This window comes from Drosophila rhopaloa, unplaced genomic scaffold (genome assembly GCF_018152115.1).
Source record: "Drosophila rhopaloa isolate 14029-0021.01 unplaced genomic scaffold, ASM1815211v1 contig_2, whole genome shotgun sequence".
Taxonomy (NCBI): domain Eukaryota; kingdom Metazoa; phylum Arthropoda; class Insecta; order Diptera; family Drosophilidae; genus Drosophila; species Drosophila rhopaloa.
Window position 1 is genome coordinate 21,670,368 of NW_025335083.1, and position 121,896 is coordinate 21,792,263.

Here is a 121,896-nt window from a genome sequence, read left to right on the forward strand (position 1 = left end):
ACCCTGATAAATTGAATTTATTGTATTTTATAACGATCTAGGCACCTTATTTAATTAATAAATTGGTTCTGAATGACTTCTCAACTTTTTTAAAATTAGTGATGCCTTAATTTAAGATATTTTGGCGTTACCCAAGTCCAGCATGCCCAATCTCCACAGAAATAAACCCGAAAAAATCAACAAACAAAAGAAGGGGATCCTAACTACCACCTAGCGACTAATGCGCATTTCGCATGTTGTCGGGGAGAGAGAAAAGGGAAGTCAAAAAACCAAAAACAAAATGCAAAAAGCCAAAGTTCTTTGCCCCACACTGTTATGTTTCATGTTCATGTTTCGTTTTTATTCGCATTTCAAAACCCCCCTTAACCCCGCCACAACATTCGCACGAGAATCGAAAATACCGTCGAGCAATAATTCCTTCAACTTTTGTTGAGTTGCGAATGAAAAGTCGTTTAACCCGGTATTTTGATGTGAGACTGTGTGTTCGTGTTTTGGGGGTATAATATTTATTATTTTTTCAATACAAAACAGCTGACGAAACGGTCTTCTTTTTTTTTCGCTGCTAATCGAAAATCGACGCAAATTATTTCGATGCCTTGTCAATCAAAATTTCTTGATGTAAATGAGGAACTAACAGAAAAGTTGTTGATATTTTCCAGTTAAGACGGAGGGGCGTTAATGGGGCGTGGCCGAGAGGTTATAGCCAACGTGAGTTGGGAAATGGGAGTTGTGAGTTTGGCTTTCCATGGGTGAAAGGCGCATTAAAGTTTTATTGATTGTGTTTTTCGTTCGAGGACTTTTTGTGGGCTTGATTGGTGGCCGATTGCCGGGGGCGGCATTATGGTTATGACCCGGACTGCCCCAGCCACTCCCCCTTCGGCCCCCGCTCCACGCCTCTCTTTCACCGCCGGCAAATTGAATTCCAACGAATGTTTAATGAAATAAAATGCATGTTGCGAGGCTGAAAAACGAAATGTGATCGATTATCGGGAAATTTCTTTCAATAACTGAACATGTCGATAAGTGTGCTTTTCAAATTGCTCGGAAATGTTTAGCTTAATTGGTTGTTCGAACTTTAAAGTGCATTTGCCAAAAAGTTCGTTGTTATTTGGGAAAATGCATAGATTTAATTTAAAAAGACATTAAATAAATAGTGTAAAAGAAAAGTTTTTATGAAAATATTGTTGGATTGCTGTTCTTTTTTTGGGGAATTAATATATCAATCATTTATTTTAAAGACCTCGAAGTCCGCTTGTGAATGATACAGAAATGCAATCATTAGGCTATACACAAAAATTAGTGATAATCCAGAGATATTACAATATAATAGAAATATGGTAAATCCCTCCTTTTATTACTACTGAATATCATTCATGGCTGCATCAATGAATGCAATGCTCTTCCCTTTTTTTTTTGATTTACCAACCCACTCACTTAGGCGTAAACCCCTTAATTTATGCATTTATGTGGCCGCCATGGCACTCACCTGCCCGATTTGGTAATGATCATTTCAGTGCCCAATTCATGGAACTTATCCCACAGCTCCTTGGTCTCCAGGTGGCACTGGACGGGCGTGAGATCGTCGCAGTTGCACGAGCCCACTATCTTGGGCGTGGGCTGCTGTGGGCGTGGCAATCGCATGCAAGAAAAAGGAGGAGAAAATTAAGGGGGGATTTTAGTAGGATGCTTGAGGAGATGCGTTGCCATTTCTGCACACTTTGTTGCTAGGATGTACACAGGCAAAAAAATTAGACATATGAAAAAGTCAGATATTTATATGATTATTAAAGAAATTAATTGGGGAATGTACTAACAAAGTTTGGAATGCTGAACTTTTTTATATAAAAGAAGAGGAAGACTATTATTTTTAGGAAGATATTTTACTTTTAAGAATTTTTCAATTCGTGTTTGTACCTACTAAATCATTTCACACTTTAATAGAAACATTCAAGATATTAAGACAGTAAAGGGAATTCCTTCACTTTTGATATAATACATTTTCAAAGTGTTTTGATGTTTCAATAATCGTATTTATGTGTTTCATTTTTTAATATCAGTTTCAGTTCAAAAATGAAATATGGGAATTCACATGTGTCTCACTGTGCATCTTTACCTGGGCTGGCGATTCCTCTGGCGACAGGCGTTCGAGTTCCTCGGGACTTTGCGAGGGCGGGGGCGGTGGCGGCGAGGGCGTGGCAGCGGCTCCAACTGCGGCAGCAGAACGCCCTCGATGGCTGCTTGATTTGCTGTGATTGCTGTTGCTGTTGGTGTTGCTGTTGCTGTTGCCTGAGTTGCTGATGTTGCTGTTGCTGTTGTTGTTGCTGTTGCTGCTGTGATGATTGTGATGTTGGCGTTGTTGCTTGTTTGCCGGTGCGTGGTGATGTGTCTGTTGCCTTTGTTGTTGTGATTGTTGTTGTTGCTGCTCCTGCTTTTGTTGCTGTTGCTGTGCAACACGCAATGCCTGTCGCGCCTGCTGCTGGGCCTGCAATGCTGCCGCTGCAGCCGCTGCTGTTGCAGTTGCTGCTGCAGTTGCCGACGGCATTTCCGAGTCACTGCAGTCGACCACATCAACGTCAACATCATCGTCCGCATCCTGGCCTGAAAAGCGCTCCACGGATGCGGGACCTACACGTCCAGAAAAAATAAATATGAAAAGGAAAAAGTAATTAATAACCAGATCTTAAAAAATTAACTCTTCAATAAACAGTTATCTGTAAATATGTAATGTTTTGATTTAACAGATAAATAAACCTCTACAATTATTATTCTATAATGATTTATTGTTTTAATAATTCTTAATTTAAAAGTAAGATTAAGTAATTAATGACTATAATACCTATTTTAACAGAGTCTATTTAATTATATATACAAGTTTTCTTCTAAGCTGTTTTAAACCTTAGTTTTTCAAGTGTAAATAGAAAACAGAGACATCAGAGTGGCTAGTTAATGTGGGAGTTGCTGCTGGGGCTGCAACATGTTGCATGTTGTCGATGACGAGCCGCAACAGCAATAGCAACGAGAATCCAGTTCGCGACCAGATGCATTTTACAGATTACGCCAAAAATTCAATTATTTGCTCAAAATGCAATTTCGTATGTTAATTTCGCCTGTATTTGTGTGTTGGCATTGCCAATGCCAATTGCCAAATGGGCGGGGGGAGGTCATAAAGAGGGGGTTTCACACTAATGAATGCATCTGTTTGCGCTTCTGTCTCTACCCAATTATGGCATCTAAATAGTTTTGTATTCAGGGTATATAAACGATTATATGTATCTGTACTGCGCTTGTCATGTGCATTTCCCCACCCCCCGCGCATTCAAATAGGCTTTGATTATTTTATTGCCGCGCATTTGCCGCAATTATCAAGTCATCAGCGTTGCATTGTCATCAATATATAATTTATATAGCAGAAAAAAGCGAATAAAAAATACGGAAAATATAGGAATATAATGCAGCTGCGACACATTTTCAAAGGGTGAGTAAAAAAGTCAATCGATAAAATGAGTTTTTAGGAGAAGCACTATGTAAACCTTAATTTAAAAAATTGGATTTATGAAATGAAGTGTACTTAAAATATTAAAGCCCCTTATATTTGTTTTAAATTAAATTATTTCAAGGCGAAGAAACAAAAATCTATATCTTTTTATTCCTTGCAAACAACCTAATTTTTGTTCAGTACTTGAACATTTTTGCTCTTGGATACATATTTTTGTTTTTATTGGGGCAAGATCTATTTAAATTTCCATTGTATACTCTCGTATTTACTTTTTCATTTTCTCCTATGAATTCAGATCAGTCTGAAATTGTCTTTATAAATAAAACATTGACTTTGCTATTGGTGCTTTTTAATCTTTTATTATACTCAACCATTTAGCAGCCTTTCATATTGTAAGACTGTTGGAACTTAAAGCCTTATAAACAATATGCCAGTCGTACCATATCATATCGTAAAAAATTATAGCTAAATCACCCGGCAAACCAGTAACTTGGGATAACCATCAACATGTGTGATGTGCTAAATTTATATTCTTTTCAACCTTTGCTCCAACCAATTTATTATACTCAATCAAAAGAATATTGAGTATGATAATAGAGTGAAACTTGTTTGGAGTAAAGAACTAAACTTGATTCCGGAGATCAAAACGAAAATGAGATTCATGAATGAATCCTACCGTGACGCTTATTTACAAAAAGAAATAATAATTTACTTTAAAATACTAGCGAAGAGAAATAGTTATTATTTTGATTGATGGGCTGAGTGGAGAAATAGTTAGGGCAACTGAAATCTGATTATAACTAACTAAATAAGGAAAAGTGGAATTATAGTTGAGTAAGGGTTTTTTTTAAACCATACATAGCGTTTTATAAGCCTTGGAATATAAAAGACTCTAAGTGTATATGAAGTTACCCTTAATGTAACCTAAAACAAGTAAATGGATATGTAAAATTCAGAAACATATAAATATAAATAGTTTTTTATCACATTTATAAGGGTTTGTCTATGTTCCCTAATCGAATGCAAAAGCGGGCGGTTATTTTACCCAAAACCAGCCAGAAATGAAGCGATAAAATGGACTGCCCGTCTATAAAAGCCGACTATGTTTAGTTTAGGATGTGGGGTTGACTTTGGGCTGGGATCGGAATTGAACTTTACTCACTCAGACTGCGTTCCGAAGGTTCCCGGCTGCTCGGGGCGTTTCCGCCGCGCGCCATAATCGCCGCAATTGAGAAATCCGTGGCGAAGGAAATGTTGTGCTGATTGTGGTTATGATTATGATGGTTGTTCAGCGGACTGTGGTGGTGGTGATGATGATGATGATGCTGGTGATGATGACTGCTGCCGTTGGCGATATTCGCCGCTGCCACCGCCGCTGCCGAAACGATTTGTTGCTGCAACTTCGACTTGAAGTTCTGCGTCGGCGAAGGCGTTTGCTGCGGTTTCGTATTCGCCGGCTGGTTGCTCAAAAGCATTTTCGGGCTGAGATTTCCAGTACTTCTCCTTCTCCTTCGAAATTAATTTCCGAATATTTTACCCCAGGTCTTAAGTTGCTTTTACTGGAGCTCTTAGGGATTTACCTTTTCAATCGATTGCTAAATTTGCTTGTTTTGGTTTTCCGGGATTTAAGTTTTCTTATGAACTATTCGCTTTTATATTTTCCTAATATATACTCCATATGCTTTTGGGAATTTATTTATTATTCGTAACTAAAGCTTTTTGTTTTATTGCAAACATTGTTGAAATAAGCGAAATTATTTATAGATATTTATCGGTGTTTTCGCATTTCCTAATAATTTTCTCCATATTTGTGAGATTGTATTTGCCGGTCTTTTGCTCAAGATCATTTTATCATATTTATCACTTTTCTTAGAATGTTTTAATGTGGTATTTTTTGAGTTCCAGCACTTCAAGCAGCTATTTTAAAAGGCTAGCTGTTGATATTTATTTTAAATGTTTTATACTTTTTCATAAATAAATATTATTATAAAATGTGTGTAAAATATTTTGCAATGTTTCAAAGTTTTTTTACAACGTTTTTAGAAACACTTTGCGACTTAACGAGTTTACGCCCGTATTTACTCCGGTCTCCGGTTCTCCGTATTTTCCGTGATTTTCGTATTTTGCGTATTTTCGAGGTGGAAACGGGAAATTCCGGAGCGCCGTCGCTGCTTCACAGTCACGCAGCTGACCATTGAATGAATCCCAATTCGCTTTTCGCCATGTAAACGCCAAAAGCGCCAAAGCCAAAAACCAAAAACAACAGCAACAAAAAAAGTACAAAAACGCAACGCAAAAATCAACAACAAATACCACGACGTCGGCAGCGACGTCGACTGCGACGCCGACTGACCCCCAAAACAGAAACAACAACAGCTGATGTTTCTTACGGCGAAAGGTTTTCAACACCACGTAACGAAACGTAACGATTAACGTAACTCACTCGTACTTCCACTTCCAGAGAACTAAACCCAAAACTTTCCTTACGTCACGTAAGGAAACCACAATTTTAACCGCAAAAGGAATGGAAAAAATAATGTTTTTCAATTAGGCAAGTGCAAGCAGGATGGCAGTACGAGCAGCGCATTCCCATGCTGCCGGCAGCGACGCCAGCGTCGAGGCATAACTCATTTCCATTTTCCAATTCGAACACAAATTCCCATGCACTCAAAACAATACCAATTCATAAGCTGGGTATGCGTAAGAGCGAGACGACCGGATGTATTTCCTATTGAGTGGAGAGCGTTTTTTGCTGCCATCTCTTTCGCACCGCTGGGGAGGGAGGGAGAGAGTAAGAGAGCCAAGGGAAGTTCATAAATTCGTCATTTTGTTTTTGGCTGTTGACAGTTCTTCGTCCGATTTGTTGTTGTTGCCATGGTGAGTGCGAATGTGTGTGAGTGGTTTTTGTTGTATGAGGGAGGGGGTGTGTTCACCGCTTTTCGTCGACTACTTACGATTCTTCTCAACTCAGTCCGATTCCACTGCGTTCCGCTGACGTTACTCACCACTTTGAGTTGAGTGGAAATGCGATTGAGTGAGATATTTGCGACCAGAAAGTTTTTAGTGAGGTGGAAAAAGTAATTTGAATTCATATTGAAAATATTATTTTCCATCTCAAATAATATTACATTTTAAATTTTTTGTTAAAAAACTATACATGTTTATGCTGTCAAATGGAGTTGACAAATTTATGGCCTTCTAAAAAATCTTGCCAATGAAAATAACCATGACAGATAAATGGAAAGGGTTCCCGCATTTACCAACATTTTTTTTTTCAAAATTACACATTTCTAACATTTTGTAAAGGGTTTTTTATAGTTTAGTAAAAAGACATTTATTTAGGGGAAAAAAGGACAAAACATGTACATAAACTTTATAGTATAAATTAATAGAAAAAACATCCATATTTTATCAATATTTTTAATTTTGGACTGTTATTTCCTTTAAAAATACCTTTTTTGAGCGTCACCCTATAATTTTCCGCACCATCGAGGGAAAATCGACCCTTTCGGTTGGGACACAACAGCATTTCCCTCATCCTGCGACAGGACTTATCTGAGAAAGTGTCTCGTGTGCTCGGTCCTCCAATTGAAAAATCATAATTGAATATCTGGGTTCCTGTCACTCCTCCTTCTTTTCCGCCCACCAGCGTATGTAAATGTTTTTAATTTAAATGTTTGCTCAAAAGAACCAACAAAAGATGGTTGGAAAAAAAATGCGACGATGGCGTGTGAACGCAGCAGAAAATTATAGACCCGGGGAAAAAGAGGGAACTGGTGAGGGGCAGTGGGGAGGGGGAGGGTTCCGGGTGGTGCCACCATCTTGTTTCCCTCCGTCAGACTTTTTTCACAATTCGTCAGCTGCGCCCTTCGTCCTCCCAGAATGATGTCCTTTTTTCCCAGCACTGAGGGAAAATTATCACACCATGCAAACCATAAATATTCATTAGAATACCCTTAATTTTGTTGTGTAAGCATAATTAAAATAATAATTTCTCTAAATCTTAATAAAGGCTTTTTGTATATTTCCCTATTACATTTTCTTATACCTTTATCTTATCTTTACTGTATTCATCGATTTTAAAAAGTTCATATTTATAGACACTTTAAAAATGTACTAAACTGGTTAATTAAAATTTGGAAAAGTCATTTTAATAAAATCATCACAATTTGGTTTATCTTGGCTTGAAATATTAAGATATTGGTTCTAATTTAATATAAATCTAACGATTTGGAAAGAAATTAAAATAATTAAGTTTCATAAAAAAACAGTTAGGGTTGAAGCCAACAATTTTGTAGTAATAAGTATTTATTTAAGTGTTTTCATTATATTTCATTCACAACCATTTATTTCTTTGACTGTAACCGTTGTTTTTGTGGCTGCGGTTTCATTTGCATGCGATTCGTGGTTGCCAGCCGATGTGGCGCACAATTGAGCCACTAATGGTGATGTTGATGGTGGCCAGATCGGTGGAGGGAGTATCTAGTATCTGGAGTATCTGGTGGAAAGGAGCGGGACTCAGGGATTCAGACAGGGTGGGCCCTCGGCTCGCTTTGTTTGCTTTGTCGCGGCTCGGTGACAATTTTTCAATGATTTGTTTCCTGCCCTGAAATCTCATTTGCATATGCCACCATATTTTTTCAACTTTCCAGGTTTTTTTGTGTGGTTTTCCCCCGGTTTCTATTCCCGCTTTCGCTCCTGCTCCTTTTTTTATATATTTTCAGGGGGAGTGAAAAATTGCAATCGCTTTGTTTTTGTTTTCGTTGTGGGTTGGTTTCAGGCAATTTGAATTTGATTTAATGAAATTAAGAGGGCGTGTTCTTCTAATAGTCGTTTCTTTAAATAGTTTTTCATGCGTTTTCCTGGAAATTGGTGAGTTAATGAAGTTGGAAAAGTGTGTAAATTAATTGAGAAATAAAGAAATCTTTTGAAGGTGGCGGCGATGTTTTTTGAGTATTCGGGGCCCTCTTCATTATTAAACATTTTAACAAAAATTTTTTTTTTTAATTCATGACTTCTATATTATATATATAACATTTATAATAAAAATTTATCGGAAATTCGACCTAGCTTTACTGTTCTTAAGCATCGAAATCGAGATATAGAATATTTACAAACCCTTACAATTGGACTTCTCGAGACCAATACTTTGTCAAATTTCATCCTAGTTCAAAGTTACATACCTCTTAAGAATTATGTTTTGATTCTCACAAAAACTGCATTCAAATTTTTTCATTTTAACGTTGATCAAATTTTTGACCCATTTTCATGTCAGTTATTTCTAGTTTTGGTGACTTGTACAAAAGGTGACTCACAATTGGACTTCCAGAGTCCATAACTTTGTCAAATTTAATCCGATTTCTAAGTGGCATACCTCTAAACCTTCGTGTTTCGATTCTCAAAAAATCTGCATTCAAAATTTTCATTTTAAAGATGATCAAAATTTTGACCCATTTTCATGTCCGTTATTTCTAAGTTTCCGATGTCTTGTAAAAATGATCCCATAACTTTTCCAAATTTAAACCGATTTCAAAGTGGCATACCTCTAAAGACTTGTGATTCGATTCTCAAAAAATCTGCATTCGAATATTTCATTTAAACGTTGATAAAATTTTTGACCCAATTTCATGTCAGTTATTTCTAAGTTTCCGAGATTTGTTGGACTTCCAGAGTCCATAACATGGCTGATTTCCAAGTGATATACCTCTAAAGACTTGTGTTTTGATTTGTTATTTTAACATTGAGTGAACCTACAAGCAAGTCCTAGGTATTTGCATAATTTCGCTGCATGTCGCACGGGCAACGAAAAATCAAAACAAAGCACTTCAGAGTTATTTATGAAAAACATTGCCAAAATCTATGACTAATACCGGGCAAAGAAATAAGAAACGCGCGCAATTTAGGAAAATGTTGGGATAGAGCGGAAAAGCCAATCAACTACATATCTCCAGCAGCCATTGCGATTCTCATTGAACGGAACAGATTTGCCTCAACCTATTCCTATTTTGTTTACGCTTTGACGGGATTACGGCAAAGTCGCTTACGGAAAGCCGCAGAATGGAGCCCCGACCCAATGGCCATTAGTTTTTATTTGGGAAATTTCACTATTTTCCTTGCGTTTGCTCCTTTTGCCTACGTGCACTAAATGGCCAATAAGCGGGCGGCGGTGGGAAAAAGCGGGAACTAAGCCGTCAGGACATGGCCATCTAAATGCACATGGCGGCCATATTGTGCCAAAGGATATATCAATTTTATTGCCACTCGCAATCGAAACAACATGTGTGTTCGGATCTTTTTTTCTCCTCCCGTTATTGTTGCATACAAATTGCGTAGCGAATTGTTTTGTTTTTTTTTTTTTTTTCAGGCTGCCATCCTGCAGGCCTTAATCCTTTGCGCCAAGGCAAACAGAAAAATAATAATTGCGAACAATTGTGCTTTATGGCCGTTATGGCATCCTTGAGCAGATCTGCAGAATAAAGTAGGCGAAGTGCGAGCGGAGCGTGTCACCCGAAGGCAGGTGCGACTTCAACTGCGAGTGCGACCCAAAAGCCAAGGACACCGGCAATTATCCTTGGGCGAGGGAGTCGCAGACGAGCGGAGCGAATCAATTACGCCGCCAGCAACGAGATCTCTGCCTAATTTGATTTCATTACCGCGCCCACAACTGCGAAAAATCGTGCACTTTGAAAAACAATTCTCGAGACTTGTTGAAGAACTAGATCACTAATTATTATACATAATACACAACTATTTACAAAATAATGCAAAAATCGAACCTTTCTGTTTTATTGCTTTCTAAAATGTAAGACTAATTCAAATCAAATATCCACTTTTATAATAAATCCTAAGGAACAGCTTTTGAAAAAATGTCCTTCGAAAATGTAATATTGTAGTAAGTTAATATATACAATTTAATATGATTATATGTCACTTTAAGAAATATGTATGATATTTTTAAGTGTTTGTTACTTAATGACGAAATCATTAGTTGCTTTTGGGATGCGCTTTTATGAAACTCAGTTTCGTCATCCATATTTCCCTCAGTGTAGACAAAGCAAATCCTTTTGGCCATGTCCAGGGCGGAGCTGTGCCGAGCTTAATGCGAAAATTAATCGAATCGGGATCGAAGCGGGCTCGCAGCTCCGGCAACGCCTACCAGCTGCAGCAACCAGCCACCAGCAACTTGCAACCAGCAACTAGCAACAGTCGCAGCGGCAACAGCAACATTCCCAAGCAGCAACTACCGAAAGCGTTGAAAACACTTTGTCGGCTCACAGATGCGTTGATAATATGGTAAAATTGCCAATGATGCACGCCCACTGTTGCCACGAACTGGAAAACGGGGAACCAAGTCCGAGTTCCAGATGCAGATGGGCTCAGATGCCGAGATGCTGAGATTCAGATACAGATACAAATGGCCGAGATAAGCGGCAAGCACCGGCGTATGCAGATACATTTGTTTTGGCCGCACGACTGTTTCCTGCCACATGGTAATTGCCACATCAAATGTGCTAGAGGAGCACCAGCACCCCAATCCGATCCCCTATCCAATGCCATCCAATCCAAAGCGAGAGATCCCCGGAGATTAACGATCCTCGGTGTAAACCACATCCTGGCTGACGGAATCTGCGGCATCCCCCGAACGGCGGAGAACATCAAATGCTGGCGGAGCAATTGAAATTATTATTAACACGCGTTCCGTTTGCTGTCAAAATTTATGAGCTCTACTTGCAGCAGCAATTGTTGCTGCCGATGATGTTGCTGCTGTCGATGATAAAGTTGCGACAGTTAATTGGTACATGGGAATAAATTAGGGGACTCTTATAACCATTTTTGGTATGCGTTCCATTTATATTATTAAAATTCATTCATGTATTTTGTATGGTTAACATTATGACAATATCTTACGGGGATTAATAAAATCAATTGAATTACACAGTTTGCTTATTCTTTAAAAGCCATTATTTTCAGAAGAATGATTCATTTTGTTAGCTTTTTATCAATTACAGATATATGCCTAAAAATCACCCTGCTTTTCTAATACCTATCTCTTATTTATATGCATTTTTCACACATTTTCTTTCAGTGTCAGAGATGCTTATGCAACATAAACAAAACGGAAAGATCAAAGAGAAGTAGTACCAGACGGGCTGCTGTATTCTCTGGGGCAGGGGAAGAACCTAACCAAGAGATCTCGAGGTGGGAAGAACCACACACCGCGACGGTCATCAATGGGATGATGCGGAGAATGTGCCCACATCCAAAGCCACCCACGCGATGAAGAGCTCAGAACTCGAGGCTTATTAAATATTAATAAATTGCCATCGAGTGACTGGGAGTTGGATTTCTGTTTAGGGGGAGTCCCATCGTAAAAGAGATCTTAACCAAGCCGAACAATAGACCCCGGCAGACACAATGTCAGCTCGACTAGTCAGGTATTATATAGTGAAAGAAAGGTACGCGGTGACACAGGTTGTTCTTGGCCAATAAAAATAAAAATCTCTTGTCATTGTCGCTGTCAAAACTGTGATCACACCTTGCTCGCCCATTGTTGTTGCCATCGAGTGATTAATGCGATTTATATCGCAAGGACATCGCATCCCGATCCCTGGAAAACGCCAAGCGGAAAACAATGAAAATCTGGACAACAATGGGATTTCTTTCTTCCAAAAGGGGGAACCTGACTTGTAGGAAGCTGACTGCATCACAAGGTGTGAAAGATCAACGAGGGAAGGAGTTTTCCCCCGTTCCAAAGTATCCGGGCGTGGGATGCGCAGTGAGGTGATCTTATCGACGGGCGAGTCGTTCTGTCTCCCAAGAATCAAGAAATCGAGAATCCCAGAAAAAGGCGACGCTGATTTGTCTGGCATTCCGTGGCCTTTCGTTTCCTAGAAGCCCACTCCATCGCCATCATCATCACCATCTCCATCTGCATTTTCGAGTCCATGTCGCGATGTCATGACAGTGCGAAGTTTACCAGGAACCAATCATTGCCGAGCGCCTATTGCAATTAATCACAGGGCGGTGCAAAAGCTCCGGCTGATGGCCGCCCAACACGCTCTCGGATGCAGGCGTCGCAAATTGCTGTCACTGCACAGTGGATTCAAGCGGGAAAACTGCAAATCAAATTTGTGGATCAAAAGTACATATCTGAACTTTTAAATTAATATTTAATGAGTTGTGTTAGCTTAAAACCAACTGCAAAATCAAGGAATATAAACTTAAAATGTGGACAAATAACAATCTTAATTAGAGCAGAAACGCTTTATTCCGTTTAAACAATGAATATTTATATATAACTCATTTATTCAATTCGATCTATTTTTTTTACTGTCTCCAATTTATTAAAAAAAAGTGTTTAACAATGTTTAAATATATATTATTTTATTTGATAAGGTTGAGCAAGTGAAATTGATTGATCAATGAAATATTTGATTTCGATTTTAGAAATAATTGTATTTATTAATCGATAGGTCAGAACGAAACACGGAAGTAATATTATATTATTATTATGTATACTACAGTAGGTAAATCATTTCTAAAAAAAATTATTTAATATTAACGAAGTTCGTTTTACTGGGTGTGATTTTAACTGCTTATATTTTTAGTGTTCATAGCATACTAGTTTCTTTAACCCTTAAAGGCATCAATTGTTTTTATGAATGCCATATTCGTGCATAATTTTGATTACATTTTTATGGACTTAATCCATGGTTCTGCAGGTGGATGCGGAGGACGCGGCCATCTTGCCAATGGCCACCAAGTCAGCGACAATTACGTGGAACACACGCGTTGACATGCAGCACGCGATGCGGATATGAAAGCCATGCAATGTATGCACAAGTCCACGTCCCTGGACACCCCAATCCCCCAATCCCCGAATCCCCAAGAATGGGGGCCCCGAGAATCAACCTCAACCTGTCAATGGTAAATTACACCGACTGGGTTGGTCCGACGATCGGATCGGGGTTTGGCCCATGCGACAAAAGTTGCAATCAGGGATCTGGGATCTGGAAAATAGCTCAACTGTCGGGGAAAGGGGGTAAAGGGAGGGCGAGGGGAAGGGGCGTTGGCCACGCCCACCGCTGAGCAGGTGCAGCCTGCAATTAACTATGGCCAAGTTCGTGCGCGACATTTGCTTTTTCCCTCGTTTTAAGTTAGTGTTTTCTGTGTGGGTTGCAGCCAAATGCAAAATGAAGCTCTAAACTTTAACAAATTCACGCAAGCTATTTTTCATTTCGGTTTTTTACTCCATTCATATTCTCTGTTTTATGGCAATTATATTTGCTGAGATTACGTGCATGGAAAAAACAATGGCTGTGCCCACGAACCGCCCACACACTCAGACGGAAATAATAACTACACCATCAGGTGACAATTTTATTTGGCTGCCTTTGTTTTTTCCTGTTGTATTGGGCCGTGTAATTAGAGCGAAAACGGTTGGCATTTCGATAATTTTGGGTTTAGTGTTTGGGCAGAGCCGTCAAAAAAATAATTTTTAGGAGGATAACACAGATTATTTAAATTAATTATTAATTAAATTTAACTTTAATTTAATTTGATAAGCAAGCAAAATATTCATAACTATTTTACTTACATTTGTTTATGAGTTTTTAAGAATACCTACAAATAGTTTTGATTTTATTAAGAAAAAAATCGTTTTTAGCTATTGAAATTACTTATATAATATTCACTAACAATATTTTAATTGATGTAAAAATAATAAATAACATTTATAAGCAAATAGACCCCCAATTTGACTACCTCCTTCGCCCCTGACATTGATTATTTAGAGAGTTATGCACTGTATCTACAGTTGACATGCAACGAGCGCCATTGGAGGAGTGTAAATGTGCGATATGGGGCGGCCATTACGGCTAGAAATACACAATAACAATCATTTCCGAGGGCTACTAATCATCGTTGGGCTTTATCGTTTTATCGTCGTCTGGTTGCCGCTTTGTTGCCCCATCTAATTGCCCCAGTCCATACCAATATGCACATGGATTAGCAGCGAAACTAACCATTTGAAAAGTATGTCCATTGTTGCAAAATAGCAGTGCACCTTTTGTACAGTTCCCTTGTAAAAATCAATTGGATAATGGAAACAACAAAACTATTGTCATTAATAAGGTAAGGGGAAATTAAGCTAGCTTTGTATAAAATTAAAATTAAAATCAGTAGCTATTAATTAGTTTAATTGGATTCTTTATAAGCTTTTTTAAGTTCTGCATTCTTAAACGAATTGTAAAATATATAAATATTTTGTTGGAAAACCCTTCATTAATTGTCTATATAAGCTATTTATGAAACAATAAGTCTGATATACATTTGTTTATTATCGAATCCTAATAAATCTTAATCAAATTCAATAAACAACCCAATCGTATTTTCTTTACACTTTGGTAACGAGTTGGACCACTCAATTTGTGTCCTGCAAAGGCGTCAAATTAGCATAGACATTGGGTCCTTGATGTCCCGTCCGCATTTCTGTGCTAATCGAATTGGGATTTTAAACTTCTGGGCCGCGACAAGTGTCGCAAAAAGTGCGCGAGACATTTAGACAGCTGCCAGATGCAATTTCGCGGTTTGGACCCCAACAATAACTTTGCACTCTGCGGTCAGAATAATGCCTTTGCCCTGCTGCCAACCTAATGGCACTCGACCGGGGAACGCCAGCTGTCCGTCCGTGTGGAGGAGGATCACGCCCTTCCGATGGCTTCTATAGCTTCCATAGCTTCTATAGCCGGGGATTCCCCCGACTTTACTTCAGTCGCCTTGACGTTTATATTTGCGGCAGTCAATGTGATTGATGTCTATGTCTCCAGCTAGGGCCTCAAGCTCCGCTTTTGGCCCTGTCCGTGTATTAAGTTGTAAAGTCATTTTGTGACAGCTTTATGAGCCAACATGTGACGCGTCCTGCCAGGAATGAGGATGGGATGGATGCACAGCAGGAAAAATTCAATATTGCTTACAGTCCAGGAAGTGGAAACTTCAAGGATTTCAAGGGATAATAATCCTAAACAAAAGAGAGAGCACCTGAAGGATATAAATGACTTATTTCCCAAACATTGTTCAAAGTAAATTCATGGTTGTTTATGTGATCTTTAGTAAGTCAATCTAAAAGTCTGTTAAAATCTTTAAATAAAAATATATTATATTATATTAATATCAGTAAAGGTTAAATGACAAAGAATACAAAAATTCATTTTATTTGCAATTTTAACAAAAAAGCCTTAACAAAATTAAAATATTTTAAACTCCAGATATACGATCTCTTTAACATAGTCAACATGTATCTTAGGAATTTTTCTCAGTGTGCCAAAGGAGTAAGGGAGCTCTACTTTGGTGGCTTAATCATTTCCTTGGCAGCGCCAACTATTTTGGCCAAAAACTAATTTGAAGTTGCTGGCTGTCCCGGCTCGCAATTTCATTTGCGAATATGGCAGGCAAATGCAAATGTCGCTCTATGAACTCGTCCTGCCGTGATGTCCTGTTCCTCCCCCCCACCCCGGTCCCCTTCCCCTGCCCCACCATCACTCGGTTGTTTGTCCTTTGTTTGCATTTCGTTATTGTCTACATAGCAGAAATCATTGTCATTTCCACACGCAAAAGTCATTTGGCACATGTGACACCCTTTTCTGGCTTAAATTGCTTTGCCTGATTTTTTTTCCCGAGCTCCACAAAATAGGGCGGAGAAGGGGGCGTGTCACAGCCGCTGTTATCCGTAATCCTTTGCCTTTGGAATCCCTTCAAACCGTGGCAACATTTGCACATGCATTTGTAGTCAATATTACACGCTGGCAGAAATATTTGCCTAAATTAAGAGCTTCCCCTCAGATTGTTTGTTATTGAACTTTTTCTTTTTTGCTGTGGTTCAATCAAAGTCCAGGACCCACTAACTGCTTTTCCTTAACGCTCCGTTGGTCTTTTATTAACCCAGTTGAAGGGCTTTTCATTCAGCTTTTCCCAGCGCAAATTGCGTACAAATATTAGATTGTCAATTCGTAAATTGCCGAGTGCCAGGCATAAGAAAGCGTGTCCATTTGGCAGGCAAATGAAAAATGGTATTTTTGGATGAGCAAGAACAATCAGTTCGATTTAACAATCAAATTTTAAATATTTATGCACCTAACCTTTTTTGAAGACAAAAATAAGCACATTTCCACCGCTAATCTTCGGTTGACCATCAAAAACTTAACGAAATAAAAAATTTATAAAATAGGAAAGGAATAAAGTTTCGGGCAGAACGTGGCAGCAATAAACCTAAACTTTGGCATTGCTTATCTGCGGATAAATTGTGGATATGCAAACAACGGACAGTAGAGTTTTCAAAACTTAATGTGATTTTCTATTTATGGGATTTTTTCTCCATCCAACCCACCCACCCACATACACGTCGTCTAATCCAACATATGGACTTGCGTAAAACTTTTGCAGCAGCAAAAGAAAAAACGAATCCCACACCCCCATCTCCTCCTTGCTGTTATGTAAATCCTGAAGAGATAAGGCGTTGGAATAGCACAATGACAGCCGCAGGAATTGACCAAATGGCCCGGACAGGGGCAGAAAAAAACTTGAGCGGTTTTAGGCCAAAAGGGGGAGATGGCCAGGATACACGTAAAGTAATTTCATAAGTTTAGCAAATCACGAACCCAAGCCACAAACAACTGAAGTTGGGATCTCGAAAGGTGCAGGGACAGGGATAAAGTAGAGCTTTGATAGTATAGATTTAGATTTTGAACATAAAAACTATATTCTATAATAAGTTGGACAATAAAATAATTTATTTATGTATGTTATGTATTTAATTATTAAATAATGGTACACATAATAGAAAACATCGATTTTCTTTATTGAGAGAGATCCCAAAAATGTGATCATAAGTATTTTACAATTAAATGCTATGCGTATAGTATCTTCACAATACTACAAAAATCAAGAAAAACATTTTTAAGCTAAAAATTTGATCTACCATTAATAACAGAAAGTTCTTTATAAAGAAACCCCACCGTATATGAACGAGTCTTCTTTTTGCGAGCGCTTATTGGTCCAGACACGGGTCGCATATGTTATACGATACTATATATGTGGCGGGGCATCCTTGTTCTTGTTATTGCTGCGGTGATTTAACATAAAAAGGTAAACAACAAATGGTCGAGGGCAATGGGGAAACTTTTGTTTTATTAGTTTTTCTTTTGTCCCGAGCTGTTTTATTATTAGAGCAGTAAGGACACTGCCCATTCGCCTGACTTGCAAGTTTTCTGCTGACCAATGTCGTAATGGTGGGGGTGCCATAAGGAAGTGCGGTGAGGGGAATGCCTGTCATGCGTTCAATTTCGAAATGGTTTCGCATAATTTGCAAGACACCCAAGCAAAAGTCCAAGCCCGTGCCCAAAGTCCTGGTCCATTTGTGCTCAAAACTGCGTACGAAATCCATTTCAAAATTAGTTTTTCCTTCATCTTTTCTTTACGTTGATACCGTGTTGCTGTGTGGTATTTTATGACAAATTTACCTGATTTGATTACATTCGCTTTCGGTCGCTTTTTTTGGGGCCAGCTTAGGCGCATTAGAGGACAGTTTTTTGTTTGGAAAATGGCGCAGAAATGTTTATGTTGGGCAACAGCTTGAGTTAGTGGAAGGCTTAAGTGAATCAGAGCTAACTACTTATGGAGGAACATATAAAAAAATATATATAACAAACTTATTATGACCTTTCTAAACAGACTAAATATTATTAATATTACTTTAAACTTATTTTTACGTTTAAAAATCTATTTTATTTTTATCTTATATAAACTCTATATATATTTCCTCTTGCAGTCTGCTGCTGCATTTCGTACATGTTTCGATCTCGTTTTCCAGCCTCCACCAAAACCAAAACCAAAACCAGCTCCCAGCTTCGAGCAAAAGTTAACAAATTCACGCCAAGTCACCTGAAAATCAGCAAGAGACCACCCAGTCGATTGACACAGTGATTAGTGATCACTGCACAGTGAACGAAGGCCTGCAAGCTGCCATATAAAGTGGTTCGTAAGTGTCTTCGGTCTGGAGTCGGACATTCATATATCAGTTTCAATTCCATTCGTCATGGCTGCTTAATGAGCCCCGAGTTGAGTGAACGACGAAGCCATAAAGACGATATAAACTTGGGTATAGCATGTGCATACAGAGAGAAATTCAAATTACATAAAAATAAAATACAAATATGAATATGAAAAAAAATAAAATAATAACAAAGCTTTCATCAAAGGCTGTCTCTGAACAAATGAAAAAAAACGAAAAATGGAAACATCGCAAAAAAATTTTAGAATAATAAAATGAATTATATAATTAATTTTTTATTCTTCGCAATATTAATTAGTACTAATTAGTAGTAACATTTTCCCAGTGTACTTGCCCTGCTGGCGAACTTTATAATCTTTTTTTATCATTTCATTTTTGGCCTTTGTTAGCAGTTGGCAGTTTGGCAGTTGGAAGCTGACGCTGCATTGATTGACGTCTCGCATTTAAATTGTTTATTTTTTATGCCTTATTTGCATATTTTATTTGGTGTTGGTTCGGGATTGGCTTTCTGCCAAACCCCTGGAACTGGAACCCACGGCCAACAGTTGGTGGAGATCGTGACTCGGGGCGTAGCGTATTAGTCAAGATCTCCTCTCCACTTTTCACGCTTAGTTCGGCATCTCGATCTGGATCCCTCATCTGCTGCTACCGAGCCGCCTGACATTTAATTCTCGCTTAATCACTGTCCAGCGAACGGTATTCCCGACTGCTTCCTGCTGTTTCAGGTCCTCCTCGACATGTGCCGTAAGTTGACAGGATCAGGACTTATTAATAACAAGCCTTCGGGGCCTGTCAAATGAAATTTTCATGCTCGAAGGCGAGGAATTCGGATCGGGAATTGAAAAGAAAGGAATTCAAGCTGAATGAAAGTCGGAGAAATGCCCACCAGGCATTTTGACAAATTGGGCTCATTTGTTGGCAAGTCGCGGTCAAAACAAACGGCCAAAAGCGGGGCAGGACAATGCGATAAAGATCATTTAGCCAAGAAGTTGTGGGTGAGCTGAAGGGGGGAAAGAGTGGAAGAAGTGGGAAAGGCGGTTACACAAAGGTCAATCTAATTCAATTCGAAAAGGTGCAGCTTCTGTCTAATTTAAGGGGTTGAAAATTGGGTTTGTTCTTGTGAGGTCCTATAGAGATAGTTATTAGGATAGGAAATACTTTTAAAATTAGATTAAGGTTAAATTCTACGTTGAATTTAAAGAAAATTTAAAAATGAAAACATTGAAAAGGTAATTTATACTATGGAATGTTTGCGTTTATGAATTAACATCTGAACTTATATATTAAACACAATAAAATGTAACATATTTAATATATAATTAACAAAAAACCTTATTAAACCCTATATTTTCAAACGACTGCATATGTTATGAATAATATATATAATCTTTATTTAATTTTAAGCCTGTACCAGCATTCCTCTGAATAATACCATTCTTTGATTTATGATCGCACCTTCTTAGCCACCCACTTTGGTATTATAATGCATCCTCTATTGAAACCATTACCCACTAGATCGTGCCAAAAAAAAAAAATAGGAGGCACACCATTGTCCACTGTGATAAATGAATGTGGCACGCTGTTCATCAGCTCGGGACACTTTGTTTACTCGAGTACCGAGCCCAAAAACCACAATGTGCCACAATGGGAGATTTTCAGCTTTTCAACGAACCCAAAAACCAGGACAGCCTCCGATCGATCGAGTGACTTTTTGCCAGTTTAACACCTTTTGGCAGTTTTACGAGACCGTCTTTTTTGGCAAGCTGTGTAAATAGGGAACAAAAAGCGGCAAACAAGTTTCCAAAGAACCGATCTTCTATTTGCACTAATGAGCAAATGCAATAAAATGGCCCAAAACAAACCCTGCAATTGTTCGCTGGTCCTGCCAACTGCAATTGTTGCCCAACCACAAGGACGATCCCTTTTTGGGAAGGGGAGTGACAGATCTCGGAGATCCCCGAATTGCTGTTTATGTTCTCGCTTGGCCTGTGAAGTTGCCCATAAATTATCCCCAGAGAATGGGAGCAGGGTGAATCTGGATGGCTCTTGGTCCATAGATCTAGAGATCCTCCTGTCATGGCAGCTGTGGCCTCATCCCAGCCTTAATTAGTTGGGTACTTTATTGTTTTGACACAGCCTCGACTTCAGTTATCAGTTCTCAGTTTTCAGTCAAACGCCGCCGGCGATTTTCGCATCCTTTTCCCAGCTTTTTGCCGCTTTTCAATAAGTCAGTCGGCCGACTTGGCCATTCGCGTGTAATCAAAGTCGAGTGCTCTTTCACGTCCGCCCCCTCTCGCCCGTTTATGCGTTGACTTTTGCCTATAGTTATGGCTCGCACATTACGCTGATTAGTGTGCGGTCCGCTATAATTACCGACGACAACAACTACGACGACGGGACGACCATGGGATTCTCGGCAACTTTAAGCACTATTTTGGACCCAACAGGACTAGGAAATACTCTGGGGAATATACTCATTCATGTTATAAGGGTTTTAAAATATTTATTAAATAATAAATATATTTTTTATTAATTAATACCTTAAAACCTATAAAAAGGCTAGAGTACTTTAGGTGTTAAGTTCGGTTTAAAATATGTTAAGGCACAAAGATCGCTTTCTATATATATTTTGAGAACTAAGTGTTAATAAGAAATTGTATGACTACTTATAAATAATATTTAGACTATGCCTTTCAACCACACTTTCAACATTAAATATAGTAACCACAAAAGTTGTTTGAATTTTACAAGGTGAAGTCTTAAATCTTTTTAATTAAATGCTTGATAATATTTATGTATTTATTTCCTAATTTATTTTATTATTGTTTGTTGTCCTTTTTTGATATTTCAGAACTACTTTAATGGTTAAACTGATGTACTCCCCGAATCCTATTGGCCTGCGAAAATTGGTGAGCGGTGAGCGGCAGACAAATTTACAGCGCAATCAAAGTGCAAAACCTGTGCAGCGTTCGACGTTCGTGGTTCGTTTCGCCGTGTTCGTGGCTCGCTGTTTAAGATTAAACACATTTTGCATTTAATTTGCCATAATTATGGCAGTCGCTGGGGAATTGGGGGGGATGCGGGGGCCTGTCGGCCGGCAGCCGTTGATGGCGCCAAATTAAGTTGTAAATGAAGTTTTGGCGTCGCTTCGCTTGCAGCAGGCGTCAAAAAATGTGGTTCGCTGTGGTTCGGTTGCATGACTTCGGTGGCTCAGTGCTGCACCACTCACCAAAATTCTAAACTGTGGAACGCAACTTGGGCTCAACAATTTTCGGTTATTAATTTGACTTTGGTTGGCGTTCGTGTGAGTTATTTTTGTTCGGCTCAGAATTAATGTTGCTCAATTAATTTGCGCCACTAAACGTTTTTCTGTCTCTGTTTTTTTTCTTAGTTTTTTTCCTTAGTTTTTAATTTATGTGTGGTTGGTGTTCACTGACCAGCATGCCATACATCTGCTGGTTTCTCCTATTTTGACGGCTTATTTCGGTCACGGATCTCTACGGAGACAAAGCTGTTTTTGATAGGTGTGTAAATGTGCCAGAGGAAATATGTGGAGTAGACCTCCAAGTCCAAGGGAATCCGAGATTATTTATTGGAGTGAAAAGTCGTTTAATCATGTGCTTGACTGTCAGATGATCAGTTTCGATAACTAGTGTCTAAAGTTGCTCAAGAATATATGTGGTTTATATCCTTTTAACCACGTAACATATTTTTACAAAGTGAGGAAATACTCTACATTTTCTCATAAATAAAATAATGACATAATTTCTAACAGAACCTCCTCTTCTTGCTTAATTTCAGCACTTTGACTCTTCATTATACAGCGACAATTACCCATGAATATCAATTTTAATGCTGCGCCAGTCGTGTGTGAATGCAATTGTGAACTGCAATTGCAAATGGCATTGCGTTTGCGAATGTGAAATGCATTTTTCAACACTCGAGCGGTGCCAAGTGCTGGAAGAAAAAGAAAACTTCCTTTGCCGGGAGAAAACCTGTTAATTATTAACAATTTTGCCAGCCTGCTGCGTGCCTGTAATTAGTTGCATTTCCATTGAAAAGCTGCCGCAATTAAAAACTAAACACACAGAGGCCGACACACGCATTGCCAACTGCAAACTGTTGCCAACTTAGCGTACAAAATTATGACACACCAGGAGATCCGCCAACAGAGAGATCCATAAAACCCATTTACCTGTACAGTGCAGCCAGCAGTATAATTCGAGGAAGTTGCCACATGTCGGCCGTGTCGAAAGCCCTGGCAATTAAAGCCCTAGACTCAAATTGCACTGCTGCGGCATTAATTGCAGAGTGTCATAAAGTGTATGCAAAACGATCCGAGATCTAAAGCAAGAACTGACCTAATTATTCAAATATACAATCATATTCTTGAAGGAATGAATGTTTTTCGCATGGGAAATTCCACTAATTATTCGCTAATGTGTGCTATCTGTTAGGTGTGAGGTTTTTAAATGCCTTAAGTTTAGATTCATTCTTGGAGTTCTTACAATGTGCACTCCAATATCTCTGAGTTAAAATGCATAATAAAAAGGGATATCTTTTTAGGCCTATACTCACATATTCAGCACAAATATAATTTGTTTTTTGAGTGTTTGCAAATTAACTGAAGATATGAAATTATCTTAGCTAGAATTTAGTTCTTGGCTACAAACTAAAATTTCTTTTTCTGAGCAACTTTAAAACTAGTATCCATCTTAGTTTCTCGGAGTATGCCTTTTCTCGTTTCTTCACACACATCTTTACGCATAAACACATTGCGATTTCTTTCGCAGCAAATTGAACTGGGGGAACCTTATGCAAAACACCTACCTCCCACCACCCACCACCCACTGCCCATTTGCCACTTAAGCGCTGCATGCAAAGCAATTTAGCCGGAGCATCTGCGTCCTTCCGGTGCCACGTTCCACATTGATATCGAAACAAATCCCTCTGAATAAGTGGAGTGAGGTGGAAACTCCGGAAACTTTATAAAAAATAAGAATGCAAAAAATTGCACACTAACAAAAATGTTACATTAGATAAAAAGAACATTAGGTAAATATTCATTTGTATTTTTTGTAAGATCAGTTGGTTTTAATAGAAGTATATTTCAAAACCTGAATTTTACAAATTATACATTAATATACTTATATAATAGTCTTTTAGCTAGTTTAAAATGTACAAATTAATATTGGTTTAATTTTATTAATTTGTAAGATTTAAAACTACTTATTAAACTTTATCGATTCGAATTTTTCTCCCTGTAAAAATGAAAAAGAAAAAGCTGAAAAAATACAAATAATAAAGTTCGCTTGTCAGTTTAGCAGCCATTTTGCGGTTCCACGGCAAGTTCTTCACCTGCCCCACCTCCTGTCATTTTCCAACCATTTTCCTGCCATTTTCCACCCACCCGAAGTTCGACGAATGCTTTGCATTTCCCTGCTCCTCGAAATCTCCCTTTTTTTGTGTAGAGCGGCACATCTTTTGGTGCTTATCCGCAATTTCTTTCCGCTTCGTACTCACCTTCCTCGCAAGACGTAAACTTTTTTATGGCACCCACTGTTGTCTTTGATAAATCTGCCTCAATTTGCCATATCGAGGGGGCGTGGCAGCGGTGGCTGGCCTATGGCTTTATTTACCTTAACCCCGAACACCGAACACAGAACCCCGAACCCCGAACCCCGAACCCCGAAAACGTCAACCTCACCCCGCCTCACTTCATGAAAGACAAGTTTTATGTCAATTTTTTCTGCTTACTTAGTGGGCGGTTGCTTAAGCCTGATTTAGCTCTCATTACATTACAGAAGGGGCGGGAACGGGATTTGCTTTATTACAGTTTAATTAAATTTACCCTGGCCGGAATTCGTCCTGTGGCTGGATGGCTGCGTCTTCAGCCAAACGACTCAATTACGCAGTTAATCGTAAAAAAATCCTTGCACTGATTTGTTGCAGCTGAAACCGATGGGAGGTGGAGGCCCAAAGCCCGAACCCAAACACAAACCCAATCCCTCCTGGCAGGGATGTGGACGCATGTTTGGGCCATAAAACGGGGGCACTCTCTCCGGCTATTATTGCCCTTCGAGTTGGCAGTTGGAACGCAACGGAGCGGCCATGGGGTCCTGCCCCGTTATCCTGCCACACGGCCATCCTGCCACACTGCGTGGCCTCAGGTGCGCTCGCCGGCGAGTTGATCCATTTATGGCCATCGTTTGGCCTTTTTTCTACGATTTCGCTGGCATTTTCATTTTTTTTCTGCTGCTGTTTCTTCATCCAGCTACTTTTAATACCCCTCGAGTAGAGGGTGGAAATGGTATGATGGGATCTGGATTGGCTTGTGTGGATTTGCTAAGATCCCGTAGGTGTAAACGTTATTCTGATTATTTAATCATTCGAATATTGTTTAAGTTACAAAGTTAAATTATTTAAATGATTTATAAATAATGATGGCTTCAAATGAGATTGCATTGAAACTAAAACAAGTAGAAATCTTCTCAATATCATAGAAAAAAGTGATGATCATTCAATTTGTAAAGTTTTTTTTGTGAAATATTATTTTAATTAATTATATAAATATTTCAAAAAAAAACATTAATATTATTTTTAAAGTTTACCTTTTCTTGTTTTACAAAATATTTATAAATGAGATGTGGATTAATTGTTGCGTCCGTTAATATCACACAAAAGTACTACTATCTATTAATGCAGAAACAATTTACGAAGTACCAAATAGTCGACCCTTCACCCTTGACCACTCCTTTGTACATCATTTAAGGGATATGCGGCTAAGACGCTACATGACCGCAATGAATGGAGCTCCCTCGACTGCTGCGGCTGTATTAATTTGCCCTGATGCGACTGAGGGCGGGATTTACGAGCGAGTGTCGTGGAAAATGCAGGTGGCGGGGCGAACCCTTTGTTAATCAAAAGGACACACGTGGCCGCATGGCTCTCGCCTTGATTACACTCTCGACTGGGGCAATTAAGTGTATCCGTATCCGTATCCGTTTTTGTGGCCATAAACCCCGGACGCCAATCAAAAACCTCTCGAACAAGCTGGGGCACGTTCCAAAAAATATATAGAATATATAGAATACTTGCTCCATCCCAAAATCCCAAGAAGCCCCTTGAAAAGCCAGCTAATGCTTCGGGAAATTGTTTACCTTTCGACTGGGTTCAATAAAGAACCACTAAGCCATTTTAATTTGCTTATGCAAATGCCGAGTTGTTTACTTTTTGACACATGCGCGACTGTCATAATTTAGCCTCCTTTGGCTGCCGTTTTTCGTCCCTGTTTGGATATGCAAATTAGGGGCCCTGACATTGTTAATCCCTGCTAGCTGCTGCAATTATGAAACCAGGCAAACAATCCAAACGGCGTGCAAATGTGACAGACGTTCGCCGGAATCGAAAAGCCAAATGGAAATATCAACGGCAAAGGGGTGTGAACGGGAGTAATTTATGGGAAATGTTAGAAGTTGAGGTATAAATAAATGATCAACATTTCAACCATGATAGCCAGTCACCTTGACAGCTCTCTATAAATGCTGATCTTTAATAAATTATTATTATTCATAATTGCCTTTAGATACGTGTTTTATAATGAAAGTATTTGCATTTTATAATCACCTTATATAGGGCTATAAAATGTAATAATTTTTGAAAAACCATACCCAACTGCTCGTTGGGGATTCGCAACAAAGAGCCGCCAATTAAAATAAATAACATTAGGCCAGTGTTAAATATCTAAAGCACTTCATCGGAGTTTTGCCCGCCCTGCAAACCGATACCGATTCAGCCGATACCGATTCAGCCGGTACCGGTTCAGCCCACTTGGCTATTTCACACCTTATTTATTGACCATTTATTCGAGCCCGGCTCGCATTTCGTGCCCTTTCGGCATTTATGTCAAGCAGCCCAAAAAGCCTGGTCTGCGATTCCCCAGATGCGGCATCCTCGATAAGTTCTCCAGGGGGCTGGCCACACTGGCCCGGGCTTTTGGCCAAGGCTCTTCACTGCTCGACGGACCTGGCCAAAACGGGCGGCAACCTGGCCGCACTCGCAAGCGTTAATGTGAATTATTAATAAGACAAAAGGCAGCGGCAAAAGGCGGCGGCCTTTGATAATGCCCCGTCTCCCAGTCGGATGCCCTGTTGGCCAAAAAAGATGAACACGACTAAAGCTGAGCACTTAGAAAAAAAATGGCATAGAACTGAAGATTAGGGTTTTCCTGAGCTATAACAAATCAAAGATGCATTCATACCGTTTCTTACAATAATCCAACTTAATATGCTTCTACCTTAAAAAAGACTCTTACCAACATTAAACAAGTTCTTTTAATAGTCAATGCACTAATTTATTCTTAGAAGAAAATCAGTTATAAACTTTTTTGTTGAGCCATGAATATTGTAGAAATTATGAAGAAAATGATAAGTTATACTTGTAGCTTAGAGAGTGTAATCTTTATACTTTTATATATTTAAGTATATATAATCAAACAGAATTTACCCAAACTACGTACTTAGTAACACCAGAATACAAAGAAGTTATGAAAGAAGCTACATAAGTGCATGAAACTCAAAGATTAGTCATTTGTTTTAACCTGGTTAACCAACCGAAATCCTAACTTTGTTTTCTCCATATTTTCTATACTATTTTCTCTCAGTGCAGCTGTAGTTCGATGGCAACTTCGGCTGGATCCCAGCTCCAAGACCGGCGGTCTAATCAAGATGGCGCACAATTGCAGCGGCGTTCGCTCTTTGGCGCGAAGCAAACTAATCAGGCGGTGAGATTTAAAAATTAACGTGGCTCAAAGCGAGGAGCAGTCTCGGCGGTACATGGTATATGGGATAGTATAGCACGGCTCTGAGTCCGGAGCCAAAACCTCGACTTTGGCACTGCAGTGAAAGTGTGTTCGGTTTTTGGGGGCCCCGTTGATTTAGGCGCATTGCCGATAAGCAACAGCGAACACATTAAAAATGCATAAATCAATGCGATAAACATGATTTGCCGCATGTTTTATTGACTATTGTTGCCGGTTTTTCCACTCCCCCTTTCGAGTCTTTTGTTATTGTCTTCAGTTGTTTCTCCTTGAGTTGCATTTTCCTTGGCGTCTTTTATTAGCCGGCACGATTGTGGCCCACGGGGTTATGCCATATAAATTTGTCTGAGTTCTTTGGGTATTCATTTGTTTGGGGGTATTTATTTGGAAGTTTTCATTGGGCTGCTGTTACTTGATTTTTGATTTTGTTTCGCTGCATTGACACTCATTTGGCACTGATCGCTAATGATAATAAGTGCATAACAAGTCGTGGTTAGTCGAGTTTCAATCATTTGGACTTAAAGGCAAGGATTTTTTTCCTAGCTTTAGTCAATATTAATTAAAGTATCTTCAAAACCATGTCCGATTTCATGAAAACCAACAAAATACCAATTAATTTATTTGCTAGTTTTAATACATTCTTCTGATTTTTTTAAGAAAGCTTTTTTTCTTTTAAGTTTATGTAATTTTAAACTGCAGAAACCGATTTAAATATAAAATGCAAGTGTTCAATACCCTTAAATCCCCAACATAAATTTTTTTAAATTCATTATATATAGATTTTTATAGATTTTTTCTTTTATACCTCGACTAGTCCACAGCTTTCCGAACAGTTGGTGAAATGAAATAAACAACATGCCAACGCATATCCACATGACCATGCCCCAAAGTCCGAATAAAGAAAAGCCACTTGATGATGGTCGAGTGTCTGTATGAAAAGCACTCGAAAGATTTTTCCGCGACTGGCGCGCAAATAAATTGAAAACTCGTTAAAAATCCATAATGCTTGAGGCGGCACTCTGAAAATGCGACTGCAATGGGTCGGCGAAGACGGAAAGGCCGAACGAATTTCATTTTCAGTTCCATTTTTCCAAGGCATTCGAAACGAACTTCGATTGGCTTCGATTCAATTCGATACGGGAGCATATTCCAATCCACTTAATCGCCGCTGCCGCTGGGCCATAAATCTGGCGAGTGGCTTTTCCTAGTGCACTTGCTTAATTAATAATTTTATGGCGTTTTAATGGCTGGCATAGCCAACAACGGGGAATTAATCAACGGCGTGATCCATTGCGCCAGTCGAGCCACTCTGGGGGCCACCACCCGGATCCACCCTGCTCCGGCGGTGGGTCCACGACCACGACCACGTCCGCGTCCACTTCCACGTCCAAACCACCAATCCAGCCACATCCACCATTGATCTCAACCGAAGGTTTCCCATTCTAGGCGCGTTTATCAGCGATAAATCTCTTTGTGTTTGCGCCGGCGCAAGTGAATTGAATTGAATTAAATTTTAATTAATTTTATCTGCACTTTGTGCCAAACACGCAGCATCCACCGCCCTCAAAAGATCACTTCCCCCCGTCCGATCGCTGTAATTGTGGAAAATTGAAAATTACCTCCCGGTCTCCATCGTTTTCTCCTTGGCTTTGATCTCCTTCCTTCTGGTTTCTGTTCGATCAATGGAACCAATGGAATTTCTTTAAGCAAATCGACGCCATGCTTAAGCATTTTGGCAGTAAATTTCAAAAGAAATTGATAATACTCATTATGCCATCTGCGATTCGACGCTTTTGTTTGTTGTTTTTCCCTCCGTTTTCGATGGCAACAATTTGCGTAAAATTTTTATGGCTTAAGATTTAACGATGAATTCCTCTCAACTTGTTTGCGGGCTGCTTTTTATTTTCCGACATTGCAAAGGGAAAGCAGATCATTTGGCAATTTTTGAGTGATTCCGAATGCGTCAATACTTTGGGAATTATATCACATTTTTAAATTTGCACAGAATAATTTTTATTTGTATATAACTAAGAAATAAATATTTGGCAAACGTTTAACTTTAACTTAAGACTTACAATTTGTCTTTTTTTAATTGAGTAATATAATAAACATTTAGTAAACCTTTAAATTGTTGTCTCGCTGATTGTTATTTGGGAACACTAATGTTTCCTTAAACAATTACTTGAATTATTTACTATTTAATGGGTTCCCATATTTAATGTTTGTTTATTAAAGTAATTAAAACTCAATGGGTTGAGCTGTGTTAATTGTCTTTTAAAAATTTTCAATAGTGAATTTATTAAAAAACTAATTAAATATTTACCATAAATATATTCTATTATCATTTTTTCTTCCCCCGACCTCTTTTTAACGCTTTCATCTTGGCCAAAAACCAATTTACCTCAGCATTTTGGCTTTCAACATGATCGCACTTGGGCATTGCCCACCAAATGAATGACCGACGGCTGTTGGCCCGGCCAATTGGCTTTCTAACCCAATTCAAATGTCATTTAAATGTCAAAAGTGTTCGCCTCGATTCGATTTGCCAACAATGGAAATACATTTGCGTGGAGGCATATTCAGAAATCAGCTTTCAATCGCAGACGAGCCGCTGAATGTTGAAACAAATTTGCGCTTAAATTGTCAATATGACGGGGACCTCGATACGAAAATCGAAATGAACATGAAAAGCGCCGCTAATTGTCAGAAATTGTTGGACATTTTGCGGGTGCGTGTGTGGATTTATCTGCCGTTCCTTGGGGCGGCCAAATCAATTGGCTAAATGTGTGGTCGCTTTGATTTCCAAACTTTGTTTTTTTTTTGCTGTTTTGGGTGGCCTGGCCTGGAAATATTGCGTGACAGTTTGTTGAATAATTTACGAATCCGCTGGCCCCTGAACCCCGGCACTTTGAATGGCTCCTAAAAGGCATTTTGGTTGTTTTCACGCGCACCTAAACACACGCAACAATTTCGGGTATCTAATTGTCCGCATAACTGTGTAACCTGGGGGACCTAAAAAAAAAAAAAACTAAACCTATTTACATAAATGTGGATATAATTAAACATGACACAAAAAAGACGACAAACTTTTCACATCGAGGGAAATTAGTTGGTTTAAATGCCGCATAAAAGCAAGGCCCAGAAAGCTTGTCAATTACGCGTAAAATGTCCCATCCCCAGCGGACCCATTGTCAACCCCAGATCCATCAACCGGCCAGATCCGATCCCCAGCGAACCCGAACCCGAACCCACTGCGCATGCGCAACTCTGTTGGATAACTTGGCCCAAACACGGAATCTGATGTGGCCGTGCACCTCCACTGTGTGTGTGCATAATAATTTTAATGAACGGTTCCGTCTGCCGGCGCGATTGTAATCGTGCTTAATAATATTTACAGTGGTAATCTACCCGTGCGATGATGGCGCAAGGTGTCGCCATCGATATGCGACCTCTCCTCGCACTGAGCGAAAAAATGCGTTATTTTATACTTAGTAATTTTCGTTTTTTATGTCCAATTTTATCTAAAAAGAGTAAAAACACAAGTCATACGAAAGCTTAAGAATCTCAAATTGTTCCATTTTTATGATGAAGACTCAAACGTTTATTAAATATTTTGTTTCTCGTATCCCTGAAAGTACTCATGAATCATAAAATATTTGTATATATAATGTCTGTAACATTAACTTTAAGGATGCATGTTATCTATGTATATCGAAATCATTAGCTTTCGTTTATTTAATCCTTGCAATAATCTTATGTTTTTGAAATTTAAGTAAGTACTCTTAATTTAAAAATGTTAAAGTTTTTTCTACATGTAGACTTCCCGTTCGATTTCCTCCCAAACCGAAAATTATACCATAGATAGAGCGCACCGCATTCCTCATGGCTACCTGAAATAATTGCCGGGGCAGCTGCTTTAAGCCACGGAAAAAGGAAGGAAGGATGCCACCACTCCACTCAAAAATGTGGGGCGTTCTGCGGTGGCACACAAAAGAAATAATTTGGCGTTGATTACCATGTACGCGGTTGTGGTCAACACCCAAATTTGACACCAAACGTCTCCGCGTCCCGATAAATTGTGAATGATAAGACCGATAAAGGGGCAACCAAGTGACCAAAAATTGTATATTCCCGGCATATTATGTAAGTATTGTTTTGGGCCAATGCCAGGGAATCGAAATACCAACATAAATAAGCCAAGGGGTGATGAAGTGTTTCTTAATAAATGCAGATTACTTGAATTAAGTCGCTTGTGATATTTATGAATTAAATGAAAACTTTTTGGGGGAATTCAGAAAAGGGTTTGCAATGAAATTATAGAGATCGGCTTGTAGATATTGAATTAATAAGTGCCCAAAAGTGATGAAAGAAACGGTAACTTGTATTCACAAGAGGGAAAATTTTGTTTGGGATATATAATAAATAAAAAATATATATATTATAAAAAGTCTTTAAAGTATGTAGGTTTGGTGTATACAATTTTATAAATTAAATTTCATTTATCACTCAAATAAAAAGAAAATGTTTTGTTATGAAAAAAATGATTATCATTTTCTATTCTAGACCAAAAATCCCGCATTGCCCTAAACCTTTGCCTGTATTATATTTCCCACACCTCCTTGAATTCCCAGCTCCTTCGGACACTTGTTATTTGTTTTCATTCACTAGGATTTCACCCTGGGGACATGGGAATCCTTGGGCAGAGTTCCTCAAACCGCAGAGGATAATAAAGATTCAAAGTTAAAAGCGGCGCGCGCACAGTAGCCATTGGGTACCTTTAGTGGACGGTCCGAACGAACCGTTATTTCCTATAATTTAGCGGCTAAATTCAAACAGGACTCGAACAGGACTCAAACGGGCATCAGGGGGGCGGTAAAGAGCGCAGACAATGCATCCGCAAGCCAAAATCAAGTGAGTTGAGGCAAATCTCCAGACAAGGAGGCCCTAAGCGAAGTCATTAATAAGCAAAGAGCCATAAGTAAATATCCTTTAAGGATGTGCCATGTGTGCGTGTGGGAGTTGGCATGGCTGTATTTACAGCTGCGGTCAAATTTATAGCTCAGACATATACTGAATAGGAAAGAACATAAATCTATACCTCTATATCTTAATTAAAGGTTACAAATTTTTAAGGCAAATAATGTTCTTAAAAATACTGAATAGGAAATACAAAATCCCTCTATAGACTTTACTAACAAATATTTCTTGAATGCAAAAGAGGATCAAATAATATTATATTATTTTATTTGCTTACTGTTTTAACTGTAAGTTAAGTCCCTAAAATGGTGACCGCGTGTGTATCATCGGCACAGCATAGGCCACTATAAACATGTCGCACTTATGGCTAGCAATATTTATGCACCCATAACTGGGCATCAAAATTACCACTTTGGTCTTCGATTCTCCACTCTGCGTTCTTGATTTTCGACTTTTGTATTGTCTACCGCTTTGTCTGCGGCTGTTTGTGTTTTGCCTTGTGTCCTGTCACTTTTAGACAACAGGAGACAAAGCGGCGTCGTTTTGTTTTGCACACACAGTGCCCGAGAAAAGAATCCGGCCAGAATCGGCGCCCAGCAGGAATCCTTTCCAGGGACCACATGTTGACAATATGTACCCTCTCCTTTCTCCTTTCGCCCTTCTGCCCAAAAACCAAAACAGGTGTGAAGAGATCGGCATGTGGGTGCAGCCGTTGCAACAACTGTCCCCGCATTAATTTTAAATATTATTTTGGCAGTTCTGCTCCTTTATAAATGAAATTTGCATCGCTTTGTTTGCCAGTCTTTCGACAAATCGTTTCCGTTTTAGCTGCGTCATATTTGTGTTATTAATTATTAAAAAGTAATACAAAGAAGTCTTAAAAGTGTATTGTCAATAACTGGAAATATGTATTTGTAAAATATTACTTTCTTTTATTTCTACCTGTAGTTAAATTAAAAACAGTATTTTTACAATTCTGTTGGATCTAATTTTGTCAAATCTTAATTTTTAAAAGATTTAAAAACTATAGTCCCCTTTTGTTTTCAAAGATTTTAGTAATTTCAACTTACTCGTAAGTAGGCTCCGAAATATACAGCACATATTCATATTATAGTTTATCGTTGGCCGGGCACTATACAAATTTCTACCCCAGTTAAACAGTCATTTTTTGGGGAATACAACAATAGAAAACTTCTAACAGAAAGCATTTTTTTTAAATTTTCCATTTTTTTTAACAGTTAATTTACTTTTATTCGAGGGGGAGTAAAATATTCCAATACTCTTAACAAGGCATACAAATTAACCAAGTATAAAGTGAAGATTAAGTCCTCGATCAGTTGGAAATGGATGTGGATCGGGAAAGACGTTCCAGAAGGCGAAACAATCGCAGATCACCGGATTCCTCGGACACGGAACCGCGTGCAAATCACGGATCACGTGTTTCAGTTAATCGCTCCCGTTCGATTCCCAGGAAATATATGTCGAAAAGTCAGCTGGATCGGCAAATCCGAGCCGCCGTTGAAGAAGCCTTTTATGAGTGCCGTGAGGAGGCAGAGGGGAATAGAAGACCTAGAACCGATTTCGGAAATTATTATAGATCCGATAACGAGGCATTCTACGGAATGCAAAGACGACGCCATCCTTGGGATGAAGAAAGAAGTCGATCGCATGCCCATCAACGATCTCTTTCCGTCGACAGCAAATTTCAACCGGACTATCATAACAAAACACTTAATATTTTATACCGTAGAGAACCGAAAAAGACGAAATGTCTGAATGAAAATGGGCCAGCTTTGGAAGTCTTTCAAGAACAACCAAATCCATTCCTGCGTTATCCAAAGTTGGATAAAAAACAAGCAGTAGGACAACGAAATCCGGAGACACTTTCAGGTGCTAACAATTTGGAGGCACCAAATCCGGAAGGCCCTTTGCAAACTATGCAACAACAGTTCAAGAAATGGCATCCTGTAACAACTATAAGCAATTTTCTCAAGGCCATGATACGACTTTGCTTCCTCGTTCCCACTTTGATTACTAATTGGACAATGCTACAAGCCCTAGATCGCTTTTTCACCCGACTGTCCAAGTCGTGTTTGCTGAGTCTAGGACTATTCCTGGTATTTTTCCTAGTTTGGGCCCATGAGTTTGGCGAACCAGTGGCTCGGATTCGTGAGGCATTGGGAGATCTCTTCAAGGATCGCTCTCGTTCTTGGTGGGCCTTTGTATAAACAAAACAAACATTGTGTTAGGCAAAATTTTAAATTTCCCAAAAAAAAACATAAGTGTGGGGTCTAAAATAAAAAGTATTTACATCAATCAGTGGGAAACGAAGTGTTTTATTACTGGAGGGAATAGTTTTAAATCCTTTAGAATAGATTCAAAAACATGTGAAATAAAAGTAACTTTGTTGAATCACAACTCATTTGCCAATCCGTGTCCCCGTTCAATTCATTTTCGAAGCCACAACAAATGACACTTTTAATCATTGCATATTAACGGACTAAGCCCTGACCGATACCCGCACATCGGGCCACTGATTTATGGCCCAGACAGCGACATCCAACCAAAAATAGCCCATTAACTAAATCCGCGTTTAATAAATGCCAGCCAGCGGCAGCAGAAATAAGGTAAAAGGGTTATTGAGGGAGGGGAATGGGATCCGCCAAGTTGGCAGTTACAAGTTCCAAGTTACAAGACCGGCAAATTAATCACGCTGACGACTGCGACGTGGTTGATGATATTGGTCGACTGATGCTGACATTGAGGAGCTGCCAGCCGCACCAGCCATCAGTTAGCCAAGAATCCCCATCCCAATCCCCAGTATCCCCGAGCATCCAAGTATCCCACTGTGCCGGGGGCATCAATCTGCGGTCGAGTCTCCACTTTCGGGCACCGTGACATGTGTGGAATGCAGCCAGAAATCGGAATCAGAAGCGTTGACATGACAACTCGAGATGAGGGGTTCGCGATAAGGACAACAACTTTCTATGGCACGAGCATGGAAAACCTTTTTAGGCCTAAGCCTCTCTTGGCCATTTTTTGGGTTTGAACTTTACACCGAAAAAAAACAGCTTATTATACTTTAAGTATAAGCCTTGATCCATTTATATGTATAATCCAGCTTTATTTTAGATATTCTAAGACGGTAATAATAATTATTGTGTTTGGTCATACATTTAATTCGGATATGCCAAGTTCTTTAAATGATAAACTTACCAAATGATCCCACCAGATACAAATTTAAAGTCCCTTAATAAAGATGCATATTTTTCATGGCAAAAACTGCTGGCATAGCAACCAGATCAAGGGCAAATATTTAATTTGTTACTATTTTTATTTTTATTTAAGAGATATCGATCCTCTATATAAATTTGGATATTTTTCTCGGTGCATCCCCACATCCAATCTTCGGTCACGCAGTCAGCACCGAACTCAACTTTGACTTGTTTTCACGCCATTGTGATCATGTTGGTGACTCGTGCGCTTAATTTCAACAATTTGTTTGGCATTCGGGTATGAAATGCAATGAGTTTCTAACTTGGCTTCAAATCGAACCTCTGCTGAGGTCGCTGTCATTGATTGATTGGCCATCGGCTATGGCGTTTCGAAAGAGCTTTTCACTCAACTCTTGTTAGCCGTAATGGATCGCCAGGCATTACGTAAATTCGTTTCTTGGTAAATGATGCTGACAAGGCATTTGATTAACACGATTAATTGCTGATAAAAATGTCTGACAGTTTGTTTTCTCCCGATGGAAATTTATTGCCCACTACTGGAAATACGTAGACATTCCCAAAATATTACAGTGAAAATAGCTTATTACTCGAATTTTAATGTGAGAAGACATACTTGCGCAGTTTCATGCAAAAGGTATAATAATTTTAGTCAGAAGATTGACCGACCGTTTTTCGTGAAAAACTGAAAATTGCAGTTGATTTGTTTCGTTTTTGTCCATAAAAAAATTTTTTTTTGGTCTAAAACAAAAAGAATAACTCTTTTGTGCAGCAGATGACCTAATCTATCGAATCCAGGTGGATTTGGAAAAATGTATATTCTGAACGATTTTCGCTTTTTTCATAAGGGGTAACACTTGATTTTTGGCGAAAATTGGGCCAAAATCAAAATTTTTAGCTAAGAATACCAAAAGATTGGAAATTTTGTAACGAATTCGACGAGGTATGACATTCCAAGATCTGACCATTTTTTCCAACGGTTTTGATTAAAAAACTGAAAAATCGAGTGTTATTTTCAGGATTTTTGTTATCAAAAATCTATATTTAAAAACACATTTTTTGAGGGTTTTTTGTTGTAACTTTGCCAAAATAGGACGTACAGTTAAAAGAATGACTGTTTTGTGCAGCTGATGACCCAAGCTATCAAATCCAGGTGGATTTGGAAAAATTTATTTTCTGAACGATTTTCGCTTTTTTTATAAGGGGTAACACTTGATTTTTTGCGAAAATTGGGCCAAAATCAAAATTTTTAGCTAAGAATACCAATGGATTGGAAATTTTGTACCGAATCCAACGAGGTACGACATTCTAAGATCTGACCATTATTTTCCAGGGTTTTGATAAAAAAACGGAAAATTAAAGTTGATTTTTTTGAGCTTTTGGCCATAAACAACAACCTAAACTCGAGTAAATTTTTTCCCGATTTTGGATAACAAAAAAGTAAGTAATTAATATACATATTGTTTATTTAAAATAATTTCTTTATTTACATTTGTACACATATTTTCCATAGCTCTTATCTACTGTAGCATTTAAATATTAATTGAAAAATCTGATATTCCTCTCGCTGCCAGCGTGCCCACTCTCCATCAATTTATTATGAAAAATGCATTTCTCATCGCGGCTTCCGCATAAATTCATCAGCTGCAGTCGTCCACTGTCATTTGTCCAGCTGCAACTGGCGCCACTGGAGCTGCCCCATCAGCAGCCACCCATCAGTGACTACTGTACGGTGGACATCCCGTGGCGGCGACCACCCAGGATCGGGATTGGGAGCGATGGAGGAGGAGCAGGAGGGCTTCAAACGGTGGCAGCCAGCAGGCAGCAGCTGTCAACTGTCGCACACGACTTGTCCTTGTCAGTCAATGGATTGGCATCCGCCTGGCGGGGAACTTTGGGGCCAGGATCCCGGCTTTGAGCATTTTCTATATTAAACTTTCACATTTTTTGACATACGGCCGGTGCAATTGGTATGCAAATTGACATTGCCGCTGGAACGGGACACATTTTTTGGCAGGCAACTTCTTCTACGAAAGGGAAATGCCGAGATTATGATCAACTGAAGGGAAACGGATGTAATTGTAAAAAATATTTGGCATTTAAAGCATTTAGTACAGAATAACATTTTTCTTACCTTCCTCAAGATTGGTAGTCTTACAGATTTGGCTGCCTTAAATAACAATGTTAAACAAAAAACTATTTAAAGAATTCATTAATCTTAAAATAATTCAAACAAATAATAATATTACAACTTTCGTGTTTTTTCATCATTTATTTTCATATTTACAATACGTCTTTTATTTATTTTTAAAAATATAAATATCATATATAAAAGGAAGCCACCAATCTTATTTCACGTCTTACATATGCAAACCCAACAACCGAAGATAATCCAAAATAATTTCAAGCAAACCAAAACGAATATTTTTCCATGTACTTTCGACAGCTCGGATAATTTCATATTTGTTAAAAAACAAAAGGCGGAGAGCGGATACCCAAATGCACAAGAAGATTCGGAGTGAAAAGCGAGCCAAAACCGATCTTCCGCTTAACGTGAGCAGTCACAGATACTTATACTTTAAGATACATTCACACAATACGAGATGCCGGCACACATGTGGCATCGTTTTACATGAGATGCGTGCAGTGGTTAAAAATTGGGCAGAAAGCGTGCTTAATTGCGAGGAAAGTTCCAGCGGGAAATTAGATGATCTCAGGCCCCGGAGAAGCGGACCAAATTGCCGGGGAAATGACACTGGCCACGCCCCCTTCGACGGAATGAAGGCAAGTGCAGGGAGGCGTGAAGTAAAAAAGTGTGAAAAACCACACACACTCGATCGTCCATCCATCCATCAGGGGTTTACTCTGTGCTATGCCCTATGTTAATCCCATTTCAGGGATATCACAAATGGAGCTACGTAATTTTAGTAAAATTAATTGCATATCCTCGGAATGTTCTTCGACTTTACGCTTCACTGGCGGCAAGAACAAGTAAACTGATACCAACTCTTGTTTTGTTATCTTTAAAGGTTCGGCACTAGAAAGATAATGTAAATACAAAATAAAGTGTTGAAGTTCTGTTTCATTTTATATTTCTTTAATAACAATGGTTTTATCCTGCTTTTTTGTGTATCTTACTTTTTGATAAGAAAACATAATTTGAGAAGTATTTAAAGTATATATTAAATGTCTATAAATTTGATTAAGAAAAAAGTGAAAAAAGAAAGTAAATAAATAAGCGATCTTCACTATAAAAGTTCCCTTAAAAAAATATAATAAATTTATATTTATTTCGTAATTTATTTGATAACTGTATATTCCAGAACTGGTTTTATTGGCTATCTTCTGAAGTGTATTACTCTGAACATATAAACCCCCTTTTTAAATTACATCAAAATAATAGGACCAGTATTTCCTTGAGATCGATTTAATGGTTGCGGAGTAATTGCGTTAAACCCCTCATTGAACTTCTCGAAAATGAAGCAGCCATTTTCCTGGCCAGCTTTTTGTACCTCCACTGTGGGCGTTGCTTGAGCTCCATCTCTGCGTATATTCCAGCCTCATTGGCACTGATTCGTTCAGCTCGCCAAAAGCCAAAAGCCAAAAAAAAAAACTACAAATTGTGATCTTCGCTGGCAACTCGTTTTGGACCTCTCCCCAGAGGAGAAACTGGTTTGCAGTCTTCGGGTGGCTTCTTTTTGCCTCGTTTGGAATCAGTATCAGCAGCTCTTTAGCGCTCGTTCCCAAAACCAAAGTGTTGGACCAGACCCCCAGTCATCCCCCTCCAAAAGTGAAAAACCAGATCTTGTGTACTTGTTATGTAGTTGCTTTGTTGCCCCGACTTGGAGGCTCCTCTTGAGTGGATCTCTTTGTGGCTCTGCCCACTTTCGAGGCCGGTTTGGAGCCGATCCGAGTGGCTGTCGATGTCGATGTGGATGTGGAGGTGGAGTGAGTGGGTCGAACTGGGCAGACCCACCACAAACTGCCAGGCGATGATCCACCGACGGGTTTCGACTGCACAAAGTCAGCCAGCCAATTGGGTTTGCCATACAGAGATTAACAATGCTATATAATCCGCATTTAAAAGCCATATCAAGCATTAACCTATTAAAAGCATTTTATGGATTATTTATTCAATTAATTTTTTAATAGCTCAACCATTAAATTTATTTCTTATTTATTAGAATGTGGTTGACATAAGTAATGTAAATACACTATTAAAATGTGTAAGTTTCAGCACATTGTTTATACATATTGTTATTTAATTTCTAAAGAAAACCATTTAACTTACAATAAAATTTAACAATAAATTTTACGAGTTTGTAAAAATTCTTATGTACAATAAAATCCTAAAATTTCACTACCATATGCCACTTATTTATTTATATTAAGGCCGCCATTTATTTAATATGTTTCTTTCCGGCTTAAATTGAAATAAGCTACCATTAAGCTCAATAAATTCTTCTTAAGTAAATTATTTGGCTCCAATATATAAGCCGTCATGTTTATCAAATAGACCATATAATCCCCAACTAAATAGCTTTAGGTGCATCTATAGTAACCATTTAAATTCACTCCGCTTCCATGAGATCAAAAGTTTACCCAAATTGACACTCTCAACCTGTAATTTGCCATGTAAAATCGATAATCATTCGCAGCATTTTGTGCGCCGCCCACATGGCAGTCTTAATCTGGGCGTGCCGCGGTCGTGGGGCTGTAAAATTGTAAACAAAATGATTTGCCATAAAATTATCATAATACCGCTCGAAATGCGCCAACAACATGTTGTCAACGGCACCGAAAAATACTACACAAGCGATCCCAGCATCGAATTTGGCCGCTGGCATTGTGAGTCGTCTCGCTGCCATCAAAAGTGTCCATAAATTCTGGCCCACACACAATTGATCTTTTGGCAGGGCCCGAAATCAAACTCCAATTTGTGGCCGTAATTATGAGCGAACAGCAGCGGCCAAGAAATCAAGACGTGCTGAAAAAAATTTACATGCAAATCGGATTTCGAGGGTTTTTCAGTTGCTGCCCCGCTGAAAGCAAAAAATGCCCAACACATAGACTGGCAAACTGCTTGCCGCATGCAACATCAAAGTGGAAATTAAATGCGCGGTAATTTGGCAAAAGGCTCAAAGGATGCCGGCCATGGAATCGAAGGTTGGGGCACATCATACATACCCAGTTGCCTTTGCCAAGTTGCCGCCAAACGTGTACAGGTTTTGTTCCTCTTTCAGCCAGCAAATTTTGTGATTACTGATTGAAGTGAGGAGCTGAGAAACTGCAGCTCCAAGGTTCCGAACCTGCACTGAAAATAAATGTTTAACCCATTTTGCTTGTTCATTTTGTAACAGAAAGAACTGAAATCAATTATAAACATATTTCTATTAATTCAAAATATTTTTTAACTCTTTTTCATGGTTTTTGAAATATTTGTTATACAGGTTAAGCTGGTTTAAATGGGCTCTAAGTTCTTAAATCAGTTTTATTAAAAGTAACTATAAGCTTATGTTTTAATTTGTATTAAATCTTTATTTAAAGATAATAAAATGTTACGAATTTATACAAAACGGAGATCAAAAAGACTGATATCAGTAAAGAACAATATTTTCCCTAAGTGCAAAACAACCTCGGTTGGCAAATCTTCATTTACGAATTTAAATTACGCCTCGAGTAATTTTGCATTCAGTCAACAACTCTGATAACTCTGTTTTGCACATCAGCGGGTTGGAAAATAAGAAAACTGGCGATACGAAATAAGAACTATTTATTAGGACTACTTGAGCCAGTTTTTGTTTAATTTTCTAAGCGATATAGCCTGCCAAGTCGCCGTGATTTCCGCAGATGGCATGCGTTGAGAACCCCCTTCAAGATCGACCGCTTTTAATTACCCACATCAATAGTGGAATGTGGCCAAATGCGAATGAGCAGTTGGCATGCAACATGTGCATTTCACCAATAAATGCGCTAATACATAACTTTTGTGCAATTGCTGCCCAGAGGCGAATCAAGCCAACCACACCGTTGTGCACTCATAATCTACAGTGGGCCCTCCCTTGGGAGGCTGTCAGATTTGCTGCACACGAAGTGGTCCTAGGACCGCTATTACAAATGCTGCACAGATCCAGAATCCAGAATTAATCTCAAGTATGGGGAGGTGTTGGGCCCTGGGCGAGGACTCCCCGAGGTGTGAATCCCTCTTGTCATTTGCCGTAAGTGAGCAGCAGGAATGTCTACTAAGTGGAGGGTTACAATCTGCACAGTGGTTCGGGATCATGAATGGAAATATTAAAGGCCAAACTCAAAATTATTTAAATAAACAGGTATAACTATTAAATCAATAATTCAAATACAGATAATATCTTGTGTACTTTAGTTTCTTGATACTTTCTAAAGTGTTGAATAAATATTTAAATATGTAATCTAAATTAAATAAATTTTAAGTAGCAATAGACTTTATATTTTCCAACATTCTGATCTTTAAAAAAAAATCATAGGTATTAAACTTGAATGTACATTTATCAGACCTAATTGTAACTTACTGAATAATGTAGAGGCTGATATCTGATTAGTTTATTTATTAATTTTATTAACGTCACACAGCAATCTTTTTTAATTGCCTTATACCAACATGAGTTGAACTTGTTAACATGCAATCCCATTTATATGCAAATTGGCTTAATTCTGTAATCCAGTAATAACAGAATGAACTAAGCGTGTATTTTGGACTAACCTATATTTTTGCTATTGCAAAGGTTTGAAGTACTTGATTATTTATAATTAATTTATATTTTTATGTAAATTTGTCTTTAGAGAAAATGGATTTCCCACCAAAAAAAACTATTATAACGGAATAATCTTAACCAAGCTTTCTGTCACAGTAATACTCCTTTTATGTGGATTTTTTTATTATAAATCTTTTAAAATAATTTAAAGTTTATTTTCGATGATTTTTAAAATTACTTTTCCAAATTTAATGGAAAGTGCTTTGATATATGTTTGTACTTAAATATATGTAATTAATTTCCTTTAATAAGTACCTATCTCACCACTGTGCCGCTGCCCCATCAAGTAATCAGGAATGCCTTGGACTGTTGTGTCCAGAACAGATCAGAAACAGGTAAAGGCAAAGGCAAAGGCAAAAGTAGGGAGACGATGGCGAGGCAAGTCCTGTTGCGATATGCAACATTTTTATGATGATTTAGCATTCGCCCGCGGAGACAGCGCAGCGACTGCTGCAGTTGCTCCTGCAGATGTTGTTGCTGCTGCCGGGGAGATCCCCACTATATAGCCATAAAATCGTGTGACATATCCGCAATTTTTCAAGCTGCCCGCGCCTGCGTTCAAGTGTCGAAGTTGGGCTTAACGGCGCTCACCCGCTGCGAACTTCGGAGCTAAAAACCCCAGTCCACAATCGCCGGTGTATCCAAGTCGCCGGTCGCCAGTCGCCGTTCGCTGGAAAAGTGTCAAAGCAATTTGTTCAAGCAGCCGTGAATTTGTGTGGGCGGTATTTCGCAGAATCCGGCACCTGGAACGCCCCCAAAAACTAGCGTCGACAAATGCTTTCAATAGTCAGTCAGTCGACGGGCGATTGTTTTTCACGCCGATAACCATCGACGCCATCTGATTTTCGGATTTCCTCATTATTCGCCCACGCATTCGAATTTGCAGTGGCCATTTGGCCATTGGCAACTAATTGCCAGCGATAATGCCGCCAGATTCATTCGGTTTTTGGCAAATTGCTGACAATTTATTTATGATACGATTTTTGGGTAGCCCGCTTCTTTTTTGGCCAGACAAATTACCATTTTTAGCGAGCGCGATAATGAAATATGTTTATAGTGTCTGGCATTTAATTTCTATAGGCCACGATTGACTGCTTTTGATGGCCTTCACAAGTGGTGACCTTTGAAATAAAGTAATTGAGTTATTTGTTTATGTTTCAGTTAGATGTAGTCAAAAAATAATAGTAATACATCGATTTTATCTTGGAATAATTACTTTTGGCAATCAATAAAACATCGAAATAGTAATAACTTTTTTAAATTTAATAATTTCCAATTCTATTTAAGCGACATTTAAAGTTTTAATTCAATTGTTTTAACAAATGGTAATCTTCAATGTGAGATATTAGAAAATTAATAGTAAGGTTACTTGAAGAAATACAGAAAATATTATAAAATAAAAAAAACATTGCATCGGCCGGGAATCGAACCCGGATCACTCGCATGGGAGGCGAGCATTCTACCACTGAACCACCGATGCTAACTGACGTGTTAGAAAAAAATTAGTCAACATAACTGTTGTTTTACAAAAACTATGTCAGGAGGTCCTTAATCCACAAGTTATTTTCTTGTTTCGTTTATTATAGTTTAAATATTTAAATACTATTTCCTTTAGAACAATTTGTTCTTTGAGATGACCTTATTAATTATTGAGAGGTGCTAAATGGCCAGTAATAGTGGCGGATGTCCGGTCATCCATGCACAACCTCATCAAGAACCTTGATGTGGGAGTTCTTCCGGGGGAGAATGTGATGGATCCCACTCCCCAATGGATTCCCAAGGCCTGACTCAACTGGCGATTTCTTTTGTTCTATGCCGTCAACGCTAAACACTCACGTCAGCCAATAAATCCACTTCAGTGCGCCAATCGAGGGATCTCACTCTCGGGGGTTCTGCTTTTCGCACAGCTTCCAAATGGGTTAAAGGGGGGCGGAAGGGGGAGGGGCATCGGGATCAGGGGGTAGGCATTGGGGGCACCAAGGATGAGGGGCAGCAGGCCAAAGCCGGTTTCCCTTTAGGTGTCAAAAGCAATAAAACGCCGGCCTGTAATCAACGCGATCCTAAATAGGTGTACAAATTACACCAAAGTCCTTAATTATAGCGAAACCGCCAGCGTCCAAGCTTCATTTTTACACTTAACAAAACTGATTGTTACAAATAATAAATACTATATAAATACTACTGCTTAGAATACTTGGACTGGTAGCTGAATTATTTTTATGCTAAGATATCGGATATGAATTCTTAAAAATGTAAAGACAAATTAACTTCAGGAACTCTGGCTGGTTAAATAAAATTAAAGTACATGTTTATTGGAGTAAATTCAGTTTTGAGTCAGTTTTTGCTATCATTATTTTATTATTATTCTAACTGGATGTTTGCTCCAGAAAAACATTAAATTAAATCAAACTAAGTTTATATTTGACCTCATTTTTTTGTGTGTAACTCGACTGTTGGCTGAGGACCAACTCCCAGCCGGAGTTTAACCACAAAACGCCATCGTGATGGTCTTGGCCCTGTCGCTGGCTGTTTACTCTCGGATCTCGGTTCTTGCTCCTCGATTCTTATGCCCCGACTTTTGATTCTGGGCTCTACTTCCTGCGTTCTCCTCCTGACTTTTTCGTATTCAGTTTGCTCTCGAAGTAGGCCCGCAAACTATTAAGAATTTGGCACGGTGCTGCTGCTGCTGTGGCATATAACTTACACCCAGATCGATCAGTGCAATTGGTGTAAATGTACTTGGCCACAGCAAAAGCAGCAAAAGAGGGGGAACCAAATTCAGAGGGCTAGCACTTGGCGCTCGTAGTTGGCCCGGTTGGTCTCTTTTGGCCATGCCGCACGTTCGTGCTGCGAAAATTACATTTGATCGATTTGATCGGCGCTACAAGATCAAAGGAAATGAAAGACGGCGACGAGAACGCCGACGCGGATGCCGGTGCGGATATGTTGCGGATTTATTGCGGATGCGGAGGGAACTGACGATGAGGACCTGCGTAGATCGTTTATTTTTGCAGTTTTTTATACTCTAGATGGCAAAAGCATTTCAGCATTATCATATTTATTGGTAATAGAGCAAGGCCCTTGGGATTTTGGTTAAAACCCAATTGGGATCATTGGTTATTGAAAAATTTTAAATACTTAAATGGCATGTATACAATCAGTGAGTAATATTAATTTGGCATGTCTGTGTTAAAAGTTCCAATAATATGCTGACATTAAAGTAAATATTAATAACATATACATATCTTCATATCCTTTAAAAAAGAGGTGCACTTCATTATAAATCCATACGCCACACCCTCCAAATACGTTTTAAGCTTCCCCTAGTTACATTCATTTTTTCCACAATTTTCAAGTGCAACATCGATGAACTTATCTGCGGGGCAGGATCTAGAATTGCCAGCCATTTGCGATGTAACTTATGGCCACCATCAGTGGCACAATTAAAATCATTTAGAGGCCAATTAAATTTCGTTAGCAGCATTAAAATCCCGGGTCACATGAGAACCATTTCGCAATCGCAGACCAAATGAAGGAGGAGGGATGTCACTGACAATTAAAAGCACCGAAAATGGCCGTTGAATGCAACCAGAGACGACGTCCTGCCGCACTCCCCTTTCACCAATTCCAATTCCCACTCCCCTTCCTTTGGTTTTTCTAGTCCACGAGTGCGTGCATTTGGCCAAAAGTGCGTGTTGTTGGGCGATTTGGCTCAAATTGGCCCGGCCAGATTCAGATTGTGTGTGTGGCAGCTGGGGTCGCCATTAGAGGCGCTGAGCGATGAGCATGGGAATTTCAATTAGACGAAGTGCCCAGGGAGAAATCTTTCCCACAACTTGCCAATTATTTTCTGTGATTTTCTGCTACGGCTGCTGCTTCTTTTTGCAGATTTTTAAAGTCACTTTAAGAAAAACATATGCCCAAAACTAACTGCTTTTGACTGAGCTATAACAGCATAAAACATTTAATGGTGTCTATCTATGATAAGCTATGAAAAAAAATAAATACTTAACAATAAATAAAACAATCTATATTACCCAATACCACAAGAAAGTATTATCTATTTAAAAAAATAATATGATTTTTTGATAAGGCTACTTTAAATATTTTTTCATTTGAGCGTATTTCAAAAAGGATTTTACTTCTGTTGGATTGGTTTTTCATGTTGTTGTTAAATGGAACATGACTTGAAAATTTAATTAAATTTAAAATTATTAAATTTTGTTATAAGTAGTTAAGTCGAAGTGCTTTTGTTTTCCTCAGTGCATGGATTGAGCTCCACGGTTGCCAAATAAAATAAATTCACAAAAATTACACATCGGCATCCGTGTGCCGCCTACGTGGTCAGTTTTTTTCTTTTTTCGTTTTTTTTTGTTTATGGAGCCATCTCTGGCTACCGACGACGGGTAGGTGGCATTCAAGTCGCAAGTCGCTGGGGAACTTTCACAGCTTCTTCGGTAGAGAGACGGGCGATTATTGGGTAGCTCTGCACGGGGTATCTGCATTTCGTACGCCTCCAAATCGAATCATTTGCGCATAAGTTATGGTCACACAGTTGCCTATTTTGCTATTTTCCCGCTCCTGGTCCCACTCCGCCGCACATTTTGTGTGTCGTGCGTGCTGAATTTCCCTCGCTTACCGTTACCAAGTGGAAATGGCCACGGCTCGTTGCCATTTCGCCCGGCTACCTATCTTTTGGGCCTCGAATTAACTCGGGTCCATGCCCGTGCCCCAGGGGCCCATCTTGTCCCTAACTTCGAGCTGGGACCCTGATCCCCGGGTTAGCTAAGCAAATTTCACACTTCAGCTGAGGTAACTTAAAACGCAAAAAGCGACACAGATTGAGATATTCGCTGCTGTGGGATAGTAAGGCGAAAAGTTCACTGACAGATCGATGAGTTTGCAAGGGGTTATGATAAAAACTCCTTTCAGATGGTATGTTACATATTAGACCTAAAAACATGTTTCTTCATTTTGTAAACAATTTTAAAAACTTACTTTTATAAAGCTTATAACATTTCTCAATCAAAAGTTTTCTATTCGCCTATATAACATGATTAAACAAACATTAAAAAGTTTAGAAGTTCTCTAACCTTTTAAGCTTAAGAAATTTTGTTGTTATTTTTTAGCTCTGCAAAAGAAAGCTTTCCCTAAATATGCTTATTAATTAAATCCATCGCACTCACCTCTGTCATCTGGCATCATCGCCGCTGGCATTCATCATCATCGTCCCTGTCAAAGTGCCATCAACATTAACCCCAATGAGTGGAGATTCGAGTATTAACAATGAGCCGAGCTACGCCCCAGTTCCACTTGCAAATTAATAACCTTTCACCTGGGTTTTAATTTGAATTCTTCGCGTGGCGATCCGCCATGGATCCGGGGACCTCCCATTCGGGACCTTCGTCAAGGTGGAAGCTCTTCGCTTCCCGGCTGACATTTCAAATTTCGCAAATGTCAAAAGCCGCTGCTCATTTGTCTTCAAATCCGCCACAACTGGCCGCCGTGAGTCGCGCTTTTTAACACTTTTCACTTAGCCCCGAGTCCAGCTCCTCGCGTGGATGGATGTGGATGGCTGTGGATGGGTGGCCAGGGGCCAGAGCCACCAAAAGAAGTGCCGACCCAGGTCTTGATGACCGGGTCGAATGCCGTCTGACCCATCTGGCCACGCTTGGAAGCTCCTTTCGGGCCACAACCTCGCCCGGCTCACTTTCCAGCCGTTGTTAAATAATTTCACAGTCTATCAATTAGCGTGGCGATCGCGTCAGCAGGATCATGGGGCACAGTGGTAATAACAAGAGTCAAGAAGGGAACATTGTATAAATTTTAAAAATAATTTTAAATATATTTCCAACACATTAAAAGAAACAATTGCTTACTAAGTAGTAATAAGTGTTTTTAAAGTATTTAAATAGCTTTACGTAAGAGTTTCTGGAAATCAAATTTAGAACGTCATAAAATGTATATAAACGGGAAGAAAGATATAACATTTTCTAAAAATATTTAGCTTTCTGATCCCAGTTAAGTTAAACTTATCTCAAGTTCAATAAATTAGGTTATTGCAGATAAGATAGGCCACCACATTTACCAAAATTATAAGAAAATGGTTCTTATTGGTTCCATTTTTTGATTGATTGTCATTTAAATAGACATCCGAATACCTAAGCTTAAAAGCTTCGATCTAACCCAAAGGGTTACTTGTCAACCACTGTGCATGGTTGTGGTCCATTTTTCATAATGTTGCAAGTTTCTTTTGGCCACGGGGTGAGCCACAGCTGTCCGACGCCAAGTTGCACCGCCGACTTGGCCAGTTAGTGGATTCGGATTCGGATTCGGAGTCGGAGTCGGAGCCTGGATATGCGATCTGGCCGAGCTCCTATGACCTTAGGGGCTGGCAAAAGGTGGTCTCGCTGATTGTTTACGTCTGCGCTACTCATAAAATTTCAATTAATCTGCGTGTCACTGCACAGCCAACACAACACTCACCCAAATCCCTCTCCATTTCTGGGATCTTGCTAAATGGCAAAAAATATACGATCAAGATACACTCGTCCCATGATATAATAAATTTATAACAGCAATTTACAAGTTGTATTTATAGAAATGGTTTTTTTATATTTCGAAACTAAAATGTAAACAATAAAACGCTAAATTGATATCTTATATTTTCCATTGAATCTTATTTTCCAGTGCACGCGTATTTAATTAAATACAAGACACATTTCTGGGGGCTGCGTTGGCCTGTATTAATAATAAGCCTTCAGTTTCCTCTTGCTTAGCAGATTATAATCTTCGGATCTTCGGGTATGCCTGGCAGGCAGTCAGAAACTCGCACACAAATTAATCTTCTTCAAATTAGCATCTTGATTAGCCAATGAAATGTGTAACCCAGGCCTGCGATCGGGCGTTCGCTATAAAAATCAACAGAGAACGCAGCGATGATCATTGATCATTTTCGTGTTGGTTTTTCTGTGACTCCCATTCCAAATCCGAATCCGAATCCGTTCGCATGGCTCTGCTGTTGATGTGATTACAATAATTAATCTTGCCCGAGATTATTGTTTCTCCCAGCCAGCGAACCAGCAGCTAATCCAAAGTCACACGGAAAGAAATTTATCTATTTATAAAGTGGTTGTAGAAAATATAAGTTGGGTCTAGCATTACTTAAGTATTAGGGCTGATAAAATATTTTTGTTTACCTCAAAGTTAGCTTTAGATAGAAAAAATTGTAATTCATATTTAATATATCACCAATTGGTTTTAACAAACAGTATCAAGATATAGTTGAGATAAACGATATAAACTTGTTACAAAAACCCTGGATATTTATAAACTATTATTTTATTGGGTTGTTTTTAAAAGCAAGCAAACCAAAATATCTAGTGTGCAGAATTCAATACCTGTTTAATCCTTTTATATGGCTATTTTGTTATGAAACTCTATCAATTATATATGTATTTCTTTCTGTGTACTCGAGGAGTTTGCGTTCGGATCGCTGCCATTTCCCCAAGGCGCCAGCTACGGGCCTGGCGTCAAATTAAGTGTTTGTGTCGCTCGCCATTAATCACGGCCTATCACAAATTTCGATATGAAAAAGTGTTTTGTATATCAAAGCAACAGCAAACACCAAACAGCAACAGCAAACAGCAAGAGCAACATGAACAACCAGGTACAACTTGCTTCATGTCGTGTTGTTGCCTGGGTGTTCATATGGGTGTCTCGTCCGTTGTCCGTTGTCCGATCATTTATTTACATTTTCCTGATCTGGCCTGGAAATGTCACCTGCTGTGCCAACACACCACACACATGTTGCATGTGAATGCCCGGATCGGATCGGATCGAATCGGGAATGCTTCCTGGTCCGAAGAAACCTTTGATGGATGACGGACAGCATCGCCATTGCCAGCATCTCCGATTGGAATCCATTTGGGTGTTTCTACCTTTTTGGGGAATCGGTTGCAGCTACCGAATCGCTGGGAAAGTGGCATTAATCAGCTGGCATCTAGGCGTTTATCTGACTGGCCAAATCGGTGAATTTATTAACTGCCTAATTGCAACTTAAATTGACACGCTTGTGGCCATAAACCTTGGCAACGGTCAGAAACTCGTTTGCTTTTCGTTTTCGTATGTTTTATCTGTGGCAAATATCAAGCACAAGCGGCAACAGAAATTGCAACTGCAACAGAGCAACATAGCAACACAGCAACAATGTCAACAACAACGGGCAATTATGTGTAATAATACGAGTGCAAGTGCAGCAACAACCAGTGACCACTTGAGGTTTTCAACACATTTAAACAGACTGTGACACCTGCAATCGAAACAGCAACAACCTGCAGCTTGAAGCCAAATTAAAATGCAATTTCGAAGTTCAACACCTTGGTCAATTTGCCGATGCGGTTTCTGCATTTCTGCTGCCCCGGCTAATGACGTATGTGTGTCCCCTGGTAATCTGTCAATTCAGCAGGCAAATTAAGAAAACTTTATGGCCCGTTCTTAGCTTTATGGCCATAATAACATGGTTTAAAGGAGAGAATTCTACGCCATTTAGCAGTTTTCCCAGGCAATCATACGTTTTCTGACAAATATTATTGCTTGTTGTTTTAGAGCAAAGGAATTACAAAAGCTACATATTTTTAAATAAATCCAGCATTTATTAATTATTAAAGTTTATCCCTTGAGAGTAAGGTACATGTTTGAAAGTTACATTTTAAAAATGTTTTTAGACGAAGACCACATTATTCAGAATTTTGTGAACAAAGTAATTATTATGGTTTTTAACTGACTTAAAGTTTTAAAGAGTAAAAGTACAATGGGACCCAAATAATTCGTAAATATTCAGTAACTTATTATTAAAATAATTAATTAATATTATTAGTTTTACATACTGAGTAACATACATTTTACACAAGCAGGATTTGGCCATCTAGCGGAAATTTGTTGAACCCTAAAGTTCGTGGTTCCACAAAACACCGTTAGATGTCGCGCTTCTTTTGCACGGCGCTATGAGATTATTGTTGGAAAAAAGGTCAAACATAATTTCTTGGCGCCATTATTCAAATTTCGAATTGCTATATTTTAAAAATGGACTTAATTACAAACAATGAATTTGTTCTTGATTTTTTGTATTGCTACCATTCCATAATCTCCAAAAATCGAATAATTATTAAAAATAATTAATGAAAGAATGTTTTAAAATATGGCTTATTTATTTACATTCAAGTACAGTTAACAATTTTAAGGCATACATTTCTTATATAAAAGGAATCAAGCTTAGTAAATAAAGTGGATGTAGTTACTTGACAGTTACCCAAAAACAATGAGATTATGCGATATTATTATAAAACCGACTGCCCTTTAGCTCCGAGTGAAGCTAGAGTCTCGTACTTACTAGCTAAGATAATTATAATTAACGCTAAGGTCGATCGGTCGATCGTCGGAATTATCAGCTTAATACAAAATGCTAGGAGTTCGTTTCAAAAAATGTAGGGCAAAGTGGACGTATTCAAGTGGTCCAAAAAGGACGAGTAAACTTACTTATTTCAAAAATCTCAAACATGGAAAACTTGTTTTGTTGTTTCGTTTATCGTAGAAATCGCCGACACAAAATCATATCAAAATAAATAATTCGTTGCGCTTCAAAAGTTACCCAAAACAATTTCAATATTCTAGCTAAAATTAGTTTAGGAAGTGGAGGCTTAGCTTAAGTATTTCAGGATTGCTTTCGTGTACTCCAGTTAAGCTTAAGGTGCGGGTTAAAGTCCACAGACAATTTTAAGTTAACCGGAGCCTGAGAAAACCATCCCTCAAGTGCAACTTAGCGATAGAGTTTCTTAGGGTTAGATCTTAGGAGTACAGAAGGACAGACGCTTGGATAGTCGAGAAGAGATAGAGATAGTCAGGAAGGATAGTTGGAAGAGATAGGTTGAAGCTTAGACCTGCAATCAAAACGTAGTTAATAATCGATCCAAAGTGCAGTTTCTGTGTCGTTTCTGTGTTGTTTTTGTGTCGTTTCTGGGTGCATTTATTTCTTTGTAGTGTTTGCCGGGGCGGCCTTGATGGCTCGTCTGCCCACCTGTGCCGGCGGCTGTGGCGCCCCGCTGCCCTCCTGCGATCCGCTCTCCGCATCCGAGTCCTTCAGCGAACCACCCTCCTCGTCGCCCACCAGAGCCCGGTACTTCTTGGCGATCGCCTCCCAGTCGGCCACGTTCTCGATGCGATTCTGGTTGGCCTGCGAAAAGCTGGCCTGCGATCCCAGGGGAGAAAGATGGACCTGAGACAGGGCCACCGAGTCTAGGAATTTAAGGAAAAATCATTAGCAAATGGGTTCCATTGTCCAATAAGATGCACTGAGGTAAAAGCACCAGGAATCTTAACTTCTTATTCAAAATAATTTTATATTTTCAATACTAAGTATTTAACATTTCCATTTTAGTTGCTCTTAAATTGGCAGCATTAAATAGAATACTGCGACCAATTTGTTCATCACTCGGTGGTTAATTTTTAAAACTTTACAGAGAATTTAAATTACTATAAATATCTCCGGTATTCTTAAAAATATTAGACTATAAATTATAACGTCTGTAAGTAACAAGTTAACAATTGGGATATTACATGGATATTTTCAGTTTAAAAATTTTGATGTCTGAAAATTAGCATTCAAATAGTTTATAATCGTACAAATATCGAAGTACACTTCTTAATTCATGGCGCTTTTATCTTATTGTATAAAAAGGGAAAGTCGAAAGTTGAGGAAAGAATTTTGAGCTAGAGCGAGCCAATCATTCACAGAAGATAGTTGAGAAAAGATAGCAAGACAGACAGAAGAGCTGATGGAATAGAGAGAGTTACACTTGGGCTGACACGCTGTTAGCTACAAAACCCCTCGGATGGGTTGGTATTCCCAGGATACTCGGGTTCTGGTCAGAGGTAGCCCAGCAGCGATACATACATGTCTCACCTTTCTTGATCTTCGACAGCCACTTGGCGCCGGCTTTGGTTCGCGGACTGGCCTGACGTATTCCCATCATCTGAACCAGACTTGGACGCTTCTTTTTCTTCATGCGTGCCTGAGGCGCGTGTTTGTGGGGTTGCAGGTTGCAGGTTGCAGGATTTCAGGTTTGTGGGTTAGATCAAGGCGCATTAGACACGGGACATAGGTCACATACAAGACAAGAGACACAACATAAACGCAGTCAGCAATTGTTAATTACATCGAAAGCAATTAGGTGCAAGGTGCTTGATCTTAAGTGGCACACAGTAAGCAATCGAATGAGTTAGGTAATTGATCTTATATTTTAAATGAAATATAAGGGGAGTGGTACAGAAATCACAAGGTTTTTTTTTTTTTTACTTAGTATTTAAGGCTACTATGTATCCATAAAACTCTTTCTCGTTAATTACGCTAGGTTAAGTTCAGAAGCCACTAAACAGATTTCATGGAATAAAAAAAAAAAGAAGAATAAAAAAATAAAATTTTTTATAAAGGTGTCTAAAAGTATTTTGAGCAGGGAAGTCAAAAGTACTTAAATATGACGACATTCCTTTTTCCATTTAGACACCTTTATAGGTAATTGCAAAACCCTACACCCCATTTTATTGATCTCCATTTCGATTGCCTGCTGTATGTTGAAATCACAGAATAAGTGTCAAGTGTAAAAGGTGATTTGTTGGGTGGGCAACACACTTAAAGCATTCACGGTGATGGAACTCTTTGCGGTTGTTGCCAAATTGCTTTAAATGGGTTGGGGAAAAGGTCAGCAAACTACACCCGTTCAGGCTCGGTTCTGGTAGTTGCACAGATCAGATATGGTCAACAGATACGGAAACAGGATACAGGATACAAGATACAGGAGAGAGAGAGAGCGACAGCGGCTGGGAGGCGGCTTTTGTCACCTGAGATTTTACCTTGACCTTCTCGACGATCCACATAAACCAGGTGGTAACTAAATTAAGCGGCGAGGGCGCTGTTGTGGTGCGATGCATATTGCGTATAAGCTTGGACAAGCCAAATTTCCACTCGATGTCGGATTGGGCCTAGTATTTCATAGGTTTTTTTGTTTGTTTAGTTGTTAGCGGAGTGCGCGATGTTGGATGGATGGAGACATGATGTATAGGAGGAGAACAAGAACAAAGGAATACACGGGATGAGATTCGTGAACTGAAGCCTAGGAATTTACATTTTTGTTTACATCGTTAATACGTAACTTAAGAGCTGCAAAAATCAGGTAGTTAATAATAGAAATACACAAATGCAGAGTCCTGTTTTGAATGGAAATTTCCTTAAGCTTCTAAAAATTACCATACAAAACCTGCCACTATATTGGTGTATCTCGTCAGACTTAAATCCTAGGCAGTGACAAACACAGACACATAGACATGCAGCAACGATTTCTATATATATATTTTTCAAAAGCATGCATTAACCAACACTCCTTGGTTTGGCCTTGCTCAACACTGGTCACAAAAGCAGAAAACACTTCTAGGCGCTAATCCACTAAAGCTAGTCTGCACTGTACTAAACTAGAAGGCGGCAGGCTTCCATCTTTGAGATACAGTTTCACAAAAAAAAGTATCTCTTAGATTGCTAACTTTATTTTCCTGAAAAAACCTGGAAGATGCAAGTCTGGGCAGTTGATGGATTTACAGAGCATGCCAAGGTCTCAAATGATTTCCGGTTTCTCAATGTCCGGTTAAGTTTGGTAGGGTTGATTAGGTTAGTTATAAACAATCTTCTAATAGAGCTTTTTATATTCTTCATTTAACCATCGGTTAACTATAAATTGAGCATTAATGGGATATTTATATATGCTTATTTAGCTAACCATCAGATTTCAAACATTAATCTATCAAAAATACGCTAGAGAAGATAATATAAATATGCTTGATAAATATTTCACTTTACTTCTTATACTGCTCGCTGAAAAAGAGGAGGATTAATATTCAATGTACTATATCAATCAGATACTTAACTTATGGTTAGAGTAAGAGTTAATAAAAATATTCGAGTTAGGTAAAAGCGCCTTAGCAATACTACCTGGATGCGTTGATAGGTGTCTGACATCATAGCAATCAGCAGGTTAATGAGCACAACCACCGACACCAACATGTAAATGCCAAAGACAATTTTGAACAGGTACTCAACCCAATACGGTTGAGTGGGCGTGGCTACATTTTTGATTTTGTCAACTTGCGTTTGCTCGGTCGTCGTTTGTCCGAACACGGCGAAGAACAACAACTCGAACGAGTTTATCGGATGCATGCGCACTGTGTCCGGAGCCCCATAGATACATTTCCAGATACAGATACATATTCAGATACAGATACAAATAGACACCCCCGGACAGCACGCACATCATATTGGCCGGCGCGGAAATTATTTTGAAAAATAAAAAGATAACGGACGCCCAGGTTGGTTGATTCGATTTTAATAATTTGTCGTCGATGTGTCCGAACGACCAACCATCCCCCGGTTTCGGTTTTTATGGCCAATTGTGGTTCAATTTCAGCGGTCAGTTTGGGGTTGTTACCACAAAACAAAGCATAAATAGCATTCCAAAAAGAACGGAAATAAAAATCAAAAAACGGGGGGGGAAGAGGGGGAAAAGCAGAGAGAAAATACATATTAGTGGCCTTGGCAATACAAACCTGAATGCGCTGATAAGTATCCGACATCATGGCAATTAGCAGGTTAATGAGTACAACCACAGACACCAACAAGTAGATGCCAAAGACAAATTTGAAGAGCACCTCGGTCCACTCGGGACGCAAGTGTCGCATGGGATTGATGTCCAGGGTGGTCGTCTGTCCGAAGACCGCGAAGAAGAGGCGCTCGAAAGCCAGAAAGGGCGTCATGGGTCCTAACCAAATGGGTCCGAACGGAACGTTACTCACAATCAGATATGTCTGAACTATAGCGTTTGCGTTGCTGCAGCTAGCATATATATATATATTGGATATATATTGTCGGCTTGGCACAGGCGTGTGTGCGAGTTTGGATATTTTTTTTGTTGATTGGCTTGGTTATTTTGAAGTTTACATAAACGAGTATATTTATGGTGGATTTTTGATTGGTTTGGATTTATTGGAGAGTGCGGGTGAGTGGTTAAACACGTCAAAAGCAGCATCTCGCAGTTCGCAGCTGAGCGGTTCGAATGACTCACCAATACGAGTATCGGCATCGGTATCGGTATCAGTAGCGTTATCGTTTACGTTATCGATTCGACTCGATCGGTTTCGATTATTTCGATTGTGCAGAATTTGGTGGTGGGCAAGCGGCGCAAGCTGAAAGCCCCAGGCAGGCGGGCATTGGTTATATCGATATTGCTGATTGATTGATTTTGATTGGATTGACTGGGTTAAAACATCAACATGCAGTACTGGAATTTTGAGTTTGTACAAAGTTCTAATCGGTATCGTTTTGGTTACACATCGACAAAAATAATGTAAAGAACTTATGATGAAAAAACTTAAAAATTCAAATGAAAAAAAAACAATTGAAGTAGTAAATCTCTTAAAAACAAATATCTTTAGCTCCAAATAATTCTAAAAAACAATCACAGTCAATTTTAATAACTCATTAAAAAAAGGCTTTAAAGTAAGTTTGAACTAGCACTTATACTTACAAAAATAGTACTTTAATGTATTTAACTATTTATTATTTTAAAGTTAAAGTTATTTTAAGTCTTTTCAAAATTTTGATTAACAACATGCTTTAAAATTTTAAAAATACTTTTATGGCAAACACGGACAACGAAAGCATATTGAATAAAACTAGGAAACTATGTTTTTATTTCTTTTTAACGTTAAAGAAATTTAGCTTGGTTAAGACAAGCCCAAATTAAAAATATTTTCAAAAAACCCTGTTCAAAACAATTCAAAGAATGAAATAAAAATAAAATGAACATCAAAGAAAGGAAAAGAAAATCAGACTCAAAAACCAAATGATAAAGCTTAGCGCAAGGATACCTATGAAAACACAGATCCACAACATCGAGGATGCGGAAAGGGGATTTCCCGCGAACATGCCTCAAAACGAAAGTAACTGAAACGAGCAAGGCGAGAGGGGATTTCGAGCAGCGAGTGCGGACTTGTGGATGTTCCAAGGAACTGGAAAACAAACGACAATAAAACTTTACGCACAACATCGAAGGCGGCAACGCAACGGGTTCGATTCCGGCATTCGGCATTAGGGGGTTAAGGGCGGGGGCAGCCCCCCAAAAATCGGGGGCCATGCAAAAGGCGGGAGTTGAGGGGGAGGTAGGGTGGTAGTAGTAGTGGGTGGGCGTTGATTGGCGGAGACTTACGGTCGTCCTTGTGCTTTCGCCGGAATTCGCTGAAGCGACTATCGACATAATTCTCCACGGGCGGAGGTCGAGGGGTGGGCATGTCATCTGTTCCATTCGGATTCAGTTCGATTTTCAGTTAGGGGTTAAGATCAGAGGGAGAACATTATTAGTGGAGGTCTTATTTTCTTAAGGGGGGAGGTGGGACGGGGATTACGACATCAAGGTTGGAGGTTCAGGTTGTTTTGTACTTGTTGAGCATGCAATTGTTGTATTATGTGGTTGTAGTTGGTTCTTTTTTGTATTATTTACTTTTGTGAAACATCGAGCACACACAGATTAGATGGCTTTTCATTCAAGGCAGACACAGATACTTATCAAGACACATTGAACGTTCAAAAGAGGAAGTTTGCAAAAACATTCCAAATGAAAATGAAAAAGTTGGAAATCAAAATTGACAAACAGTAGACGGGAGGAAGCAAAGCAAACGTTTCGACTTACCGTCGCTGAAATATCCTCTATTTCGGTTCTTCTTCTCGAAGCTGCGCAGATCCTCCGGCGAAAAGTTGGCAAAGCTCTGATTCAGGGCCACGATGTGCATGGAAAAGCCAAACACAAAGATGGCCAACACGGCCAGGAACCGGGCCAGATCCTTCAGCAGATCCCCAATGATGATGGCCCAGGGTCCGAAGAGGTGGTGGAAGGACAGGAAGTCCAGGATCTGCACACAGGCCAGCAGGAAGGCCAATGCGAAGCACTGATTGCGGCAGTATACCAACGTGGGCCAGTACTCCTTCGAAACGAAGAGAAAGGCCGACACATGGACACCCACGCCGGCCATTCCCAGCAGCAGGACCAGCACCTTGATCGATCCCAGTCCCGACTTGTCCGACGGATTCGTCAGCTCGAACAGCAGCAGGCCACTCAGCCAGATGAGGAGGCCCACCTCGTACCAGTAGGGCACCAAACTCAGTCGGAGTACCGGGTAGATGGGCGTTATGCCCACGATGCTCAGGTGGATCATGAGGTAAATGTGCGAGGTGAGGTACGACATGAACTTGATAATCGGCACCTTGTTGAACTTGTGGCCCATCGGGAAGGTGAACCCGATCCACACCGGTGGGCAGACTATGAAGGCCACGAGCAGCAGCAGGATCTTCCAGGAGGCCCACGTCAGTGATCCGTGCCAGAGTTCCTAAAAAAGAGAGGAAGAATCCATATGAAAATTTTATATATATTAAGTTATACAGAAAAAATATACTATTTAAAAAATTAAGAAAACTATTACAAAATAAAAAAAAATTTAATTTAATCTTAGCTCAACTAGTAATCTTTTTATCACACACTTGCAAGTATCGCTGGACCACCGTGTGGGCAATCACTTCCTTCTGCTCATTTTCTATGAGGACGTCGAGAAACTCCACGTTCCGCTTGTCGGTGGCCTGCAGGATCTTTCCGGCGGAATCAGAGCCAGCTGCCAGGGCCAAAAGTTCCGTGGCCATTGCCTCGCACTGTTTGCCAGCAGCCACCAGATCCTTGGCGCGTTCTTTTTCCTATAGGGACGAAAGGGCAGTCATTAGCAATTTATTTTTGGATTGCGGAAAAAATTACCAGAATATTATCTGAAAACTAATTTTAAAGATATTCCTACGCGGAAATGTTTTAACGAACTAATTACACTTTTTATATGGCTAATTGTTTAAACTTTCAAAATAATGTACTGTAAACTTTCAAAATATATTAAACTAAAGAATATTTAAGTCCCTAAGTCCCCCAAGACGTTCTTTTAAAATGTATTCAACATAACTATTAATTGTTTTACTAAGACCCCATAAAATGAAAGAAAATCTGTTAAGGACACCTCACCTTCGTCGAGAGAACGATGTAGATGTTGGACAACTTGGCGGCCGTATCCACTGGAGCTGGCGAAACCAGGACGAACTCCTGGATGGGCTTGTTGTTGTGGTTCTTGGACACCACCATCAGGTTGTAGACGAACCGCTTGTCCTCCATGAGGCCGTAGGTGTCGTGCTCCTTGTTCATCAGGTACCGCAGGACCTCGTTGTGTCCTTCGGAGGCGGCGAACCAAATGGCGGCACAACCGTAGTTGGTCTCCGACTTCGGAGAGGCACCCGCCTCGCACAGCAGCTTCACCACCTCCAAGTGGCCAGCTTTGGCAGCACAATGCAGTGGCGTCCAACCGTTCCGATCGGTTGCGTTGATCTCCGCGCCCTGGCCGAGCAGAATCTCCACCATCTGGATGTGGCCATGCATGGCGGCGATGTGCAGGCCCGTCCTGCCGTTACGATCCTGCGACTGGAGGAGTTCCGCCGACCGACTCAGGAGCAAACCGACCACTGACATGTGTCCGCCGAAGCAAGCCAAATGGAGTGGATTATAGCCCTGTAGGATAAGTTAATGGTTAAAAGGCTTCTCAAAAGGTGGGACAGTCGAACTTTCATAACTTTTACCACAAAGCTCCGATTATTATTTGAGTTATAGAGACTTTGTAGAGGGGAAAATACTTTTTCAGGTTTAATATTTGCTTCATTTTGACCATTTCCAAATCTTGATAAATATTACAGGATAGATTGAAGTAGGATTTGAGTAAGAGGAAAAATGTTTCTTCAGGTTTAAACTATACATATTTTTTTTACCGGTTTTAAGATTACGGAATAGATTATAACATTAGTTGTACATTTAATTATAAAAACTAATTAAAGTTTTTGAAAAATGATAGTTACGAAAGTTTGAATATTAAAGATAAAATAGTCTTTTAAACATAGTACCAGTTAGTTTTATTATTTTTAAGTTATTGAAGTTCGACTGTAAAAGGTGTTAAGTCTTTATCTTCAAGAGAAATCCATTATATCTTACGTTCTCGATGGTCGCCGCATCCACTTGAACACCCGCGGAGTTGAGGAGCAGTCGCACCACGTTCTCGTTCCCGGAAAAGGCCGCCAAGTGGAGTGGTGTCATCCCGGACTCAGTGCCCAGATCCCCGAATAAACTCTGTCCCGTTGGCGTCTCCGATTTCACAGTGGCTGGGACACTGGTCAGCAGTTCCCGCACCGTATCCGCCTGTCCATAGTAGGCAGCCACGTGAAGCGGCGTCAATCCCAGCTTTTTACTATTGATCCTCAGGGAATTTGTGCTTTTCAGCACATCCAAGACCTGACCATGCCCATTTTGGGCCGCCAAATGGACGGCGGTGAAGCCCGCCTTGTTTTCCTCCGTGCAGGAGGCACCTGCTCTCACCAGAGCCTTCACCACATCCGCATGTCCGCCCTCGGCGGCCAGCTGCAGGGGCGTGGCATCGGTGAGCTTGTTCCGTGCCGAAATCACACCCGATCGATCGAACTTCATCAGCTCCTCGATCACCTTGACGGATCCCTGCATGGCGGCGATGTGGGCACAGGTGTTGCCATCCTTGCTGGTGGCATTCACCAGGGAGGGATGCTGCTGCAGGAAGAGTTTGGCCACTTCAGAGTAGTTGTTCTGGGCGGCGACGTGGATGGGCTTCTGTCCCAAATCGTCCGTCGCATCGATATTGGCGCCCAGTTCGAGGAGCAGCTGGCAGACCTCCATCTGCCCACTGGCCGCCGCCAAATGTAGCGGCGTCTGCTTCCTCAGCGTCAGGATGTCGATGACCGCATTGTGGTCCTTGATCAGGAACTTCACCAGATGCGTGAACCCATTCATCGAGGCCAAATGCAGGGCCGTGCGTCCCACGCGTGACTTGGAATTAATGAAGGCCTTATTGGTCAGCAGGGCATCGCACACATGCAGGTATCCTCGCTCCGCTGCCAAATGCAGGGCAGATCTTCCCTCCGTATCAAAGACATCCACTCGAGCGTGGTTCGCCAGGAGATTGTTCACCAGCTCCATGTGTCCGCGATGGCAGGCGATGAGCAGTGGTGTCCAACCCACCGAGGACTGCCGGTTCATGGCCTTCTGGATGTCCGTGGGATTCATGTGCGAGATCATCTCCATCAGCACATCGTTATTTCCGGCCACCGCGCAATAGTGGAAGGCCGTCTCCAATGCGTTCTTCGTTTGCAACGTGACATCCGCTCCGTTTTCGAGGAGCATGCGAACGATCTGCTTGTCGGATTCGGGAATCTTGACCTCCTCCTTGGTGATTTGGCAGGTGTAGTGCAACGCCGTGGCGCCATCCTCGTTCACCGAGTTTATGTAGGTGGTGGCCTTATCCGGACCGTGCTTCTCCTTCACCGTCTCGATCAGATGACGCACTATGTCTGGGTGGCAGGCTCGACAGGCCATGTGGAGGGGTGTCTCACCAGTCTGAAAAATGGAGATATATTACTAACATAAATATATAATTAAAAGAGAGCTCCCCACTCACATTTGACTTATACAGCGGATCTCCCTCGTCCTCGAGCAACTGCATCAGGGTGGCCAGGTTACCATGTCGGGCAGCCACGTGAACCGGGGTCAGGCAGTCATCCGTGGTCAAATTGGGACTGGCCCCCGACTTCAGCAGCATGAGGGCACACCGATCACCATCCTTCACTCTTGCGGCGATGTGCAACGGGGTCTCGCGTAGTTTTCCCCCCCGGACATGGACATCTGCCCCGAATCCTAGTAAGGTTTCCACAACAGCGGGCTTGGCGGACTCCACGGCTATGTGCAGAGCCGTATAGTTGTCCTGGAATGTGATAATTAAGTAACTCATCGGGGAAACCTACTAAAGCCCACTTACATTGGTGGTCACATCCACTTTCTCGCCCTTCTGCAGCAGCGTGTTGATGATCCCCGTGTGGCCATAGGCCGCCGCGGTGTGGATACTTCGAGCCCCATCCTTGTTGGGCATGTGGAGGTAGACGCCCTTCTTGAAGAGCATCGTGGCGCACTCAGCATGGCCGTTGAGCGACGCAATGTGCATCAGCGTGCTGCCATCCTTGGTGCGCTCGAAGATGCTCGCCTTGAACTTGTCGGCCAGTATCTCGATGACGTGCGCGTGCCCATTCTCGGCGGCCAAGTGCATCGGAGTGCGATCTGGTCGGGATTAAGATAGATATATGTTAAATATTGAATTTAATGGTAATCAATTTAATTTTCAACGTTTTCAAAATATTCATTATGTGTAAAGACCTCCGTAACCACGGGGGCGCCAAACATTTTTCATAAGACTAAAACTACTAAAACTAAACTTAAATCCGACAGTTTATTTGTTATCCTTTTAATGTTTTAATCTCGGTAAAACCGATATCGTTACAATTTTATTTAAAAACTTTAAGCACCAAATAAAAAAACCGGATAGCTTGTATAAATGTAAGGTAGATAGACCTAGTCTTAATTTAACTAACTTGCTTTCACTCGTATATTCAAATGTACCAAAATGCCATTGAGAATTTTAAAATTTCGTTATTGTTATCTTGTAGTACCAAGGTGAAAATGATTTTAATCCGTGTATCCTTGGTCCACTTTCCCCAGACTCACCTTGATTGTCCGCAATGGACGCTGAGGCGCGCACGCCATAGAAGTACTTGAGTAGGGCCTCATCACCTTCGGCGGCGGCGATGTGGAGTGGCGTCTGGCCCTCCCCGTTCTGCGTGTCCACATTCGTTCCGTAGTCGACCAGGATGCGGACCATGTCCACGTCCCGCCGTCTGGCGGCCAAATGCAAGGCCGTGTCTCCATTGGCCGTCGTTGCCTGTTAAAAAACGAAACCAAAATTAGGCATGAGATGGTGCACTCAGAGAAGAAATTATGTAATTTAGTTTCTTGATAAATTATAAAAATTCATGTCTTAATTCGTTTTAATTAAAATATCAAATTATTATAAAGGTTTTAGTAATAAAGACATATGCAATTTTAAATACAAATACAAATGTATACGGTATTTAAATGGTTTACAGTAATCCATTAAAATATAGTACTTTTAATAGTTAAATAAAGTCTTTTCTGTTTTAAACTAGCAACTCCTTTGTCTAAGTGCTTAAAACTGCACTTTACTTAACACATTTTATTTTGGGCAATGCAAATCAGATTCCCCTCCCCTTTTAACTGCGTTTTCGCCTCACTTTTGACCCAGTTTGTGGCTGTTTTGCCGGCTGATTGCGTGCTCAGCCAGCGGCCAAAGTCAGGCGCAACTTTAACTTAAACTTTGGCTTGAACCCTTGGCCTAAAGCGAGCCGAAGCCCTTTGGTTAATTTAATCAACACGCACTGCTCTTGGCATGTGTTGCACTTCAACTTCTGATTGAAAATTGCTCAAACTTTGCCAATGTCGCGCACTGTTGCACTTTTCATGCACCTGTGAAGTGAAGGTGCGTAGCTGAGTGGGGTAAATTTGCATTTTTGATTTATTTACACGAGAATCATGTTGGACAGTTCAAGGCTTTAAAAGCCTTGTGGACATTTTCTGACATCTCAGCTGGACATTTTGATTGGCACTAAGATCCACAAGTTCTTATGCATATTGCAGAAATTACGTTGAGTGGCTAATAAACGGAATTAACATTTTCTTTTCATTTTTTCCTAAGCTTTTATTTTCTTAGGGCTCTAAATGTTGTCATTTTCTGACAGCAAGGAAAGACATTTTGATTGACGTAAGGGTAGATTTGAGATAAATTCATGTAGAAAGTATGGAGACTAGTTGGAATTTCCTAGGGATTAAGATCAAATTGAAAACGTGATTTATTTAGCAAGGTCTCAAGGGACCAAGTCTCACTATTTTCTAACTAACAAAAGGAAATATTAGGCCTGTAAATATATTAAATAGTTCTTCCAATGCTTTGACATCATAAATCTTTTTATGATATAAAAACAAATAAAATAAAAATCAGGAACTTAAAATTGTATAAACTTATTTTTAGGTGTTAAGGTGTTTAAAAAAACAAGGAGGTTTAGTTATTGTTTCTCAGATAACTCACCTTTAGTTGGTCCGCAGTTTGGGCCGCCAGGAGCTCCCTGCACATGGACTGGTTTCCCGACTCCACGGCGAGGAGCAATGGGATTTTGCCACGCTACGTAGAAGATAGGTTTACATTGTATACAAAATAATTAAGATAAGGACACCACACACTCACACATCCAGGCAGAATAACACAAACACACACACACACACGCGTATAATCATAAATATCCAATTAGCCAATTCGAGCCTCAAGTGTTAACGGCAACATGTTTCGCTATTTTTAGCCAACTGCGCAACTTTGGCGCTTCAACTTTGAAACCAACCAGGGTTTTTTTTTTGGATAGTGGATGGTGGGGGCGTGGCGTGAGAGGGGCGTGACGGGGAGTCATTATCCCTATCTACCAGGAAAGGCGAGTAAATCAAGTTGTACAGCGACTTGACCCCCTTTTTTCGGTAGAGTTTTCCTCGGTTTGTTATTTGTTTGTTGTTGGCAACGAGTTGAGCGCCCTCGCGGGGGAAACTACAATACCACCCAAAGATGTATACATATATATCCCTAGATATGCGTGTAAAAAAGGAAAGCGAATCAAATCGAACTGAATGGCATCGAAAGCTAAATACTTTATCCGGCTAATTTCACCTGACAGTGCCATTCCACCTATCTCTAATTGATTTAAATCAAGTTGCTGTTTGCCATTTGCCGCAGCCATCGAAGCTCGATTCGAGGTGGGTAGGCACTTTGTCTAGACAATCAATCGGTTTCACCCGATTTCCCCAATCAGCCCCCCAAATCCCCCGATTCCACCCAATCGTTCAATGGCAATTCGGTGGAAATTTATGCGATCCCCTCGCGTGCGTAATGGAAATATCGCCTGTGCATTTGCACCCGTGCACGTGATGCGACAAATAGTTCCGCATTTCAGTTGAGATTTCCGAGGGGGTCTTGAAAAAAGGCTCGGGAGCCCAGGTTAACACAGCCAAGTTAATCAGACGAAGACGACAACTTTGATGGTAATTCAACGCTCACTGGGGCTTACCCACTGTGGTGAGAGCTCCTCATTTGTACAGTGTGGGAAAATGAAGATAAATTGGTGATCCTAAAAATGATTTGTAGATTATTTTTTGGATATAAGACATTAACTAAATTCTGTAGTTAAACAAATGCTTCTGAGAATCTTGAATTTCGTGGATTTATCGAACAGGAAATACCATTTATAAATAATTCAATGGAATATGTAATTTAGTTTTATAACTCTATTATATTATATTTATTACTTGTAATAAGCTTTTGAAAACCCTTATGATTACAGCCTATTATTTTGTTAATTCCAAGCTTCAAAAGTAGTGGCAAGAAACTTATATTCAGAAGCAGGGAATTCAAATTCTACCATAAGATGACTTTCTCTTTTTCTTGCTGTGTAATAGCCGCATTAACTTTTTTTGGCCTTTTCCGATTTCCAGGCAGTCGAAATGCATTTACGGTGAGCGGTTTTGCATATCGATTTTTCCACAAATTTTGTTTGCTTTATGTTACAAGTCCCTCTCGATTTTGTTGTTGCCATTATTGTAATATATATATTTTTTGGTGATTTTTATTAAGTCTTTGTTTACGTTGGCACTGCCTGGCACCGCTGTCGAGAGTACTTCACTTCACTTCACATCGCCTTACTTTTGGGGAGTAAGTAAGTACTGAATGCTAGCGAAGATAGAGCCGCATCAATTGGGTGGCCAACACTTGTGGCTCTCCATCCACACACACAGCCACACTGGCACACTCACAAGCACACTTGGTAACACTTACGCCGTCCGCTTTCAAGCGGATATCCTTGCCAGCAGCCGCGAGAAGAGCGCGGAGGATATTGGTGGCAGTTCCGGTTTGCCGACTCGACACCAAATGCACCGCAGTTTGTGAACGCGACTGTAAATGATATTTATATTTTATTAAATATAATAATAATAATATATTTGACACACTTCATACGCACTTATGCTTAAGGTCACACTTTTATTACATGAAATTAATATGCTGCTCTGAACTCTATGTGGTTAATGTTCGCACCTAAAAAAACAGGTTCCTATTCGCTTCAAAATTCCAATTGCTACTGAATAAGCAAGTGGCTCGTTTTTGCGTTTATAAGCACATTTCGTGTCATTTTTCTTTTTTTTTTTGGGCTTCTCCCGCTCATATCACAGATTGACAGCCGGAAAAAAAAAATAATAAAGAACTCCCACTGGCAGGCCGCAGTGGGTGTGAGCGAGAGAGGTGTATTAATGGAGCAGCAGGTGTGGGAAACATGGGCCAGGTGTTGGTTGTGAATGTGTGTGTGTGGATGTGGATGTGGAGTCCTTTTGCCACGCACACACGCCAACGGAACACTTCAAACTTGGCTGTTGCTAAAACAAAAGTTTGCATCTGTCTGTCTCGCTTCTGCAGTTCCACCCCTCTCGCTCCCACCTACGGTCGGAGCTCTCTTCTGATAACCATCAGTAATTTCGGCTAAACTGACGCCCCCCAAATCACCAAGTCTCGAACTCATTGCGGCCGAGAAAAAATAAAGAAAACCAAATTAAAACCGACACGAGAAATAAACTTAGAGAAATAATTGCACCAAAAAAAAATCTTAACGATGTGATTAACATATTATACGGCGTCATATTAAAATGTTATTAACTACAGTTATAGAAATATTTCAAGCTTGAAATTTAAAATGCATTGTTAATTATACGTGTGATGATGAAATGCTTGGTGATATCATCATTCTTTTGTTTTATAACACAATTTAGATTCATAAAGTATAAATGATTAAACAGAACTAAGGCACACAAACTCAAAATAACTTTATACCATTGAAAAGAATAACAATATAAAATAAGTTTTTGTTTTATGTTTTTATCTCTACACATATTAAACCCAGTTTTAAATTTTCCATAAATATATAAATTCTTTTTTAAACCTGCTGATCAAATATTTGCTGTTTAATTCACTGATGTGAGTAAGTAAATCATTTCTTATCAAAAATGTAATGCCCCTTAAAACTCACTACTTAAAATAATATCCTTACTGTTTTCCTGTAAATTTGTTTACCAACTATATGTTTTGAGCCTTTAAACCACTAAAGTTTCTTTAAGCGGGGCCTAGACATTACCATCTTAACCTTGTCGCCAGTTAATTGCCGGGCTCGCCAAAGTTACATGCAACATGCGAACCTCGAAGTTGCATCTTCGCCTGGCTCTGACCTTTGTTTTTTATTTTTTTTTATTTTTTAGCCAGGTGAAGTATGCGTCTAATAGCCGCAAATTGCCTGCGAATCGGGCTGTCAGCAGCCGCAAGGTATGCAGCGATTTCATTGACTCGAAGGCACAGACTCGAAACTCAAGACTTTGAGTGTGTCGCCTGACGTGTCGCGACCTCAACTATTTGGGGATATAGTATATAGAGCTATTGGAATACTCACGCCACCGGTGGAGAAGGGATCGACGCCGCGTTTTGTTAGCAACAATTTGACGACATCCTCACGCGAATACATTGCCGCAATGTGTAGCACATTATAATTATCCTGCAAAGAGAAGAGGTTGTGGGGAAATCAATTGCAATTCATTGGCAGGAAACGCCCGCCCACACCAAAGAGCTGGGTCAGTTCAATGGGTCAAAGTCAGTTGCTTTTGCATGCCACTTGGGGGGCAAAAGGAGTGGCTTGATTACTTAAGCCACAATCTTGCATGCGGACTTTCACTTACGGACCGATTTCTTAATGGCCACAGCCCAGTCGCAAACTCACATGCAAAAACTGCATCAATGGCCAGGAAAAGCCAGGAAAACCCGAAAAAATATAACATTGTATGTACAAAAATATGACCCTGGGCAAATCACCGAAACGTAACGAAAAGTGCTTTAAGATAACGATAAAGTTAACCGCGAACTCAAACTGAAGTGAGTCAGATGGGAATTGGGGCATGGGGCAATATTTATTGCCTTATATAATAAGCCATAACGCAACGTGTTACACATACGCCCCGTGTGCCCGGTGTGGGCCATGGGCTTAATTTATAACTAAGCCCATTGTTCTCAACCCGAACGGAAGTGAACTGGTTTCGTCTATATGTAAGTGGTATAACCAGGAGGAAAGGTCTTTTTGCCCTGTCATCAGGTTGGTAAGTGCAAATGGGTAGTATTAAATCAGCATACTTGCATAAAAATTACAAGTCGAAGAACAAAATTTAGCAAACTATGGTTTTTATAAATTAAAGTTATATTTTCATTAAAATTCGTTTATTTATTACCTATTTGTATAATGTAATCATAAAATTATTCTTATATTTTCGCTGTTAAAAAAATTGTGAGGCACCCGAAAAGTATGCAACGATTTTAAGAATTTGGTATCCTTTTATTTTATTTAATATTATTATTTTTAACTTATACAAGCCAAACTTTTATATTTACGTACAAAAATGAATTGCTTTTTAAATAAACCTTATTGTAAGGCTTTTTATCCCTTTTTATTATACTTAAGGAATAAAAATGGAAAACTAAAAAAATGTATCGCTTTGGGTAAATTTCCATAATTCTTAAAACTCCTACATATGAGTGTTTCATGAGAATTCTAACCCTTTAGTAATTCCGCCTGGGACTTTCCCAATTGGTAAGTGTGTGTGGGCTTCGTGTCGTGTGAAATTCGAGTTTTCTGCGGTTTATTTGCGACTATTTCTGGCCGCAGCTCCTGCTAATTTGCATACAAAGCCGCGGCGTTCGAGTCGACGGCTTTGACACATGTCCAGAAAGCCAATCCAAGACGTTGGCCCGAAAGAAAAACCAAAGCAAACTGTGAGCCACGTTGAGAGGGAATCGAGGGGTATCAAGGGGTCCAAGGTAGACAGATAATATTTCACGCGCTGTTTTGCATACTTTTGAGCCCGGTTCGAGTTCGTTTTCTAGTCTCGTGTTTGTGTTTGCTTGCCGGGGCGAAAGGAAAAACCGGAAACAAAACCAAAACGGAAGCGCAAATTTTCCAGCACATTTTTACCCAGCCAAAGGGAGAGAAAGGTGGACGAAGTCGACCCAGATTCGTGGCTGTTTTTACGGCCCGGAGATACTCGGATACTCAAGGAGTGTGCCGTCACGTTTATATGAAGTCATTTTCTGGCGATGTCACACACCTTCTTTAAAATAATTGCAAGTCCTCATTACGGAGCTTATTTGCCATTACCCTCTCACACATTTATGCATTTGCACTTGCGGCAAATGGAGTTAATTAATTTCTTCTTTTTTTCGGAGCGATTGCTTTACTCACGCACTAAGGCAACGTGACAAATGAATTTGGCGTTTTTATTCCTCATTTTATTTCACGCTGTCATCGCCCCACATATGGAGGGTCACTGCGTGAAGTGCTCGGCTTGAATTTAATTAAAATTGCATATTAATGACGCCGCTGGCCATAAAAATGTGGCGGAAGTCGGGCCCGACGTCGAGGTCTCCGGTTTAGGCCACTCGAAAGGTCAAACTGGCTTTTGGCCAACTGGGCGTAAGTCGGAGTCATGTGCTTGATTAATTGGCTTTTAAGTTGCAAAGAGGTGTTGCAAACACGCCTCTCAGTCAGGTCCCAAAAAAAAAGAAGCGAAAAACGGCACCTTGGAGTTGAAAAGTTAAAAATGTTAATTAGCCTGGCGTTACATCATACAAGTATTCTTTATAATGGTCATAATGGTCCTGGAGTTGTCGTGCAGAATAAGAATTACTTTGGTCCGACAGTTAGATAAGTTGGGAGTTGTAAATGCAATAAACATTTCTCTCGGCCACGGGCCAAGTTTTTAATTAATTTGGTCAGTGTATGTGAAATTATCCGAGTTAGTCACGGAGTGACATTTGCGTTAAAAAAAGAGTAATTATCCAGATGAGGTAATGATACGGGTTTCAAAAAGGTGCGCTTTTTATAATAACATGAAGCGGATGTCGTATTTTTAATTTGCACAAAAACAAAACCAAAATGATGCCATCATGCATGAGAAAATCGTTCATTTAGAGCAATAAAAATGAGTAATTAAAATAAATAAATATTTTGGAAAAATAAAAAAATCTCTTGTGATTAGCCACCATTAAAACTTTAATTTAAACAATTAAAGTTCACATGTGAATAAACAATGGTACTTAAGAAATCTCTTTGGATTTAATATTTTAGTTATGATGATAAATATGATTATTTATAATTAAAACACCTATAAAAACACGTTGTAAAATAAACAAATTCTTTTGCCCTAATAAAATCCTATCGTGTCCCATATTTTCATGGTTCGCTTGTATTTTCCAGCTTGTTCATGTTTTATTACATTCATGTGCAAATTTACCTTTAACATTTCCCTACACTTTCTTTAACTTGAGCAAACAATCGTCCATTTCGGGGGGCATTTTCCTGGAGGGTAAGAAAATTGAACTTTCTGTGTTTGTTTTGGTAATTCAATTCGCCATGTCTGCACTGGTTTGGCAACAATTATTTTGTAATTAGGTCAAGGATTTTTATCGCCACAAGCCCCGAAATAAAGTACGTTGCGTATACGTAAGGACATGTGAATGCTCAGCCAAAAAACCGACTTGAAGTGAAATTTGCTAAGTAATTGAGGCATGCGAAGAAAGCTGGCCAACGAATTCAACCAATTGTTAGCAACTTGGCCTAATGAACGATGGCAACTTTGCTCACTTCACTTTTTGACATTCAAAAAAGAAGTGGCAATAATCACGATGGTAAATTGCAAAAGAAATCAGCATAAACATCAACGATGACCTTTCATCTCTACTCGTTACACTTTTTTTCTGGTTAATTTGAGATAGATAATGACAAGTTATCGGTTTAAATATTTTTTTTCTTTTTTTGTACTTGTATAAAAAAGTGGAAGGCAAGGGGTTTCTACTTTAGTTGGCTATGAGTAAATTTCAAAGTTTTGCTCTTTACCTATTGAAAATTAGATTAAAAATGAAATTAAATTAAAACTTTAAACCCTAATATTATGTTAATTCAGTCCTTAACCCTTTTTGATTGCCAAAACAGTGATTTAAATTTCTACGTCAACAGCAGTTATAAAACCAAAATATTTGTTTTTCTTTTCCTTTAGGAAATTCCCTTTCGTGCTGGAAAACTCAACTCAAGTGGAGCCAAATAAAGTAAACTCCTCGTGGATCGACCAATGGCCAAGCTCAGTTCAGTTGACCCATTGGGGCATGGAGATATTGCCGAATTGAGGTATTGACGGGGGTGAGTGGTGCGTGAGAATCGTGCGTAGAAGTGGGTGCTCGGGTTCACCCACCGACGCCCCCGCTCGAGATTTAATTATGCGGTTTTTATTGATTTGACACATTTTTAGCGGCTTTTGTTGCCGCAGCTCGTTTAAACAGCTGGGTTGCCTCTATTTTTGGCCCCAACACAATGGAGAGCTGGCTGATGTGCTTTAAATTATTCCTAGCCACATATATATATCCCCGGTCAAGACTCACATTATTCCGGGCTCCCACATCGGCGCCCAGCTCAATCATGCGATCCATAATGGCGGTCTTATTGTCCTTCGTGGCGTACATCAGCGGCGTCATGCCGGTATTCTGTAATGGAAATTTATGGGTTTTAATTTAGCAAAGATTTTTAATCCCCTTTTATAACATTTTAGATAATTGTATTTAGTATTAAACGCCTTATTATATAGAATAATAGGTTATGGGGACCTAAAAATCTAAGCGGTGAAATAAAATATGTCTTAAAATCTAAGAAAACCTATCACAACATTGCAATAATCTTGAAATAACCGGTCCTGGTCGCAATCTCTACTACATACTTGTAAGTAACTTATAAGTGAATCGATTAATATGTCATTATATTTACTAGTGACTTTGCCGTCAATTTGCATTGATAATAGATTTGTTTCTAACAAAATAATCTGTGCGGCTATGTAATAAAAATAGGCTGTGCTTTGTGTCTACTGATAAGAAATTGTATTGATACGTCAGACGCTTTTCATTATACTTTTAAATATGACTGGACAGTGATTGTGCAATATTTATCAACTATTAAACAACAATAAAACTACTGACGTAATACAAAATGTGAAGTTTTCATTAAGAACATAATTGGAAAAGCCAACCCAAACAAAAATAAAGGTTTAAATATTTTAAAATTGTTTTCTAGCATTATAACGATTTCATTAATGTAACCAAATAATATATTAAAAAAAAACTAAATATAAATATTAAAAAGTTGGGCTTAAATCAAATACCATCATGATAAGCTGCGTTTCATATTATAAGCTCATTCTCTCGTAATTAAAACGAAATCAAGAGCGAGCCCATCAAGTCAAGAACCGAATAAGGAGCAAGAAGGCCCAGAGAAACGGAAATAATCAAGGCAAAAATAGCTCAAACTGTAGGCTATATTTATGCAAATGTCGTCTCGACCTCAGTCTAGTCTGGCAGACAATCAGAACTGGTGGTTGGGATTCAGAGCCCCCAGGAATTGTTAACCCCTTCGCCGCACATCTCCCCGCATTTCATTAGCGTTGCAACCTTAATTTTATGTCAACGACTTCTCCGTTTCATACCGTTTATGGTAAATTGAAATCGAAGCGCTTCAATTCTTCGATGTTTTATGAGTTTATCGGTAGTTGGGTAGGCAACTTGCGGCAGGACGCCCGGTAAACTCGGAAACTCGAAAACTCAAAGCCACCAAAGCCATCGCCTTGGCAGCGAAAACATTTGGGACGCGCTATCAAATAACATTCGCTGTTTTTCTGTTCTCAGTTCTCTGTTTTTTGGTTTCTGCCTTCTGGCTTCTGGTTTTTCGGCTTTTGTTTTCTGGCCTCCAGTTCCTGGGCTCTGTGTGTCGTTATTTTGGCTGGTAAACAACCAGAAATGGGAAAATGCCGCCGACGTTGATAAGGGCGACGTTTGTACATCGCGTACACTTGGCTAAATGTTCCTCATAATACTGATTTCTCGTTCTAGACTTGTTTTTAAGTTTATAAAATAAAATGTAATTATAATAAATAATTTCTCAAAAAAAATGAACTCCCATTTATACCACATGTAATTTATCTAACTATTGTTTATGCAAAACAACATTCCAAAAATATTGTCTACTTAACCCATTGCCAATATTTGAAAAATAATTATCCTAACAAAATATGATATTGTTAACTAAACACTCTGTTTACAAATAAAAGAGCTACCAACAATTATTCTCAGGAGTTTATTATGTTTACAAAATAACACTATTAGTTACTATTTTTGAATTTATATTTTTATCCCAATATTTTTTTTTGAGTGTAAGACCTGTTCCTGTACTTATTCCGCTTCCTATTCCCGCTCTGGCTCGCAATTGATTTTACAAATTCAGGCAAATGAGCCGGAAAGCGATCCACTCCACCGCGCCTCACTGTACAGTACTCACCATGTCGTGGACTCCGGCCAGCGGAATGTGGTTGCCGTCCTCGCCCACATTGGCCACGTACTTCTCCAGCTTCTTGAGCTCCGCCTCGATGGGCGTCCACTCGCTCTTCATGGCCAGTCCGAGGACCTTGTTGGCCGTGTCCCGGATGGAGGCGCCGGCACTGGGGGGCTTGGGGGCGGGGAAGAGGTCCATGTCCTTCTTGTCGCCATTGCTCGAGCTGTCGTCCTTGGGATCCGAGTCGGCCTTGCTGGCGGGCGTTGCCCGTTCGCTGGGCGTGGCCGAGTCATCCGGTGGACCGGTGAGGGAGGAGGGGGTTTTGCGGCCAACACCGGCGCCCCCAGCACCGCCGCCACGCCCACCGCCACGCCCTCCGCGAGGCTGCGACATCCTTAGATCGTTGATTAGAGTTCCACAATCCTAGGTGCTTATCATTTAGGATTTTTCGAAGGATGTTGGGGGAGAAGAGGGGGGTTTTTGGGAGGTTCGTTGGTTAAACAAAAACACTGGCGGATGCTAACTGGTTTATGCTGCCATTATCCGTGTAATACCGCTTCGGTTATTGTATTATTATTGATTCGATTCGGGGTTTGGCGGCGGGTTTTTAGCTGCATAGTTTCGGGCTCCTCCGCTTCGCACTCGCATTGCACAAATTCCTACGGCCTCCGCATTTTACCAATATTTGTTACCAACAATTTGCATTTTCATTGGCAACAGCAACAGACACACTCACACACATAAACCGACACACAGACACAAGCACACACCGAAAAACGCTCCAACACATCCGCTCGCTATTATTCCACTTTGATTCTTTCGCTTTCTTCACTTTTACTACACAAATTTATATGTTTAGCCCCTTTATGGCTTCGGTTGCGTGTGCGTTAACGGCAGTGCCCCCTTTATTATTTTTTTTTCTGTTGGCCAAAAGAGTCCCCAACTTTGTCTGGATTTCTGGCTTCTTTGGGAGCCACGTAAAAGTATCAACCGTTTGCCACGAGCGTCTGCGAGTTTCTGATTTGCCAGTCGAGCTCAGTTTTCCCAAGGCACTCGAGCGGAAAAACTCGGCCCTTTCACTCGGTTGGTAGCTTTGGCAACACGACGAAGCTCCAAACTCGAAGAACGCAAGACGCTCTGGCCAAAAACAGAAGGAAGAGCCAACTAACATCCGCGCAAGCGTTTGTTTACAATTGTTGAATCCGGGAAACACCGCCTTTTTTGGCGCCAAAATCTCAGCACAGCTCTTAAGTTTCGTTGGGATTTCCACAGTCGTTAAATGCCTGTGGGAAAACCTAATGGGTAAACCGTCGAGACTGAGATTGTAACATCCTGGCGGACTGGTAGTGGAAATCCCAAATGGCCAGGAAAGTCCTCATATTTAATTATGGTGGTACATACAAAGTATACCAAGTTCTGTTTATTATAATGAGAGGGCAGAGCATTTCATAATTTAGACTTCTCTAAATGTTAAAAACATTATTCTAATAATAGCTGATTCAATTTTATGTATTCGCCTAACTATAAGATATTAGCAAATCCAAATGATTTGTTTTGTTATACATTATTAATATTATTTTCGGAGCTCTAGGTACAACTTGAGTAGTTTTAGATAGTAAGTACATAAACTTCACAATCACTTATGTACAATAAATGTTATCCATAGTCAAAAAGCTGAATAAATGACATGTTCTCAATTGTAGTTCCAATTGTAGATATTAATATGTTTGCTGATTTGACTTCAAGGCTAACTCTGCTTTTTAGGGGGTGCGATAAAAACACAAAAATAGCGATAAGTAAAAGAAAAGCCAAGAGCCACGCAAATTATATCTGCTTACTTATCAGGGATTCCGCAATGATAAAGAACATATTAGCTTAACTTATCTTATCTTATCAGTTGGGTTAAGAATGAGCTCTGAAATAACAAAGACATAGTTATGAAAAACAACATAACTTTAATCTTACCAAGTTATCTGTATAATACGCACTACACTATAAAACGTTTGGAGTTTGTAATTACCAATTTCACTTTCCACTTTAAACACATAATAACAGTTCACCATGTGTAAGTAATTGAACATGACTATCAGTTGCTAATTAAAGAGCATGGTGGTCGACAGTGGATTCTCACCTACTGAATAAGCTACACTGCAGTCAATTGCTCGGTAAACACATTATTATAAATAAGAGTAGAGAACACTCTTAATTTTTAATTTTAAGTTCAACCCGAACATATCCCAAATAATTGAGAGAGCGAACATTTCTGGCAGATCAAAAAGCTGCGAGTCACGCCACAACGAAAAAGCTTCAAACAAAAACTGGGACGTAGGCAAAAAATAACAATTATATATATTTAAAAAAACAATTTAACAAAATTTAATTCATAAGAAAATTGAAAATATAAACACAATTTTTAAAAAATTTTAATCAGTAAATAACAGAATAATATGTATATTATAATATTTATTTTTAACTATTTAAGTATTTCCCTTTTTTTCTACGACCCTGACCATCAAAAGCTACTTTCGGAATAAACTGGTCGAGCAAACACAGTATAGTATCACCTAGTATATCGAACAAAGCCACACGTGCTGGCAAAAGCAAATAAAAACGCAAGCAAAATAAAGGCATCAAAACACAAAGCAAAACAAACGCCGGCAACGATCTTGTCAATCCATAAAGAAAACAATAAAAGTAAAAACAAAAAAACAAAACGCTGGCAAAAGCAGCGAAACGGGAAGAACATTCTGCGATTAGAGCACCTTCGCTCAGTTTGTTTTAGAACTTTACGGGCAGCGGACGTTCCTAGACTTCTACAGAAAAAACCTTATTCAAATAATCGTGTTAACTAAATGTGAATTTGTGCATATTATGAAATATTAATATTTAAATATTAATTTAAATCAAAAAACTGTGATAGTCGGCAAGATGAGCGGAAAACTGCAAACGATCTCCAGATATATGCTGAGGCAGAGATGTGTGTTCAACTCGATGCGCAGGTAGGCAGGACCTTCCAGGATACTTATTCTTAAAAGAGATGGTCAAGGTCATTTGTGTTTATATGTACATATATACTACCCCCAACGTGGAAGCAGGGTAAAAACTTTCCATCACCAAATTGCGCAGTTTTGGTTAGGGCAGCTATAATAATCCCCCTTTAACACCCCCTGCCACATTGCGTAATGTTTAAGATTCCAGATAGATGTTGCCAACAGTCGAAAATTAAATAATTAATTTAATTAGCTTACGTGGGTCTTCTACTCAAGCCCCTAACTTTAAGGGGGCGTGGCTGGCAGGGGAGGTTTAAAAATAGAACGCAACGCAGTTGCTTTAATTATCGAGTATTAATTTAGATGAATTTCAAGAGATAAGCAAATCGTCAGCAGAAATTTCCACTCGCATGATAATTTATTGTGGCCACGAAATCAAGTGCTAGGGTAAGATCTGTCAACAAGCGCCAAAACAGATATGCAATTCGTGCTTTTATAATTAAAAGTAAATAACACTTAATATAATGTGTAATAACTGATTAAACAGCTTCATTATAGTCTCTCGGCACGCGTCTCCTTTCTCCGCTTGGAAAACTATTAAATCCCACTTACAAATCGGGGGCATAATCTCTCAGCAAAACTATCAACTGATAATAAATAAATACATGGCTTACACACCATTCAAGTTTTGAGCTTTTTCACTTGCTAAAAGCTTTTACACTCAGCAAAAATTCAAACCCACTTATCAAAGCACTAACCGCTAATAGAGTGGTTATGTATTTTTGACACGTAGACAGTTCAAATAATAATATTGTCTAGATTGTCAATACAGTAATGGAAATACGTTAATATTAGCAGATAAATAAAATAAACACATGCTGTTTCTTTATGGTAAAGTTAAAATCAAGTTAAATTCCCAATTCAAGATAGACCATATTTTAAAGAAAATATTATATAATTGTAACCACTCATACTTTAAATATAACTAAAAGCAAATAGGGATTTAGCAATATTTTTGGAATACATACACATAACATAAAATCATCTTAAAATATAATAACATTATTTGTTAAGTTTTTTTTCCTGGTTAACTTTTAGGTGCAAATTCCCAAATAAAATATTAATTTCTCTTATATTCTTTCCTACTAGTATCTCCACCGCGATGCCCATCCTGGTCAGCCACAAGCACCACGTGGGTCGGGATCCCTTGGTGTACAGGACCATTGGCCAGCAGTTGGAGATGACAGCGGCGAGCCACGGCGATGTGGAAGCCATTGTGTCCTGTCACGAGGGAAAGCGGTACACCTTCAAAACTTTGCTGCGGGAAGCGGATGCCTTGGCGGCGGGATTCCGGAAGTTGGGACTGCAGCGTGGTGATGCCATCGGCCTGTGGGCACCCAACTTTATGCACTGGTACCTCGGCATGATGGGAGCAGCTCGGGCGGGTCTCACCTCGGTGGGCATCAATCCCGCTTTCCAGGGACCCGAGATGGCCTATTGCCTCAACAAGGTCAATATCAAGGCCATCATTGCACCGGAGACATTCAAGAGCCAAAACTACTATGAGATTTTGAGAGAAATCTGCCCGGAAATTCCGGATGCGGAGCCTGGCAAGATCAAAAGCCAGAAGTTCCCGCACTTGCAATCCTTGATAATCGACAGCAGTAACGACCTGAAGGGAGCTCTGCGCTTTAATGATCTCCTGGATCTGGCCAACCAATCGGAGCGCGAAGAGGTGGCCAAGACGCAGAGGGACATTCTGCCAGAGTCGGCGTGTAATATTCAGTTTACCTCGGGAACCACCGGCAATCCCAAGGCGGCCGTCCTTTCCCATCACAATTTCGTAAACAATGGCATCCATGTGGGCAATCGCAATCAACTGGAGGGCGAAAGGATCTGCGTGCAGGTGCCAATGTTCCATGCCTTCGGAGTGGTGATCACCATCATGGCAGCGCTCACAAAAGGTGCCACAATGGTGCTGCCTGCTGCCGGATTCAGTCCCAAGGATTCGCTGCACGCCATTGTCAACGAAAAGTGCACCATTATCCATGGCACACCGACCATGTATGTGGATTTGGTGAACACGCAAAAGAAACTGCAGGTGCCGCTGGGCAGGATCAAGAAGGCCATCACCGGAGGCGCCATTGTGTCGCCGCAGCTAATCAAGGATGTGCGACAGGTCCTGGGCGTGGAAACGGTTCACAGTGTCTACGGTCTGACCGAGTCGACGGCGGTGATCTTCCAAACCCTGCCCGGCGATGGCAGTGATATGGTCCTGAACTCAGTGGGTCAACTGCAGGATCACGTCGAGGCCAAGGTGGTGGATTCGGAGGGCAGGTGTGTGCCCTTTGGCCAGCCCGGTGAGTTGTGTGTCCGCGGCTATACCACCATGAAGGGGTACCACACCGATGAGCAGAAGACGAGGGAGACCATCAAGGATTTTTGGCTGCACACCGGCGATCAGTTTATCCTGGAGGAGAATGGCTATGGCAGGATCGTGGGCCGACTCAAGGAGATGCTCATCCGCGGCGGCGAGAACATTTTCCCCAAAGAGATTGAAGACTTTTTGAATGCCCATCCTCAGGTCATTGAAGCACACGTGAGTTGGGAATATAGTTTAAACTAGAAAGTCCTGTATTTATTTCGATTCTTCAGGTGATTGGTGTTCCCGACGAGCGATTGGGCGAGGAGGTCTGTGCCTTCGTTCGCCTCGAGGAGGGCATGGACCCCGCCTCCTTCACCGCGGAGTCCTTGAAGGCCTACAGCAAGGGCAAGCTGGCCCACTTCAAGGTTCCCAGATATGTGATCCCCGTGGATGCATTCCCAAGGACCACCTCCGGCAAGATCCAGAAATTCAAGCTGGCGGAGGCTTTCAAAGAGAACTATGCCACTGAACTTAAGGCCGCTAGAGCTTAGTCGGTCACTATTTTAATAATTTGTACTAGAACAATAAATTTAGCTTTTATATAAAGTCATTTTGATTTTGGGTTGCACATTGTATATATAAGCTATAGACAATGGCTATAGAACATAAACATTTATATTTTCTATTGGCTGAAAATAGCAAACAGAAAATGAAATAATGTATAAAAGTAAAATACTACGGTAAAAAGCGATGAATTATTTTCTTTATTTAATAACAAAGGCTTTTTGTTGCCTACTTTTAGGTTTGTGAAAGAAAATGGCTACCAAAACAAGCAAATATGTAGCATACTTATGGCCGTTTGAAGAATTATGATTACATCAGAATCTTCTTATTAAGCAGGTAATCGTATTTAACGTAGTTTAAATATTCCACAGTTTACGTTTGAATAAGTTTTGTTCAGTGCACATTGGTTGAAAATTTGAGTAACAACAGATTATTAAAGCACAATAACCTTTAATCAGTCTGAATTTAATGGAAACAAAAAATACCTTATCAGCTGACCTTTTTTAACACAATTTAGTCAATTAATACACAAATTTAAAAAATTTGTTGTATTCTCCTCTGTTGTTTCTCGACCCCATTATTTATTAATTTGTTGTATTATTTGTTGTATTACTTTGTTTTAAATGTTTTTTATTTTTTTACTTATAATTGAAGCATATAAAATGAAAAAGGAAAGCAAAACAGTCAATTCAGTAACATTTAAATTTGTATACTTAGGATTAGCCATAAAATAAAATGGAGAGCAATATTTTTGGGGGAAACCAAGAGCTGATTTCAAAAGAACACTTCTGATTACTAGTATAAGTTTTCAATTTAATCAACACCGAAAAACGTGTTGCTCGAAGCCCAAGCGGTTTGCGTGCGATTTAAACCGCGCAAAAAGACGAACCCCTTCGGGTCTTCAGCATCGAAACCGATAGGCATTGCTCGATCTTTATGACCCGGCAACTGATTGGACCTTTATGTCTGTGTTTTCGCAACGCTCTGATAGCAGCAGCTTTAGACATCTGACGTTATGGCTCCTCAGAACGGGAATCGGAATGAATCTACGATTATTGCGGAAAAATACACATGAAAATCCAGTTGGGGCGACATTTACATTAAATTCTAATCGCCGCCGAAGTGGAATAGGCCAGTCAAACAGCTTAAGGGAGTGGTATGGACTCATGTGAACACCTTCCTCTGGGTTCGGTCTTATCATTTCGGTGGCGATAACGAGTTGCCGCCGATTTAGGCGCTCGAAAGGTCCAAATATTTGGCAACGCTTTAGTTTGTGATTATCGCGCGCTCAATTCGGAGGAGACGTATGTAAATATTTGATGTAGCTTAGGCCAATTAATAAAATTAATAAACAATCCAGCACACTGCAAAGCACCGGTGACTCGGTGATTTTTGATATAATTTGCATAGGTCTGACCGAAAAACACGGGTCAGTTGGCATTGGAATATCTCTGCGATCTGCGAAACAGATCTTTAGTTAAATCTGGTTTATTTTGTCGTAGGTTAGTAATGTTGTGACCGGCTTTAAATACGTATCAGCTCCAAAAGTTTCTCAATTTTTTTTGTAATTTTGATAGTGGCTATCTGGAAATCGGTAAGATAATTCTGAAATTGGGAAATCTTATTTTTATTGTTTCTTTGTGTTTTACAAAATTGTGTAACCTAAATATAAAGTACTGACAAGAGTGAGAACAACTTTAAATAAAATCGTTCTTATAAATATCTTACATGTCCATATTTTATTCAATAAATAATTTACATAATTTTTGTGATTTAATATGTCCATTTATGTAAAATATTAATAACATACTACATTATATTTTCTTATAAGATCATACAAAAACAGTCAAATATGGTTTTGTTCGATAGTATTCGTTAATTAGGGCTCAAATTGATAGTAATACGGAATTTCCCAAACTTCTTAAAACGTCTTGTGGTTTATGGGCTTCCTCTAAACTTATGTGTTGATAAAGGCAAAAACATAGGGCCAGAGATAGAGACCCAGACGAGTACTTGACTTTATTTTGGCAAAACAATCGTAGTCCACCGATTTCAAGGTTAAGTAATAAATAAGCATTAGGGTTTTCGCCAGTGGGCGAAATGAAAATCACGAGCTCTATTAAATTACCCATTATCTTTTAATATCTGTGACTTGTGCTAAAATTGGGACAAAGAAAATCACGATTGACCAACATGAGTAAGAACTTTTAAAGATGAATGATTTTAAATCGGCAATCTAATCACAAATCCCAGTCATGGGTTGCATTAGTTTATTTTATGGATGGGAATTTCTACTCAATTGCAATATAAATCTTCACCTGTCAAACAGTAGCTAATTGCATTTTTATTTCTTTGCACAATCTCAGTATTTAATTTTGTTATCTAAAATTATTCACGCATAAATTAAATCAGTCCGATTCGAAGGGAAAGTATAACTGCGTTTTGATACTGCAGCGTTAATCAGTTTTCCAGTTCTCAGGCGTAATTGAATATTTATAGATTTGCACTTGTTGCACTTGCATCGTTTTTATGAGTTTATTAAGTACGAATTATTTCAAAAATTGTGTTACGCGACGTCTGGTAATAATTATAAGACAATCAAAAAATATACTAATCAAGCTTTGGGGCACTTTCATGAGATTTCCCCAATATTGATGCGCAAATTAAATTTTTCCGAGCCATTCAACACTCTAAACTAATTCTCACACTGAATTATTTAAGTCAATTCCATGCCAATTTGCGACGTATTAATGCCACCTGTAATAAATTACAATTCTAACATTGTTGATCGTTCTATAATAGTTTTTTAATATCCGTATCATTGATTAATTTATTCATAATTAAGAAATAAAAACCTGCTTCAGAACAAATACGATAGTTGGCCAAGGATTATAATTTAAAAATCGAATTGATTACGTATGATTACAGAATAATTAACATTGTAAGTTCCAAATATAGTTAGATATAAAATTTCATATTTTAATGTCACTAAGAAGCTGTGACTATTTACTTTGTAGGTCCATTTTATGATATTTTACATCTTTAAAACAAAAACACTCGACCTCTTTTCCATTTGCCTTTGAATTAAAGTAACAATTACATGGAATTTAACAAATATTTACTGTAGCTGGTAGAAGTGATCATAATACTAAAAAATAGTACTGCCACATTCTGTAAGGAAAGCTTATCGCTGAAAGAAAGCTTCTGGGTGACAATTTCAAAATATTTACAAAACATGTATTTATAGAAGACATTATTATAACGGTTTCGCAAGTGTTGAAAAATCTCAAAAAAGATTTTGAATTGTTCTCGAATTATACTTAAAAAACTCAAAATGAATGGTTGCAAAATCAGAGTTCGCTATCGGTGAAAATGCTCAAGCTCGAATTTTGGCTCGATAAAAAGGGGGACTGGATGCAAAGCTGTGGCGATTTTTGCGCTGGGGGCTTTTTGGGGCACTCAGTCCGCGACGGAGACCCAAATCAGACGCAGTTTCGGATTTCCCGGAACCACAGTTGTCCAGTTTAGTAGCTGCGGCCACCGGCGACTGACGAGCGATCAGAACGATCAGAGATCGGTCCGCCGAGTTCAAACAACCGTGCGCAAATAAACTAGATTGCAAATGTGCGCCAGTATGTGTGTGTGTTTCTGTATTTGTTCGCCCGAGCTTAGCCAATTCCTACGAGTATAGGCATATATGTAGTAGCGCCAGAAGTCGCGTACGCGCATTCGAGCATCAAACATCTAACGGTTTGGATTCGCCGTCAATCGAACGAAATCGAAATTAAATCGAAACCAAAGCCGATCGACCAAAATAATCGAAGCCTTTCGATAAAACCCGATCATTTCCGGTGTGTGTGTGTTGTAAAAGTAAAACAAAATCAAAACCCTGGAATAACTGCTGCTGCATCCGTCTCATTCGCACTTGCGACTCACGCACCACGCAGCAGAAAAAGAGAAATACAAAAAATCAGCAACAGCAAGCTCTGCTAATTTTAAACGGTAATCCCATGTTTTTGTTTTTGCATAAATTTATTACAATCCATCGTGTGTGAGTGTGATTTCTGCAGTGTGTGCGTGTGTGTGTGTGTAGTGTGGTCGCGTTTGTTTTTTGTTTACTGCTGCCCACGCATTTTCCGCTCCACCAAAATATATAATTTTGTAATATTTGTAAATCGATAACTGATAAGGGATAACGATTAACATGTTAGACGATTTAATGTGATTGCCATATCTAATCGCAGCGATTTCGAAATATTGCACTTGTTTCGGAAAATATGAGTTTCTAATTAGATTTCGCTGATAATCAAAGTCAGCTGTACTCATTTGTAAAATGAGAAAAACAAAAATAGTAAATTTTATTTATTTATTCTCCCACTTATCTTTAATAAATAATTTAACAACACGTACAAATCGATAAGGAATAACAATTAGCAAAGTGAGTCGATTCAATTTGATTACCACATCTAATCGCAATAACTGGGATATGTTGCACTTGTTTTGGAAAATTTGAGGGATTTCATTGGTTATCACATAAAATGATGTTTAGCCCAAACCTTTCTACCTTTCGTTAAGTTTTCTTTATGTAGAAAGACAAACACTGCGTATGAGTAATAATTTGTTCATTTGCTTAGAAATTATTACTCATACGCAGTGTTGTCCTTAGATACAATTGATTTTGCTATTTTATTTTCTATGTTACGGATTAAGTAAGAATTATGCAAAAGATTTAGAATTAACGTATTTACTTTTAATTTCATTAAAACACTCTGTTAAATCTAAAAGCGTTATTACAAACACGCGAAGAAATATTGAAATAAAATACTGGATACACAGGTTGAGAAAAGTAACCAATTATGCTAAGTTGGTTGTCTATAATCTCTAATATATGCTGATCAAAGTAAATACCTACAGGTTACAGAAAAATTTAAGATCCCCCATTTGCATATGAAGTGTTACAAATAAAAGGCGCTAGGCGTTCAATGCGCAAAATGTTTGCCCATCTTCCAAGTGATTGTGAGCCCCTCAAAATTGTGATTCAGTTGCGATTATTAGACTTGAGAATAATGCCAGCGAAAAGAGCACTTATGAGCTGATAATAATACGAGCAAATATTGAACAAAAGGCGAGCTGTAAAGAGATGTACTCTGGCTATTATCGCACCTGCAAACGCTTTCAAATCAGTCAAAGGCAAATTAGGATCGTAAACATTTAACAATATCCAAATAAAAGGCGGCATTTCGCGAGATTTTAGTGTTTGGCGTGCCTGGCCTTATCTATATATCTATCTATCTATCTTTGCCCAGAAACAAATATAGTACGGGTAATATTTGCAGCTCGTTTGTGTTGGCAAACCTAATTAGCTGGCAGTCAAGTCGTAACTCGGGGGCTGGAACTTATCAAGAACCTTGCGAAAATTGAGAATCAGTCGCTGCGCGGCCAATTTGGCATTTGAATTGTCACCCGTTCTTTGTCAATTAGCCGACATAATTGGAGTACAATGTGCATTTGCATCGCATTGGCCCACTTGGGGAGTTTGAACTTGAAAAAACCCCCTTGATTTCGCCCCGATCCCTGGTCTTAATTTAGAATCATCCCTCTATCATCCATCTCTGAGTCCCCCGAAACGAGGAAGTCTTGCTGGGCGCAATGAGCCGCTCAGTGGGTCGTCTATTTAGCCAGCAGATTTAAATGCGAATGCGCTTGACCCAAACAGCAATGGCAGCTGTTTTAGTAGCCTCACTGGATCTAAGCGAAATCCGCAAAACGAAATCCAAAATCCGAAATCCCCGCTTTGGACCTTCGACGGCGGTCCCATGCAAGTCGTGTGTTTAATTATCGCGCATACGACGCGTTGCCGCCGCAGACGGACAGCAAGCAAAACACGAAAATCACAAACATCCTGCACTAATTCCAAGGGGGCAGTGAGCGGTGCTTCGACTAATTAGTCACTGCCAGTGCATAATTGTCGGAGACGTAGAAGACTATAAATGGATTCGTCGCAGAATTCGTTATACAAAATTTAAATTTAGAAAAAAATACAAATAAGAACCAATTTCTAGACTCCCTTGATCACTGGCTTCCTTGTTTTACATTACAAACGATTGCAATTTTGCGCTTTATTTGTTTTCTTGTTAAATTGAACTTTCCCTTATTTAAGATAAAAAAAAGTAATTGTAGTAAAAGTTATTAAAAGCAGTTTTATAGAAAATATTTTACTATGAACATAGTAAACTACTTAAAAAACGAATTGAAGTGTTGAAGCTTTGGATAAGAAACCATTAGCATAAGTAATGATTGTTATTAGGCATCGACCTTGCATTCAAGCCTTTTCCCGGTTTAAGGTTAAAAAACTAATGCTTAATTTTAATTTGAGGGAAACGTTCTTTTTAAAGATTGAACCAAATTCTAGTGCGAATGTGGAAATCACTTATGTGTGTCGATTATTTATAGCTCGTAGCCAGATCTCCCGACCGACCATTGCATCATTTAAGGAATCCCTTTCTGATTGCCCCTGACCTGGCCACTCAAGTGACAAGTTCAAGTGGCACAGGTTCAAGACTCCGACACTTTCGATGCCCTGTCGTGTGGAGCGCATCACTTTCGCTTTTTGTTTCGCTGTCGTTTTACTTTTAATCAAAGCTCCTAAATTGGATCTATTAAGTCACTTGAGATAAGTCCGAGGGGGCGACTTAAGTGCCGCGTGGAGAGGCCACTCAACGCACGAATTGTCACGTTGACGTTGAGATATCAGGAAAAGAGCCCAAGAGTCCGGCTCTCTCAGGTGATCTCCATAAAATCTGGGACATCTGACTCGAGCAAACAGATGAATGTGCTGACTTTTCATATCTTGTTGTGGTGGTTCTCACTTTACAGCCTCCCATAAAGCACCATTGAGGGACTATAAAGGATTCCCTTGATGGCTTTGATAATCCAAACAATGGTGTTCAAATATTGTTTTAATAAGTCATGGAAATTACAAAGTTATCTTCATTTTTGGCAAGAAACAAAACAGCTAAAAATTATATAAAGGATATTAAAATTGTTCTTTTTTAAAATTTAAGCTTCTGAATTTATATTTATTGTTAAAGCCTCAATGATTTACAACAGTTACGAAAATCTTTTAAATAAGTCATTGCATTGCAAGTAAAATTACTGAAATCACTATCTGTCGTGAAAAATAGTTAAGTTGTATAATTAATTTGACGTGCTTTTCATTCACTTAGAAGACTTTAAGTTATGGTGGATACTTTTTCTTTGGACTATTAATTTTGTTTAGTATATAGTTAATATTTTTAATCAAGAACAAAAATATTCAATTAATGTGGAAGCTGGGAACTGTTATCTCTTCAATTTAATAGTAAACCTGCCTTAATATTAACACTTAATGCATGAGTACAGTGCTCAAGGTCCGCTTTGAAATGTTGGTAAATACTGGAATCAGTCGGATTCTGATAAGCCCACATCTGCTATATATAGGCTATAAACTATAAACTATAAACTATAAACTATAAACTACAAAATACTTACTAGGACTTTATTTTGTGACTTGCCCCCGGGTAAAGATTGATAACTAGGGGAAGAGGTGATAAGGAGCTGCTCTTAACTGATGATTGTTCTTTGCTTTTATTTGATTCCCGATTAAATTCAGACGGCAAATGGCAACCTCGACGTGGATGTGACAGTGGATGTGGATGCGAATGCTAGAGCGGATTATGCAACTGCGGCCAGACTTTGGAGAGATCGAGAGGGGCCCGCAGATAGACGGTTTAATTATCAGTGCCAGATTATTATCACCGCAGCGGCGATGCAGCGGCGGTGACGCTTGCGGAGATTACCGGTTGCGGAATGCATTTAGTTACCTGACTATTTCAAAAACATCCGAACCGCCGACGAGCAGCGATCAGGACCGGGTCCCAGCCGAAAAGTATCCGGAGTGATAATTGCTTTTAATTGGAGGGAATTAAAGCCGAGGGGGATTCCGAAATAGCGAAATCGCTAGACCGCGGGAAACAAAAAAAACACAAGAATAACCCGAACGAAATGTTGGCCACAACGGACAAGGGCAGTTCTCATTGCCATGGATCATCGGTTACGGATCAGCAGCTCCTGCAGCACCTCCATCCACACCCACACCCACATCCGCATCCGCATCCAGTGCGTCTGCAGGTGCACTCGACACCCACCATCCACCTGAGCACACATACACCCGCCTGCGAGAAGCGCTTGGAGGCGGAAACTCCTCGCCGGGATCTCCATGAACTGCTGCTGGAGCTGCTGGACATGCTGCTCTCCTGTTTGGTGGTGGCTCCCTGTGTGATCGCCTACTGGCGGGGCACCTGGGAACTGATGGGCGTGTACCTGTTCCCCCGCAGTCTGCCCCTCTCCGCGATGGCCAGCTTCCTGATAGGCGGACTGGGGCACTTCCTGTTCACCGTCACGCAGAACTTCTTCAAGGAGCACATCCATCCGGACAAGAGGCGACTCACCTACTACACCGTATCGCGACTTTACACGGCCGTGTTCGGGATAGTCTGCGTCAATATGTGGCGGGGTGCCTGGCTGCTTTGCGACTGGCTCACCAGCATCGACTCCCTGATCATCGTCTCCGTGGTCACGGTCATCGCACTCATCTTCCTGGTGGCCACGCGCACCCTGAGGAACCTGGGAGCAGCCCCCTACACCGTCACCATGGACCACAAGAGCGACTACTTCGAGGTGGACACCATGTTCAAAATACCCGTGAGTAAAACTTATTGTATTTAATTAGAAACAAAGCAGGATGTGAAAATATAGCTGGATGACTCAGCTGTAATTCGTTTACAATATACTATCACAAAGTATTTTAATTTTAATTTAAATAATGTTCAAATTTAGCATGAGCCAAGAAAATAAAATTTTATTTGTATAAAGAACAATTGGATTGACCAAACGTTAAACCAAATCACAGCTTAACATATAGAGTTAAATTTGGTCTTGCAAAAATGTATTGAATTGCTTTAAAATAATATGTCTCAGAATATTCATTTAAATATTTTGGTTAATAAAATTTAATTTGCTTATTGGGTTTTTGCTTAATTAATATTCTGTTTATAGAGTCCTTTTCTTATCACATAGAATATTTTATTCCTCTTTCAAAAGCCCATATATATAGACAGGATTATTGTTAAGTGTTAAATATATTTGGTAATACTTATTACACTTTTTATATTTCCCAGGGTTTTCATCAACCTGGCCTGTATGTGTTGGACACCCTCTTCTCGGTCTTTGTCATTGGTAGTTTGGTGGTCATCGCCTGGCGCGGAGTTTGGGGAATCTTTGACCTGCTGCTGTTCCCGGCGGACAGGGCCAAATCAGCCTGGGGATCGCTGGTAAGGATCACTAGCTTCCACCAAATCAGTACCAGTTGTTACGTTTACCCTTTTTTTATAGCTCATTGGATATCTCACCGTTTTTGTGACCTTCCTCATCCACCCACTGATGCGGTATGTGTGCCGTCGGATAAGCGGAATCCTCAAGCTGATCATATGCGACATTTACTATCTGATGACTTTCTTTGGGGCGGTGAATGCTTGGCGCGGCATTTGGAATCTACTGGATGTGTACTTGTACCCCGGTAAGAAATTCTCTACGAAATTGAATTGAATTTTTAAGTACACCAACAAATAGTTTGTTTAGGTGGTTATTATAAATCTTATCCTGGGGAGACTTATACCATTATTTTAATCAATTTATTTACTCAATTGCATTGAATAATTTAACAATTAAAATATTCTTTTTCCTCTCCAGATAATAAGCTGCTGAGCTTCTGGCTGACGCACTTGGTGCCATTCCTGCTCCTCGCCGCCATCAAGTGCTCCAATTCCATCCTGGTGCGTGGGGTCTTCATCGATGCGGAGGGCGTGGGCGCCGATAGCGTCGATATACCCATCAACTATGTGCGGCTGCACTTCCTCCGCGAGCGCCGGAAGAAGTGTGCCCTTCCGACAACGTCGTCTTCGCAGTCGCCACCGCCGCACTACTATTTGAAACCGGAGCACGCCTCATTAGGTCGGAATGCGGAGAAGGACAAGGAGGCGCAGAGCAGTCTCATCGAGAAGCCCCATCCCGCCGTGCAGATCGTTTAGGGATCCGGCTCATTCCTGGCTCATTGTTACCGTTAATATCGTTTCTATGTCTAGATGTTAAACTAGTTTTAATCGCCTAAGCTTAAACCTACCGAGCTTACTTAAGAGTCAGTTGTTTAGCATTAGCCCATAGATATATAGTCCCGATCCCAAATCCCAAGCTGTACAGAAAATTTAAGGATCGACGTATTTAGATATTAAGTTTATTTGCATTTTCCACTGCAGGTTTACGTTGCAAATTTAAACTGGTAACGAAAGCACCCTCACCCACTCACACTAGATAAGTGATAACGATTCAACTACGCGTATAAACATTGTACATTGGTATTTTCATATATCGCAGGAAACAAATAAATAAATTTGTAAATACTATATAACCAATAACAAACTGGGAGTTTCGGTTTGGAAGGGATCATACATATTTAATTTTCAATGGATTATATATAGACAACATAATACTATTTGTAGGTTTCCGCTTTGTGTCGACAAAGAATACCTACACAAGATAACCAATTTTTCAACAGTATGCAGTCATTTTTGCATTGAAAAAATAAATTTCCCTTTCATCGAAGAAAAACACAAATAAAATGCATTTGTTGTCTGGTCTTATAAAAGTCTCATGGCCCATCTTATGCGCCTGCTATGAACTTGTCATTCTTCACATTTCTTAAAGGCGGATTATATAGAAAGCGAAATCTAAGGGGTCCCAGAAAAAAAGTCTATGCATTGTTTTGGGTCAGTACATTTCCCTAAGGCAAAGAAAATGCTAAATTGTATTGCTAAATTGAGCAATGTGCAGCCGTAGAAAAAATAAACACCCTAATCGTATGATTTTGATGCCAAATACAAAGATAATGGCCAACTGTAGGGCATGTCGGCGATCTGACAGATAATTGAACTGCTCCCTTTAAGAAACTTTTGGATTTAATTAGTTTAACATATTTTTCTTTATTTAAAATACATTTTGGTTTATCTGGCATACAACTATAAATCATAAAAAGGTTACATATCTGACAAAATTTATGAATTTTTTTAAATAAAATATTATTATAAATAATTAAAAATCGTTGCAAATTTTTTAAGCACAAATAACTTTCCTTAGGCTACCCTACGACTTTCAATAAAATGGATACAAATGGATAAAGATCAATCTTTCTCCAAAATCGCAGTGTAGCGCACCCAGAAATCAGATACCGACCACAAAACTCGGCTGCTGTGACCGCCCCAAAAGATTCCTATATCGCTCGTATTTTCTTTTCTCTAAAAAATAGCAACAAAAACATATAGAAAGAAGCAGAATGCAACGGGCGGCTAAAATAAATACGCAAATACAAATCGAAAACGCAAAATAGAAAGCAATTGATATGCTACTTGGCATTTTAGTTTTAAATTTGCGACGGTTTGCTGAAAATCAAACTAGCGATCGCGGCGGAAAAAATCGCACTTAATAGCACAAAAAATATTTTTAAAAATATATACCAAAGGATTCCAGTTTATCAAGAGTTTTTAACTTTAATTTGTGGTTATTTTAAGTGCGGATAAGGTGATAAAAAAAATAAATCTATAATATCGAGCAGTTGCTGCTAAATTTACATAACCAAAAGTGCGCATTTGGTAAAGTTCGAAGTCGATCGAAATGGGCATTCCGGATATTCGGCTGTTGGTGACACTGGACTTTGAGGTCTATGGACATGTGCAAGGTGCGGTAAAATGGAGGATTAGAATCAGGAATCGGGGGCTAGAAATCAAGGTGCTCTTTCAGGTGGATGGCTAAAAATAAACCCAAAGTAGCTGGTTACTTTGGGGCCCCCACACCTGTCCTTGGCTTTGTTTCACGCCCCATTCCACATTCGCTAGACTATATCGAATATATATCTCTGATATCTCGATCTGCAGGCCTGAATCTCACGAAAGACACCCGCGATCGATGCACCAAGGCGGGAATCACGGGCTGGGTGAAGAACAGCAAACAGGGCACCATTGTGGGCAAAATGCAGGGACCCAAGGAGGAGGTGGACAAGTTGTGGGTACTCCCTAATAGTAACCCGTTTCCAAGAGTAATATCCTCTTCCTCACAGGATCACCTGGCTGTCTAGCGAGGGATCACCCGGCTGCCAAATCGATCGATGTGAGCTGCGGAACCAGGGAAATCTCAGCCGACTGGACTACAAGGACTTCGCAATTAGGTTTTAGATATCTCTCCGCCTTCAATTTCGACTGCGGCATAATGGTTTTATGTGTTTGTTATGTGCATTACTTCGATAAGTTTGTAAATACGATTAAAAAATAAAGAAAGTAATAATAATTTGACTTGAATTGGGTGGATTTGGTTTTCCAGATATTGTAAGACAAAAATGGCTTTGTGGAAAAGTGGGCTAAATTCTGCACTTCTAAGCCCATAACTTTTTTTGCAGACATCCGATTTCAAAGTGGCATACTTTTAAATGATCGTGGCTTAATTCTCTAAAAAACTGCATTCTCAGTTTGTTTTGTAATTTTGGGTCGATATTTCGTCATTTTTTAATGCTAACCCCTTTCCTAATTTTCGAAAAAATGGCTTTGTGGAAAAGTGGCCTAAATTCTGCACTTCTAAGCCCATAACTTTTCTTGCAGACATCCGATTTCAAAGTGGCATACTTTTAAATGATCGTGGCTTAATTCTCTAAGAAACTGCATTCTCAGTTTGTTTTGTAATTTTGGGTCGATATTTCGTCATTTTTTAATGCTAACCCCTTTCCTAATTTTCGAAAAAATGGCTTTGTGGAAAAGTGGCCTAAAACCTGCACTTCTAAGCAGATATCTTTTCTTGCCGACATCCGATTTCAAAGTGGCATACTTCTAAATGATCGTGGTTTAATTCTCTAAAAAACTGCATTCTCAGTTTGGTTTGTAAATTTTGGTCGATTTTTCGTCATTTTCATAATGCTAACCCCTTTCCTAATTTTCGAAAAAATGGCTTTGTGGAAAAGTGGCCTAAATTCTGCACTTCAAAGCCCATAACTTTTCTTGCAGACATCCGATTTCAAAGTGGCATACTTTTAAATGATCGTGACTTAATTCTCTAAGAAACTGCATTCTCAGTTTGTTTTGTAATTTTGGGTCGATTTATCGTCATTTTCATAATGCTAACCCCTTTCCTAATTTTCGAAAAAATGGCTTTGTGGAAAAGTGGCCTAAAACCTGCACTTCTAAGTCCATAACTTTTCTGGCAGACATCCGATTTTGAAGTGTCATACTTCTAAATGATCGTGGTTTAATTCTCTAAAAAACTGCATTCTCAGTTTGGTTTGTAAGTTTTGGTCGATTTTTCGTCATTTTCATAATGCTAACCCCTTTCCTAATTTTCGAAAAAATGGCTTTGTGTAAAAGTGGCCTAAATTCTGCACTTCTAAGTCCATAACTTTTCTGGCAGACATCCGATTTTAAAGTGGCATACTTCTAAATGATCGTGGCTTAATTCTCTAAGAAACTGCATTCTCAGTTTGTTTTGAAGTTTTGGGTCGATTTTTCGTCATTTTCATAATGCTAATTTCCTAATTTTCGAAAAAATGGCTTTGTGGAAAAGTGGCCTAAAACCTGCACTTCTAAGCCCATATCTTTTCTTGCAGACATCCGATTTCAAAGTGTCATACTTCTAAATGATCGTGGTTTAATTCTCTAAAAAACTGCATTCTCAGTTTGGTTTGTAAATTTTGGTCGATTTTTCGTCATTTTCATAATGCTAACCCCTTTCCTAATTTTCGAAAAAATGGCTTTGTGGAAAAGTGGCCTAAATTCTGCACTTCTAAGTCCATAACTTTTCTGGCAGACATCCGATTTTAAAGTGGCATACTTCTAAATGATCGTGGCTTAATTCTCTAAGAAACTGCATTCTCAGTTTGTTTTGAAGTTTTGGGTCGATTTTTCGTCATTTTCCTAATTTACGAAAAAATGGCTTTGTGGAAAACAGGACTAAATTCTGCACTTTTAAGCCCATAACTTTTTTTTACAGACATCCGATTTAAAAGTGGTGTGATTTTAAACTAGTTTCACTAGTACCATTGGCTTAAAGAATTTTAAGATTTAGTTGTTGTGTAAACCCAAATCATCATAAGTTTTAAACAAGTTTTTGTAACCATATCCTACAACTTATTAAGGGCATTACGTAAAACTTCAATATTTGCTAACAACAGTAAACTATATATGCAAATTAAAACTCCACCGTGCACATAAGTAGACTGAAATCTATTTAGTTTTCAATACAGAAGCGTAACACTTGCTCTACAACATCTTTTTGACTTAGACTACATGTGTTTTTTGGGATTTGCCTAGTTTAACAGGACTGGAAACGACCGGCGGCCTTCATGCGCTCGAAGGACTTGTTAGCATCGTACTTCCTGCAAAGATAATGGATAAGCCGATCAGTTGGGGATCTATTGGGTATACGGAAGTAATATTTACGAGTAGAAGTCGGCGTAGGCGGCCTTCTTGGGATCGTTAACCAGAAGTTTGTAGGCAACGGTGATGATGGCGGTCAATCCCAGGGAAATGGCCAGGTTCTTCTTGATGGTGGCGTTGTGCAGGCCACGGAGCACGGGTCCTGCGACACTGGATGTTGCTGGAGTGTTGGCCATGTTGCTGCCGAGGAATAAAAAAAACACAAAAGTCAATTATAGTTCTCTGTAGTGTAGTTACGTAAGGTCTGCAAAGGCAGTTGGCAGAAAACTATTAAAAACTGATTGGTTGCTTCTACGAACTATTCACCTATCAAAAGGCACCAATAAAAATGATAAATCACTCTTTACTTAATAAATAAACCCTTTAGAATCCGTTTTAAAAAAGAAAAACCTTGTTATGTACTCACATTTGTAGAATTTGTCAGAGATGTAGAAGAGCTGGAACAAATAACGATGTTTATTCGATACTATCGATATTTCCAGTGAGGCAGTAGATTGTGCTTAGGAAAATACTCTTTTTTATTTTAATGAAAACGAAAGCCGAAGTTTTAATACCCTTGCAGACAAAGTGAAGGTCAACTCAAGATAGAGAAATAATTTTAAAATAAATTAATAGTTCCAATGCAATAATTATTAAATAACAAAGTTTTACCAGAAAATCATTAATGAGTTTGCTTGTTAATAATAATTAACATTAAGTTGTCATAAGCAAACTGTAATGAAATCATTTTCATTCAGTATCTGTTATCTGAAGACCTGACAACCCTACATGCACTTAATTTCCAATGCTGGTGAGTATGCAGCCCTGGAAACTCAAAAAATGCGGCAAATTTAGGGAATTTCGCCGCTCAACCGACTGGCAACACCGGCTGGAAAATAAAAATGGCTACCACTGTGTGCTTGTTATTGTTCGTGGAATTTTAATAATTACGAAGTTTTTTGTACAAAATAAACAGGAAAAACGTATCGCTGCAGCGTTAATTAACCGCTGAAAAGCAAGCGCGAATCTTTCTCAACAATCGAGTGCGCTTATCGGTTGCCCGCACGCAAGCGAATCGTGTGAAATTAAGCCCCCGAAAATCGGCTGCTCCGAATGCGTGAAAATTTCCGAGACCCGCTAAAAAGGCATTTAATATCGCGCTACCAAATGTGAAATGGAGAACAGTGGGGGCTATTATATCTACGAATTGCCCTGAACAATAATCTGCAGGCGGGCAGGCGAGATTTTCAGCAGGAAAAGCGCTTGAAAAGTGACGCAGGAAAATCCCTATCCGCGCCCCGCACGTGTGTGTGTGTGTGTTGCAGTGCGTGTGTGTTGGTGAGGCTACTACTAAAAAAAGTAAAGAGAAAAAAAAAATAGTGGAAAATGCCCAAAAACAAAAGTCGCAGAGGTTAAAAAAAACTAGTGGGGGAAATCAACGAAAGACAATAAATCAAAACCCAACGAGTGTTATGCCTAAAATGCAATATTTCCAACTTCCAAAAGGACGCCACGGCGGTCAATCGAAAGCTAAATGCGAGAATTGAGCAGCGTTCTAACAATTAAATATACGACGCGTGCGATTGTCGTGTGATGATATGCCACTTAAACAGGTGAGTTGATTTTCCGTCGTTTCGGTTTTTAAGCGCAACAGAACAGCTGATTTGCGATTATTGCACTTTTTTTGTTTTTGCCCATTGTACACTTGCGTCACCCACGCACAAAAACGGGGATAAAAACAAAAACAATAAGAGGGGTAACCAATTCTTGCTATTGAGTGTTTCAAATTTCTTCTTATTTCCCTTTTTTTCCTCATTCCCATTTTTTTTATTTTATTAATCAGCCCGCCCCCTTTTTACCCCCCGCCTTAATTCCAAGCAAGTATTTTGGTTACCTTTTCCCTCTGCCACACACACTTGTACACCCATCACACACACACCCTTCCAAGAGGCCAAGAAGAAAAATGGCGACGACGTCGGGGTATCGATAACATCCCGCTGAGCGAGAAAGAGAGAGAGACGTTGCAGGGAAAACGCACGCACGCATGTGAAAATGCAACCTGTGGGCAGCAGCTGCCCCGCCCCCTTTCGCCCACCACCGCGCGTGGAAAATGCAGTCAGCTGAAAAGCCTCTTCGGTTACTTAATTCAAGCACTTAAATCTTAATTCCTGTTGTCGAAACAAATTGTTGTTGGAATTTCCAATGAGAGTGCCCTATAGCCATCCCACTCTAGCAGTAGCAACGGCAGGGCCAAAAACAAATGGACATAAAGCAATATCAAGCTTTTAAATAATTAAAATGCAAATAAATAAAATATTAGAAAGTTGTTGATTTAATTGACAAGTATTGCTTAAGTTTGGAAATGTGTTTTGCCCATAAATTATTGTGTTTTTGTGTGTGTGCGGTGTTCCAGGGCTGCAAGCCTTAAGCCGATAGTTGTTATCGATAATAGCTCCCATCGCCAGCAATTTCACTTGGACCTATTCTTCTTCTTGCTCTTCCTATAAGGCTCTCCTTAAATGTTAATTAAATGCTGTGAATTAGCAAAATGTCTTATATTTGCGACCCTTTGCAGCAGCTTGAACCGTCACTGGTGCGGATATTGGTCTCGCTACCCTGGGATGCAGCACAACGGCTGCGTCAGCTGGCCAACGATGGAAATCCCGAGCTGCGCGCCCTCAACATTCAGTCCGTACAATTCGAGGGCGATTCTGTGATAACTTTGAAAGTTGGTGGACAAGATGTTAAGATAACCAAGGGTGAGTATCCATAAGTCATGTCCGACAAGAATCCAGAGTTATACTAGTAATCCCTCTCCCCAGATAATGTAAACGAGACACTTGAGGCGGCTGGCTCGCTTTCCGGCATCAAAAGTGGTCTGCTGCCCACGGGATTCGATGGCCCCAGTACCAGCAAGGCGGCCTCCGCCTTCATGCAACAGCAGCAGCAGAGGATTCTGCAGCTGCCCCAGAACGATGCAATCTCACTCCATCAAAGAAGAGCGGCGGCGACATCGGCGGGTTTGGGTCTTCAGAAGATGCCCCTTCAACAGCAGCAGCAACAACAGCAGCAGCCGCAGGTGACTCCCGTGACTCCCGCCGTCTTCAAATCCCCCAATACCGTGTGCCCCATGGAGGGCAAGGTGCCTCTCCTGTTGCCCTCGCCCTCCGCCACGCAGAGGGACTTCCCCTTCGAGAGCATGCGGCAGGCGAAAGTGTTGCAAGGTCGCGAAGGGGGTGGTCTGGGTCCGCCCTTGCCACCGCCGCCTCCGCCACCCAACGTGACCCTCAAGGTGCTGAAGACACAACCGCAGGCACCTCAGAATGGCGAGCTTACACCCACAACGCCAACCTCGGCAGCTCCAACGCCACCTGGAAGCAAATCTCAATTCATCCAGCCACCACCGCCGCCATATCCGGGTTTGGGAGCTGCCAGCACGGCCAGCAGCGTCAGTTCACCCATTGCCATAGCGGGCGCTAGTGCCAAGCCAGCCATTGTGACGGCACCCAGCCAGCTGAACCATCCTCTAGGGCATCCGCCGCTGCCAACGGCCACATCGACGGGCAGCAACAACATTGCCATATCGTCACCGCTGCTTGTCAATTTGCTGCAGAACGACGGCAATGCCATGTCGAATCCGAACCAGCTCAAGTCCCCCCAACAGCAACAGCAGCAATCGCCGCTGATTGGCATGAGTCCCAGTGGAGCGCAGATGATGAATTCCCCGATGCGATCCTCCGGTCCGGCTACGCCCAGTGACTTCCTCATGGGCGACGTACTGAGTCCGGTGGTACCTTCCTCCCCCACAACGCCCCAGGCGGCGGCTCCTCCTTGTCCGCCGCCTGTGATCATGAGGAGTCTGCAGCAGCAACAACAACAGCAGCAGCAGACTATGCTTAGTCCCAGCAGCAATGGCAATCACATGTATACTCAACAGCAACAGCAGGCTCAGCAGCAACAACAACAACAGCAACCGCAAGGACCACCACCACATCGCTTTCAACAGCAACATCAGCAAATGTCACCGCAGGCTGTGGCTATGCGACAGCAGCAACTTCAACGGCAACAGCAGATACGATTCATGCAGCCGCAACAGCAATTACAGGGCCAGCAGCAACAACAGCAACAGTTTCAGCCTACGCCTGGTAAGCGTCTTTACTTACCTTTAAGACCTGATGCCCTTATTATTTTATAAAACCCTATAGTTGAGAAGATACATGATAACTTAATTTGATATGTTTAATTGTAAAAGTTTGTTTAATGAATATGGCATCAGCGTCTAAAGGGACTGTTTAAACACAATTAGATTATTTACTAAAACACATTCTTATTCGTCACAGATTGTTTCAACAACATGGGCATGAGTCCGATGCAACAGCAACAGATAAGACATCAATTGAGACCTGGCGGACTGCCGCTGGCTCCTCCGCCACCTCATCCGCAGCAGCAACAGCAGCAGCAGAGACTCATGAGCCTGTCCATGCCACAGGCATCACCTCAACAGCAATTCATGAGCGGAGCCTCGCCCCTTGGACCCGCGCACTCGCCCGCCTCCAGCCACCATTCGATGCACAGTCCGCTAATGGCCAATCATCCGGCGCAACAGCAGCAGCAGCAACCGCAGATGGTGTCGCCAGCCCCTGCACCTGGATCCTCAGCTCCTAGCGAATTGGCGGGACCGCATATGCCAACCGCTCACCATGTACCTGCAGCGCCGCCACCGGACTACAATCAGGCGGCAGCCAACTCTCGCTGGCCGCTGGCCGGGATCAATAAGCCGATGGACTCGGCCACTAAGAGCAGTTTCCAGGAGTTTACGCGCTACCAAATGCAGTACAATCTTCAGCAGCAGCAGCAACAGGTCAATCTGCCAGGACAGCCGCAACAGCAGCAGCCACAACAGCAGCAACAGTTGCCGCCTCCCGCGTTGCCGACACAGCCGCAGCAACAGCAGGTTCAAGGTCAACAGCCACAGGTTGCGGGTCAGGCTCAAGGTCAGGTGGATTCTCTGATCTCGCTTTCCGTGCTGGATGCCTTAACCACAAACGACTTGGACGCATTGCTGCCAACTTTGAACTGTGATCTGGACTCGACGCTCAGTCTGGAAGATAAAAACGAGCTCGAATCGCTGCTGCAGGATGCAAAGGATCTAGATTTGGATCTAATCGAGGACAATCTATCTGCAGTGGACATGGACGTGAGGGATGCACTAAATACGCTGCAAGAGGCGCCACTGGAACAACAGCAGCAACAGCAAACGGTGATGCATGCCCAACAGCAGGCCCCACAAATTCTGCAAATGCCCTACCAACAGCAGCAACAACAACAGCTGCAGCAACAACTGATGATGCAGAGACAGCAACAACAATTGCCGCAGTTGCAACAGCAGCAGAGACAGCAGCAACAGGTGCAGCGACAAATACAACTGCAACAGCAGCAGCAGCAACAACAACAACAACAATTGCAGATGGTCCAACGCCAACAACAGCAGCAGCAACAGCCACAATTGCAGCACCCGCAGCAGCAACAGAGACCGCCCCAGAAGCAATTTATCATCAATCCGCACACTGGGGATATGGAACCAATGGCCAGCGACGATAGCGAAACGGAGGCGGAAGAGGAAACGGCCCAGCCGCAATTCCGCAACAGCAACATGTCCAGTGGTTTTAACAGCTTTAATTTCAATCCCGCGAACGATATGCTTCTGCCCAACAATATCTTCTCCGAGGAGGACTCGAATTCCGCGCAGCAGCATCCGATGACTATAAGCAGTGACCAGGAAAGATCGCGCGATTCCCTGGCATCCAACAAATCAGCCTCCAGCAGAGCTAGGAAAACCCCAGTCTCGAAAGCGAACCACAGCAATTTGGGTGCTGGAGATAATTCGCCTCGTTCCAGCAACAGTTCGCCTTTGATTGGATTGAACTCGCCCCAATCCGTAACAGCCGGCGGAGCGCCCAGCAAGAAGGCCAAGCCGAATCTGCTGCGCGGGAAGCTTCAGCAGGGCGTCAAGGAGCGCAAAGCTAAGGATCCCACAGCCACGCCGAAACCTAAGAGGGAGCGGGCGAAGGGCAATGCTAAGACGAAGGCGGCCGAGGAAAAGATAAAGCTGCGTCTGAAGCTGGACAAAGTGGAAACTGTGCCGGCAGCGGGTGCCGGCTATGAGGGGCAGATTATTGTCAATCAACTACAGCAGCAGACTATTGTAGTTAATAATCACATGCAACAGTTGCCCATGCAGACGCAGCTTTTGACGTTGCCTACACAACAGCAGCAACAGCCTCAGCAGCAGCCACAGTTGCAGCAGCCTCAAATGCAGTTAACCCAACAGCAACATCAGCCACACCAGCCGCAGCAACAACCTTCTCAGCTTCAGCCACAGCAACAACTACAACAACAGCAGCAGCCGCTACAGCAGCAACAACACCATCCGGTCTACAGCAACTTTCAGCAACAGCAGCAGCAGCAGGCACAACAACAAGCTGTCCCGGGTCTCAATGAGCCGCGTGTACCTCCCCTGCAAATCCGTTTGCGTGGCAAGAACCATGTGGTGGTCAAGAACACGCGAAAGGATCGAAAGAAGGGACAGAATCAGGAGGCTACCATTGACGAGCGGCAGTTGAAGCGCAGCTACAGTGATCAGCCGCCGCAGCAATTGCTCATGGACGCGGTAACGGACAACAAGCAGACCAAGCTCACGCCTCCGGCCCACGTGAACGGACTGCCCATACTGATACAGAAGACGACGGCGACAGTGGCACCACCACAAATGTCGCAGCACCTGCAAACCGGTGGAGCTACCACCACCAAGACCACCACTATTGTGGCGGGTAAAAATGGGCTGACGATTAGTGCCATTGTGGAGGCGCACAAGGCTCAGGCTCAAGCGCAGGCCCAATCCCATAGTGATCCTCAGCTGATTGTGGGATCCACCAACACGGGAACAACGCCCACATCCACCACCTTGCAGCAGCAGCAACTTAGCAAGATAGCCACCTCGTTGCCCAGCAGCATTACCCTGAGTGCCATCAACAGCAACAACAATAACAATAATGTGAACAGCGGGAATAATAACAATCGGCTGTTGACGATGAAGAATCCGATAAAGACTGCCGCCACCATTACACCCATTGTGGGTGGCAAGCCGATGACAAAAAACCATAAGCCGCCGCCATACATCACAGCCGTGCAACAGCTGCAGCTGCAGAAGCAACAACAGCAGCAGCAACAACAGCAGCAGCAACAGCAGCAGCAACAACAGCAGCAGCAACAGCAGCGACAACTGGCGGCGGCCGTAACCATGTTGCCCAGTGCGACGACCCTCAAGCGTGTGGAGATCACAAAGGTCACACCGCAGGTCACGGCAGAGCAGGCTCCTAGCATAACCCCATCCCCAGTAGTAGCAGTAGCAACAGCAACAGCAGCAGCAGTTGCAGCTGCAACAACAGCAACTCTAGCGACATCGTCGACGCCCTCTACGCATACAACTCAGCTGATCTGTGATAGAAAGTTGCCAGTGGCCATGCCACCCATGACAACAGTCAACAATGTGGTGGTGGCCACCGTGAACTCCTCTTCCGCCTCCCTGCCGACCTTATCCTCGGTATCCACAGCCTCCTCCGCATCTATAATCACTACCTCTACCTCTTCGCCGGCTGCGTTGCCCAGCACGTTGCGCAATTCACCCGCCAGCAATGGGAGTGGGACACCGGGACACGGGAACAACGGCGGTGGCGAGGACAGCGGCATTGAGTCCATGGATGCGCTCTCCGAGAAGAGTCCCCATCAGCTCTCCTCTAGCAGTCCCATTCAAGTGACCAAGGTGGCGGGCACGATGGTGCAGCAGCAACAGCACACGAACACAATGCCCACAACAACATCCACGGCGGTAATACCTCCTGTGATTGCACCTAGCTCAACGGCAGCAGGAGCCACTGCAGCTGGAGCACCACCTCTATCTGGAGCCAGTTCCCTGCAACAACAGCAAAAACAACAGGCGGACGATGAGATAGAAAAGGCGCTGGCAAAGATGGAGGGCGACTTTCCCGAGGATCTCGAGGATATTGTCTCATCGATGATCAAGGAGACCAGCGAATGTGCCAGTGCTGCGGGTGGTGGCTACCTTAACAGCCTTGAGAACTCTCTGCCAGCGGCAACTGTTGCGGCACCAGCAACTGCAACCACGAACACAAATAGCATAGGAAGCGTCAAGTTGAACGGCGAACACCATATACTCGAACACGATGATCTCATCAAGAAACTCACAGAGAGCAAACAACCGGCGGTCAAGGTAAAGCTGGAGGAGGTGCCACCGCTGCTCACTATCAAGAAGGAGCCGGCGATTAAGACGGTAGTGACTGGTCTTAAAGTCGAAGCCAAAGTGGAGGTGAAAGCTGAACTGAAAGCGGAGTCCAGTCCGGAGGAGAAGGTACAGGTTAAATCTCAGGTCGAGTCCAATTCAGCCTCACTGCAGCCCATTTCGATCGAGATACCTGCTCAAGTGGATGGTGAAACGCCGAGGATTCGGACTCGGGCCAGCAGTCGCCTGGAGAGTCCCCTGGATGCGCCGAAAGCCAGTCCTGATCCCACAGTACTCACTGGTGCACCAGCCACGACGGCGACGGCAACAAATACACCCGCCACCGCCAAGAGTCTATCCCGCGCCTCCTCCACCGCCAGTCCTCGTGTGGTCACTCCTACACCCAATCACAACAATAACAACAAGCGAAGGCGACAGGAGTCCGAGTGCGGCAGCAGTAATGATGCCGCCGACTTGGCCGAGAACAGCATCAAGCGTCCACGTGTAAGCAGTGGCAATGGTAGCAGTACCACTACTGGTAACAATGCAACCGAAGCTACAGTTGATCACAATTCCGGCCCAGTATTGCCTAAAAAGGTCGAGATCGAGTCATCCGATTCGGACGAGCCTCTGATCGAGGTGGCCGGCAAGGTGCGCAACTCCAAGCAGGCGCAGGTGGATGCAGCAGCCGATGCGGCAGCAGCAGCGGCAGCAGCAGCAGTGGAGAAGCACGTGACGCGCCGCAATGCACAGCAGCTTCAACCACCACAGAACAGTAAGTGGACTTTGATCCGGGGGAACTACGTTTAACATGACTTGGCAAGATTTTGGGTTAATGATTAGCATATTTCCATTTGAAAGGGGGCACCGCATGTGATTCGTTTCGAACTCAAAAATAAAGTAGACATTAGTATAGGTTTTCATATAACAAACCTATTAACTGATGTTCCTATTCTCCCAACAGAAACGGCCAGCAATCATACTCTGTCTGCCACTCCTCCACTTGGAACCCCGAGGACCGGCAAGGCTCAAGCGCCAATTGGAAATGCCACTGCCGTCAACAGCAATCACAACAGCAGCACCGCTTCCAACAATCCCAGTGTTGTGTCCACCTCAGTGACGACCACAACAATGCCAGGCGGAGCTTTAGTGACCACCAGCCAAACCAACAGCAGCACGAGTGTGGTGCATGCAACACGAGGAGCTACCGCAGCGGCAGCCAGTACCACCAACAATAATGTCAACTCGGCCAGCTCGCCCACGGACGAGAAGATCGGCACCCGGAGGAGCGTGCGTGCCAGTGCAGCTGCCAACAAGATCATCTACAGTCGCAGCAATGCAGCCGCAGCTGCTGCAGCAGCCGCCGCCGCGGCAGAGCCGAAGGGAACACCTGGCAAGGCGGCAACAGCAGTTGGTGGCAACAACGCCGGCACTGTGGAAAGCGTCGCGGAAGCGAGGCGAAAGACGCGCAGTGCAGGTGAGTTAGAAAACCGAAAGAGTTTTCAAGAGAATAGAATATAAAAATGACAGAATGATAACATTCCTCGTCTTTTTGCAGTCATTGGCGAGTCCATGTTGACCGAGGGACGCCGGAGAAGAACGTCGCGTGACTACAAGTGACCAGAGTTTTGCGCCTTGGCTAAAGGCTTGAACCATCCGAGCGATGCGCACGAAGACGATCTGCTGGAGCTATTCGAAGAATTTGAGCAGCAACAGCAGCCGCATCAGCAGCAGCAGCAGCAACAGTTGGAGATTAGCAGCAGCAGCTTTCCTTTAGCCCAGGTGCAGGACGAGGACGGTGATGAGACGGCCGAGTATGAGAATCTGGCGCGAGCAGCCGGCGGCTACATGGAGGAGGCCGATCACCTGCTGTCCTACCACAGCAGCAGCAGTGCCGCGGACGTAGAGGTGGATGAGGTGCTGATGCCGGAGCTGGCCAACGCCACGGCCCTGGACTGCGGCAACTTTGTCGACTACGATGAGTTCAACCTGTGTCTGAACAACATCCTCAGCGAGGAGGACGACAGTGGCAGTGGAGGAGGACGGGGAGGAGGAGGCGGCATGGCTACCAAACACCAGCCGACATGGCGCGATGCCAGCGACGTACTCAACATCGTGCAGCTCAACAACGATTTGGGATTGAGTTTTCAGGAGTTCGCCAGCGAGACGACGACGGCGGATGAGCAGCGCTCCGCCAGCAGCAGCTCGTCGCAGCTGGCGTAGTGAAGTCGGATCACGGACGGCTACTTGTATATATCACACGCACTGATACCGAACGCTTTCGTTTGTAGTTCTTAGCCCTAGTTTCCGTTGAGGATTTTGTATAGTTAGTGGTAGCCACAAGTTGCAATAATGTTGCGTCTCAAAGCGAGCAACATCACACCCAGACACACACACACACACCCCACACACCGCGGACGGACGGTTGCAAGCGCCGATTTACGCCTTAGTTTACACTTTGTTTTCTACCCTCCAGTCCGAGTTTATCCGCCTCCGCCACCTTTCTCATCTGGCACTGCTACTACTTCCCCAAATATCCAACCCATTGGAAATGATTTGCTAGTCAAGTGAAACAGGCAATTTAATGTATAGCTCAGAAGATGAAATTTTGAACAAATTAGTTGAGTACGTATTTGAGAAGCTCCCATAAACACTAACGTAGAATAGTTGGCTGAAACTGAAAAAAAAAACATCTCCAAACACCCACGCGAACACTCTCTCACGCATGCATAGTTTAATTTGAAAAATCCTTTTCCATGGGCCGCTCTGTAAATATTTAGATTCTTTACGATGCAACATGAACACATTTCTAGCTTTAGGTTGTCTTATTTTTACGCGCTGCGCCCAGTCGAAAGTCTATAAGAAGCTGATCCGTTGGATCGAGCAGATCAGAGCAGACCGCACGTTAACTTTAGTTTTGATATTTTTTGTAACCTTCAACTTATCAATACCGTACATACAGATATAGCGTATTAGTTTCCGTAAGCTTGCGTTGTTTCGAAAATTTGTTTTTTAGTTTTAAATGCTCTAGCCTAAGGACAGTAATCTTAACAAGAATTCTTTACCAACAATATATGCACATGGAAACCTATGCAATAAGTTAGTCAAAAATGTAAAAAGGCCAAGCACCAGAAAAATGAAAACACAAAAACATAAAAAAAAAAAATACAAAAAAAAACAGATCGAAAAATATAAGGAGAAAAAAGTGGAGAATATTGAGAATCAGTCGCCTAGTATTTGTCGTTTTGCAAAGTGAAAAAGAACTATATAATGTTATATATTTTGCATATGCAAAACACACAAGAAAAAGGGATATCGTGAAAAAAACCACACAAACAAAAAAGTTGTATTGTATATAAGGCAGGCTCTATTTTTGCTAAATGTTATTTGAACAAATAGGGGAAAACAAAGAGTAAAGTAATTGAAGCAAAGCAAAGGCAAAGCGCTAGACAAAAACACAAAACAACATTATATATTGTTCAATATTATTATTACCTTATATATATTGTATGATTGCTACATAAAATAATTCTTTTGATACTTTGTACATGTTTACTTTAAAGCAAGGCAAAACAAAACATAAGCGTATGTAAAACCCAACCCCCTAGCATAACTTGCATATATTCATATAGAACCGCTAAAAACTAAACGTATATAGAACCCGAATCCATAGATGCATACCACACCAGCCACGGCCCCGTAATAAACGCAAAAGGCAAACGCAGCGTCGAAAATGAAAGCATATTTAGTGAACCTTGTTTAAACACCTCGGACAGCCACAACAAACCAACTGCAATAAGCCCGATAAGCACAGCAAACAGAAAACACGTTAATGGAAATGTTGTATAAAACGTATAAATAATTTATATACCGATTCGTAAACAAACGGCAACAAACAACACACATAAACAAATAAATGATATATTTAAATATTTAAAACAAACCACACAAGATGAACAACAACAACAAAAAACGAAAGTGTCTTAAAACGTAGTATTAGAAGTTTATTATTAATTTGTTTGTACTTTAAAGTAAAATATTTATAGAAAAAGAAAAAATACAAAGATTTAATATACACAAAAAATAAAAAACGCTGGGCATTTTAATTATTGGGAGTTATAAGCTACATTGAACGCAAATTCTAAAATGTATTTATTTATTTAAAATTAGTTTGCAACCAAAAAAAATAGTGAAAATGCTTTTAAATTGGTTACCATCATTTGTTTAATTTTTGTAACTTGAAACAGTAATTTTGTTTCGGTTTCTTCCTAAAGTTTATGAGATTGAAGATAGCTTTTTAAATTACTATTTAATTGTTTAATAATTTTACACAAAGACTCTTTTATTCTTAATTAAACTTTTATTTAGAAACCCTAGTTGATGATCACATGGGAGACCCGTTAAAAGGTCCTGTGAAGTTTCCCGGTGGCCAGCAATCAACATTCCCACGGTCCGCGTGTCTCTCCCAGTGCGTCGTCGTCGTGCTCGGGCTCTCCCTGCGCCGGCGCCTGGAGAGGATTGTCGGCTTACTGGGGAGCTGGTTCGGAACAGCAGGGACCAGCAGCTGCGGCCATCCGCCGACTGGCAGTTGAGAGCGAGTGGCCGCCGTGAGCAGGACGGCAGAAGCGGAGCAGGCATCAGGATTCCCCGGAGCCACGAGCAACACGTAACAGAGCGGCCCCAGGTGGAGGAGGGGGCAGCAGGAGTCGGAGGCGGGCAGCCGTAGGCTTTCAGTATACACAGGCAGCTCCCCCAAAAGAAAAGATATATATTTAAACGTCCGCCGTTTGGGTAAGTTTAGCCATATCCTCCATAGGGCTTACATACGGGATTACTCCATGAAGGCCCAGAATTAAGCGGAAATATGTGTTAACGGCCAGATAGTGGCATTAAGTGGCCAGCTTTAACTGCTTTCAAGTGGTCTCCGTGGTGTTGTGAACACTTTACAGCCTTCGTGTCAGCTATCAGCGGCCAATTCCCACTCCTGGCCAGAAGTGACCCCATGGCAACATTACCATTGCAACAGCAACAGTAACAACAACGGCAACGGCAACTTCAGCAACAGCAATTGCATTGGCCATGTTGACGCTTAAGGATGACGTCCTACTTTTCGAGTGTTTTTTCGCTAAAGTGTGTCTGTGTGTGGGGCTATGACGTAGTTTGCCAAGTCGGAATGTGTGTGTTGGCCTGTTTTCGGTGCTGACTGTTTGAGTGGAGGAGAGGGTGTCCTTTGGTGTGTACACACCAACAAGTGTCGCCTGGCTAAAAGCGCCAAAAATGAGGGGGCTGCAAAATTAATGGGAGTTACTTGGCCAAAACAAAATCCAAAACAGAATCTGAAAGCTGCTACTTTCATGTTATACCCTTGCAACGGGTCGTATTGTTTCTTCTTCAAAAGAAATCTAATATTTAATTTATGAAAGTCGTTTTATACATATTAAACATGTTTAACACATCATTTATTTTTTAAAAATGTCCTATAGTTTTATTAAGCAAATATTCTTACTTTTGTATGGTAAAGTTTTGAAAGGGGGCTTGAACATAAAGAAATTTCCGGCCGATTGATTAAATGTAAGTTTCCTTATAAATAATATAAATATATTGAAGATTCTGTAATATCGTAGCCTTAAAAAATAAATGTTTTTATAAATCAGAGGCCCTAAATATAACTAAAGCCAAATGAACCCAGGAGAAAGTACCTCAAAAGCATCTTAGGAAACATTTGTTCTAATGGAACTTGGACTTTTTTTAATCCCACTAGGAAACCGTCGCCAACCCGTGGAACATGCAGCGAGATCGCTGCAGGACTCCGTGGTAGACTCGCAAGATGCTCATCCGCCTGCGCTATGGAAGACGCCTGCAGACCTATCTGAAGATAGGTGCCTGTGTCGTGGTGGGCCTGTGCTACTTCGCCTTCCTCTTCCGGGAGTCCCTGAATGCCTACGAGCATAGGGAGCGGATATCCGCCGCGGAATTGGAGGCGGATGCGGAGCCCTCGAAGCAGCAGCTTAAAATCAAGCGGCAGCAGTTGCAACGCCAGAGGATTTTGGCCAAGCAGCAGGAGCAGGAAAAGGCTACCACCGGGGGAAATGCCAGTGCAGGAAGCTCCTCTCCTGTGGCGGCAGTTCCTCCATCGCCGGCTAGCACCTTGAATCCCGTGTACGAGTACTCCGAGGAACTGCACAGCCGCACGGAGCGGGAATTGCAGAGGAGGAGCGAACACTTGGCCGCCGTCTGCGATCGCTATAAGCTGCAGGAGAAGTATCCACCGAATCCCTGGGAGTTCTTCGTCTCCCCTGGCCACAACAATCTCGTCTGGTTAGTGGCGACCCATCTATACCTTACCTATATTTCCTAACCTCGTATTTTGTATACTTCCAGGTGCAACGTCTTCAAGGCAGCTTCATCAACATGGATGTATTACTTTAATATACTTGGTGAGTTATGCATTATAATAATTTTTATACCCTTGCAGAGGGTATTATAATTTTGGTCAAAAGTGTGCAACGCAGTGAAGGAGACATCTCCGACCCTATAAAGTATATATATTCTTGATCAGGATCACCTCCTGAGTTGATATAGCCATGTCCGTCTGTCCGTCTGTCCGTCTGTCCGTCTGTCTGTTTCTACGCAAACTAGTCTCTCAGTTTTAAAGCTATCGGATTGAAACTTTGCACACACCCTTCTTTCCTTTGCACGCAGTATATAAGTCGGAACGGCCGGGATCGGCCGACTATATCCTATAGCTGCCATATAACTGATTGATCGGAAATGCCATAACTTTCGTGTTTGTAAAGTTAGGAAGTTGGGATTTTCTATGGGTTTTATATTTGGCCAATCAATCCAACCTACCAAATTTCATAAGGATCGGCCGACTATATCCTATAGCTGCCATATAACTGATTGATCGGAAATGCCATAACTTTGGTGTTTGTAAAGTTAGAAAGTTGGGATTTTCTATGGGTTTTATATTTGGCCAATCAATCCGACCCACCAAATTTCATAAGGATCGGCCGACTATATCCTATAGCTGCCATATAACTGAATGATCGGAAATGCCATAACTTTGGTGTTTGTTAAGTTAGGAAGTTGGGATTTTCTATGGATTTTATTTTTGGCCAATCAATCCGACCTACCAAATTTCATAAGGATCGGCCGACTATATCCTATAGCTGCCATATAACTGATTGATCGGAAATGCCATAACTTTGGTGTTTGTAAAGTTAGGAAGTTGGGATTTTCTATGGATTTTATTTTTGGCCAATCAATCCGACCTATCAAATTTCATAAGGATCGGCCGACTATATCCTATAGCTGCCATATAACTGAACGATTGGAAATGCCATAACTTTGTTGTTGTTAAAGTTAGGAAGTTCGGATTTTTTATGAGTATTAAGAATGCATCATATGAATAATTTTGGAGAATATAATTTACAGAGTATTCTGCAAGGGTATATCAACTTCGGCTCCGCCCGAAGTTATCTTTCCTTTCTTGTTTTAAAAATAATTTTTATTGTAAAGTGGTTTCCATCTTTATGGATTAAAGAGCATTAACAAAATAATAACGATTTCGAATTAGCTTATAATTATCTAAAATTTACATATTTTAGTTTAATACATTATTAAATCGTTATTTGACGATGACAAATTTTGTTTGCTTTATAAATATCCATATTATCTCATTATTATATCATTAAACCGGATTGTTTGTTGAAAAACTATAGAGCTAAGATATGATTTTTTGAGGCATTAATTATTCTAATTTGTTTTCCAGCCGGCTACGATGTGAAGTTCCTGCAGCGGACGGAGACGCAACCTTTGGAGCTGGCGAGGAAGCGGTATCCCCGCCCGGAACTCGGCGAACTGATGGAGCTGCTGCCCAGTGCGCTGTCCTTCCTCTTCGTCCGCGATCCCTTCGAGCGGATATTGAGTGCCTATCGGAACAAGCTGGAGGGCAACAAGAACACCTTCTACAAGACCCTGGGCACCAAGATCGTGCATCGCTACCGCAAGCGGAATCTGGGCGGACCATGGCCGCGATGTGGACCCACCTTCGAGGAGTTTGTGCGCTTCCTGATCGGCGAACAGGCGGCGGGCAAGAGATTCGACGAGCACTGGGCACCGATCTATAGCTTCTGTACGCCCTGCAGCGTTAACTTCACCATTATTGGGAAGACGGAGACGTTCCAGCGGGACTCGGAGTTCATCATTCGACAGGCGGGCCTGGAGTCCCTGCTCCTGGGACTGGGCAAGTTGCCGCAGCGAAAGCAGCGCAAGATTGGGAACCATGCGCGAAGTGGGGTTAAATCGGAGGCACTGGTCGAGCGATACTTCGCCGATCTCGACCGCTCAACGTTGGACCAATTGCTCAAGATATATCGCATCGATTTCGAGCTGTTTGACTACGACTACCGCAAATACTACGACATGGTGCATCCGTGGAGTCTGGAGCAGAGCACGTCGGCGTCTGGAGCGCCACCTGCTGCCGGATCCACCAGCACCACCCCCTCTGTGTCCTTAGGTGGACATTCCACCCAAGGTCAGACCACGTAGGGTCAACCTCAATCAGTTCGGCATCGATGAGTCGTGAAACAATCTTATCATGTACCTTTTTACACGAAAACTCAAACCACAGACAAAAGACAAACAAACAAACACACACACGATAAAAACAGAACCCAACCGAAGCTAACAAATCTACCAAAAAGTTTAAGGCCAAATCAACGTTTTCCAAAAACGCAAAACCAAAGAAATACACTCTTGACCTCTCTTAGATAATGCCAAAAAAAAAAAACAAAAGGAAAGTAAAGTATGGAGCGACCCAAAGAAAACTTAGTTAGAAGATTTAGCATTTTGATGGATTTTTTCAGCCACCAAAATTCTGACACGAGACCCCTACAATTTTACATGGCGTGGCATGTGTTGTGTTGTAGCTAGTTTATAAGTACCTACAATTTACAGATGCACTCTCAAACCAAACGAAAACACACCCACACAAGAAAACTCAAAAACAAAAAACAAAAAACGATATATTATATAGATAAACGATATATACAGACCTCTATACCAATATCGCGAACGCTATTCTTCAAGGCAAGGCTGGAGAGTTATATACAACCAGAAAGTGAGAAATCGTCTTAAACCAAAGAAAATTCTGTATTTACACATATTTACAACCGAATCCCCGAAATACCAAACCCTCAACAACCACAACATATGGTACTTACTATTATTAAGTTATTATATATATATACCTATATATAAACGAAATTTATAAACAGGTCTTGATCTAAGTCTATAACTTTTGTGGACTAGATACGTTTTTCCTAGGCTAACGAAACAAGCGGAAAATATTCAAGTTTTCGATATGAAAATTATACCAAAGAACGGATAGAAAGTATTTAAAACTTATAAAAGAAAGAAAACCCAACAACAAGAAAAACTTTTCATGTGATGTTTAAGGATTTATTATAAAAAGACAGAGAATATTTAATTATTATACTTATACTGTATTTCGAATAAAGATAAAACCAAAACGAAAAACGAAAAACAAATTAGTGACATACACACGATATTATTCTAAATAAAATTAAATTTTCAAAACTTTTTTCGTTGTACAAATACAAGGCAACAAAGTCATTAAGAATAAATAATCTCTTTACCACTCGAATGGGAAGTTTTGTTTTATTTGAGGAACTGTTTAAGGGGAAGAACGCTTTTCAGACTGGCAATATACCCATAAATATAAGTGAGTGAGACTTTTCCGTCATATGTATTACTTGTTTTAACTACCCAGATTTATTACTTCTATGACAGCCCTCGTACATGCTGTAATATCGTGAAAAGGTGATGCAATCTTTAATAAAAGCCCTGTAATAGATTAACTCACAAGTACAGCTGCAATTCTAATTTGTTTTGCTGATTTTCTTTGATAATACTATGAATCATCTCCAATTAAACGTTGAAAGCGGAAACTTTCGAAAAGATCCCCATAAAACATTGCAGTAAAAGACTTTTGTAAATTTCTTTCATCAATATAAATAGTTTTATTTTCATTGATCAACACAAACGAGTTATTTAAATATTCATATAGATAGGGGCTGCGTACGCATAGTTATAGTAATAATCATATGTATTTTTCTTGTGTGCTTCACCGCGTTTAGTGTAAAGTGTAATGCTTTACCATATGGATACAGTGATTGGCATAAAATTAATACAACTTTAAAAGTGAATGCTCGCTCTCCTCACATGGACTACGATTTACGACACCAATACGTCTCGAATCGATCGATCTACCAGCTATATGGTCTACGAATATATATATATATGTATTTTGTGTGATTCTGTTTTTTTTTCATTTCTTGTTTTCGTTTTTCAAGTTTCTTAAACTTCGATAACATTTAGTTAAAGCGCTATGACCCACACGGGCAACCAAAGCAGCAAACAATAAATAAATTGAGAACGACAAACATTAAGGTAAGATATTTAAAATTATTTATTGCAGAATATATTCATTAATTCTTTCAGATTTCTTTCGTCTCTCACGTTTTGAATGTGCTTCACGCGTCGCTTAAGTGTAATCTATATGTTTACTTCACTACACAATAATATAAAATAAAATAAAATAAGCTTAGCTTGCAACTAAAATTATATACACGATAGGAATAAAGATGTATTGTAAATATAATTAATTGTGTAATATGTACAACAGCAAATACTTGGTAACTTTTGCCTACAAATATAATATATCTTCTTTCTCCGCTTTCGCTGTGCATAAGGAAACTTGGGATGCATAAGAGAACAATAGCGTCTCCGGTGACCCCGATATTAAGCGAGGTCACCAGTTAGCTATGCAAACAAATAGCGTGTGTGTTTATAAACAGTTAAATAAGAAATTCTTCTGGGCTGACGACCCTAAGGATTTGTTTAGCTCCGAGTTTGACGAGATCTATATAGTTAAACATTCACGATTACAAGACTCAATACAGTGGATAGATAAACATACACACGGATACGTATTGGCCGGGCTTAAACCATAGGGTCTAGGAGTCCTTATGGCCCAAACCCGGCCCTAGAGCTATACACATAGAGATAAAGACAAGCATGCATCGATATCTAATAGTTAACACTCGGTTTTGGACATCTCCACTATACGTTTAAAACTTCTTTGTCCAGGAGAACTACTGGCGCCATGGAACTCTCTGCTCTGCCATCTACTGCTCTGCTCCCTCGACTCCGATCCCTCAGAGTCTCTGTCTCTTCGCTCTCTCTCCTGATCCTGATCCAGATCCTGCTCCTGCTGCAGTCCTCCAACTTCTCAAGCTGGGCTACTCGGCCAGAATCATTTTAATGCTGGCCACCTCGGACTCCAGGCGCTCCAGCTGCGACTTGAGCATCTGATCGCGTTCGACATTGGCCTCCTTGGGCGCCAGTAGCTTCCTCTGCAGCTGCGCCGTCCACTCCGCACTGGCTATGGAGATGCCCGAGTCCCGCTCGTCGCTGGAGTTGTCCCCGCCATCGTTCCAGGCAGGCGGCGATGCCCGATTGCAGTTGGGCTCCTGCTTGATGTGCTGCAGCGATAGCAGGGCCGTGGCCGCCGCATCCTTGTCGCCCAGGTGCGATTTGTGGCGCAGCTTTAGTGGCAGGCAGTTGTTGGCATCGCTGCCCTGCTGCGGACTGCTCCTCTGGAGCTGCAGTGGAGCCATGTGCGCTGGTTCGTGCTCCTGCTCATCATCGCCGGAAACAGCTCCCGAGGACGAAGCGGAGGACAGAGTGGAGGAGGTGGTGGAGGAGAGCATGTGCTCGTAGCTGGGTGAGCAGGCCCGCCGTGAAAGATTCAGGACACTGGCCGCACTGGCCGACACCGATGAGCTGCTGACCGCGTCCACGGCACTGCTGCTCACCGCCGTCTCGACATTGTGACTCCAGGCGGCCGCCGCCTCCAGGTGATCCTTGTAGGCGCTGGGAGCGGGAACATAGAGACCAGCAGGTGGTGGTGGTGGTGGTGCTCCCACCACAGCTGCTGCATTGTACAGAGCTCCGGCGGCCACCGCCTTGCGCAGACTGTCCAGATCCTCGGGTCGGACATTCCTGTTCAGTGCCTGCTGGAGCTGCACCTGGAGAGTGGCAATTGTGCTGCTTGGCGGGCGGTTGTGCGGATCGGAGATGGCTGGAGAACTGGAGCCGGCACTGGGGCTTGGCTCCTGCTGCTGCTGCTGATGATGCGGTGGCTGCTGCTGCTGCTGCTGGGGAACCTGCTGCTGATGCGGCTGATGCTGCTGTGCTTGTGGCTGGTAGAGATGCTGCGGCTGGGGCTGGGGCACAACCAACTGTTGCAGGTGCGTTGGAGGCGGCGGAACACCCGCATGCTGCACATGGTGGACACTCTTGATCGTGGCCTCTGGTCGGGCATTGCCGTTGGGTCCATAGATGAGCGGAGATAGTGGCGGACCGCCCGGGTAGACATTGTGGCCACTGGGCGGGGAACCCTCACCCGATCCACTGCCCGATGGCGAGGAGCCCGAGGAGGAGCCACCGCTCATCTTGGCCCGCTTCGTGTTGCTCAGCACCTGTTCGCTGGTGGGCAGCGATGCCAGGATCTTCTCCACGCTGACCAGATTCTCGCCGGAGATATTGAACTTGTCGCGTATGGCGTCCAGCTGGGCCTTCAGCACATGATTCTCCTTGGTCAGCTCGATGACGCGCTGCTCCAGAACCATGTCGTTGTAGCGCCTCTTCTCCCGACTCCTCTTGGCCGCCTCATTGTTCCGTCTCCGGCGATCCCAGTAGCTCTCGTCTTTCTTGTTGTCGGGTGTGAATTCGCGCTGCTTTCGCTGTGAGAAGAGCTCTTTTTGGGCAGCGGTCAACGCCGATTGGGGTCCATTGCCGCCCTGCGAGGGGGACTGGCCCATCATCCCATCTCCATATCCGCTTCCCGGGACAAACTTGCCCAGACTGTCGGACATGCCGCTGTCATTCGACTGCGGACTGATGGATCCACCGTACATGGATAGGGGATGCACTGCAAGGAAAGGAGAGAAAGAGATTAGTTTTCGAGTTTTTTATTATAATTACATTGCATATAAGATGCTCTAATGGAATTTTTAAGTTTGGATTGATATAACAAAGAATGAAATAATTTTAAAGCTGGTTGTAAACGGTGCAGTATTTATATCTATCTATGCATGAGTTAAGTATCTTAAGGGACTTTAAATAGTCTACGTAGGCTGCATCGTTATCAACCAGTCAAAAGGAGGAGTTTAGGGATACTTACAATTAGATGCCTCGTTGGAGCTGCCGTTCATCGACAGAGTCGGCGAAATATTCGACAGACGGACGTTGTTCATCATGGCGATGTTGGCTTTGTTGTGGCTATTGGTGGGCGTGCCGCTGAGGACCTCGGGCATTGCTGTGGCCACCGCTGCCTCCGGATAAAGTTTGGCCGGCGGCGCTAATAGGAGCAGCGTCTCCTCCTTGCCTCCGGTGGGGGGGCGTGGCCCGTAGGGAAAGTGCTGCAGCTGCGCTAGCTTTTGGTGCAGTTGCTGCTGATGTTGCAGGTGGCTGGTGTTGCTCTGTTGCTGGATGCGGTGAACTGCAAAGGAAAGAGGGAAGGGATTGATTAGTCACTGCACTATCACTGTACTGAAACTACAAACTATTGAAATACTGATTTTACTTAATCGATTCCGTTTTTAAATGATTTGCTTAGTTATATTCTTTTATATATTTCTCTCTCATATATTTAACTTAGGGTCAGTATCTAATTTTAATTCTGTTTAAAGAAATTTTTATATCACAAATCATTACCAATATCAAACTGCGATTCTTTTAATGACATTCATTGTTTCCTTACGCCTAGAAGCAGGCAACAAATTTGTATCAACCCCCAAAAAATAATAAACAAATAAGACCTTGGTCCCAATTGAAATCAAAGATTGCGCAAAATATCTCTTTCCTGCTACCATAATATAAATTCACTTATCACCTATTTATGGTATTTCTTTCAACAAGTCTTATCTGGCCATATCATATATAGAATATATGTATATAGTAATTGTAATCAAGTTGAGGAGCTGATAAGATGACAGTCAATGCAGAATTCGTTGGGTTCCCAAAAATGTCTAATGCGATCTTGTCTGGCCAACACACACACTTACACTCACACACACAGAACTTTCTTTGTTCGATGGTCCTTGCCCTTGCTTTTTTTGCCCTCGACTATAGCTTTACCGTTTGCTTTCGTTTTTAGCACAGGCATTTACACAATGATTACGGCCAATGATGCAAGAATCAGTGAGCGAGAGAATTAGACGACAAAGGCGAAGAACAAACACCAACACACAGGGCTAAAACGTAAACAAGAAATCGCACATTGCACGTCTGTGTGAGTGCGCCCCCACTCTCTTTCTCCATTTCTCTCTTTTTCTCACCCTCGCCATGACCATCGAATTGGCATTTACAGTTCAATGTGCTCGCACACACACATTGTCATGTGCATGTGCCAGACTCTGCTGACGTCGGCGTCGACGCTGACTGCGCAGCTGCCGGCAACCCCTAAGCGAGAGCAAGAGAGAGGGAGAATGAGAGAGCAGCGCTGCAGTCGGCGTCTTGACAAAATTCACAAAAACAAAATGACTAAGCTCCGTCAGCCACCCCTCTGCCCCACACTTTTTCGGGAATTTTTGTTTTGCGTTTCAATCATTTGTCTGTTATTGTTTTTAACCGACTAAATTTAGTAAATATTCTAGAACTGATTAACTTTTTTATTTTACTACGCAGAAGAAAACAGTTTGACATTAAATCAAATAGAAATTTACATATCGTTTGCAAATGTGCATGTGAATATATCTTCAGTTATATTCTACATTTATATACAGTGACAAACTTAATTATTGGCACAGCAAGCATGTTAAACTTTGAGGCTATTTTTCTTCTTATAATATGCAGATATTAAAATAAAACAAAATATTTTTAGATAGAATCATTAATTTTATGTTAAATACAAGTGACTTCATTAATTTTTCTTTTATAAATAATTTATTAAAAATAAAAAACCAAAGAATGGACCAAATTTGCCTGAACAAAATTATTGGCACACTTGGGTTTTAATTAACTATTTTGTTAAAACTTTATCGATTTGGCCACTTTTTTTAATTATCACATTTTCCTCTATAATCTTAATGGAGTAATGATTAATTTTATAGCTAAAATTGTTTTAGTGCCTTAAAATAAAGGAAAAGATGTTTGACTTTACAAGGTAAAAATAAAATCAACCGCATGTGTCCAAAAATTAAAATTTAATAAGCAGGATCAATGCAAATCGAAAGTCAACATTGGGGAAAGGATGCCCAGAAGCCATTTTTCCCATTCGGAGTCCTTTGCTACATTTTAAAGGACCCACGCAGTTGCAAAATGCAGGGCACACTGGCTAATCCATGGCTTTGAGAGGCCAGGAAAGCGTAATGATCGTATAAAAGGACAATGTCAACCTCCAGATTTCCTCAACACGTATCGAAGTTGATGATAAGAAGGACTTTGGTAAGGATATTCACCCAACAGCCTTTTTTCAGGCCCTGCATGATGGTTTCTACAAATGAATTGCTCCTAGAAAAAATCCATCGGCTTGAAAGGGGTTCTAACATAAGCTCTTTGCTTGGGGAAAGGATTATTAAATCATACGAGAAGGTTGAAAGGACCCAAAAGTCGATTGGCATACTCAGATATAAATTTCGCTGCACTAAAAGGTTGTTTTTGACTTTTAAAATTTATTGATTTTTTCTAGGTTCAATTCGTTTGTAGAAACCGTCATGCAGGGCCTGAAAAAAGGCTGTTGGGTGAATATCCTTACCAAAGTCCTTCTTATCATCAACTTCGATACGTGTTGAGGAAATCTGGAGGTTGACATTGTCCTTTTATACGATCATTACGCTTTCCTGGCCTCTCAAAGCCATGGATTAGCCAGTGTGCCCTGCATTTTGCAACTGCGTGGGTCCTTTAAAATGTAGCAAAGGACTCCGAATGGGAAAAATGGCTTCTGGGCATCCTTTCCCCAATGTTGACTTTCGATTTGCATTGATCCTGCTTATTAAATTTTAATTTTTGGACACATGCGGTTGATTTTATTTTTACCTTGTAAAGTCAAACATCTTTTCCTTTATTTTAAGGCACTAAAACAATTTTAGCTATAAAATTAATCATTACTCCATTAAGATTATAGAGGAAAATGTGATAATTAAAAAAAAGTGGCCAAATCGATAAAGTTTTAACAAAATAGTTAATTAAAACCCAAGTGTGCCAATAATTTTGTTCAGGCAAATTTGGTCCATTCTTTGGTTTTTTATTTTTAATAAATTATTTATAAAAGAAAAATTAATGAAGTCACTTGTATTTAACATAAAATTAATGATTCTATCTAAAAATATTTTGTTTTATTTTAATATCAGCATATTATAAGAAGAAAAATAGCCTCAAAGTTTAACATGCTTGCTGTGCCAATAATTAAGTTTGTCACTGTATCTTTTAAGATTTTAGTTTTAATCGTTCCGATTAAATTTAGGCAATTAACTGATTAATTGTTGTTATTTTACTACACAGAAAAATAAAAAAATAAGCTCGATATATAACTAAGAATGTTTTTCCTATGACTAACATTTTTCATGGGAATATACAAATTTCGGTTTATATCCTACGTTTGTATGTTTTTATGGGACTTTTATATTTTACAGCTATTCATCAATTTAAAATGTTCAAAAGTATTTATTCAAAATTTGTTATCCAAAATGTCATCAGAAATTATAGAATTATATCAATTTTTTTCGTATTTTCAACTCTTGCTTTTTGTTTGGCACTTGACACCTACATTTGTTGTTGCTGGGGTTATCCTGCTTATAGTTGTTGCTGTAATTGGTATCCGTATTGTTTTTAAGTATCAGTAGATTTTTGGTCGTTGCAGCCGCTTTGAAAAAGTTCACTTTCTGTTCCAGCGTGCATACAATCGACATAATGTTTTTGGGTTCAAAACAATTTTGGCATTGTTTATATATTTTTTGTTTGCAAAATTATTTAATTGTTTTTTGAAAATTGTTTTTCAAACACTTTTTGTGGGTACTGTGATTTAGTTGGCTAACGCGACGTTTCTGCGGTTGCTGCACTTGGCCGAAATGCTTTTAACGGCTCAACGGCTCTCACTTATCGCGGATCGAATGGGCTGTGTGTGTGGATCGGCTATATATTTGTATTGAAATATATATAGAGACTTATCGCGAGCGCCTGAACCGCTTCGAAAGAAGGCTGAATCGCAATTGAATTTGTAAAAGCATTTCTCCGCCGAGCTGCTCGATGGTCACGTTGTGGCTACACGCATCCGATACACGCGACCGAACTTGTTGCCTCGAACATGCTCGATGGGGCCGCCTATAGTAAAAGTGAAATTTCCCTGGCCACAACTTCGAACCTTCAAACATTCTAGTTGCAAGCGATCACATTGCCGTTGTTGAGTAATCAGCGGGCAATCTAAAAAAAAATCGTTTGAGCTGCACATTTGAAACTAGAACGTGATTGCCTGTTGGGATGATGGAAGGGGTGGAGGTCTCAGGGGGCGGCGGGCGACGCTCTTGACGCTCAAACACTCACAGACACACACACACGTAAGGCGACTGAGGTGCTTTGGCCGCGTGAGTCTGATTTCGATTCCGATTCTTATTCCCATTCTGATTGCGATTCTCAGTACCAGTTGGCTTGATGACGCAAGCGTCTTACACAAAATATTCAGAGAAACCAGCACATTATTATTAATCGAGAATGCATTTACATACACAAATGCAAATGGCTGAGGAGTTTGGGGAACTGAAATTAAAAAATGCTTAGGTAATACATTTTTATTTTGTGTTTTAAAAGACTTTACCTTCAGAAATTGTAGGTTTTTGAAAAATTTTCAAGAAAGAACGTTTTGATTACTTATTAATATATGTAGCATAATAGCAAAATTTGATTATGAAAGCATTATGTTGAGAAACATATAATTTTTATAATATTAATAAATAATTATTAATTATAAAAGATTGTTTAATTAAACTAAACTAAACATTTTTTTAATTAAAGATGTATTAGTATGTAAAAACAGATTCTTTTTAATATTTAAAAATATTTTAATCTTCTAACTTGTACTGTTAAAATTTTACAAGTCCCGAAATACCACAAGGCCAATTTGCGCACATTTTCAGATATGGAAATTTTTCCGAACAGACTAAACACTTTTTGTTTGATTAATAAACAGTACCTATACAAAGTACTAACCATTGAACTTAAGTAGACAAACCGGCATATAATTAAGAAATCTTATTAATTAGTTTGAACTTAGAAAACCCATCGGGCTGATCTATAGATCACGTGGCTTTGAAACTTTGAATACCTAGACAGGGTAAATGTATGGTCACGCCGATATCTTTTTAGCCACCAAACTGTCTGGTGAGCCATTACAAAACGACTCTACCGCTTATATAAATCATCATTAACCACTTAACGCTGCGATACGGTTATCAAAATGGAAGGGGGAGATCCACGGACACAAGCAACTTAGTTGCAGTTAAAAACAAAGAAACAACGACCACAGAACAGCTTTATACATAAACACCGACAATTCTTGGCAAACAAGGGGTAAAAAGTGAGGAAAATATCGGATTATGCAAGTTTCTGGTCACCAGGCACTAAAACAAAAATGAGGAACAAACAATGAATCCAATGAAACAATGAATTCTATTGAATAGGCATTAAGAAGTTCTGAAAAGTGATTACAAAATGCCATTTACAACCGCAGTACAATAATAGTGCCCTATGAAAACCAGAGAAATTAAAAGAACTAAAGGCTGATAAAGTGCAACATTATACTTTATCTTTTCATGATTTTTATAGGCTATTATTAGAGCAGGAACATTTTTATCACTGCGTTTTGTGTTTGTTATGTTAACTTCTGGAATTTAATGATGCATTTCCATTGCTTAAGTCGAGCATTCATTGGAATTATAATATATATTTAGATAAGGAAAAATACATCCACAATAGTAAATAAGTACGCGTTATTGTTACAAATTACTTAATTCGATAAGAGATATACTACTTTTTACCCCATGGCAGAAAAACAATTTTTGAAATTATAACTCTTATGCAGTTTATTTCT

The 121,896-nt window shown here is 40.6% G+C and overlaps 9 protein-coding genes and 1 non-coding gene across 17 annotated transcripts in view; 5 read left to right on the forward strand and 5 right to left on the reverse strand.

Moving 5' to 3' along the window:
- Positions 1–5,674, reverse strand: part of LOC108052468 (T-box protein H15) — a 13,854-nt gene extending 8,180 nt beyond the window's left edge. The window contains exons 1-3 of the mRNA XM_044459754.1: positions 4,659–5,674; positions 2,114–2,625; positions 1,487–1,620 (exon numbers count right to left, since the gene is read on the reverse strand). Coding sequence (XP_044315689.1) covers positions 1,487–1,620; positions 2,114–2,625; positions 4,659–4,971 — 959 coding nt within the window. The 5' untranslated portion in view covers positions 4,972–5,674. The remainder of the gene's footprint in view (positions 1–1,486; positions 1,621–2,113; positions 2,626–4,658) is intronic.
- Positions 5,675–43,791: 38,117 nt separating this feature from the next.
- Trnag-ccc lies at positions 43,792–43,862 on the reverse strand. The gene has a single exon. It is a non-coding gene; the product is annotated as a tRNA-Gly (tRNA).
- A 7,710-nt stretch (positions 43,863–51,572) lies between these two features.
- LOC108039694 (serine/threonine-protein phosphatase 6 regulatory ankyrin repeat subunit A) lies at positions 51,573–74,354 on the reverse strand. 4 transcript variants are annotated; one of them, XM_044460077.1, is made up of 17 exons: positions 73,968–74,354; positions 72,029–72,130; positions 68,004–68,105; positions 66,350–66,466; positions 64,565–64,657; positions 63,130–63,343; positions 62,390–62,685; positions 62,033–62,335; positions 60,544–61,971; positions 59,533–60,069; positions 59,013–59,219; positions 58,168–58,861; positions 55,419–55,648; positions 54,290–54,418; positions 53,334–53,451; positions 52,458–52,675; positions 51,573–52,320 (listed from the first exon to the last, which is right to left on the reverse strand). In XM_044460077.1, the coding sequence occupies exons 1-17, from the start codon at positions 74,352–74,354 to the stop codon at positions 52,315–52,317; spliced, it is 5,181 nt and encodes a 1,726-aa protein (XP_044316012.1). In that variant the 3' UTR covers positions 51,573–52,314. The 4 variants fall into 4 exon arrangements, with proteins under 4 accessions (XP_044316012.1, XP_044316014.1, XP_044316011.1 ...); XM_044460079.1 differs by lacking the exon at positions 55,419–55,648 and adding exons at positions 56,030–56,241; positions 57,688–57,774 and having other exon boundaries at positions 51,573–52,675; XM_044460076.1 differs by having other exon boundaries at positions 51,573–52,675.
- A 2,378-nt stretch (positions 74,355–76,732) lies between these two features.
- Positions 76,733–79,926, forward strand: LOC108039698 (medium-chain acyl-CoA ligase ACSF2, mitochondrial). The gene is made up of 3 exons (XM_017116775.2): positions 76,733–76,960; positions 78,101–79,550; positions 79,607–79,926. Exons 1-3 carry the CDS (start codon positions 76,890–76,892, stop codon positions 79,865–79,867), a joined length of 1,782 nt encoding a protein of 593 aa, XP_016972264.1. The 5' UTR covers positions 76,733–76,889; the 3' UTR covers positions 79,868–79,926.
- Positions 79,927–83,402: 3,476 nt separating this feature from the next.
- On the forward strand, positions 83,403–90,391 carry LOC108039696. Of its 2 annotated transcripts, none has more exons than XM_044460090.1 (5): positions 83,403–83,882; positions 87,532–88,622; positions 89,099–89,251; positions 89,313–89,496; positions 89,670–90,391. In XM_044460090.1, exons 2-5 carry the CDS (start codon positions 87,924–87,926, stop codon positions 90,005–90,007), a joined length of 1,374 nt encoding a protein of 457 aa, XP_044316025.1. In that variant the 5' UTR covers positions 83,403–83,882; positions 87,532–87,923; the 3' UTR covers positions 90,008–90,391. The 2 variants fall into 2 exon arrangements, with proteins under 2 accessions (XP_044316025.1, XP_016972263.2); XM_017116774.2 differs by lacking the exon at positions 83,403–83,882 and adding an exon at positions 83,950–84,318.
- A 994-nt stretch (positions 90,392–91,385) lies between these two features.
- LOC108039695 (acylphosphatase-2) lies at positions 91,386–92,317 on the forward strand. Its single transcript, XM_017116773.1, has 3 exons — positions 91,386–91,707; positions 91,904–92,030; positions 92,086–92,317. Exons 1-3 carry the CDS (start codon positions 91,644–91,646, stop codon positions 92,198–92,200), a joined length of 306 nt encoding a protein of 101 aa, XP_016972262.1. The 5' UTR covers positions 91,386–91,643; the 3' UTR covers positions 92,201–92,317.
- A 1,895-nt stretch (positions 92,318–94,212) lies between these two features.
- LOC108036998 (cytochrome c oxidase subunit 6C-1) lies at positions 94,213–94,938 on the reverse strand. Of its 3 annotated transcripts, none has more exons than XM_017113429.1 (3): positions 94,851–94,938; positions 94,448–94,624; positions 94,213–94,383 (listed from the first exon to the last, which is right to left on the reverse strand). In XM_017113429.1, exons 2-3 carry the CDS (start codon positions 94,618–94,620, stop codon positions 94,320–94,322), a joined length of 237 nt encoding a protein of 78 aa, XP_016968918.1. In that variant the 5' UTR covers positions 94,621–94,624; positions 94,851–94,938; the 3' UTR covers positions 94,213–94,319. The 3 variants fall into 3 exon arrangements, with proteins under 3 accessions (XP_016968918.1, XP_016968920.1, XP_016968919.1); XM_017113431.1 differs by lacking the exon at positions 94,851–94,938 and adding an exon at positions 94,792–94,809; XM_017113430.1 differs by lacking the exon at positions 94,851–94,938 and adding an exon at positions 94,751–94,768.
- A 361-nt stretch (positions 94,939–95,299) lies between these two features.
- Positions 95,300–106,269, forward strand: LOC108036999 (nuclear receptor coactivator 6). Of its 2 annotated transcripts, none has more exons than XM_017113432.2 (6): positions 95,300–96,036; positions 96,999–97,182; positions 97,246–98,568; positions 98,764–103,497; positions 103,687–104,199; positions 104,281–106,269. In XM_017113432.2, exons 1-6 carry the CDS (start codon positions 96,022–96,024, stop codon positions 104,340–104,342), a joined length of 6,831 nt encoding a protein of 2,276 aa, XP_016968921.1. In that variant the 5' UTR covers positions 95,300–96,021; the 3' UTR covers positions 104,343–106,269. The 2 variants fall into 2 exon arrangements, with proteins under 2 accessions (XP_016968921.1, XP_016968922.1); XM_017113433.2 differs by having other exon boundaries at positions 97,002–97,182.
- An 803-nt stretch (positions 106,270–107,072) lies between these two features.
- Positions 107,073–112,379, forward strand: LOC108036997 (carbohydrate sulfotransferase 11). Its single transcript, XM_044459711.1, has 4 exons — positions 107,073–107,513; positions 108,484–109,040; positions 109,104–109,159; positions 110,497–112,379. Exons 2-4 carry the CDS (start codon positions 108,550–108,552, stop codon positions 111,273–111,275), a joined length of 1,326 nt encoding a protein of 441 aa, XP_044315646.1. The 5' UTR covers positions 107,073–107,513; positions 108,484–108,549; the 3' UTR covers positions 111,276–112,379.
- Positions 112,380–112,744: 365 nt separating this feature from the next.
- LOC108037000 (putative uncharacterized protein DDB_G0288537) lies at positions 112,745–120,010 on the reverse strand. The gene is made up of 3 exons (XM_044460022.1): positions 119,581–120,010; positions 115,996–116,313; positions 112,745–115,743 (listed from the first exon to the last, which is right to left on the reverse strand). Exons 1-3 carry the CDS (start codon positions 119,720–119,722, stop codon positions 114,050–114,052), a joined length of 2,154 nt encoding a protein of 717 aa, XP_044315957.1. The 5' UTR covers positions 119,723–120,010; the 3' UTR covers positions 112,745–114,049.
- Between the last annotated feature and the right edge of the window lie 1,886 nt (positions 120,011–121,896).

Excerpts from the sequence above, each read along its gene's own strand:
- LOC108039694 (XM_044460079.1), bottom strand. The coding sequence starts at position 74,354 with ATGTCGCAGCCTCGCGGAGGGCGTGGCGGTGGGCGTGGCGGCGGTGCT. Across the intron at positions 62,686-63,129 it reads GTCCATTGCGGACAATCAAG|ATCGCACTCCGATGCACTTG; the intron begins GTGAGTCTGGGG and ends AATCCCGACCAG. Across the intron at positions 60,070-60,543 it reads ATGCGGCGACCATCGAGAAC|GGCTATAATCCACTCCATTT; the intron begins GTAAGATATAAT and ends CTTATCCTACAG.
- LOC108039698 (XM_017116775.2), top strand. The coding sequence starts at position 76,890 with ATGAGCGGAAAACTGCAAACGATCTCCAGATATATGCTGAGGCAGAGA. Across the intron at positions 76,961-78,100 it reads GTGTTCAACTCGATGCGCAG|TATCTCCACCGCGATGCCCA; the intron begins GTAGGCAGGACC and ends CTTTCCTACTAG. Across the intron at positions 79,551-79,606 it reads CTCAGGTCATTGAAGCACAC|GTGATTGGTGTTCCCGACGA; the intron begins GTGAGTTGGGAA and ends TCGATTCTTCAG.
- LOC108039696 (XM_044460090.1), top strand. The coding sequence starts at position 87,924 with ATGTTGGCCACAACGGACAAGGGCAGTTCTCATTGCCATGGATCATCG. Across the intron at positions 88,623-89,098 it reads ACACCATGTTCAAAATACCC|GGTTTTCATCAACCTGGCCT; the intron begins GTGAGTAAAACT and ends TATATTTCCCAG. Across the intron at positions 89,497-89,669 it reads GGATGTGTACTTGTACCCCG|ATAATAAGCTGCTGAGCTTC; the intron begins GTAAGAAATTCT and ends TTTCCTCTCCAG.
- LOC108039695 (XM_017116773.1), top strand. The coding sequence starts at position 91,644 with ATGGGCATTCCGGATATTCGGCTGTTGGTGACACTGGACTTTGAGGTC. Across the intron at positions 91,708-91,903 it reads GGTCTATGGACATGTGCAAG|GCCTGAATCTCACGAAAGAC; the intron begins GTGCGGTAAAAT and ends CTCGATCTGCAG. Across the intron at positions 92,031-92,085 it reads AAGGAGGAGGTGGACAAGTT|GATCACCTGGCTGTCTAGCG; the intron begins GTGGGTACTCCC and ends TCTTCCTCACAG.
- LOC108036998 (XM_017113429.1), bottom strand. The coding sequence starts at position 94,620 with ATGGCCAACACTCCAGCAACATCCAGTGTCGCAGGACCCGTGCTCCGT. Across the intron at positions 94,384-94,447 it reads GCCTACGCCGACTTCTACTC|GAAGTACGATGCTAACAAGT; the intron begins GTAAATATTACT and ends TTATCTTTGCAG.
- LOC108036999 (XM_017113432.2), top strand. Across the intron at positions 98,569-98,763 it reads ACAGTTTCAGCCTACGCCTG|ATTGTTTCAACAACATGGGC; the intron begins GTAAGCGTCTTT and ends TATTCGTCACAG. Across the intron at positions 103,498-103,686 it reads GCTTCAACCACCACAGAACA|AAACGGCCAGCAATCATACT; the intron begins GTAAGTGGACTT and ends TTCTCCCAACAG.
- LOC108036997 (XM_044459711.1), top strand. The coding sequence starts at position 108,550 with ATGCTCATCCGCCTGCGCTATGGAAGACGCCTGCAGACCTATCTGAAG. Across the intron at positions 109,041-109,103 it reads GGCCACAACAATCTCGTCTG|GTGCAACGTCTTCAAGGCAG; the intron begins GTTAGTGGCGAC and ends GTATACTTCCAG. Across the intron at positions 109,160-110,496 it reads GTATTACTTTAATATACTTG|CCGGCTACGATGTGAAGTTC; the intron begins GTGAGTTATGCA and ends TTTGTTTTCCAG.
- LOC108037000 (XM_044460022.1), bottom strand. The coding sequence starts at position 119,722 with ATGTCGATTGTATGCACGCTGGAACAGAAAGTGAACTTTTTCAAAGCG. Across the intron at positions 116,314-119,580 it reads TAACCCCAGCAACAACAAAT|TTCACCGCATCCAGCAACAG; the intron begins GTAGGTGTCAAG and ends TTTCCTTTGCAG. Across the intron at positions 115,744-115,995 it reads CTCCAACGAGGCATCTAATT|TGCATCCCCTATCCATGTAC; the intron begins GTAAGTATCCCT and ends CTTTCCTTGCAG.